This window comes from Notolepis coatsorum, assembly GCF_963971535.1.
Source record: "Notolepis coatsorum genome assembly, chromosome: 3".
In the NCBI taxonomy this organism is placed as follows: Eukaryota; Metazoa; Chordata; class Actinopteri; order Aulopiformes; family Paralepididae; genus Notolepis; species Notolepis coatsorum.
Window position 1 is genome coordinate 32,488,907 of NC_140167.1, and position 144,179 is coordinate 32,633,085.

Consider the following 144,179-nt stretch of genomic DNA (forward strand, 5'->3'; position numbering starts at 1 on the left):
AGGTCCAGTAGTAGCAATTCCTCATCACAATTTCACCTTTGACCAAAGAGTGTTTGTACCCCCATGCTGAGTATTAATTGATGTGGTTTACTGCGTTATTTGGCTCAAGTGCAAGTATCTCACATCTAGCTGCTTCCCAAGACTTTTCTTTTCACACATCACTGGAGCCCCTCCCCAGTGTGTAGTTGTATATTTTCTTTCATGTTATTTATGAAATTGTATATTTTCTTTTTGCAAATACTGACCAGTAGCATCCCTGTCTCTTTCCATTCCAGAAACGGAATCCAACATTACGTTTCGTACTTGAAATCAATGAAATGACATGTATATTTTCAATAAAAACAGAAAGGTTTTAATAATAAGTGCTGTCTGTACCACAAATCTATGTACAGTATATCTATATACTGGCTTGTCGAGTACGCATAGCCTCTAGGCCTCCAGACCATGGCGTTATGGTGAGATAAGGGATATGAAAAACGGGCCGCTTGGAGTGGAAATGAATAATTGACTGCCATATTAGGACTAGATCTGAGACCCATGGTCCTGGTTGTTTATAGAAGATCAGATATGGGGGTGAAGAAGAATGTACTGGAGAGCTTTGAGTCACTAATGCATTCAATAAATGTGCTAGTGGAGTAGAACTATACAAATCAAACACTTGAGATTTGTGTTTTGTTTGTGAAGAAAATACTCTAAATGTATGATGTCATCGGGTATGAAGTCTGGAGCCACTCCATTGACAATGAGTGAGACTTGATTGTGTGCACCGACCCACAGGATGGTGGTTTGCGTTTCTATTCCCAACTGAGTGCTATTCCACTGTGTTCCCAGATTTTAAATGTTTTGTGAGAGGTATATTTTCACAACTGAATAAACAAACTGCCCTCAGAGGATAAATTAATAATGATAGATTAATAGGTGCTTCACAGGAGAAGTAAAACAAAATTAAAAATAGAATAAAAATGTTTAAAACAAGAAAACATTCAAATGAATAAAAAGATAAAGGTTAAAACATAAAAACATTTAAAATAAAATAAACAAAGCATAGGAGCAGATTAAAAAACAGGCCCTATTGGAAGGCAAAGCAAAACAAATGGGTTATAAAGCTGGCCTTGAAGGCAGCAATGGAGACTGAGGCCTTGATGGCGCGGCCCCAGTGCTGAAAAAACACGGTGCCCCATGGTCCGTGCGTGGGATGGCGAGGAGGTTTTGGCTGCCAGACCTGAGTGACCTGGACGCAGGTTGAGAGGAGAGGAGGTCCTGGAGATAGGTCGGGCCGGAGTGGTTTATGGCCTTATAGACCAGCAGGAGAAACTTGAAGCTGGGGTGATGTGTTCTGTTTTCTGGGTTTTGGGTTTTGGACGTACTGTAACCTCTGGATGGTTTTGGAGGGAAGGCCTGCCAGCAGAGAGTTACAGTAGTTGATGTGGGAACTGACTAATCCATGGACCCGTTTTTCGGCGTCAGACTGGGAGAGTGAGGGTCTGAGTTTGGAGATGTTCCTCAGGTGGTAGAAGGAGGTTCGACGGACTGTTTTTATGTGCGCTTCAAATGAAAGTGATGAGTCAAACTTTACACCCAGGCTGGTCACTGGTGAGGAGAGGGGGATGGAGTGATACCGGCCTGCTTGGTTTGATGGGGGGTGCCGATGAGGAGGGCTTCGGTCTTACTGCCATTGAGCTGCAGGGAGTTACAACTTATCCAATGGCGGATGTCATCAAGGCAACTGGCAGCCCGAGTGAGAGCCAGGTGTGAATCAGGGAGGTTTAGAGGTATATTTGGGTGTCATCGGCATATGAGTGAAACTCGATGTTGTGGCTTCTTAGTATGTTGCCAAGGGGGAGCATGTAGATTAAAAACGAGCAGAGGCCCCAGGACTGACCCCTGGGGGACGCCGGAGGTAACACATCTTGTGCTGGAGGTGAGGTTATTACGTATTCCTGCCTTTCCAAGAGGTAGGAGTGGAAGAAGTCGAGAGCCAATTCCCTGTAACTCCCACCTCCCGGAGGCACTGACACAGAGTGCGATGGTCCACCGTGTCAAAAGCGGCACTCCGGTCAAGCAGGATCAGTAAGCTGGGGGAACCGGAGTCGGCCGCCATGAGAAGGTCATTTAGGACCCTGACCAGGGCAGTCTGTGCTGTGGGAGGGTCTGAAGCCAGACTGGAAAACCTCATAAAGATGGTGGGACTGGAGGTGGTTATGCAGCTGTAGGGTGACAACCTTTCCCAGCGCCTTTGCCAGGAAGGGCAGGTTTGAGATGGGGCGGCAGTTGGAGAGGATGTCTGCATCCAAGTTGTGCTTTTTTAGCACTGGTTTTATGACTGCTAGTTTGAGGAGGGGTGGAACTTCACCAGTGGACAGTGAGCGGTTTATTATTTGGGTCATGGTGGGGACAGTATAGCTGGAAGGCACCTTTTTAGTAGTGATGTTGGGAGGGGATCCAGGGAGCTGGTGGAAGAGTTCATTTTGAGAATTATGGCGGATAGCTCGGCTTGGGTGACCTCAGTAAAGCATCCCAGGGTAGGGCCATCGTGAGGGGCAGTGTCGGGTGGGGGGGCCAGTTTAGTAGGGGCAATGTTTTGCCTGATTGTGTCGAACTTGGTTTTAAAAAAGTCCATGAAACGGTTGCATTCAGCAGTGGAGGGGATTATGGCAGATGGGTCCCTGGGTTTGAGCATCTGATTGATTGTAGAAAACAGAAGCTTTGGGTTTGAGTGGCCGGACTCAATAAGTGTTGAGTAGTAGGAGGCCCTAGCGGCTCTCAGTGCGGATGAGTGTTGTCGGTACGACAGCTGATGGACCGTTAGTCCAGTTTGCCGGAGCCTGCGTTCAATCTTCCGCCCCTTCTGATTTTTGGGGGGCAAATTGGATCCCTGGAACACTGATTGAAGCTAGAAATCTACCAGAAAAGTTACTATTTCACTGCTGTCGTTTACAAAGGCAGGGCATGCAATTTAGTTAACAAACATATTCTAGGCTTATGTTTGGTTCACAGTGCCTCAAAATGATTTTGTTTTCATTTATGGTAACATAAGATAGATAGAGTAAATGTATTTTGCAGGCTCTGCAAACGAATCCTCCTCCTCTGAAATTACACAGTGCATCTTTAAACTGAAAATATAGGCTACCCATGCCATATACACAAAACAATACCAATGGGTGCTCAAAGGGTCACCTTTACCACCTCTCCATTTTACCAGTCTGTGGACAGTGGAGCAGCTCCAGACTTTATACCAACCTGATCACAACATCATCACTCAAGTTTGACTCTTAGCACTTTTTGGATTTAGGACAGAGTTGTTCACCAAATATTATTGGACTTCCTCAGGTGATATAAATAATATGTATTCCCCTGGAGACTTGCTTGGCTCTAAACTAAAGCAAGATTATAATAAAGTAATACAAAAAATTAAAACGGGGGGGGGGGTGCGATGCACACTGGCAGGGACACTGGAAATAAATAAATTTAAAACGTATTTTTGTTATGCATCCCCGCGTACCACACGTTATCAGGTGTGATGAAAATGCCCAAGCGCACCGCGCGCTACTGCGCTCTGAACATCGAGTGCCATTCATTCCTGGATAGCTCCTTGTGTGTGAAGTGCGCGCGGGGGGCGTACATTCGAACCGGATGCATGCAGGGACGTACATACTATTATCAAGATCTCTCTCTGGCACAACCTTAATTCAGTGTTTTTTTTAGACTGATGCTAACCCGTCGTTGAGGACGGTCCTGTCTGTGTGTGAAGAATGGGCTGCGCTATATCAGGGCTGGTGCCGAAACCATCTGGAGGAGACGGAGAGACGGACGGTGCTGCTGCGCGTCTCTCGGACGATCAGGTCCAGATGATCAAAGAGTCGTGGAAAGTTATCCAGGAGGATATTGCCAAAGTTGGAATTATTATGTTCGTCAGGTGAGATGCTCAAACCTATTCAGTTGCCTTTGTCCAAAAACAGTTTTTCATCATAATAATCAAAGCCAACTCGAAATGATGAGGCACAGAAAATGTAATACTTAAAATCTAATTTCTTGAGATTTTTAAGTGACCATGTTCATGATTAGAACAATAAACACTTCTACCCATTATATCATAATTAAATAAACGAAGCTAATTATTTAGCCTCGTGGTCTGGCAGCACAAGCGAGGCTTGGCTCATCTCTAATTTATTTAGAAACTATAGGCTATACAACTGCTGCTGTATGCATTGACCTTCTGCGCAGCAACCAAATATAGACTCGTCAGTGAATTCATTCCCTTTCATAGACAGCCTATTCAACTGTACTTCCGTAAGATCTTGCCACTGTGTTCTGACCTGCCCTCCTAACATTTTGTTTGGTCTGCCGCCACAGAAAAGTGTCTCAAATTCAATCCCTGGTTGATTCAATGTGATTCTGACATGGTGTTCAACCCGCTTCACACAAGCTGCAGAGACTGTACCTCTTCTATCATGTCATGTAACCCACAGGCTTTGATTAGAAGATTATAGGGTAAAGGCTCTCAGTCTCACTCACTCTCTCTCTTTCTCACTCTCTCTTTCTTGCTCTCTCTCACTCACTTCACATCACATTTTCCCATTACATAACACACCTTTAGGCCTCCCGCCGTTTGAAGAATGAAGTTCTATTTTTAACAGCTATAGAACATATCAATTGCTTCCTGGAATATCCTATGGCTGGATGTAAACAAATGTGAGGAATACAGTTGTGCCCGGGCTGTTTGGCGTTAATGCAGGCAGACAGACACGAGAGCTGCTGCTGCTGCTGCTGCTGGATGTAGGGAGGAGAGGGGTCAACGGGCACAGCAGAAGGCTCGGAGCCCAACCGGGGCCACGTGTCCCTGGTGGTGATTCAGACAGTTGAGGAGATTGACCTTAGCGTGTTAGCCTGGATACCGGGGCCACCCCCGTGGAGAAGGGGCCACTGCGCTGTCGAGGCTTGCATCTCATGAATGAACACCCTCCTCAGCTCATAGTTAAATGCCACCGTCCTTTTCTGCCTCTGCTCATGCCCAAGGAATCATTTACAGTACAGAGTAGGGGAACTATATGTTACAAAGATCAACAAATATGATTTGACTGATGGTTAACTATATGTTTAGATATAGGCAGGTAGAATATAGGGTCTGAGACGTGTGTAACTCGTGGTTACTTAACAGTTTGCTCCTCATTACTTCCTATAGGTACTCATTATTATAGTCATTATTACTGTGCCCCCTTTAAGTAAATTATTGTTGCCCAAATTTCTAGGTTGAAAGAAAACCCACAGTGCATTAGTACAGTACTATCTGCTGCATGTGTGACAAAAACAAAAAAACACCAGACTGAGAGCCTGAACTGAAATGCAACTTGCACTACGAAGGCTACGCTGTATGCATATTGTACGCATGCAGGGGAAATGACAAAGACAAACAACACGGAGAGGGACTGACATTGTGTTGTGTGTGTACGTCCCTCCTGAGCGCAAAGGCCCTCAAAGTCAGTCCCTCTTTGCGTTGTTTGTCTTTGTTTATCGCAGCTGTGGGACTAGAGGCAACAGTCATTTCCCCCGCGCTCGCATCGATGAGGCGGGGGAGCAGAAAGCACATTTCACAGTCATTTAGCCCAGGAGGAGTCACGATTTGTATGGATTTGGATAAGACCCATCCATCCAAAAAGCGTTTATCCCACTGAGGTATAAGCAGCATCACCCGTTCAGACTATATTTATATACCATATATTCACAATATGGCTGGGTTTTGACAGGTTTCAAATTCCCTCTCTGTAGGTCTATATGTCATATTAAAAATATTCACATGCATGATACCATTACCTCCTAAAAGAATATTCCGCTCTTTGCCAGTGCAATCAAGTTACAATCAATTGTGTATGTAGTATGTAACCACAGTTAAAGGAATTCTGCACTGAGAAGAGCAACGCAGGGTAATACTTTTCATCACAAAGGTCAAAGTGATTTTGCATTTCAATTAACCTTTCTTCTGCGCCAGTATTTGTTTGTCAAAGAGCACAGATCCATTGTCCATGTGGATCAGCAGCCATTAGGAGAGACCCAGCATGACAGTATCTCTCTCTCATTCCTCAAGGGGACAATTTGATAGCTGGCAATATGGTATCTAGAACAATTGTTTGAAAGGGATTCTGTTCTGTAATTCGTGTGGGGAAATGATGTGAGCATTTTCTTTTGAACAGGAATGGTGGGCCACCAGCGTTTCAGGCCTCAGGCACAAATATCTCCAGCCCCCCCCCCCCCCCCCCCATCTCATATAGACCCCCGGTTTGCCCTGCCCTATCCACACTTAGTGCTCGCACAACATATAGCACATTTTTATGTTTGGTCAAATTAATGCTCAGTGTCACAGTCAATGTTTGTGACATTTTCAGTTTGCATGTTTACATCGATTCCTTGCATTGTACTGTACGTTGATTCTTGGCTTAAATCCATAAGTAAATCCATTACTGTTCTGTGATCCGTTGCTGAATAAGAATGAACCCGGAATGTCGGGCTATCAATGTAAAATTTACAATGTAAATGTCAATGTAAATGTCAATGTAATTACGAATTTCTTCTTGATTTACTTTAGAAAAGCAACTTCATTAGAATTTGGCAGCCTGTGGTGAATACATAGATAGACAATACCACAATAGACCAGCTTGGTGTAGGCCAGTGCTTCTCAAACCTTTTCTGTCAGGCCCCCCTTTGGCGGACCAAAATATTTTGGGCCCTCCCCCCCTCGCCCCAACAAAATAGTCATGAAATGGGCCATGTTTAAATTTATTGAAATTTATATCGTGACCTTTCAAATTTGCCCTATATTTTGTTTTCAGAGCAGTCATGGATGAAAAGCCAGCTTCACACAGATACTGTGGTGCTGAATGGTATCAACACCTTAACTGCTGCATCATGAGATACTTGGTGGGCCATGAGATGAGATACTTGGTACTCAGCACCACACTCTGAAACTAGCTCTCTAGGTGGTATCAGATGAGATTTCAAAGAGTTCTTCCAAGAGTTTGGATGGAGATGTGTCAGGAAGCTTTGTCTCAATGTTGTCTGTAAAGGTTTTTTTTATCCAGAGTAACTTGGTGATCCTTTTCTGTGTTTTATTAAATAATGATTTTCAGATTTTGAGAAATGGTATTTTCATGGAGAACTCTGCAGCTGCAACAGATAGCACTTTAGTGATCATTTTCTGTAATCCAAAAAAAAAAGAAAAAAAAGATTTATTTTTTATTTTTATTTTTTAATAAATCTCAAGGCCCCCCCTGTCATGCCTCTGCGCCCCCCCTGGGGGGCGCGCCCACCACTTTGAGAAACACTGGTGTAGGCTATGGTAGGCAGCCTGTGGTGTATTTACACCAGCTATGTTCGGGTGCAAAGCTTCGCAATTACTCTTATAGAGTCAAATATTTACCGTGAAGACATGACAGTAGTTGTCCCTGGTTATACACCGAATGTGTTGAGAAAAGACAACAAGTGTCGTTTTTCAGGGATATGGAACACCAGCTATGCCAATGTGTATCTTTGTGTCTGTATAATGCTGTTCCTATCGATTGTGTAAGTTGATTTGTATGCATGATAAGCGGAAACAATAAATAAGAGGCCCGCCTGACACTCCAAGTGTGTGATGCCATGGGTTCAAGATCCGCTCACAACCTTTGTTACAGCTCATCTCTCTCCCTTTTTCCAACCCTCCATAACTCTTACAGTATAATGCAAGGATATCACAAAACGTTTTACTCATTACAAAAAAACAACTTGATGCATGAACATGAACAGACTTGTTTTGCAGTGGGAGCATAGAGAGAATACATTAAGAAGTGGCAGTTGTGTATAGGTGTGTATAGATAGGTGGCTAATCACATAATGCCTCTGCTGGAAGCTAGAAGGGAGCTCTGATTGGATAGCAGTGTGCATTAACCCCTGATTGGGTGAGGGTGGCGTGGCGTCCCCTGCCTACATCTCTGACAGGACATCAAGGCTCCCAGACTCGTAGAACCAACACTGTGGCCTGGCACTATACTGATTGCAGCTGGTGGTGTAGAAGTGACAGGCAGGGCAGGGAAGATAAGAGGCAGGATCTGATGGGAAAGGCCTGTGATCATGAAGGCACAATCAGACCTCTATTCTATTGTTGTACACAATTCATTTAATTTCAATCCAGTGATTGTCTTACACTTAAGAGTGCCTAGAGTTTATACTGGACTTGGTAGATATGCTTTTGGCTTCTCTGCCCCTACATCATGGAATACCCTGCAGAAATTCTAAACTAGACACTCTAGTGTCTATGGGTCGGTTTACTTTAGACCCCTGATGACCAATCAGGTCACCACAATATGTAATTGTTTTTAAATGATTACCTCTGTTATTTTCTTTTATTATTTATTTTCTTTGTTTAATTTTCTTTATATTTTTTCTTTTATACATGTGCTCTTAATTGTTCTGATTGTCTGATGTTTTTCTATTTACGCTTGTGAATGTAACATCTCGACGACACTGTAAATTAGTTTAACTACTCAGTGTATTTATCGAGTATAAATAAAGATTGAATGAATGAATGGAGGAACTATGAGGCATTATGAATTGAAAATGGGGGACCCTGATGTAAACAAGACGAAAGTCTTTCTCTGGTCTGCATCCCCTTAACAATTGTGTGTATTGAGCCGTACTGTATTGTACCCATTCTGCAATCTGTTAATAAAGTTTTCAATCAATCAATCAATCAATCAATCAATCAACTTGGTGGGCTCTTGGGCAGGGTTGTTTTGTTGTGGGGAATGAATATGTCAGCTCGGTCCGTCTGTTCTGTATGAGCAGCGCTCTCCGAGGCTCACGGCTGTCTGCTTACTGTCACCCTGGCAACAGGTTGTTTGAGACCCATCCCGAATGCAAAGACGTCTTTTTCTTGTTCCGAGACGTGCAGGACCTGGAGAGGTTGCACACCAGCCGGGAGCTGAGGGCACACGGCCTGCGGTCAGTCATCTACCTCTCACAACTCTCACAACTCTCACTACATGTCCTCGCGAGAACAGCACAGCACAACATGACACACAGCACGGTCTAACTCAACTCGCCGTAGCAGAGGACGAGGGGCACACCGTGGCAGAACTGATTGCTGTACAGCAACAACAACAACCCATAATACAGGGGAACACACAACAGCAAGGGGCGAGAGCACAGCTCAGAAAAGCACAACAACACTGGTTCTATATTTTTCTTTTGTGATGTGGTAATGTGGTATTATGGTCACATTTTCAAATGTCACAATTAGTCTGAAAGGCCATTTACTGGGAGAAATTAATCAGTTCATCATGACCCCCTATATGGAAAGTAATCCCTGATGTTGATTGCCATTTGAAATGTAATTTCTGTGACAAATTCACACATCAGTGACATCACTTTACAGTAAAGTCGCTCTATAATAGCAATCACATTTTAAAACCATGCCAACAGTATACAAAGATAAGATAAGATATTCATTTATTGATCCCCTTGGGGAAATACGATGCATAATGCAAATCGTGGGACAATAATGGGAGTCCATTGTCCTTCAAATAGCAAGATGTTGTGTTCCAATCTGCTTGTGAAAGAGCGTGTGGTGTCTACAGCAGGCACTTGTGTTATTTTGCTGTGTGTATACTCTTATGGTCCAAGGGAGCCAATTAAGCTAGAGAATTTAGTTAAAGGTATGGCTGCCAGCGAATTACAGCAGCAAGATACAGGGAAGCAATTTTATATGTCACAACACAAACCAGCTGCTCTCAAACTCACTGCTAAGACCAAATGACCCTCCAACCACTCTCGGGAACATTAGTATTAATGTCCTCACTGGCAGTCAGGCAGAGAGAGAGAGAGAGGGAGAGAGGGAAAGAGAGAAAGAGTGAGAGGAAGAGAGAGAGAGAGTTAGTGAGAACTCAACCAACTTTAACCTTTGGTTATGATTCATCCTCAGTATGCCAATAATGGACACATACTGTACACACTCTGCAGCAAAAAGATGGGCAGACAAACCTAAAAGATAATTAAATATTACACTACGCGTTTCTACTAATTTAGGAGTGAAAAAAAAATTTTTGAAGGGAATAAACAAAATATATGTTTGCACTACGTTGATAGATATTTAATTCCATATGTTATTTCTTGTGTCTATCACTATATCACTTGTTCAACATCAGATACACTGTCTAGAATACTGTTGATCTTTGGTCATATAATGTTGAGTTTAATCAAGCTAGGCAATACATATAGCGTTATTCTGTTCCCTCTATCTCAGTGTGATGTCCTTTATTGAGAAGAGTGTGGCCAGACTGGACCAACTGGAGCGATTGGAGGCTTTGGCGGTGGACCTGGGGAAGAGCCATTTTCGCTACAATGCCCCGCCCAAATACTACAGTGTAAGACATAACATATTGCTTATACATATCTCAAATAATAGCACCCAGTTAGTCTAACTAAGATGTTCCACCCTCTTAACGGAACATGCCAGCATTATGGGAAATGCACTTACCGCCTTCTCCAAGAGTCAAGAGTGTGCGTTCAGTAGAAAGCTATCCGGCTGCATGCTATCCTAGCTTAGCACAAATGAATGGAAGCAGATACGGACCACTAGCCTAGCTTTCTACTGAACACACTGAGGAAATTGGTATCCATCTTCTTGTCTGACACTGGAGAAGATGGTAAGTGCATTTCCCATAATGTCAGCATGTTCCTTTAAATACAAACTAAATCAGCACTCTAAGCTATCAAATTCAACTACAAAATGTTAAACTCATTACACGTTTTGCCACTTAAGGTTTTTTTTCCTCTTGCAAATAATAGAAAGGAGTGACCCGGCAACCTTAAAACCACATTGATGTATTCTTCAACAAGTTCTTACAGTATGTCCCTATTTTCCAGTACGTGGGAGCAGAATTCATCTGTGCCGTCCAGCCCATTCTGAAAGAGAGATGGACTCCGGCCTTGGAGGATGCATGGAAGGTGAGGGGGCATCATTCCTGATGAATTGAAAATGGGGGACCCTGATGTAAACAAGACGAAAGTCTTTCTCTGGTCTGCATCCCCTTAACAATTGTGTGTATTGAGCTGTACTGTATTGTACCCATTCTGCAATCTGTTAATAAAGTTTTCAATCAATCAATCAATCAATTCAGTCTCTCCAGTTGACCTCTGTGACCCTTTATGTGGGGGTGTCACTCACGAGACCTTCCCAGGAATCCATCCTGCGTAAATGTCTTACGAAATAGGCTTCGATAGGTGGAACGGCATTATTTAAAAAGAAAAAAATTATCTTTGACTGTGAATAACACCATGCTAAAATTGACCAGACCTGAAAAATCTAAGCAAATGAATAAAGGGAAGATGATTAAACAGAAGATTTTGTAGATACAGTACTCAATTCTGCCATCTTTTTTATAATGTAAATTTCTCCACCATTTTTCATCGTATTGCAACACCGTTTTTTGCAAGACGTTCACAGAAAGGTAGAGAAACTAACTGTGTTCTGTTTTATGGCAATAACGTTCAGGTTTGTGGGAGATAATCCCAAAAAATAAGAGAAATAAAAAAGTAAATCCAGAAGTCAGATGATTGACAGGGGCTGGTGTGAGCTGGGTAGGGTAGTTTTTTTGAAATTCGAAAGCCCTGAGTCTCTTCCTTCAAAAGACTACACTCACTTTTGGCTGTGCCACTTCCTCCTGTCAATATGCGCCGGTTTCCGACTCAATGCCCTGAGATTTCTATAATCTTATATTTCACTAATAACAGTTAAAATAATTGGTAAACAAACGTAATGCTGAAAATATACACTTTTACTGTATATCTCGGGCTTAAGAGGTTAACCCTGTGAGGCCCAAATTAAAAAGACATTAGCAACTTCAGAGGGTGGGACATATAAACACATTTACTATCAAATAGCATTGTGAGGCTGAACAACAGGACCAATTGACTATACATGTGCTTAACATTTTTTAAATAAACATTATTTTTTTAAATGGCTAAAAGTGATTTTGTAATTTTGCAACCGTGGGTCTCACAGGGTACTTTTAACCCTGTGAGGCCCAAATAAAAAAGACATTAGCAACTTCAGAGGCCAGAGGGTGAGACCTATAAACACATGAAGGGTGCCGTGACTGAAAAAAAAGTTGAGAAACGCTGGTATATGGTGTGGCTCTTTGTGGTACCACAGTAATTTTTGTGGCTCTTAGTCTCTGACTGGTTGGCCACCCCTGCCATAGAGTGTGGTGGAATTTTGTCTTCTCTGACATCGTCAACATTTGTTTTGTCATTTAATAATTTAGAAAATAAAGACAACAAAGGAGAGAGTAGGAAGAGTACTGAGAGTAGAAGAAATGCATTGCAGGTTTTGCTCTTTTCGTGGGCTATGTTGACAATAAATGGACTGCATATGTACAGTATATAGTGCTTTTATCCAAATCGCTTTACAATTTGTTCCTCACATTCACCCACACATCGACGGCAGAGGCAACCATGCATGGTGCCAACCTGCTCATCAGGAGCAGTTAGAGGTTAAGTGTCTTTCTCAAGGACACTTCGACATGCGCCGGGAGGAGAGGGAATCGGACTGGGAACTTTCCGATTACCAGGCGACTGCTCTACCTCCTGAGTCATTGTCGCTCCCAATAAGAAAACAATTATCCTTTAAGCTGAATACCAGAGACAGGACTCTGGTGATGATGCCATTAGGAGACAAATCCCGGAGCTGCTCCATAGACCGTGAATAGCGGAATTTATTTATTTTTTATTTAACCTTTATTTAACCAGGAAAAAGTCTAATTGAGATTAAAAATCTCTTTTACAAGAGCGTCCTGGCCAAGATAGGCAGCAGCACAGTTACAATTTCACATTTACAGATGAAAACTATTTAAAAAACAAACATAGCAATTAAACCAAAAACAAGGACAATTCACAGAACCATTTAAAGTCAGTCAAAACATCTGCAGCCAGATGTGCTGGATTCCATATCACTTAGAAGGATTTTAAAAGCAACCAGTGAGACCAGCTCATGCAGGTTCAGCTGGTTTTGTAGTTGATTCCAGGTGGAGGGAGCTGCATATCTGAACGCCCTTTTTCCCAGTTCAGTACGGACCCGAGGGACAGTTAGTAAAAATAAGCCCTGGGAACGAAGACCATAACTGCCCATACTTTTTTGGAGAATGTACATCTGTAGGTAAGTTGGCAGCAGTCAAAGGATAGCCTTATAAATAAGGATATGCCACTGGTTGAGTCTGCGGGTGGACAGGGCAGACCATCCCACCCGAGAATACTAAGTACAGTGGTGAGTAAGGACTTTAAACTTTGTGATGAATCTCAGTGCTCCATGGTAGACAGAATCCAGTGAGTGTAGGCATTTCGAGGATGCATGCATGTATAACATCACCATAGTCCAGCACAGACATAAAAGTGGCAGCAACCAGCCTCTTTTTTAGCCTCGAAGGAGAAACAAGCCTTGTTCCTAAAATAAAAACCCATTTTCAACTTCAGCTTTTTAGCTAGTTGCTGAGTGTGAGGCTTAAAAGAAAGAGAATCCTCAATTATGAATCCTAGATACTTATATTGAGATACACACTCAATCTCAAGGCCCTGAAAAGTGGCGATAGAAGGACGGTTTAGTGGCTTGGATTTAGCATTTGAAAACACCATCAATTTTGTTTGGAATGACTCCAGGACACTTCCTATGGTGATTTAACTGGGATATGATGACACAATGACAGTACCCATGGTGATTTAACTGGGATATGATGACACCATGACAGTACCCATGGTGATTTAACTGGGATATGATGACACTAGGACAGTAGCCATGGTGATTTAACTGGGATATGATGACACCATGACAGTAGCCATGGTGATTTAACTGGGATATGATGACACTATGACAGTACCCATGGTGATTTAACTGGGATATGATGACACCATGACAGTACCCATGGTGATTTAACTGGGATATGATGACACCATGACAGTACCCATGGTGATTTAACTGGGATATGATGACACTATGACAGTAGCCATGGTGATTTAACTGGGATATGATGACACTATGACAGTAGCCATGGTGATTTAACTGGGATATGATGACACTAGGACAGTAGTAGTACCCATGGTGATTTAACTGGGATATGATGACACCATGACAGTACCCATGGTGATTTAACTGGGATATGATGACACCATGACAGTACCCATGGTGATTTAACTGGGATATGACACTATGACAGTACCCATGGTGATTTTACATAATGTGTACATTTTATGATTCAGAGCTGCAAGCCCTACATTTAAATAAAACTAAATTGGACATTCTATGAGCCCACAAATAAAAATGATTTAGTCACTAATTCACCAAAAGGCATTGCATGATAACATCACCAATTCAAGTCTTGATGCTCCGATTTCCAGCTTCGGAAGACAGTTGTTGATGTTTATAGGTATTGACTCAACTGTCCCAAGATCATTGGAATAGCACAAAGTAAATTCTGTTTTAGGGTGGTCTTTTCCTTTAACCCAGCACTCGCCATCAATGAGCGTGCTACAGTTCTCCACAATGCGCGATGTGATGAAAGATGAAAAGCAGTGTTAACGTGGATTTGATTGACATCAACATTTGCCCGACATGGTAACATGGACTTGATTGACGTCAACATTTCCATCCCAATGAACCAGACATGGGCATTGTGGCTTCGTCACATCATATTATGTCACATTAAGGTCGTTCACACATCATTAATGCTGCAATGCTCAAAAAACACTGCTGCCTTTAAAAAATGTAAGTAACCTCATCACCATAAATAAATAGTGCAACATATTGTATACTATATTGGGTAGACTGTACTGTAGCCATATGGTTGTCTTTGATTTAGAATTAAACATACTAATTTCTTTACTAGTAAAATAATTGTCTTAATTCTCTCTTAACCCGTTAAGCTGTAGTTGGGGGACCCTGCTGTTTTTATCATAAATCGATCAATAGACCGTATTAATTAATGTCGTTTCTTTTTCAACTATAGCCAAGAGTAAATACCTTAACCCTATCAAAACAGCAGTCAAAGTGTATATTTTCAGCACTACGTTTGTTTACCGATGTTTTTAAGATTTATCTAAAAATGCTAATGCTAATTATATCTATCTTTTATTGTAAAACCGTGAGGAAATGACTAAATCCAGATTTAACACTGCCATTGGAAAGATGAGCTTTTTCCCTATCCATACATGTATGATTTGGCCATAATGTCAAATATGAATGTATAATTGAAATGATTATAATTTATTACTGTATATACAAATCATTCTGTTTAATCATCTTCCCTTTATTCATTTGCTTAGATTTTTTGTACACTTGATCTCAATGTTTTCATGGTGTTATTCGCCGGCAAAGATGCAAAAAAATCATAATTTATATTCTCCTGTTTCATCACAATTCACTCAAGCCTAGTAACAGACACAATATTTATGACACTGGGAATACATACCCCCAGGTCCCTAGATGTTCCTACAGTAGATAACAAGAACATGCAAATTGACCTTGTAGAAGTGGAGCAGTCTTCCATTGACTTGGGCATGTACCTTTAGGCGGAATTTCTGAAAATAGGGCTACAGCTTACACTCTTAATCATGGCTGATGTGGAATTCAGAAACTGAACCCATTGTTCGACTACCATGAATGACCTCTGCTGCTCTCTAGTGGTTTCGTTTAGAAAGAACTACACTTCATCCATATAACAGGTATTCTAGTTTCTGGCCATGTCCTGAACGCTTCCTTCCATGTTGTTTTTGGACCAGGCGATGTTCTTGTACGTCACCAGCTTCATGAAGCAGGGCTACCAGGAGGAGAGCAGCAGACAGCACCAGGTTGTGGCCCCGAGAGAGAGACCAGAGAAGGGAAACACTGCCCTATGAGACACTCATGGCCTTTCCTCAACAGACTGTTTTAAACAAGCATAGCACAGAAATGTGGCACATGTGGCTTAGCTGTGTATATAGTGTATTTATTCTTGTTTTTTCTTTACATTGCTCGTGTACCATTCAGTGTTGTCAGCAATGTCAGACAGAGAAAGTTCCAACTGTTTTTCGGGTAATTGTATTAAAATATTTGCTGTTGTATGGAATGGAACAAAACCATTATCAAAACTACACACACGGTCAGTGGTCGACAGCAGGTATATCCCCGAACGGCCAGAATTCTCAATCCACCTTTTGAGACCATGCCCCTAATCAGAGTCATTGAGTAGTTAAATGTTTTTATTTTTATGAGAATAGTGCCACCATGAGGCCAGATGACTCAGAACTTGACAGGCCAGCTTGGTAAGGAAAACATAATTTGTAATAATAGTTGTGGAAATCGGATCAGGAGACACTAATTTAAATACTAAACATTTGGTCCAATGGCGGCTGTACAGGAAAGGTCACGGGGTCACCGTGGGGTCATGAACATGCGCCACAATAAGAGTTCATCCTACAGGGGTCATGAACATGCGCCACAATTTGAAAATAATTGAATGCCGTTAAGATACACTAATGTGAAAATTAAAAGTAGCTGGCTTCACAAGTAGGATATTAAAGTTAGGCCGGATTGTGGAAGTAGAGGAAAGCTCACAGGGTCACCGAAATCAATAGGCTTCTTCCTCTAGGGGTCATAGGATTCACATAAAGGCCTTGCTGCGGTGGCAGCAGCGGTTGGGGGAAATCCATAATCTCCCCGACAGGGAAATAATGAGGTTAATGTTTAACATAGCAATTTCCTCAAAGTTACTTCCGTTGTATTCCTCCTAAATGACATCCAGACACACTGCGGCACAACAAATAGGTGACAAAGTCCAGTTATTCTGTAGTCGTACCTGCTGCCACGTTCTTGGGAAATCATAAATTCAGTTAGGTTTACAGTCTTTTTACCTTCTCTGTACCCATGAATTAAAAACAACCTAAAGCATGTAAAAAAATAAAAAGATCGTTAGCCTATTTACAATTTAATTAACCACAGAAAATTATGCTATTGTATGCACTTTGTAGAGTCTTAACAGAATTGTTAAGACTGCTTGCTGTACAAAAATGAGTTCACCATATACACCAGTGGCTTAAAACAAAAACAGAATCCAAACTAACCGTATAATTCTACAAAGAAAACTAGGAACAGGCAAAGAGATTACCTTCCTTTCAAATTAAATTCATTTGAAATATCTTCACAATGGCAACAACAAAAACGGTCAATATCAACTTTGGACGCCGGCATCATCAGGTAGTAGAATTTAATTACACACTTCTAAGCACCTGGATTTCATTCATAAAAAAGGTAGATTAAAACGTGTGAGGATAGCCAAATTGAGAGATGACATTTGTTTTAAACAGGGATGGCTCCAAATATAATATAAATACAAAAAAAATTTAATAGAAAGGCAAGTCTTCACTGGGTTCCATCATTTTGGCTTCTCTCCAAGAAGAGACACAGCTGTTGGTGACTTGGTTCCAACCCAGAGGTCTTTGCTGTGGGGGGGGGGGGGGGTCAATAAACACTCACTTGTAGCATCTTCTTCTCATCTTCTTCAGACTCTTAGAAATCCTCCTCTTTTCTTCTCCGTCCCGTCTGTCGATGGCATTGAATGGCCAGAGGGGGTAAGACATGGTCGTGCAAACAATGGCGTGATGCCAAAAACAGTCACTAGGGGGAGACAATGGTGGCCCGGAGGCCTCAGAAGACGGGTATGTCGGAAGGGGGGAGAACGGGGCCAGTTTAAGTCCCCCCCCCCCCCCTATCTTTCCTCGTGAGATGGTACAGGCCAGAGTAGGTCCCCTAGTAGTGTGTGGAAGAGTCTATAGTCTCATTGTGTGGCTTTAGTCTTCTTACTTTTGCTCTTCTTGTCTTTCTTCTTAAGTCCATCCATGTGAGCTCTGAGGAGATTCGAGTACGCCTGGACAGTAGAGTGAATGGAGTCACATTTAAATCTTACTACAGGACACACACACAAGCCCAATCTCGCTTAAAATATGTAAATAAAGTACTAATCGACGACAGGAAAAAGGTTATATTATAGCCATAAGTAATATATTGACGTGTTTCCAAAAATGTACAATGTGAACGTATTACAAATAAGTACATATTACATTATGCGAAAACCTTTTAATGTTTTCAGAAAACATTCAAGTTCCCCTGCTGGAGAGTGCCTCGCCCAAACCCCAAATATAACCATCGAACCAGAACCATATCCGTTAAAACGAACCATCATAGTATTAGGCCTAACAAAATTAATAGTTGGTTTCAGGTTGGTTGTCAGTTTGGCCATGGGTAGGTAGGGAATTTATTTTATTTAATTTTTTTTATTTTATTCTTTCCCACGGCGACTATGGATAGGGAATTTCTTTATTTAATTAAAATGTTCACAACAACATGGATGCATGTACTCTGCCAGCATGTTTAATATCCATAATACTAAATGTTTGACTAAGATTTCTATGAAACTTTATAAAAAAAAAAAAAAAAAAAAATTTTTTTTTTAATAATTGTTTCTAAAAACTCATAAAATATATTGGGTCGCACCTAAATCGGCAGGGTCGGTCGGCAACCTGAAACCAACTATTAATTTTGTTAGGCCTTACTGTGTTTGTATCAGGGTGGGTGGGTGGTCTAGCGGTGAGAGCACTCGCCCGCGACCACAATCATTTGTTCGACGCCCGGTTGCAGTTTGTTTTGGACTTTTGCCGATACAAAATGTAAATATATTACTTATGGCTATAACATACATTACAACGTACATGTAACTTTTTTGCTGTGGTCAATTAGTATGTTTTCATGTTGGGATGAGAGGCGCTGGCCATGGCGGAAGTGCTTTTAACATGAAAGACCCAAAATGGGCTGCAGAACCGTCTCTGGTGGGTCCCCATTTAATACGAGAAACCACTGTTCATGTGACTGGATCCCAGGGCAATTCACTCAGTTTGGGCCCCATGCAGTTTTAAAAGAACATGATTTCGACCACCAGTATTTTTTTCAAGAAACACCAGTATGTACTCTGAAGGTGATAACTGAGGAATCAATCAACTGAATGCATTGACACACATACACACACAAATTAACCAACAAACAGAGTGCAGTGGTTACAAAAAGCTTCTCCTTCAGAGCACCCAATAAAGAGTTTATTGCATTGAGAATATGAGTGGCAGGTCTTTTCAGGTTAAGTTTACATTCATGTTTACCATAGGCTCGCTATCCAAAAACCTGCTTATTGACAACCAATTATCACAGCCATCTGTTACCACATTAACATAAATGGAAAGTCTTTGCTTAAATTGTCATGGGAGGAGGCTACCTACCATCTGGAACTTGATTACTTCTTTGGTGCTGATCTGAAAATTAAATAAAGGACTGATGAGTCATGGAAAACATTACCAGCTGGCATGAACTGTTCATATTTGATGATCTGATGGTATGATGTTTTTTTGCACTTTTATCATTTTGTCCATTGTGCCCAATTTAGTCGTTAGGCCAATTCACTTCCTGGTTGTTGTGCTGAGCTACTGTTGGTCTGGGGAGGGTGTAGACTACCACATGCTGCCCTACTGTTGGTCTGGGGCGGGTGTACTGTAGACTACCAGATGCTGCCCTACTGTTGGTCTGGGAAGGATGTAGACTACCACACACCTCCTACGATAGGAGTTTCACTGGGCGTGCATAAGGCGCGCAGAGGTTCACCCCATCTCCCCTGCCTGCTTATCAGGTGGTCCGACAGACCGACCAGTACTAGGAAGTACTGTTGCAACGGCCAGGACTCGTACCCCACCGGCTTCCCACCCGGAGGTACTGCTGCCAGCTAAGGCTGAGACCACTTATCGATTTGTCATAAGTGTCACTTATTAATTTTTTTGCATGGGCCAACTACAGCATCGCAAAAAACTACAGTGAGTGCACATGACACACGGACTAACGTTAAATAATAGTTATTTTTTTAAGAAGGTATTTTAAACTTTTTTTTTATAAACACATGTAAAATAATAAAACAATCTATAATTTTGTCCAGATTTATCGATTCTTCCAAATGGCATATCGTCTCAGCCTTACTGCCAGGAATTGAACCCGGGTCTCTGTGGTGGTAGGAGAGTGCTTAGACCTCTACACTACCCAGCCGCACCTCTGGAGGACTTGTATTTAAAGAGAATCTTGGTAAGATCACAAATCTCAGATATCAAAACTGCCAAATACAGGGGGGGGTTCTAGTTCAATTGTTAAGTGTAACAGATGTAAATACATCTATTGCCAGAGAAGCATGTAGGTTTTAGGGCTGTACCCGACTCAGAATTCTCTTAGTCAAATCGGATTTGGCAGGTCAATGACACTTCTTAAAAAAAAACATAAAAAAAAACATGCAGCTATATTGATCCACTGTGTCTAGTCTGTTTTTAATTAATTTTCAATTACTAGTATCGATTTGTTGGACAGATAAGAGTTGGCATTGGGTTCTAATTTTTAAATAAACCCAACAGACAGTAATACCTTCCATCGATTTTCTATATGACAGACTGATTGATCAATGTAGCTGTTATGTAGTCGCTCAAACAGACTGATCCTCTGAGCTTCTCTCCAGTTGAGCTTTCGCTGCTGCAGGGTTTAAACCCAAAAGATTGCCAAATCCTTGTGTTGCCTCTAGTCTAGACCCTTCTTTATCTCCTTCATGTGAAGTTAAATCTACTACTAGAAGTGAAAGTTGCTCTGTACTGCGAAGTCCACGCAGACTTTAAGTTTATAATGTTGTCTGACATAACATATTGTTTTATATTTGATGAATGTGGACACGACACCGATAAGAGAATTAAATGTTTTTATATAGTAGGTTTAGTCTTTTAAAAGTGTTAAACTGTGTAATATGAAATCAATTGTGACAGCATGAGTTTTTCAAGCAAAGAGCTTTAACAATATCAAGCAAATGATCGTTTGAAACCAACTTCAGATAAATCCTTTTTGAAATAATAAGTCTCCATTTGACTCCAAGTAAATACTGATTTTGAAAACGACTGCTTAAAAGTTGGTTCTGAACTAGCATTTCCTTGATATGGCGCAAAAGGTTGTATTGCCAGATTTTAGTTTAAAATACTATTACCACCACCACCTGTAGTACTAGTGATAATCATCATGGATTCTTTTTTTCTTTCATTTATTTTTGGGCTTTTCTGTATTTTTCACCCATCCCAATTTAGTCATTATGCCAATTCCCTTCCTGGTCGTTGCACGCATTGCCCCACTGTCGGCCTGGGGAGGGTGTATATAACAACCACATGCCTCCTTCGATACACGTGGAGTCGCCAGCCGCTTCTTTTCACCCGACAGCGAGGAGTTTCACTGGGGGACCGTAAGGCGTGCAGAGGTTCACGCTATTTCCCCCAGATCCCCTCCCTGCTGAACAGGCGCCCCGACCGACCAGTAGGAGTCGCAGTTTACAACGACCAGGACACACACCCCACCGGCTTCCCACCCACTAACACTGCCAATTGTGTTAGGGACGACTGACCAAGCTGGAGGTACCGCTGACAGCTGGATTCGATCCCAGAGTCTCTGCGGTGGTAGGTGAGTGCTTAGTCCACTGCGGTACCCAGCCGCCCATCATCATGGATTCTAAACTTAAAAGGGCACTTCGTCAATTTTCAACCTTAATCCTATCATAATGTTGTGAGGAGTACTTGTAAACTCACTAATGTGTTTCGTGTCTAAAAGCTCAGCCCCTTTGGCACCCCGAGAAATTCCTCACCGAGAGGAGAGCAGACTGTAGATGATATTTCCTCAACTTCCCTTGAGTTGGTTCTACTACAGTTGAGGAAATAGTGCCGGCAGTTTGCTTGATGTCTGCTCTCCCTTCGTTGACGTCACCTGGAGGAGTATCTCGGGGTGCCGATGCGGCTGAGCTCTCAAGACACAGAACAAGTTGGTGAGTAGATGTACGATTATCACACGTTCTCCTCACAACGGAACGATAGGATTCAGGTTGAAAATCAGCAATGCGCTCCTTTAAATTAAGTACATTTTTGGAAGCCTTTTAGAACACCTACAATGCAGATTCTACATGCTTCTATGGCAAGTAGATTAATTTACATTAGGTACCCTTTACAACTGAATTAGAGCCATGTGTTGGGTCATTATGTAGTTCAAACGTCTGGGTCCCAGATTCAAAGCCACATACTCACCACTGTGCTGATTCTCTTCTTGCCATCAGAGGCTCTGATGAGACACTTGTTGTCTGCTGGGTCATACGTCTCTGGGTTACCTTTCCTAGGGACCGGTTTGGTTCGTCCATCGTCTGGAGAGTGAAACAGGAAACCATGTCAAATCCCAGTGGTAGATCGCTGGTTCTCAAACTATTTCACACCAAGGACCCCCAAATTGAGGTAACTGGCCATGGACCCCTATTTTGTCTCAGGGAGGCCCCCCCCCCATCAGAGATATTGGATGTTAGATTATGATTTAAACCAAACCTCAAACTGTATACTGTAGGTGGAGAGGTAGGTCAACAGGAGAAAGCAGGGTAGTCACTCTTATACATTCTCTCGCTGTACTAACTTCTAGTGAAGAAAAATTGTGAATTTAAACTATTCCCACTTTAAAAACCACTGGTTTAGGTGGTTTAAAATGCATACAGGTGGCATTTCTTCGTGGTGAAGTTTTTAAATCACAATGGACAATAGCCAGACACTTACATTTCTTTAATGTGATGACAACACTACCAGTGCTTCTGCATTTCTGGAACAGCCTTGTAAGCTCCGTCAGAAACTAGAGGCAGGAGGAAAATAAGTACGTTAATAATTTTACATTGAAAATATTGTCATATATCAGATCTCACTCACTGAACAGTTTCCAGGTCATTTGCAGCATAAAATGTTTAGTTACTACAGATTTGAACTCGAAGACACGAGTGCAAAGACATCACCTATAAACAGAACCTGATGAATGTGATTGTATAGCTGTGTATTCCAGCAAGAAAGCTAAATAGAAAGCAACATTAGTCTCTAAATTAAGTTAGCAGCCTAGCAAGCACGGTTTGTAATGACACCAGTCGAGGAGGAGGCTAATAGCTAGCGTGTTGTAGCCGACGATCATTTAGCTAGCAGGTGGCTAACGTAGCAAATTTGCATGTCGTTATAATAACGTTCGCGTTATATTAATGTTACCAAACGTTACTACTGTCCGTCCGATCGGCAACTTCGTAAACCAAAGCATCTCTCTCACTTGGGAAGTTGGAGCTTCGTTGTTTTGCAGGCGATGTCAGCTGGGTGACCAGAGAGCTAATAATGTTAGCTCATTAAGTTAGCAAACTAACACAGCCCGCTGTCATTATTTAAATTTCACAAATCCAGCGAGGAACAAGACAAAGACACAGACACAGGGCAATATAAATTAAACGCGCCATATATGTTAGAGCTCACATTTGTATATGTTGTAACTTGTTATCTTACCGAGTCATTTTCCAGCAGAACCATGATTCCGTCTTCTATTGAACAGAGCTGCTGCTGCTGACCAGAAGCACACGTACTACTAGCCCAGGCCCCGCCCTGCTGCTGGGACGCAAAACTGTCAAGTCAGGACGTTTATTGCACTGCCACCTACTGCAACGGAAAGGTATGACACCAGTTCTATTTCCCAGGTTAAATAAAAAAAAGAATACAAAATCAGCCATATTACAGTATTCTTTATTATAAATACAGCACATTACATACAAATGCATCATACAATCAGGATTTGGCAACGCTCTCTTCCTGTTAGAGAGAGTGAAAGCGAGGGAGACAGGTGATTGATTGAATGAAAATTGTATTAACAGATTGCAGATTTCTGGTAAACAAGAATACCCCGAAGACTCTGGCAGGAGCACTCATTCAAGGGTACTATGACTATGCTTGCACCTCATGGTACCAAAGCACCTCAAAGGCGCTAAAAACAAGATTACAAACATCACAAAACAAACTGGTCAGACTACTACTTGACCTTACTCCTAAAACCCACCTCACCCCTGCCCACTTTGTCGTCTACTCTAAGCCATCCTAGGTAGTCAGAGTACAGCAACTTGCAATGGGCCTGGTCTACAAGATACACTACAGTGGTTCTCAACTGGTCTAGCCTCGGGACCCAACATTTTCCTTAGTCATTAAGTCACGACCCAAATTTTTTAACCACTGATTTATTTCAATATTTTTTTTGTGCAGTAATACACAATATTTCATGCACTGTTAAAAACATGAAATAAACACAAAAAAGTGCAACAAAAGTGCAACTACTGTAGGGCTAAAAACCCAATGAAATAAAATAATAATAAATTATATATGCTTCTTAGCAGATTTCTTAGCTTAACATAACAGACCTAAGTTTGGGGGAACTAATGGGATAACTGGGGTTGCAACAAAAGTGCAACTAGGGATAAAAACACAATGAAATAAAATAAAATAATAATAATAATAATAATAATAATAATAATAATAATAATAATAATAATAATAATAATAATAATAATAATAATAATAATAATAATAATAATAAATCCTTAGCAGACTTTTTAGCTTAACATCCCAGGGAACTAATGGGATAACTGGGGATGTTGTTTGCTCTTGGGGTGATGGTAGACAAAGCAACTCTGAGGTCATGCTCAATGTCCAATCTGTTCCTCTGCTTTGTCTTCAGCTGGACCAGAGCTGAGAAGCCACTTTCACAAAGATAGGTAGTGGAAAAAATAAATAAAAAATTTAAACTTTTTTTTTTACACATCCGCGACCCAATCAAAATGGCCCCGCGACCCACTTTTGGGTCGCGACCCACCAGTTGAGAAACACTGCACTACACCACTAAGGTACCCATGTACATGTCAAAATACTTCCCAAAGGTCAGTGAATACCATGACCACAACACCAGAGGGAGCTCCACAAATCATGTTAAACCCAGATTCGGCTCAAACAAGGGACTAAACACGTTTCGCAATTATGCCACATCAATGTGGAACGCCCTACCCAAAGCTGTAAAGGAATGTGAATCACTACCCACTTTCAAAACCACTCTCAAAGAGCACCTACGGGAGACTGCAATTCGAAACTGGCCCCTGTAAATGTCCTAACCCAACCCCCTCCAATGTACAGTAAATGTCCTAACCCAATAATACACGAGACCCTCTTCTTGGAACCAAGTATGGTTTCGTCAATATTCCAATGTACAGTTTTACAGTTTCCCCCACCCGCCTACCCCCCCCCCCCCAACCACCTCAAATGTACAGTTCCCCCCCCCCCACCTACCCAACCTCCTCCAATGTACAGTTTCTACGTCAAATGTATATACTCTCTTTTTTAAGACTTTTTGTATCACAAACAGTACTGTATTTGTAAATCTGGTATGTCATAAATGTATAGATGTGTATATCTGTATGTTGTGTATGTCATATATGTTATGATGAATTGAAAATGGGGGACCCTGATGTAAACAAGACGAAAGTCTTTCTCTGGTCTGCCAACCCTTAACAATTGTGTGTACTGTATTGTACCCATTCTGCAATCTGTTAATACAGTTTTCAATCAATCAATCAATCAATCAATCAATCAATGCAGAATACAGTACGGCTCAATACACACAATTGTTAACACTTTCAGTGCCCATCACGTCATATGACGTTTTATCAGCCCAATGCCTGAATGCCCACAACGACAATTATCGTTTTATTTTTTTATTAGCGATCTGAATTCATATTTCATCAACCGAGTCTCCCGTTGGTACACCAGCCCCATCAGCAGCTCAGAATGGAAAAAAGCGCCCCCTATCGTCTATCCCTGAGTAACTGCACGTCAGTCTGACCTGGGATCAGTCGATATGTAGAGGCGGGGCCAGCTGGCTCCCTGAGCTGGCAAGCCGTCTGATGAACATGGAAGTGATCGCGGGACGGGAATCAGCCTGGAATATATATATTCACAGTAGCCAATCGATAGTAGACAGTAGTAGTATTTTTGGAATGGCGATCAGGAATTGGAATGATCTTTTTGGAGAACATCTGATCTGAAGTAAGGAATCTATTTTACCAGTCTTGGGATAATCAGAGTTGTATTCGCTGAGATATCAACGTGTCCCCTATGTGTGTGTGTGTGTGTGTGTGCGCGATCGCTGTTGAGGAAATCAGATAATCGATTTTCAGCTTGCGGCCCCAGCGTGCATACGTACACATATACTATCGATAATCTAGCGTTTATTTGAAAACGATTCATAAATAGGCCGAAAAAATACAACGTTTTTGTGTATTCTAGAATATTCCAGTAAACGTCTTTTATCACGGAATCTTTTTATTTTCCTTGAAAACGAGGGCTTTTCAAAATGCTATAAAACGAAAATGAACCGATAAAAAAACAATCCGCTTCGACAATGTTGACTGGAAAACGAGTCATTGATAAGCAACGGGCAGATTAGACACATAGCCATAATTTAAAACATAGATTAGGCGTTATTAACGCTAACATTGAAGTGGATGGTGGGCATTCAAGCACTAAATTGTGCGCCCCCTGTTGGCACTGGAAGGGGATGCAAACCAGAGTAAGACTTTCGTCTCGTTTACATCAGTGTCCCCCATTTTCAATTCATAATGAATTGTAAGTAAGGGTGCAATTAGCACCGTGCAATCCATTCTTTGTGGATCTAGCCCTGAGTGTAAGAGTGAGTGAGTGAGTGAGTGAGTGAGTGTGTGTGTGTGTGTGTGTGTGTGTGTGTGTGTGTGTGTGTGTGTGTGTGTGTTGATTGACAGACATTATTGTCCACTCATTAAAAAACAAAACACATTCAACTCCATGCTGAAGACAATCACAAGTTGCATTCTTGTCCTTATTGTAAGACTATTTTAAAATCCCCCCACTGAGCAGAGTGTCTATCGTTTTGATGAAGCACAGTCAGGATTGTGGCCAAGGTCTGCAAGGTGCACAGCAAACCGAGAATGCCAGTCCCTCTCAAACACCGCCCTGAGTTTGCCCTGCAGGGTCTTGGTGCTCCATGCTGGGCGGGGGGCTCGCTGGGAAACCACCACACCCACTCCAGTGGTGGTGGAGAAGTAGTCTGCTGACCAGTTAGAAGTCCCTGGAGGGAACACAATGTTGGCCGGTTAATCATCTGCAGCCTCACGTGCACATTATGCTCATTCCTGTGTGCTCCAGTGCACAAGCATCTGACAACTGGGTCGTTTGCACTCAAGTGTGAATGTGTACAAATTATTTACATTTAGTAATTTAGTTGAAAATTGTATTGATTGATGACATACAAGACATACAAATATACAGTACTGTATAAGAAAGAGATCATAAAAAAAATATACATCCGAAGGGGAGGAAACGGTACATTGGAGGGGGTTGGGTGGGTGGGTGGGTGTGGGGGTATTTGGACATTTACCGGGACCAGCTTCTAATTGCAGCCACCCGTAGGTGCTCTTTGAGAGCTCTTTATCCAAAGCGACTTGCAAGTTCTGTACAACAAGTCAGCAGGAAGGGTATAACTCTGGCAGCTAAGGGTACATAACATTGCTCGTCAAACTTGTGTCGAACTTGAGTGCTACAGACTTGAGTGCATATTAGCATAGTAGGTAATAATATAGGCACGGTAGATTCCTGAGAAGCAGAGTGCATATGAGTAAAAGACAGTACAAAGGTTAGTGTACTGTCTACCCCTAGTACGTCCACTAACCCGTTATAAGACGAAAGTTACAATCCAGAATTAATTTGACCATCTAATCTTTGGGGCATATTTCATATAAACCCTTGAAGAGTTGGACTTGCAGGTGGAATATAAGCGTTTCAGAGCTCTCTCAGCCCATCATCATTCAAAATTGAGATCTGATTTACTCCAATGTTCACAAACATTACCAATGTAGACAAGGCATTTAGCAGTCTCAAAAGTCACGTAAAACTCATGTTTAGCCGTCACTATGTTAGTTCTTGCATCAAAAAGGTCCAAATGATACATTACAGACTCTTTCAGTGCAATAAATCATTGGAGCGACAGTGGATTTGGAGGTAGAGCAATGGGTGAATGTGAGGAACAAATTGTAAAGAGCCTTGGATAAAAGCTTTATATAAATGCACCATTTACCATGTAAACACAGCCAGTAGTAGAACCACAGTGTTTCTTCAGAGTCACCATGCTGCAATCACTTATTGTGCATTTGAAAATGTCATCCATTACGCCTACTTACCAACATAGGCGACTCTGTCAGTCACCATGAATTTATTATGGTTGACTCTGGAATGAGGAATGTCTGACTGGTTCCCAACAGGCACGATAAACATTTTCTGAAAGAAGAGCCAGAGAACGGAAAATAGGCCAAAAGCAGGATTACAGGGTTGAAGTGCAGGTGGAAGAAGACATACAGACGGTATCTATAAGAAGATAAATTATGGACGTATGCAATTCATCACTCAAGAGAATGGAGCTGTTGAATATATGTGCATATGTAATTTATGTATGCATGTTACCTACAGTATATGTATGTATCTGTGAGTGTGTATATTTCTTATTTCCTCTGTAGGTATACTGTCCAAATATCATGCATCATCTCTTCATCTCTTCCACTTGAAAAATTAAATATTATAATACTATTTATTTGGTTATATATATTTTCTTTTTAATAGGCCAAAAGCACAAGAATTGCATCTATGCTCAAGGGGTGGACAATTATGGTATAGTAATATTCGTCATGTTGTGTCTTACTAGTAGGATACTGATGTTCTGGCCAGGGGAGTGCATGGAGGCCAGAGAGTCCAGGAAGGGCAGCATGGCTGGGTTAGAGTCCCGTCCGCAGCTGATAAGCATTCGGATCTTAACCCGTTGCTCAAATGCAGCGCTTCTTATTGCATCATCAATAACCGGCCAGTATCTAATGTCCAGAAGTAGGAGACAGAAGCCCAAGTCATACAATGGCTTGATGCAATAATGTAAACAGATGATATCAAAATGATGGAAACAGATGATATCAAAATGATGTAAACAGATGCTATCAAAATGATGTAAACAGATGATATCAAAATGATGTAAACAGATTGTATCAAAATAATAGACCCGCTTTGTGGACCTAGCAGGTTTAAGTTCACCTTTGAGGATGTTCGAAATGTGCGGTGGGGGAATAATCCATGACGGCCACATTGATGTAGTATTTGGCACCTGAGATGATCGACAGGATGGCCTCCAGGTCTCCGGTCTGAGACAGAGGGCAGAACGAGGGAGGAGAACCCTGGGCCAGAACACACGGATGTGAAATAGATTTATTGAAGAATCGATAAAAAACGGAACAGAAATGTTGTTGTGGTGAAACTAGATGACACATTGTACTGTACATTAGATGATGTCTATCAATGCCACTGAACCATTTCTGGTAGCATTCAAATCCAATATGCTCTATTCTGAATTGCTGTTTTGTGAATGAAAACAATACTGTTCAGCACGACAATACCCAGTTTCAACGAAAATAGAGTAAAACTGAGAGACTAGGGAAGTTCAAATGAAACCTAAGGAACTCACAGAGAGGTAGATTCTACTGGACACATTATCAGCCTTCACCACCAGGGGGTGGAGCTTGTTGATGGCCGTGTCATATTTGGGGGGGGCCAGGGTTCCGGCAGGGAGCTGTTAGGGTGACCCATCACCCAGTAGGACTGGAAGATCTTATGGAGGTCCTCTGCTAGACTGGAGCAGTTGTAAATGACCACCCCCAGTTCCTTGACCTGGCATGGGAATTCGAACAATGAATAAAATGCTACAAAACAGTATTGTGAAGAGTTTTAAGCTTTTAGAGGAGTTTAATCGATTTTCATTCGGTATAACAACCTCAAGGTACACTGATCTAATAATCTATTGGTCGCTCACTTCACCTCCCTCCACAGTTGTAACCATACTATGTGCCACACACTGATGATGAGTGAGGAGTGATATATTTTATTTTATTCTTACATTTCTATTCTTATATTTCATTGTCATTTCTATTACCCCATTTCTAAGGTACTCCCCTCCCCCGAGCTGCTATGACCCCTGAATTTCCCCAAGGGGATTAATAAAGGAACATCTTATCTTATCGTCTAGTGTCTAGTCTATCATTTGTCCCGTTGTCCATGTGTATTGTATTTGTATTGTAATTGTATTTGGTGAATGAAGTGATTCTGACTGAGTTTTGCACTGATCACCCAGGTGTCCTGTATCACCTGAGTGAGGGATCTCCAGTCCATGTTGGCGCTTCCAATAAAGAGATGTCTTCCGTCCACAATCCAGAACTTGCTGTGGAGGACACCCTTCGTCAGGTGGCCAAAGTCCACCATCCTCACCTGAGCTCCTGGACGAAGTCAATAAAGGCTGTCACAGAATTGAGTGAAACGGTCTGGATGTACGGTGTGTGTGGAAGATAACTCTGGGGAAGTCACTGAGGGGTCGATTACATACTGACCTTTCTGCCCCAAGATCTCCAGGTCTGTGGAGTTCGTGCGGACGGAGGGAACGCTCGTCACCACCCGGACAGACACGTTCCTGGAAAGCAGCGCTTCAAAATTCCGCCAGAATATCCCTTCCCTGTCGAACACAGTTCGGCATAGAGTTTCAGGCACATGGAAAACAGAACAGCCCTGTTTCACCAACACACAGAGGTTGACTAAGTACACAGTTGTTCCTAGAAATAGCCAGAAAAAATAATATTCTGGTTAAAGTAAATGTCCTTCATTTGAAATTCTACTTAAGTAAAAGTACATCTTCTATATGACATTGTATTGTATGACAGTTCCTGGGAGCATCAATCTATAGACCTCTGAAGGTTATGTTAAAGTATTAAAGTGGTCCAGTTATGCTGCTCTGATTATTTTCCTCTTTAGGATTGCTGGTTTAAAATGTTAAAGTACTTAATCTTCATCAACTAATGCCATGTCCTGTATGCATTTTACTTCAAAGTAACTAGTAACTAATGGGTTCAGATAAATGTAGTGAAGTAAAAAGTACAATATTTGCTTTGAAATGTAAAAGTACAAAGTTCCCTGAAAGTACAAGTGCTTCAAAATTGGACTTTAGTACAGCACTTGAGTAAAAATACTTGGGTTATTTTCCCACCACTGCGAACACATGGAGTCTACTAAACTATTTTGTTCATTGGAGATTGTTAGAAGTATTTCAGTGTTTATGAACATATAACCATGTTGTCGTTTTGAACTCACAGGTAAGTCAGGAGGAGTTAACATTGATGTCTTAGCCAGTGAGAGTCCAATAGAAAGAGGCCACCTCGATTTGTTGAGTAGTCCATTGTGAGAAGATCTTTCCAGGCTTTCTCCAGAGGAATCCCCCTGGATGCATTGGCTTCATATTCCATGTGCAGTGGGATACTCTCAACAAGGCTCATTCTAAGAGAAAAACAGTGACACCTGCTTAATCAACTCTTCAGGAACTTCAACTGTACTGAATGTGACCCAAACTGTAATACACAGAGCCTATATCTGCTATATCAGAGGGGAATTGGGTCCAATAGTATTTGCAAAAAAATTATTATTGGCGTGTATACAACACTTCCAACCAAGTCATTTGATTGGACAAGAGGCATTCCATGAGCGCTATATCCTCCTGAGACCCAACCCATTGAATTGTGTCCTCTACAGTTGACATTTTGTTCACATGTATCTCCCTTAAATCTTTTGATCTACTCTACCAATTCCTGCTGTACTCTACAGAGGTCATCCAGGGCTTTCCATTGGTGTATTGCATAGGGGTGGCATGCTGGGAAGTTCCTATTTTTTTTTCATCCAAAATGGCAGGAATAGAAAACAGCTAATTTTATGGAAAGAGGATAGGTAGGTCAAATAGTTTATTGTTTTCTTTTAATGAAAATCATTATTCGTGTTTATTAACATAGGATATGATATATTTAATTCTGAAAGCAGTTCAATTACTTGAGTTTTTAGTAATAGCCCTTTTATGAATGTCAATTATAATAGACACCAACACCATCTTTATGTACTTAATTACCAACATTGTTCCATTCTTTACCAGATAATTGAGGGAGACTGAGATTTGGAGTTGTCAGATGATGAGAGATGAGGACTTTGTACCAGGGACAGAAGAGCACGAGGTGTACCAAAAGCAAGATGTTTCTCTGCATTACCAAACAGAGAACATGCTTCCAGGAGTATCACTGTTCAAATAGAAAATGCAGAGGAAGAAATTAAGCACAATGAAGAATGAAGAATTTATGTTAGCCAAATAACTAAATTACAATAATAGATAGATAAAATATATTTTTTTCATATTAAAGAAATTATTATTTAATATTCTACAGCCATTTTTACGTTCAGTTTGGTCGTCTTTTTACACGAAGATGGTATTGGTGTCCACTACAGTGGACATGTTGTAAAATAAAAAATTCAAATAAATTTAAAAGTCTAAATTGTAAGATGTTTTATTAACCCTAAATAGGTAGTAAATCACAAAACAATATAATTTTGAGGACACTTTTTCCTCGGTTCCCAGGAGGATATTCAGTATAAAACCACTGGGATATATATATATATATATTTTTTTTAATTATCTTTTTCCCCCTTCTTTTTCCGTTTTTCTCCCATCCCAATGTTAGTCGTTATTAGGGTTGGGCATCGTTTGGATTTGAACTATTCCGGTTCCGATTCAGATTCTCCATATCAATTCCTGTTCTAAACGATTCTCGATTCCAATTATTTGAGGTGCAGGTCAAAACAGGTCACAGCTTATTTCGCAGGAGTTTTTTTTTTTGAAACATCTAAAAAAATATTCATACTATTCACATTTTCAGTTGACTTGATACAGTTTAATTTGGTTGCTGTACTGTAACTAGGGTATTAATTAACAAAGTATTTTTTTTATTTTTTTAAATAATCGAAATTAAGAATCGAAATGCAAATATGTTACTTCCAGAACCGGAAGTTAGGAACCGGTTCCTATTAGAACTGGTTTTCGGTGCCCAACGCTAGTCGTTATGCCAATTCTCAGTCCCCTTCCTGGTCGTTGCGCACTCTACCCCCTACCGTCGGTCCGGGAGGGCGGAGACTATCACATGCTTCCTCCGACACATGTGTACCCAGCCCACCGCTTCTTTTCACCTGGCAGCGCGGACTCTCAGTGTAATGTGTGGAAGGTCACACTTACCTCTCCCAGATCCTTCCCTTGCTGTGCAGGCGCCCCGACCGAACTGTAGGAGTCGCTGTTTACAACGACCAGGACCCACCCTCGCCGGGTTTCCCACCCGCCAACACTGCCAATTGTGTTAGTATGGACGGTCGGCCAACCCGGAAGCACCACAGCTGGATTCGATCCCACTGTCTCTGTGGTGGAAGACAGACGCTTAGTCCGCTGTGCTACCCGGCCGCCCAACACTGGGACTTTTAACTATCACTCCATGTGTTCTATTAATAACCGTTAATTAGGCAATGGTCCAAGTTCAAGGGCGCAGTTGTGGAACTATTTTTGGTGGAGCTAAATAAATGATTAAACAAAGAAATCATAATCTGTTGTTGCTTATTACTGTTAACTAGTAAATGGCGATTGTAGAGCTGTTGTATAAAAGTAATATCACACTAGAGGTTGTGCTGAATATCAGCACGGCTGCGATTATCTTCTACTTGGCCTGCAGCATCGTATTTACGACCGAATCACAGCTGTGCTGATATTCAGTATAACAGCATTCCCTCTTGTGTGATATTGCTTAATTGTTTAATCCTGTTTGAGGATCAGATGCGTGGGGATTACTGCACCAGGGAGATTCAGTCAGGTAAACTGCTTGTCATTTTAGTAAAACCTTTCAGTGACCAATAGTCCAAAAGTGTTGGTCCTCATTAGATTCCTCACTCATCTGGTAATCCAAGCAGGTTATAACACCAATCATTATTTGATGCAGGACTGCATTGGAGACAAGATTTTATAGGCTGCAATTTCCAACGTCCCTATAACCAGAACCAACCCAGAGGTCAACAAGCAGAATCATAAGGAAATATGTGATTATTTTCTGTCTGACCTGCATTGGTCCTCAGGCAACTCACTCTCAGCAGGTCGGGTATCTTGAGGAAGTGTGTGGTTTTGGGTAGATTTTGGTCTCTCCAATATGACAATGGCTAGTAATAGACCCAATACACTCAGGCATCCCACTACCACAGCTATTGTTACAAGACTTGTGGATTTCTAAAAGAAACAACACAAAAACACCAAGGTACATTTTCATGCTAGTAAAATCTTTATATCAACCAGTAACTTTAGAAATCTAAATAATTATTTAAGACATCCATTGTGATATGTGCTTGATTAGCCATTCCTACCCATTTGTTTGAAACATAACGGTCACGCAAAGTATGGAATGGAGAAGACGGGTCTGGTGCAGGTATTCCTGACCTATTAAAATGCACAACAAACGAGTTATAACTGGCAAGACGATAACCAATAGTTGGATTAAAGGTGCTGTAAGTGGTATTTCCTTTGTTAAAATAAGTAGTCTACATGTTAAAATAATAGCTCTACATTCCAACAGCCATCACTGATATAGTGTCTGGTCAGTAACATGAGTCTCCCAGTCCCTCCTTTTCTTGACATTTCTTGAAATAAGTAATACATATCTGGGATTCTCTCTCCCGATTGGATAAAGTGGGAAGGGACACCAGAAAATGTATTTTCTGTTTAGTGCAGAGTGGAGGGACTGGGAGACCCATGTTAAGGTCTATATTAGTGATGGCCGATGTAATGTAGAGCTATTTAACACTTATTCTAAGAATGAAATATCACTTACAGCACCTTTAATGTCTAATATGTGATTACATTGAATATACTATGTGCATTAATAGATAAAAGTAACTCACATGACGCAGTCTTCTAGCACAGTCCGTTTCCACAACATCTCACAAAACAGACGTAGTTCCTCTCTAATTCTTCCCTTACTGAATTGAAAGTAGAAGCAATATCTATACCATTGGGAGATATCAAGACACAGTTCCCGTTTCCATTTCATGTTTTGACATACTGTACGTGCTTAAAATACAGTTCTATGCTATACTAGCATTAGTGAATGAAAGAGACAAAATTATAAGATTTACTTAGCAATTTATTACAAAAAAACTGAATCATCATCTAACTTATACAGCAAATGACACGTGTAACAAGCCAAGAAGTTGAAAACATCAACGATGCCAAATGTGGAGAGAAAGTCTCGACTTTCTGTACGGAAGGTGCCAAAGAGGAATAGATGAAAATGATCAAAACAGAATATTAATCATTGTGGGTAAATAAGATTAAACATACTGATAAACAATATGGGACTTAACTTAAGATTAAGAGATAGTTTTCCATCTTAGCTGGGACTTCCATGGAGTAAAGTAAAGGGGTTAAACGATCCCAAAGGAAGAATAGCAGCAGCACTTTGAGCCAGAACACTCGAAATGTTCAAACATTCCATTTTTGATTGAGCTCCTGTTTGTAAACAAGCGCTGTACTTAGCTTGTATGAAACATTATCCCCAAAAAGGCTTTTTGTGGCACGGTGGAATTCCAAATTACAATCATATGTACAGACTAGTTGAAGAGGAAAGCACTTGGTGATGAACCGGGTTGTTTTCACAACTCAAATCCAACCCTGTCAACAGAACAAGTTTACAATCTTTTACAGAAGAAATAAATGCCTGCACTCTTATAAGAGAGTAGCTGGGTTCACTTTGCAGCATATGGTTGAGGGGCCAATATTGTACTACATTAGTGCAAAATACAAGATGGAGAGGTAATCTTTAGAACAAATAGACAATGCCTTTAGATATGTACATATTTAACAAGTAATGACAAACAAATGGTCAAGATTCACAATTGCACACAGTTTCTACTCTTTAAATTCGTTCATTTATATATATATAAAAATAACATATTGCTTCTCTCGTCATGTGGGGACCCACCAGAAGTAGGCTTGTGATCCATTGTGGGCCACAACCCCATAGTCTAAGAAACCGAGGCCTATACAATAAAAGCTTTTAACTCAGAACATCCGATAGCCCTTATGACACCAATAATGTATGGGTTCACATGTAGTGTGATGTGGTCAATGGCAAATACTGGAGTGTGTCCTATTGAGGAACCTGGATGAGAGGGGGCTGAAGACTCTGTGTCCTATTGAGGAACCTGGATGAGAGGGGGCTGAAGACTCTGTGTCCTATTGAGGAACCTGGATGAGAGGGGGCTGAAGACTCTGTGTCCTATTGAGGAACCTGGATGAGAGGGGGCTGAAGACTCTGTGTCCTATTGAGGAACCTGGATAAGAGGGGGCTGAAGACTAATTTCTGACAGACATGTCATGGTTGTCTTTGGCCAAAGCTCACCAATTAATTGTACAGGCAGAGAGAAAAAACAATATAACTATGAGTACGCTTTATCTTCTCCCAAACCATGTTAAATGCAAATAGAAATATACCTTCAAAAACACTAGAGGTTAGAATGGGTGAAAAGCTTCAACTCATGACTGTTTTGTAACCATATTAAGGGTTTGCTGTTGCCAGGTGACTTAAACCTAGATGTTATATGCCTGTGCTAAGCCCCTCGTCCATTCAACCACACATTCCTGATGGATTTTCAACAAAGACTTGGAGCGAATACGTAGTGTCAGACTAGTGCATGAGGAGGCAGATTAGACATGACTGCTAGCTTTAGAGAACTTTTTTCTTTTAAATAGGTAGCTCTGCTCTCCTTAATCTCATTTGTAAAATGCCATAATCTCCATAAAGAGACCAGGATTTTGGTCCAAGGTTCTATATATATATAAACTCTTTAATATCATATTTGTCAGCACTAATAAATACTTTACATTCTTCAATAAATCTGGTCCACAAAAGTCAAGTGATCAACAAAAACTGAAATAAAGGGGGGAACAAATATATAAAAGGACATGCAGTGGATTACTGGGGTTTGAAAAACATTTTACAATCCGACGTACAGTTCTTTCTTGAAGACCATACATTTCAATTAAATTAAATCTCCTCAAGAAATGTGATTTGTCACCGGAAAAAAATAAAAAATAAAATCTCCTTTCATTTAATAGCCCTAATAAGTGATTTCCCAAATGGTCCCAATTAAAAATCATACTCAAAGCTGGGTTCTAATCACACTCAAGGGAATTATATTGTGCTGTAATCATCTCAACATTGGTCATTCCTTGGCAAACGTTGATCACTAACGAGCAAGTAATCAAGTCATAAAGTATGCCAGGCCTTTCAGAGGTGAATGGGAGCTCAACAACAGAGGTATTATGGCACAAATATGGCCTTGTCTAAAAGGGGGCTGTTGCTCTGCACAATGACCTCTCCCATGAGCCCCAAGACAGCATTATGTAAAGACTCATTTATGCTAAGGTACTACTTTTGACAACTGTTGCTCGACAGAAACAACACATTTTTTACAGAAAAAGGGTTGCTGTAACGTCGCACATCTGGTCATATATTGTCACGCAGTGTGTTTGGATGAAATGCAGACTTTGCCGTGGATATACTTGTGGCTTCCATTTGGTTTTGGCAGCAGGAGCAGCAGCTAACATTTTCATACATGGAGGGGACAGAGGAAAGACTGACAGAGCAAATAAACAAACAGCTGGGAACTTGGCATATTTTGTTACCATAGATTAGAAGAATGCCATATTCAGTACCATACTTGTGCTGTATAATGACAATAAATTTGAATCTAATATTTAGAAGATGTACATTGTAAAACCTTCAAGTTACCTATGTACAATTAACGTAAAAAACATTTTCAAAAGCACCCAGGAAGCTCCTTTTTTCTTTACATTACATATTTGGCCTGGTGAGCTTCCTTTAGCCAAGTTTATTTGCATCTCAATAAACGACGAGTGACTTTCATTTCTGTTGAGCGACAGTTGTCAAAATTGTTGAATGCCCTATAGCATAAATAACAAGTGTTTAGTGCAGGCCTCATTTGATACCACAGTAGAGTTGTTTAGTGCAGGCCTCATTTGAACCCACAGTAGACTAGAGTTGTTTAGTGCCCGTAGAGCAGGTGTGTCTTGTTGTGCTTATTGCCAAGTCTCACTTCCTCCTCTCGGTTTCCATCTCTGCACGGCAGTCCAGCACCTGGGTTTGTGGTATAGCAGCAGACGTGCTTGGAGCAGCATCAAGGGGGAACTCGTGTGTGTGTGTGTTTGTGGCAGACCTTCAGACCAAATAACCGTCCCTGACGTCGTCGGGGGTGGCGCCCGCCTGGCCGCTCCGGACGCTCTCGCCGGGGTTGGGCCCCCCGCCTCGATGGGAGCCCGACTGAAGAGTCCGCCAGTCTCTGGTGGGGGGTCTGGAGGGGCGTACTCCGGGCGAGGAGGTGACCACGGAAGAGGAGCGATTGGCTGCTTCAGGCTGATGTTCCACGATGGTGTTGATGACTAGAGAGGAAGAGGGTGCAGGTGGGTGTTAGCTGCCAAGTTGGAGAAGAATAAAAAACCCTTGTTCACGTTCAAGATAAAAGATAAGTCACTCACTATCAAGCTGTCTCTGAACTCTTCTGAGCTCCTTCAGGATAGATGAAATCTCCTGAAAGAACAACATATTACGCAGAGATGAAACAAACATCACTAATCATAACACATCGGTCTTAAAATAGGGGAACTAACAGAGGGACCCACCTTGTTAGAGGTTTTGAGGACAGGGATGTCATTGTCAGCATTGACTTTTGCCTCAATCTCTTCCCAGACATTCATCTTGTCCTGGAACAGTACCCTGCCATCACAAACGCACAACACAGTTCAGGAGGGGTGGGGTTGCGATATTTCTAATTCAAATAAACACTTTTTTCACACCTTTCTTTGATGAAGGAAAGCACACTTCAATGTGTAATAAAGTATTGTCATTTACACATGCACACATCTACTTTCCTAAACAGAGCGACACCATGCTTAATTTGATTTTCACAATTAGAAATGGCCATAAACAAGAACAACTTAGCAGTTTAAAAATAATAACACTTTGAGGCTTTTTGATGCCTTAAAGTTAAAATGTATATTTACAGCAAAGAATGGTATCATACTGATATGTAGTATTATTTCGATGCCCAGCCCTAGTAGCTGGGAGGTTTGCTTCATACAGTGCACCTGAATCACTGTATCTTAACAAAACTGAACTGGAGGCAAGAACACGTAACAACATACTGTAGAGGACTTTCATTCGGACTTTCATTCCAACACCAGCGCTCAGCCTGTAGCTGCCCAGCATGGTGTCGTCTAGTGACGGTCCACTCTCTCACTAGACTGTGTGCTAAGTAACACACTCAAGACAGTTCCAGATAGTTCAAGAGATTAGTGACTGCTCTCCAGGCCGGATTAATTAAGGTTCTCATATAAAGAATATCCATGTACTATTATTTAAAATAGGGACAGTACATATTGATGAACAATTTCATGTAAATATGTCAGATTATAGCCAGAGACAAATTTCCATCTGTAGTCCCTTGCAGGTTGATGTTAATGGGTCAGACAAATTACAAATCTACACAACCTTCACAACCATAAAAAACACACAATAGATGAAACAGACAAAGACTATAAGTTTAAAGTGCTTTAGGTACAAAGTGTTAAAGTGACTGGTGCTTGTGCCAAAGTGCTAATGTAGTCATTTTATTGCACTTGAATTGTAAAGTGCTGGAACAGATTGCACATTAATTCTAGATTGCACGTTGCCCTTTTGCACAAAATGTCAGTTATTGCACTGGATAAGCTACATACCGGTAGATGTATTTAAATGTACATTTTGTAGAAAGTTGTATACACAGATTGTGATCGTATACAAAAACATTGTAATCGTATATAAAAAAGTGGTCACAGATCAGGTTTCAGATAAAGTTTCAGGTCATTCAAATGACTCTGGAAGAGTGTAACACATATGTAGTCGCAACATACATGTATCAAGGGCTACTGTATATCTCAGAGACAGATGTGTTAAGGTTCATACTTTATTTTCCCAGCCAGCAGCTCCGTGTTTTCTCTGATGGCCATGGAAATCTGGGACACTGGGTTCAGCATCAGATTGTCAACAATGACCTGGAGGAGGGAAAGTGAAATATATACAGTAGTGAGATCTCTGGAGAGCAGCATGGCAGCGTACGTACACCTCTGAAGACGTGGCACACGGCACCTCTCGTCTTTTCATGGAATAATGATCCCCTCCCCCCTCAAACAATCTCCCAGTCATGTTCCAACCCCCCTCCCATTCTTGTTACTCCCCACACACCTCTCCAATCTGTCTATCCTCCCCCATTTATCCACCTTGTGTCTCTCACCTGATACCACCTCATCCCCCCCCTTTTCTAACTCCCCCCTCCTGGGGGTATTATAGTTTTGGTATAAAATGTACTATAAACTCGGCTATGAATATCAACAAACCCTTCTGGAATTAGAAGCAGGATATGGATAGGAAGAAATGTGGGACGTTTAGTGTGTGCAGGTACTAGGGAATGGAGTTCCAAGACTTTGTGTGTAAGTAAAATGCATAAATGTGGGGCGGCTTTGGCTCAGGGGTAGAGCGGGTCGTCCAATGATCGAAGGGTTGGTGGTTCGAATCCCGCTCAAGCCCATGTCCATCCCATCGCCGTTGTGTCCTTGGGCAAGACACTTTAACCTACTTGCCTCGTATGAATGTGTATGCATGTGAATGAATGTTGGTGGTGGTCGGAGGGGCCGTAGGCAATGATTATTCGCCACGCTTCCGTGAGTCTGCCTCAGGGCAGCTCTGGCTGCAATTGTAGCTTACCACCACCGGTATGACTGTGTATGAACGAATAATGGACTCTGTGAAGCGCTCTGGGTGTCATGAAGAGCGCTATATAAATCCAAGCCATTATTATTATTATTATTATTATAAAAACTAGTTTTTGAGAAAACTACCTCAAAGTTTTGTATTGTAATTGTGATCTATGGACACAATCAGACAAAATTAAGTAAAAATAAACAACTAATTGTGTGTTTGATATTTTATTGCAACTAGTTTGAAATAAGAAGTAAAATATAACAAAATCTCAATATCGTCAAAAAAAAAGCAAAAAGGCGATTTCGGGGGTACTGTCTCGCCTTAAAAGAGATCACTGTGTAAATGTCTTAGAATAGTACCTCCTCTCTGTTCCACACACGGTGCCTGGGGTTGGGTTCCTGCTCGCTGTGGTTCTGGTCTGGTTGCCTAGCGACAGATGAGCCTGGTGGGACTCTCTTGTAGTTCAGGCCGGTCTCTGGAATGTGATGAACCAGCTGCAATACAATAACATCCCAGACATTGGCGGCCTTAGCCATGTTTCAACCGTTTCAAATTGAAACAGGCGCCGCCCGCTAGCAGGGCCCCTCTGACTGACAAAGCAAACTAACCCTGGGTTGACAAAACATGCGTGCGCTGTGCCAACGTGGATAGCTGGTGCACGACTGAAAAAAGCTTTAAAAGGCAACACCAACACAGAAAGATGTTCACTGGCAAAGCCCTTCACCTTGTAGAAGAAACCTTGCTCCTGACATAAACCAAGTAAAGGAAATCTCCCATTCAGGTCTAGTGATCTTGAAACGGGGCCCCCTAAACCTTAAAGGGGCACTTTATTTAGCACATTCTACAAACTGTTTTGCACACATTAATTTAGTTTGAGTTTATGCGTTTGAATATGGCCATCAGTGATGTCATCGGGGACATTGAATCCTTGTGTTGTGTTAATTACAGCACCATGAAATTATGTAGATGGGGGAAAAATTTCAATATCTTGTCTTATGGAGACTGCTACCTTATCACTTAATTGAGCTGTAATTAACACAACACATCACTGATGGCCATACTAAAACTAATTTACTCTCAATAACTGTCAAACTAAACAAATGTCTGCAAAACAGTTTATAGAGTTTTGGCATGTGTGTGAGATTAAGTGCAAAATAAAGAAATTATTTTTGCCCGCCTATGATCCCAGAAGACTTGACCGATATGGCTGCAACGCACCGAGATAAAACCACACCAATGAATGTGATGTTCCACACTGGTAAGCTGGTGGTTATACGGCGGCTAGGGCTGGGCGGTTCTTGCTCAAATGTGAATCACGATTTTTCTATCTAAGAATTGAGATCACGATTCTCTCACACGATTCTTATTTTTTCATTAATGCACTCTTTCTTAAACAGACAACATAACATATCAAAGTGCTTGACTTAAACTTAAAAGTTTCTTGTAACATACAAAATAACTCAAGTCAGAATTGTCATAATTTAAAAAAGTTAAGTAAAAAGTAAAATAATTATTATTATTATTTCTTTTTTAATTAAAAAAATCTTCATAATTTAGAAATGAGATTGCATAGGTCTATGAATCGAGATCGCGATTTTATTTTGATTAATCGCCCAGCCCTAGCGGCTACACTGAGGAACATGTGGTATCATATATTTTCACCTGATCTGGCTGGTCAGCCTCAGCATAAAGGAAACAAACAGAAATAATATAAAATAGGTTATTCTAGCTAACCAACCCCAAAGGGAGAGGGGAAGTTGACAATGCAACATTAAAGGAACACAGCAACATTTTGGGAAATTAGCTTACCGTTTTCTCCAGAGAGAGACATGAAGATAGATACCAGTTTCCTCTCTGTGCGTTCAGTAGAAAGCCATCTGGCTGCACGTTAGCCTAGCTTAGCAACTTGCAATGGGCCTGGTCTACAAGATAGACTACACGACCAAGGTGCCCATGTACATGTCAAAATACTTCCCAAAGGTCAGTGAATACCACAATCACAACACCAGAGGGAGCTCCACAAATCATGTAAAACCCAGATTCGGCACAAACAAGGGACTAAACACGTTTAGCAATTATGCCACATCAATGTGGAACGCCCTACCCAAAGCTGTAAAGGAATGTGAATCACTACCCACCTTCAAAAACACTCAAAGAACACCTACGGGAGACTGCAATTCGAAACTGGCCCCTACAAATGTCCTAACCCAGTTGTACAATAAAGACCAAGCATGGCTTTGTCAGTATTCCAATGTACAGTGCCCCCCCCCTACCCAACCCCCCCCCCCCCCCCCACCTCCAATGTACAGCCCCACCCAACCCCACCCCACCTACCCAACCTCCTCCAATGCACAGTTTCTATGTCAAATGTATATAAACTCTTTTTCTGGATTTTTTTTAGTATCACAAACAGTACTGTATTTGAAAATCTGGTATGTCATAAATGTATAGATGTAGCAGTACTGTCTATCTGTATGTCGTGTGTCATATGATGAATTGAAAATGGGGGACCCTGATGGAAACAAGACGAAAGTCTTTCTCAGGTCTGCATCCTCTTAACAATTGTATGTATTGAGCTGTACTGTACTGTACCCATTCTGCAATCTGTTAATAAACTTTTCAATCAATAGCACAATGAATGGAAGCGGACAGTGCAGGTTAGCCTAGGCATTGTCCAACTAACACCTCTCCCGAAGACTAACCGGCACTGTCCGCTTCCATTCATTGTGCTAAGCTAGGCTAACATGCAGGCAGATAGCTTTCTACTGAACCCCCCCCACAGTCAAGGTTTTAAGTCTTTATATACGCGGCGTGTCCTACGGCGGCAGACAGACGTACCTCTTCGTGTGTGGTCACGGTGGAGGAGGGCGTGCTGGCCTCCACTACAGAGGTTTGGGGCTCGGCGTCTCCGGCCACGTCGTGGATCTCTCTGGCCAGGATGGCCAGGTCTTTAGCCAGGTCCTGACTCAGTCTAGCAGGGCGGCACAAACGGCCTAATGTTACCAAGGGATTCACCGCAACATCGGATATATCGGGTCGATACCAAACCAAACTAAAAACAGGATATATTAGTAAACCCAACATATACTGTATATAATACAACACTAAATACTGAGGCCGTGTGTAACGTGCCAACATTATTTATTCGAATTTAAGGGGCAGTTCACCTGGTTATTACAGTTTCATGTAGGAACTATTTTCTACCGAAGTACACCCCCATTAATTATTAAGTAACCGGGTCATGATTTCTGGAAAGAGACATTGCTTTTGAGTTTTTCCAAATGTATTTTTTCTTTTACCTCTTTGAGCACCACAAGCAGAGTGCCATTCAGCTCCATTGTACTGGAGTGACGCCAGATATCTCTACGTATGGCGATATCTCCAAAACTAGGCGAATCACACCAAAAGTATCTGGATTGGATAGATAGTACTCCGGGTAAGGGGGACATTTACATTTCTTTATTATTATGTTTATATATATATATATATATATATATATATATATATATATATATATATATATTTGTATAATTTTTTATTTTGAGTAAACTGCCCCTTTAAGACATGAATAATTCTTCCTAAGTCTATACTGTTCAGTATAAGTAATGAATTGGATCGATAACTCTATCGCTTTAAGTTTAGGACCAAAGAGTTCAGGATTCTGCATCAGTCTTGAACGTGGTCGTGGTTCATCCCTACTTCCCAGTGGGAAACCTCCATCATTTTTCAGCCTCTGAATGTGTGACTTGACCTCATGCTTTCTTCTCTTCTATCACATGATACTCAAGTCTGGCCTCTGCACTACTGGACAAACATCACGTCCCTCCACAGCCTCAAGCTATTGCAAACTGAATACACGGAGAGATACATAATAGTCTGTTGGTATTGTTGTTGTTGTTGTTGTTGTTGTTGAGCTGCCCCTGTGCACTGCATGCAAACTGTCCTGTTGTCATACTAATGAAACGTAGTCGTTAGTATCTGCAGTGATGTCACTGAGACAAACTCCCCTGTAGTAAATAAAGCATCTCTGGGTCTCATGTGAAGTCCCTGCTTTGCAGAAGTCCTCTCTTGCAGCGAGGCTAGTTTAGTACAGTGGTGTGCCTTTCTCAAATCATCTCGTCACCATCATCTTGTTTGTTGAAGAAGCTGCACCCGGATAGAAAACTCTGCTTGCGATATTCAACCATGTTACTGTACCCGTCCTGCTCTTTCGGCTCCCCTACTTTACCTGGCGATCTCTGCGCTGTGATTGGAGTTGGACCAGTTCTGGTAGGTGCCCCCCTCGTGGCTCTCCTCCTCCGAGTCTCCGGCGCGGGACTTGGGCCGCAGGGGGACCAGCGGCCGGGGCTGGTTTCGGGGGCTGTGGGAGGAGGCTGGGGAGGGGTGGGAGCGTTTGTGTTTAGGAGTGCTCTGGTTGGAGTCACACTCCTCCTCCTCTGAGGTGGAGGTGTTGTAGTCGGAGCCTTTCTGTCGCCTCCTGGAGCCTTGGGGGCCGTGAATTGGTTTGAGGGTTAGAGCAGGAGAAGGAGGAGCAGCAGGACAGTGAAGGAAGGGAGACAAGAGAAGAGAGACCATCAAAGGAAACTGAAAAAAATAAAATAATAATAAAACGACCCCAGAACCAAACACCAAAACCGTGGCCAGAACCAAAGAGAACTGGCAGAGTACAGAACTGCTCATTCCGACAGCAAATGTGCAAAATAATTACCCCCCCCCCCCTCTCTCTTCCAAATCGGTTATTGAGGTTTCTTTTGTTCTTTTAAACTCAAAATCATTTACAAACTGAAATGAGCAGATAACTAGTAAACCAGAGAAGTTATAGAAAGAAAACTATGAGAACCTACAACACTAAACATAGACCATGTTAGATTCTTCATCTGGACCAGAATATTCTCACAACGTTCTTGAAAATAGTTTCATGGTTGTTAAGTCAGCAAAACAATCTGCGAGAACATTGTGGTAGATGATGAGAAGAAGGTATTGTGAGAAGAATGAGACAAACTGTGGTTAGTGTGGCTCCGTTCCCACTAACCATTTTATGAACGAGAAACACATCTGATGAGATGATGCTACTGAAGAAAAGGTATGTTTTAAAACCCCTCAAACCAATTCGATGTTGAAAGTGGTGGAATTTACACAGTACCTGGTGTGACGTTTCAAATCCAGATGCGTTTCATTACTTATCTAGAACACTGGATTGGCTAAGACATAAAACATCAGCATAGATGGTGGAAAGTAAAATATGACATTTTTTAAAACATGAATAATTGTCCCCTACTTGAGGCAGAAGATAAACAGGTGTGTGTGTGTGTGTGTGTGTGTGTGTGTGTGTGAGTGTACTACTCACTTGCAGTGCTGCTGGTGTATTTGGCGCTGCTGGAGCGCCCGCGGGTGACGGGGGTCTTGGGGGGCTCTTTCTGCAGTGCAGGCTTGGAGGGGACGGAGGCCTTTCGGGGGGCGGAGCCGCTGGTGGACTCAGTGCTGCGGCTGGAGAACCCTGTGGTTCTGCCGCCGGTCCCCACTGGAGCGCTGGAGGCCTCCGTGTCGCTGGGCGTGTTGTTGAAGGAGCTGGTCCTCTTGCGCGGCATCGCCAACATGTCCAGCCTGGAGGGCTTCTTGCTTCCCTGGGGGTTCTGCTTGGCGAGCCGGTCCGTCTCCGCGCTCTCGTTGTCAGAGGCCTCTCCCAGCCGAGCCCGGCGCAGCATGGAGGCCCTGGTGGGTCTCGGCGCACACAGGCTGCTGGAGCGGCTCAGCGCCTGGGACACTTTGGAGGTCTTGGAGTCGTCCCTCTGCTGCTCCCTCTGACAGGGAATGGGGTATTTCTTACGGGCGTGGCAGGTGCCCGTCTCCTGGTCGGAGGAGACCGCGTCGGGCCAGTAGGGTAGGCTGGAGCTCTGGGGGTCGTCACTCAGGTCGGTGGAGCCGTGTTTGCCCACACTACGACGCAATCCAACCGGCCTCCTGCCCGACTCGGCCTTACTGCTGCCGTCTGGCACCGCGCTACGCCGCGTCTGGCGCTCAGAGACAGAGGGCTGGCGACTGTAATTTTGTCTGGTTATACTAGCTGATGACTTCTCCCTATTGAGACCACTAACAGAGGGCTTTTTAGACCGTGTGTTCAGTCCAGCCTTATTACTGTGCTGGCTGACTGTACTGGAGGTATCGACGTCTGACTCCCCAGATAGAGAGTCTGTTACTGGGCTGGGAGTGGCGTCTGCTTGGCCTGCGTGGATCTTGGCTTCCAGGGCAGCTAGAACGTTCTCAGTCTCTTTGAGAAAAGAATGAGTGTCCTGACTGCAGACATCTTGGAGTGAGTCGGGGTCTGGGTCTTTGACAGCAGGCTGGCTGGAGATGTTGGGCAGCCTGGGGTTGCTGGGCCGCTCCTTGGTGAAGCTCTCCTGTCTGACCAAGGGGGTTACTGGGGTCTCTTTAGGCTGGGGGCTCGCCCTCCCCAGGCCCAGGCTAGGAGCGGAGATGTTGGCCTTGAGCTTCCCAGGGTCCTGGACGCTTCTCGGTTTGGTCAGGGTGGCAGAGGAGAAGGTTTTACACAGCTGCTTTCTTTCCGTCCTGGGAGTGCTTGGTTTGGAGCCTCCATGTTCCTGCTTGGACACAGCCTCCTCTGAGCCGATGTAGAAGGATGTAGCCTTGGCTGGTAGTATGAGCTTCTCCTCCTCTTTACTCTCCTCTTTGCGGCGGTCCGACACAGGCTTCCTCCTCTGCTCTACTATGGAACCATCGTCCGACTTGCTGGCATCACTCAGGCTGTCGGGCTCCACATCGTCCGGCGTGGATAACCTGTGAAAGCCATCTTGGGGCCTAGGGGCCAGCAAGCTGTCATCATCGTCATCTACCTCAAAGGTCGCGTGCGGGTCGAAGTGAACATGAATGCCGGGAGTTGTAATCTCAGTCCTCTCCCCCGGCGGTAGCTGGGGCAGGACGCGGCGGGTTCTGGAAGCTTCGGAGTCGGTTCCGTCGTGGCTTCGGCCGAGCATGGCCTTATGGAGGATCCTTTCTCCTGCTGAATAGGAAAACAATTTGATGCATATTAATAAATCGCACAGATTACAAGTGAACATCATTCATATTCATTCGGAGTGCGCGTCTCATTATCAAGTCAAATAGGAGCGTCTCGTCGGGCGCTGGCTCACCCCCTCCTGACAGCTCCATCTGGGTGGGAACGTCAAAGAGACCCAACGAGTGGCTGGAGTCCGTGTAACTGTCTGCCAGACTGGCCCAGCGAGACATCCATCTAGGAGCCTCCTGTACCGCCGGACCACCCGCCTGGACCTGCAGGGGGAGGTGACAGACAGCTTGTTCAATATCTAGGACAAATTTCACAAAAAGGATTTTGATCACAATTATTGGAAGGTTGGGAGGTTTTTTGACCATCTTTGAACTTTGAAGTTTAATTGAAATGATACAAATTAGATCAAATCCATCTGTATTATTGTCTGGAAATACATTATTAGACTACTTCTCACAATTGCCATACTAAAAAACATCCCAACCTTAATTCATTCTCGATAGGATTATAGGGCTGTACCGAACTTCATTTTCTTTACTTCTATTGAAGTTTTCGAATGAAGCTTCGAATGTCTGTCATATTTTATGACATAATCATAATTAAAAAAAAATTCAAATCCTCAATTTGAATAAAGTGATTAATCTGATTAAATTAGTATTTTTTTATTAAATCAACTTTCTTTAATGAATATAACTCATCAGTTTCGTCAACATAAATAATACAATAAGGGCACGGTTGGTACGAAAGTGATGGTGATGTCTTGATGGAGCGCATGCAGATATGCTACATCATTTATGATAAATGTTTTATTGAAAGTCATATACTAATACAATACTATAATATTAGTGTAGCCTAATCTTTATCTGTAACTGTGAAGAAAAACCCCATTGGTTTAAACAGAATGTATAGACGCATAATAAAAAAAATAAAATAAAGAATTCAAATGTTGATTTAGAATTCGAATGTCAACGTTATGAATGAAGCTTCGAAGCTTCGAACTATTCGGTACAGCCCTCGGATTAGAGAGAATATCAAAAACGACAACAAACCTAAACCCAGAGTGGAAAAACAGTCCAGAAATCAAAAGAGAAACAAAAACGAGAGGAATAGACTGGTTGAGGAAAAACACCACAGGACAAATCAAGAGAACGCATGCAGATCTGTGCATTCTAACTGCACGCATAGCTTATTCACCCAGCATTCTAACTGCACGCATAGCTTATTCACCCAGGATTCTAACTGCACGCACAGCTTATTCACCCAGGATTCTAACTGCACGCACAGCTTATTCACCCAGCATTCTAACTGCACGCATAGCTTATTCACCCAGCATTCTAACTGCACACATAGCTTATTCACCCAGGATTCTAACTGCACACATAGCTTATTCACCCAGCATTCTAACTGCACGCATAGCTTATTCACCCAGCATTCTAACTGCACGCATAGCTTATTCACCCAGCATTCTAACTGCACACATAGCTTATTCACCCAGCATTCTAACTGCACGCATAGCTTATTCACCCAGCATTCTAACTGCACACATAGCTTATTCACCCAGGATTCTAACTGCACGCACAGCTTATTCACCCAGGATTCTAACTGCACGCACAGCTTATTCACCCAGCATTCTAACTGCACGCATAGCTTATTCACCCAGCATTCTAACTGCACACATAGCTTATTCACCCAGGATTCTAACTGCACACATAGCTTATTCACCCAGCATTCTAACTGCACGCATAGCTTATTCACCCAGCATTCTAACTGCACGCATAGCTTATTCACCCAGCATTCTAACTGCACGCATAGCTTATCCACCCATGATTCTAACTGCACGCATAGCTTATTCACCCATGATTCTAACTGCACGCATAGCTTATTCACCCATGATTCTAACTGCACGCATAGCTTATTCACCCATGATTCTAACTGCACGCATAGCTTATTCACCCAGCATTCTAACGGCACGCATAGCTTATTCACCCAGGATTCTACCTGCATGCACAGCTTATTCACCCATGATTCTAACTGCACGCATAGCTTATAATCAGTCTGTAAAATGATAAAACGATATCTCAACACAGATCCATAATGACATGATAATATATTCCACCACATCACCCAGCATTCTAACTGCACGCGCAGCTTATTCACCCAGCATTCTACCTGCACGCACAGCTTATTCACCCAGCAGGCCGTTTGAATGGCCGTAGAATCGACTGAATCATTGATTGATTGATTTATTGACCCCACACTAAGCAAGAGGCTTTACCTTCACCAGACTCTCTAGCTGTCCTGGAGCTGAGCTACGCTCGCTACACTGTTCTGTTCCCTGAGCAGCACTACCAGGCCTATGTGCTGCTGCTGCTGCTGCCTCCGTCTGGTGGGGTTGCTCTGGGGAGTCAACACCAAACACCTGCCAGGGACAAAGTATGGTGAGTGGATATTAAAGAGGAATGTCATCCATTTTAAGAATTCACATATTCTCCTACTGTGCCCCAGGACAGCCGAGTTAGTACATCTGAACACTCTCTCCTAGAGCTAGAACTAAGAGAGAGAACCCTCCCATCGGTGATGGAACTGGGATGTAAATTCTATAGACATCTGGGGCCATGGAAATGTTTGCGTGAGCTCTTGCACCCAAATTAGGTTTTAATTCTGGTTCAGGTAATAAAGCAATGGAAGAATATATAAACCTCATTTCAGTGTCAAGATCTCAAACATTTATGGCCTCAGCATTGTCTATTTTACATCCCAGTGACATCAGCCATTGGATACCGACTGAACTGTACTGGGGCACAGGAGGAACATTATGAGAATTCTTAAAATGGATTTTCTTTTTTATTCCCCTTTAAGTACAGGAGTGAAGCGCTGGAAGCTGAGCGACAAACTGCCACATGTGATGGATGACATGACAGATCCAGACGTGATGGATGACATGACAGATTACGAGTGATGGCAGCTGAGCTCACATCCTTCGGCTGATATTTTCTGATAGAGATGCACCAATACCAGTATCAGATATCAGCCAATAATGAATAAAAACAAAGCACTGATATTAGAGAATTTCCCCCAATACTCAAATGTGATACCAAGATGAAAAAAACCAAATAAAAGCAACTAGATTTTATGAATTTCTTGGCAGATAGAAGCATGTTAGATCTGGGGAAAAAATTATTATATCTCAATATTCTTTGTCCACTGAGGCCAAAGTAATACGGTTCAGTGACAGTAATGTGTGGGAGAAGCACGTCTTGCCTGGTCGATCTTGTTCCGCGCCTCCTCCACCTCTTTCTCTTGGGCCTCTGCTTCGATGGTGTAAGTTCCCGCGTCGCTCAGAGTGTCCTCCTCTTCGTTCCTGGGGCCACCGCCCTGGGCCTCTGTACCCGGAGAGGCCAGGGGCATCAGTGGGGCTTTGAGGGGAACAGGCTGGCGGATGGGGGATGAGGTTTGGGTGAGGTAGGGGGCTGCAGGTTGAGGGGGGCTGGGGGCTGCGGATTGAGGGGGGCTGGGGGCTGCGGGTTGAGGGCGGCTGGAGGCTACAGGTTGAGGGGGGCTGGGGGCTACAGGTTGAGGGGGGCTGGAGGCTACAGGTTGAGGGGGGCTGGAGGCTACAGGTTGAGGGGGGCTGGAGGCTACAGGCCGAGGGGGGCCAGCTGTGAGGGATCTGGAGGCGCTCTTGTCCCAGCAGGCTGAGGAGGCCTGTTTGGCCTGCCTGAGGAACTCGGCAGCAAAGTCTTGGGCTAGTCTGGATTTCCGACCCACGCTGACAAACGGCTTGATGGAGACGGAGGAGGAGGAGCGGGAGGAGAAGCCGGCGCTGATCCGGTCTTCCATCTTCTCCCTGCGGAGGGAGCCGGCTCTCTGGGAGCCCGGAGAGGCCACGTCCTTGAGGGGGACGACGTACCGTTGGGTTGGACTTGGAGGGACGCTGGAGGCCGGAGAGGAGGCTTGTCTCTCCCATTTCTTAGCCCTCTCCTGTTTGGGCCTCTGGGCTGAGGCATCGGGCTGTGCGTTGTTGTTGGCGACGGACTGGGAGCGCTTCTTTCGTGCATTGTCCTCGAAGAATTCAATGACAAAGGTCTGCTGAGAGTCAGCCTTGGCCAGGGTCGGAGGGGAGTGGGACTCCGGCGGGGAGCTGCACAGAGGCTCCTCAGAGTCAGGACGGGTGGAGACGAGTGGAGACGAGGCTCTTTGAAGCGGCTGAGACAATGGGGACTCACATGGAGGTTGAAGCTTACTCCCGTTGACAACATGGTCCTCCGAATCACTGTGCGTGCCATCTTTACGGTGGTAGCCTGATGGGAGAAAATAATATAGGTTGCCCTTTAGCAGATTATCCCACAACTAATATAGACTAACGTCTAGAGCTACTTGATTCAAGATCTAAAAAGAGTAAATAAAGTCTTAGTCGACTTATCAAGGAATCTATTTAATGAATGATGAAGAATGACCTTTTCAAATCTAGATTCGAATTAGATACATGCTAAATGCTCCTCCCAGGACTCATATCGGTCCCACAGAAAGGAAAAAAGTAGGGTTATTACCAGTCAAGGATAGTCAAACAATTAAAACTAAACCACCATGTATGATATAGTTAATGGTAGAGCCCCATAGTACATGTCCTCAAATGTGGATATGATAAGAAACCAACACCACGTGACACAAGAGCCAACATTATGTCCTGGTTTGTTCCTAATGTAAAGGGTAAGATGGCCAGAAATTCATTATTTTACACTGGTATCTCCATATGGAACAGCCTGCCTTTGCACATAAAGCAAAGCCAGACTAAAGCGTTTTTAAAACAAAGGTAAAGGCGATTATTTGGGAAGAAGTGTAGGTTTGAGATTTTAAAAAATTTCCATCTTCTCTTAGTGTAGTGCAGGATACGAAACGTATTTTATGTCTTGTTTTGTTGTGTTTAACTTTTTATTGCGTTTGTTTTTTTATTGTGTTTGTTTTTATTGGTATTGTGTTTTTACGTTTTCCACCGAGGACCACTTTGGAAATAAGTGTTTAAAGTAATGCTTTTAACTTAAGTGCAATCGTCTGGAGTGCAGGGTCATGATACTACAATGTAGTGTATGATACTGTGGTTTTCCTAATCAAATCAAATCAAATCAAATCAAATCAGTGCACATTTGTAAATAACATATTGATGGTAGAGATGTGATTAGGCCTGCACTCTATGGTGAGTACAAAGTTTAACAAAGAATAGTCAGGTGCTCTTGGGTCTTTGGGAGAAGAGAACTGTAAAAAAGACGGGATCTCAGGCACTCAAAAAGTATATCATGAAGGAAAATATCTTTAAAAGCCTTTATTGTGTCACGGCTACGTAGTTAGAAAACCTGTTTAGACCGAGCTGGTCTTCATCAGGGCGTAATAGGTTGCTACGAGTTCACCTTGTATATATTTTTTTTTATCCACTTTTTCTCCACATTTTCTATTTGTCTCCCATCCCAATTTCGTATTTCCAATTCTTCCCTCCCCTGTCTTGAACGTTGCCAGACTATGCCTCCCACTGGTCGGTTGTAGTGAGGACAGAAGCCTTGCATCACGTGTCCCCTCCGGTACACGAGGAGGCAGCCTGTCGCATCTTTTCACCGCAGCAGCTCACGCTGCCCCCGATACTTCCTGTTTCCGCTGCACCGGCGTCACCCAACCGACCTGTAGGAGTCGCTGTCCACAAAGTCCAATCCCCACCCACCGGCTTTCCCACCCTCTGGTCGGCCAAGCCGGTAGCAACGCCGAGAGCTGGGCTCGATACCAGCATCTCCTGCGTTAGTGGCGAGCGCCTTGCCCACTGCGCCACTCAAGTTCACCTTGTATATGAAAGAGTTTGTCGTCACGGGTGTCCGGAAAAAGATTTAACCAACAAGAGACATTTTGGATTCACTGTCTTGATCAAATGTTTCCTATGATTACGTTACTTGTTTTTTGTTGTGGTATTTAGTGTCATGTTGTGATTTTATTGGTGTGATTGATTGATTGATTGATTGGTCAATCACCTGTGTACGACGGGATTGTCCTCCATCAGGCACCCGTGATGACAAACTCTTTTATACAAGGTGAACCCGTAGCAATACAAGGTGAACCCGTAGCCCTGATGAAGACCAGCTGGGTGGAAACTAGGGGTGCACCGAGCCGATATTGATATCGGCCCCAATATGACTAAAATAGCTGGATTGGGTAAATCTTTATTTATTATACAATAATAATATAATAATAAATAAAATAATAAATAACAATTCAGTACATTTATATCTATGTGTTAATTTGTTACATTTTGTTTCACTAAGTTAGTAAAGTAATGTTTTAAGTCAAGCCTGATGTTGCCTTGCACAAAATAATGATCCCAGTCTCTTCCACACAGTCAGGCATACAGTTTATTAATTGAATAATGGATATCAGATCGGTACTCGTTAACGGCCGATGCCCAAAGCCCAGGTATCGGTATCGGTATCGGGACTGAAAAAGTCGGATCGGTGCATCCCTAGTGGAAACATGCTGTTTTTTTTAACTATGTAGCGCCCGTGACACAATAAAGGCTTGTTAAGACATTTCCTTCCTGATACTCTTTGAGTGCCTGGGATCCCGTCTTCTTTACAGATTCAGAATGTAATGGTATCAGTGACTCACCCTTGACGGCCTTGTGAACCGACTGGTCGCTCCTGGTGCTGCACAGGTCTTCGGCCTGCGACCTCCTCCTCGTCATCATGCTGATGTTGCTCTGAACCAGCCAGTCGGCCACCTTGCTCTCGGCTGAGACCACCTCGGTGGGCGCGGCCGACGCGTCCTTGGGCGGGAGCTTGCACTGCTGGCGGAAGGAGAACTTGGTCACGTGGTCCTTGATCTTCATCTTGCCCGGCGTGCAGCTGTCGAACTCGATGGTGAAGGAGGCGTGGCTCTGGACCGCGGGGGCCGTGGGAGTGGTCGGAGTGCTCGGGGCGGCCGAGGAGGGACCCGAGGGGGTGTCTTTAGTGGGGACCTCGTGAAGCTCCGTCTCAGGCTTCCTGGTGGGCCGCTGCTGGATCTCTTTGGTGGGGATCTCAAAGTAACTGGGCTCCCTGCGGTAGGAGGAGTAGAGGGCCTTGCCATGGCCTTCAGAGAAAGAGCCGTTGACCTCTTTAGCAGACTCTGGTGGGAACGCAGAGAGGGGAGTAAGTCATTACAGCTCCACACAGCATGCACTGGTCATTAACTATATTAGTCCACTCACCAATGAATGAGCATGTATAGAAAAAAGACTTTATGATTAACTATTAACAGCAGGACTAGGTCAATGGCACATGTTTCTTTTTCTTTATTTGCACCAACTTGAAAATCAACAATTGATAGTGAATTAGTAGTCATAAAAGTGTGCAGGTAGAGACAAGAAACTCTAGGGGGCTTATATGAAGTCTCCTACCTATGATACTAGTTACACTAGGGAGGGTGAAGGTCATCTGAATGCCTTGTACTATATGTGTGTATATTAGAATTTAACTGAAGGTATACCTTACAGGGTGTATGGAGGGAGTCTGGGATATAGGCTATACTCTATATGTTTTTATAGATAAAGGTGCATATTTGAAGTGTATTAAAATAAAATATTGGGAGTAAGTGTATTAAATAGGAGCAGATGGTTTTGTTGGAAAATGTAGCCAACCCAACCTTTATATATATATATATATATAATGTGAATTCTGTGTAGACTGGAAATATGGTTTCCATAAAGATGACATGGGTAAATTAAACTGTAATAAAAGTGTTACAAGACATGATTGATTAACCAGCCTAGATATTTTTCTGATGCTACCAATAAAAAAAAACTGAGCCCTCTCCCTTTCAGAGCAACAGTCATCACAAGCTACACAAATCTCAGAAAATAATCCTCCCATCATCTCACATAAGATATCTACCAGGGTTGTCACGCTCACATGCCTCCTGGAATTGGGAGCCACATAACAAAGATAATAATAATAATAATAATAATAATAAACTTAATTTGTAAAGCACCTTTCACACAAGAATTGCAGCTAAAGGGCGGCCACGTGGTGCAGTGGGCAAGGCGCTCACCATGAATACTGGAGACTGGGCTCGAACAGGTTCGCCTCCCTGTTCGAGCCCAGCACTCCACATTGCTTTCAGTTTAGCTGGTCGTCCGCACTAATACACATTGGCAGTATTAGGGGGAGGGAAACTGATGGGTGGGGATCGGGCGTTGTGGACAGCGACTCCTACAGGTCGGTTGGTGCGCCTGCGCAGTAGAATCAGGAAGCGACGGGGGCGGGGCCCCTCCAAAGCCCAGACCCCCGACGCTGAAAGATCGAGCCGCGCAGGTGGAAAGATGCGACTGCTGTTACCTCGAGTATCGGAGGGGACTCGTGCTATGTATGACTTAGTCCACATTGCAGCCGGCTTGTGGGAGGCAAGAAACAGCGTTCGAGACAGGGGAGGGTTGAATTGGATGATACGAAAATTGGGATGAGAGAAGAATTGAAAAAATGGGAGAAAAAGTGGATAAAAAAAAGAATTGCAGCAAAAAATGCAAAGATGGCTGGTCCTGGGGTGGTGGGGGTGAGTGGGGGAGGAAATGTCCAAGTCTTTTGTGGTGTTTGTGATAATATAATTTGTTTAAATGTTTAGGTTCTGTATTTATTAGTGTGGGTGACCTGGCGAAGCCAGGTTGCCACCCACACTATACATATCCATACTCTTTTTATTAGTGTGGGTGACCTGGCGAAGCCAGGTTGCCACCCACACTATACATATCCATACTCTTTTTATTAGTGTGGGTGACCTGGCGAAGCCAGGTTGCCACCCACACTATACATATCCATACTCTTTTTATTTATTTATTATTCTTTATTCCACCGATTTTGCAAACACTTTGCAACACGTAAGCGTTCGCGCCCCATACACGTGAAAGGTATCAAAACGAGCGGCTTGCCTATGGCAACACCGGTCTCCGAACTCGTAAAGTTTCACCGCACCGTCTGGCTACGAATCGACTTTAAACGGTAAAATATCGGTCCCATTGGGAATGCATTGCATTTTAGAGTGTAGCAGCTGAAATAATCTTTTTCCCCCTACCTTGGGTGAATTGCGAGTGTGATCTCAATTTTGGACGTAGAAATAAAACAAACACATCAAAACGATGACACGGCTGTCAACCCGCTCACAAAAGAAAAATAAATGGAATTGGACATTTCTATCTCAACTGACGACCATTTGTTTGAAGGTTCTCCTCCCCATTGACCGCCATGCAATCGCACTCTAGAAATCACATTTTTCACACTATTTTTTAGCCTTCTGTTCCGATCGCCGAAGGAGTGCCACAATATCGCACGAATGTCACAATATCGCGCACAACCCTTCGCCTACTCGTTGTAGTGCTCATGTGCGCGTCACAACGCTTCATCTCTTATAGTTTTCTTTTAATCAATGTGACAATGCAGTCATGCATCTGCCTCCATAGAAATGCATTAGATAGAAAATATGCAAGTCATAGTGATTGCTTCACCTGTGTGGCTCATGGCTCACTCATGATTGGTTCAGCTGTGTGGCTCGTGGCTGAGCTGCCAATGACATCATCCACTTAACCCATCATTGGCCATCACTGTGTTGCACTACTGAATTGCTGACAGCGCCCTCTGTCTTGTGGGTTGTGTCATTGTACTCAGTAGGGATATCCTCTTTCATTTTTCATTGGTCCATGTTGACCCCCTTTCATTGGTCGATGTTGACCACTCCCCCGATCCTTAGACCACGCCCCCTTAGGCCACACCCCCTCAGTGTATCTCTTGAACCGTTTGTCGTAGAGACTTGCGGATTGTGCCATTAGTCGATGTTGACCACCTTTCATTGGTCGATGTTGACCACTCCCCCTGTTGACCACCTTTCATTGGTCGATGTTGACCACTCCCCCGATCCTTAGACCACGCCCCCTTAGGCCACACCCCCTCAGTGTATCTCTTGAACCGTTTGTCGTAGAGACTTGGGGATTGTGCCATTGGTCGATGTTGACCACCTTTCATTGGTCGATGTTGACCACTCCCCCGATCCTTAGACCACGCCCCCTTAGGCCACACCCCCTCAGTGTATCTCTTGAACCGTTTGTCGTAGAGACTTGCGGATTGTGCCATTGGTCGATGTTGATCGGAAAAATCCGAAAACTCGAAAAAATCCCAAAACTCGGAAAAATCTAAAATCCGAAAAAGTTCAAAAACTCGGAAAAATCCCAAAACCCGAAAACTCGGAAAAATCCGAAAACTCGGAAAAATCTAAAAAGTTCCAAAACTCCGAAAAATCCCAAAACTCGGAAAAATCCGAAAACTCGGAAACATCAAAAATCCGAAAAAGTTCAAAAACTCGGAAAAGTCCGAAAATCCGAAAACTCGGAAAAATCCAAAAACTCTGAAAATTCCGAAAACTCGGAAACATCAAAAATCCGAAAAAGTTCAAAAACTCTGAAAAGTCCAAAAACCCAAAAACTTGGAAAAATCCGAAAACTCGGAAACATCAAAAATCCGAAAAAGTTCAAAAACTCGGAAAAGTCCGAAAACCCAAAAACTCGGAAAAATCCGAAAACTCGGAAACATCAAAAATCCGAAAAAGTTCAAAAACTCGGAAAAGTCCGAAAACCCGAAAACCCGAAAAAATCCAAAAACTCTGAAAATTCCAAAAACTCGGAAACAGCAAAAATCCGAAAAAGTTCAAAAACTCGGAAAAGTCCGAAAACCCAAAAACTCGGAAAAATCCGAAAACTTGAAAAAGTCAGAAAACTCGAAAAGTACGTTTTTGTTTTAGTTCGTTCGTTTTTTTGCGTTTTTGTTTTAGTTCGTTTGTTTTTTTCTCATATAGAGAGTGAGAGAGACAGAGGAGAGAGATAAGTGTGATACAGGCTCATATAGAGAGTGAGAGAGACAGAGGAGGAGAGAGAAGTGTGATACAGGCTCATATAGAGAGTGAGAGAGACAGAGGAGGAGAGAGAAGTGTGATACAGGCTCATATAGAGAGTGAGAGAGTGAACTTTGAAGGCGTTTTTTCCAAAAATTAGTTTTAAGAGTTTTTCCTCATACTCTGAGCCAGAAATCTCCACTTCAGTAGCACTCACATACACCAACCCTTCCAGTTCTATTCATATCTATGTTCTGAAGGTATTTACAGAAGGGTTTGTTGATATCGCATTCATACCCTGATTTATATCACATTTTATTCCTAAAAACCTTTTGTATCCTTTGAACCGTTTGTCATAGAGACTCGCGAGAGACCCTCTCCCCCGTTGGCCGGCGGTGCACAGGCGTCACCCACACTTTCACAATTTCCCCCGCGCGGAATTGTCTAGTTATTTATTATTCTTTATTCCACCGATTTTGCAAACACTTTGCAACACGTAAGCGTTCGCGCCCCATACACGTGAAAGGTATCAAAACGAGCGGCTTGCCTATGGCAACACCGGTCTCCGAACTCGTAAAGTTTCACCGCACCGTCTGGCTACGAATCGACTTTAAACGGTAAAATATCGGTCCCATTGGGAATGCATTGCATTTTAGAGTGTAGCAGCTGAAATAATCTTTTTCCCCCTACCTTGGGTGAATTGCGAGTGTGATCTCAATTTTGGACGTAGAAATAAAACAAACACATCAAAACGATGACACGGCTGTCAACCCGCTCACAAAAGAAAAATAAATGGAATTGGACATTTCTATCTCAACTGACGACCATTTGTTTGAAGGTTCTCCTCCCCATTGACCGCCATGCAATCGCCCTCTAGAAATCACATTTTTCACACTATTTTTTAGCCTTCTGTTCCGATCGCCGAAGGAGTGCCACAATATCGCACGAATGTCACAATATCGCGCACAACCCTTCGCCTACTCGTTGTAGTGCTCATGTGCGCGTCACAACGCTTCATCTCTTATAGTTTTCTTTTAATCAATGTGACAATGCAGTCATGCATCTGCCTCCATACAAATGCATTGGATAGAAAATATGCAAGTCATAGTGATTGCTTCACCTGTGTGGCTCATGGCTCACTCATGATTGGTTCAGCTGTGTGGCTCGTGGCTGAGCTGCCAATGACATCATCCACTTAACCCATCATTGGCCATCACTGTGTTGCAGTACTGAATTGCTGACAGCGCCCTCTGTCTTGTGGGTTGTGTCATTGTACTCAGTAGGGATATCCTCTTTCATTTTTCATTGGTCCATGTTGACCACCTTTCATTGGTCGATGTTGACCACTCCCCCGATCCTTAGACCACGCCCCCTTAGGCCACACCCCCTCAGTGTATCTCTTGAACCGTTTGTCGTAGAGACTTGCGGATTGTGCCATTGTACTCGGTGTAATAGTGTAATAGTGTGTAATAGTGTAATAGTGTGTAATAGTGTAATAGTGTAATAGTGTGTAATAGTGTAATAGTGTGTAATAGTGTGTAATAGTGTAATAGTGTGTAATAGTGTGTAATAGTGTAATAGTGTAATAGTGTGTAATAGTGTAATATTGTGTAATAGTGTAATAGTGTGTAATAGTGTAATAGTGTGTAATAGTGTAATAGTGTAATAGTGTGTAATAGTGTAATATTGTGTAATAGTGTGTAATAGTGTAATAGTGTAATAGTGTGTAATAGTGTAATAGTGTCTAATAGTGTAAGTGTGTAATAGTGTAATAGTGTAATAGTGTGTAATAGTGTAATAGTGTGTAATAGTGTAATAGTGTGTAATAGTGTAATAGTGTAATAGTGTGTAATAGTGTAATAGTGTGTAATAGTGTAATATTGTAATAGTGTGTAATAGTGTAATAGTGTGTAATAGTGTAATAGTGTGTAATAGTGTAATAGTGTAATAGTGTGTAATAGTGTAATAGTGTAATAGTGTGTAATAGTGTAATAGTGTGTAATAGTGTAATAGTGTGTAATAGTGTAATAGTGTAATAGTGTGTAATAGTGTACTAGTGTGTAATAGTGTAATAGTGTAATAGTGTGTAATAGTGTAATAGTGTAATAGTGTGTAATAGTGTAATAGTGTGTAATAGTGTAATAGTGTAATAGTGTAGTGTGTAATAGTGTAATAGTGTAATAGTGTGTAATAGTGTAATAGTGTAATAGTGTGTAATAGTGTAATAGTGTAATAGTGTGTAATAGTGTAATAGTGTAATAGTGTGTAATAGTGTAATAGTGTGTAATAGTGTAATAGTGTGTAATAGTGTAATAGTGTAATAGTGTGTAATAGTGTAATAGTGTGTAATAGTGTAATAGTGTGTAATAGTGTAATAGTGTAATAGTGTGTAATAGTGTAATAGTGTGTAATAGTGTAATAGTGTGTAATAGTGTAATAGTGTCTAATAGTGTAATAGTGTGTAATAGTGTAATAGTGTAATAGTGTGTAATAGTGTAATAGTGTGTAATAGTGTAATAGTGTGTAATAGTGTAATAGTGTGTAATAGTGTAATAGTGTGTAATAGTGTAATAGTGTAATAGTGTGTAATAGTGTAATAGTGTGTAATAGTGTAATAGTGTGTAATAGTGTAATAGTGTAATAGTGTGTAATAGTGTAATAGTGTAATAGTGTGTAATAGTGTAATAGTGTGTAATAGTGTAATAGTGTAATAGTGTGTAATAGTGTAATAGTGTGTAATAGTGTAATAGTGTAATAGTGTGTAATAGTGTAATAGTGTGTAATAGTGTAATAGTGTGTAATAGTGTGTAATAGTGTAATAGTGTAATAGTGTGTAATAGTGTAATAGTGTGTAATAGTGTAATAGTGTAATAGTGTGTAATAGTGTAATAGTGTGTAATAGTGTAATAGTGTGTAATAATGTGTAATAGTGTAATAGTGTGTAATAGTGTAATAGTGTGTAATAGTGTAATAGTGTGTAATAGTGTAATAGTGTGTAATAGTGTAATAGTGTGTAATAATGTGTAATAGTGTAATAGTGTGTAATAGTGTAATAGTGTCTAATAGTGTAATAGTGTGTAATAGTGTAATAGTGTGTAATAGTGTAATAGTGTGTAATAGTGTAATAGTGTAATAGTGTGTAATATTGTGTAATAGTGTAATAGTGTTGCGGGTTGTGTCATTGCACTCAGTAGGGATATCCTCTTTGATTGGTCTATGTTGACCACTCCCCCGATCCTTAGGCCACGCCCCCTTTTTGTATCCTTTGAACCGTTTGTCATAGAGACTCGCGAGAGACACTCTCCCCCGTTGGCCGGCGGTGCACAGGCGTCACCCACACTTTCACAATTTCCCCCGCGCGGAATTGTCTAGTTATTTATTATTCTTTATTCCACCGATTTTGCAAACACTTTGCAACACGTAAGCGTTCGCGCCCCATACACGTGAAAGGTATCAAAACGAGCGGCTTGCCTATGGCAACACCGGTCTCCGAACTCGTAAAGTTTCACCGCACCGTCTGGCTACGAATCGACTTTAAACGGTAAAATATCGGTCCCATTGGGAATGCATTGCATTTTAGAGTGTAGCAGCTGAAATAATCTTTTTCCCCCTACCTTGGGTGAATTGCGAGTGTGATCTCAATTTTGGACGTAGAAATAAAACAAACACATCAAAACGATGACACGGCTGTCAACCCGCTCACAAAAGAAAAATAAATGGAATTGGACATTTCTATCTCAACTGACGACCATTTGTTTGAAGGTTCTCCTCCCCATTGACCGCCATGCAATCGCACTCTAGAAATCACATTTTTCACACTATTTTTTAGCCTTCTGTTCCGATCGCCGAAGGAGTGCCACAATATCGCACGAATGTCACAATATCGCGCACAACCCTTCGCCTACTCGTTGTAGTGCTCATGTGCGCGTCACAACGCTTCATCTCTTATAGTTTTCTTTTAATCAATGTGACAATGCAGTCATGCATCTGCCTCCATAGAAATGCATTAGATAGAAAATATGCAAGTCATAGTGATTGCTTCACCTGTGTGGCTCATGGCTCACTCATGATTGGTTCAGCTGTGTGGCTCGTGGCTGAGCTGCCAATGACATCATCCACTTAACCCATCATTGGCCATCACTGTGTTGCACTACTGAATTGCTGACAGCGCCCTCTGTCTTGTGGGTTGTGTCATTGTACTCAGTAGGGATATCCTCTTTCATTTTTCATTGGTCCATGTTGACCCCCTTTCATTGGTCGATGTTGACCACTCCCCCGATCCTTAGACCACGCCCCCTTAGGCCACACCCCCTCAGTGTATCTCTTGAACCGTTTGTCGTAGAGACTTGCGGATTGTGCCATTAGTCGATGTTGACCACCTTTCATTGGTCGATGTTGACCACTCCCCCTGTTGACCACCTTTCATTGGTCGATGTTGACCACTCCCCCGATCCTTAGACCACGCCCCCTTAGGCCACACCCCCTCAGTGTATCTCTTGAACCGTTTGTCGTAGAGACTTGGGGATTGTGCCATTGGTCGATGTTGACCACCTTTCATTGGTCGATGTTGACCACTCCCCCGATCATTAGACCACGCCCCCTTAGGCCACACCCCCTCAGTGTATCTCTTGAACCGTTTGTCGTAGAGACTTGCGGATTGTGCCATTGGTCGATGTTGATCGGAAAAATCCGAAAACTCGAAAAAATCCCAAAACTCGGAAAAATCTAAAATCCGAAAAAGTTCAAAAACTCGGAAAAATCCCAAAACCCGAAAACTCGGAAAAATCCGAAAACTCGGAAAAATCTAAAAAGTTCCAAAACTCCGAAAAATCCCAAAACTCGGAAAAATCCGAAAACTCGGAAACATCAAAAATCCGAAAAAGTTCAAAAACTCGGAAAAGTCCGAAAATCCGAAAACTCGGAAAAATCCAAAAACTCGGAAAATTCCGAAAACTCGGAAACATCAAAAATCCGAAAAAGTTCAAAAACTCTGAAAAGTCCGAAAACCCAAAAACTCGGAAAAATCCGAAAACTCGGAAACATCAAAAATCCGAAAAAGTTCAAAAACTCGGAAAAGTCCGAAAACCCGAAAACCCAAAAAAATCCAAAAACTCTGAAAATTCCATAAACTCGGAAACAGCAAAAATTCGAAAAAGTTCAAAAACTCGGAAAAGTCCGAAAACCCAAAAACTCGGAAAAATCCGAAAACTTGAAAAAGTCAGAAAACTCGAAAAGTACGTTTTTGTTTTAGTTCGTTCGTTTTTTTGCGTTTTTGTTTTAGTTCGTTTGTTTTTTTCTCATATAGAGAGTGAGAGAGACAGAGGAGAGAGATAAGTGTGATACAGGCTCATATAGAGAGTGAGAGAGACAGAGGAGGAGAGAGAAGTGTGATACAGGCTCATATAGAGAGTGAGAGAGACAGAGGAGGAGAGAGAAGTGTGATACAGGCTCATATAGAGAGTGAGAGAGTGAACTTTGAAGGCGTTTTTTCCAAAAATTAGTTTTAAGAGTTTTTCCTCATACTCTGAGCCAGAAATCTCCACTTCAGTAGCACTCACATACACCAACCCTTCCAGTTCTATTCATATCTATGTTCTGAAGGTATTTACAGAAGGGTTTGTTGATATCGCATTCATACCCTGATTTATATCACATTTTATTCCTAAAAACATGGCGAAATATGGAATTTTACCATAAAAATGGAGTATTTTCTGATTTATGGAGTGATAAAAAGAGATATCCAAAATCCCCTCTGTAATAACCTTTGGCTCTAATGTGTCAACAAAATGAAACTATAATTTTGAAAATGGCATTATCCAATGTTCAGATTTCTGTCCTGGAATTATATGCATATTTAAGTAGGTCATGCCTCATTTGCATATTGAAACATAATGTCAGAAAACTTGTAATACAAAAAATTATTTGTATTAGGCCGCGCCCCCTTTTTGTATCCTTTGAACCGTTTGTCATAGAGACTCGCGAGAGACCCTCTCCCCCGTTGGCCGGCGGTGCACAGGCGTCACCCACACTTTCACAATTTCCCCCGCGCGGAATTGTCTAGTTAGTGTGGGTGACCTGGCGAAGCCAGGTTGCCACCCACACTATACATATCCATACTCTTTTTATTATTTATTATTCTTTATTCCACCGATTTTGCAAACACTTTGCAACACGTAAGCGTTCGCGCCCCATACACGTGAAAGGTATCAAAACGAGCGGCTTGCCTATGGCAACACCGGTCTCCGAACTCGTAAAGTTTCACCGCACCGTCTGGCTACGAATCGACTTTAAACGGTAAAATATCGGTCCCATTGGGAATGCATTGCATTTTAGAGTGTAGCAGCTGAAATAATCTTTTTCCCCCTACCTTGGGTGAATTGCGAGTGTGATCTCAATTTTGGACGTAGAAATAAAACAAACACATCAAAACGATGACACGGCTGTCAACCCGCTCACAAAAGAAAAATAAATGGAATTGGACATTTCTATCTCAACTGACGACCATTTGTTTGAAGGTTCTCCTCCCCATTGACCGCCATGCAATCGCACTCTAGAAATCACATTTTTCACACTATTTTTTAGCCTTCTGTTCCGATCGCCGAAGGAGTGCCACAATAACGCACGAATGTCACAATATCGCGCACAACCCTTCGCCTACTCGTTGTAGTGCTCATGTGCGCGTCACAACGCTTCATCTCTTATAGTTTTCTTTTAATCAATGTGACAATGCAGTCATGCATCTGCCTCCATAGAAATGCATTAGATAGAAAATATGCAAGTCATAGTGATTGCTTCACCTGTGTGGCTCATGGCTCACTCATGATTGGTTCAGCTGTGTGGCTCGTGGCTGAGCTGCCAATGACATCATCCACTTAACCCATCATTGGCCATCACTGTGTTGCACTACTGAATTGCTGACAGCGCCCTCTGTCTTGTGGGTTGTGTCATTGTACTCAGTAGGGATATCCTCTTTCATTTTTCATTGGTCCATGTTGACCCCCTTTCATTGGTCGATGTTGACCACTCCCCCGATCCTTAGACCACGCCCCCTTAGGCCACACCCCCTCAGTGTATCTCTTGAACCGTTTGTCGTAGAGACTTGCGGATTGTGCCATTAGTCGATGTTGACCACCTTTCATTGGTCGATGTTGACCACTCCCCCTGTTGACCACCTTTCATTGGTCGATGTTGACCACTCCCCCGATCCTTAGACCACGCCCCCTTAGGCCACACCCCCTCAGTGTATCTCTTGAACCGTTTGTCGTAGAGACTTGGGGATTGTGCCATTGGTCGATGTTGACCACCTTTCATTGGTCGATGTTGACCACTCCCCCGATCATTAGACCACGCCCCCTTAGGCCACACCCCCTCAGTGTATCTCTTGAACCGTTTGTCGTAGAGACTTGCGGATTGTGCCATTGGTCGATGTTGATCGGAAAAATCCGAAAACTCGAAAAAATCCCAAAACTCGGAAAAATCTAAAATCCGAAAAAGTTCAAAAACTCGGAAAAATCCCAAAACCCGAAAACTCGGAAAAATCCGAAAACTCGGAAAAATCTAAAAAGTTCCAAAACTCCGAAAAATCCCAAAACTCGGAAAAATCCGAAAACTCGGAAACATCAAAAATCCGAAAAAGTTCAAAAACTCGGAAAAGTCCGAAAATCCGAAAACTCGGAAAAATCCAAAAACTCGGAAAATTCCGAAAACTCGGAAACATCAAAAATCCGAAAAAGTTCAAAAACTCTGAAAAGTCCGAAAACCCAAAAACTTGGAAAAATCCGAAAACTCGGAAACATCAAAAATCCGAAAAAGTTCATAAACTCGGAAAAGTCCGAAAACCCAAAAACTCGGAAAAATCCGAAAACTCGGAAACATCAAAAATCCGAAAAAGTTCAAAAACTCGGAAAAGTCCGAAAACCCGAAAACCCAAAAAAATCCAAAAACTCTGAAAATTCCATAAACTCGGAAACAGCAAAAATTCGAAAAAGTTCAAAAACTCGGAAAAGTCCGAAAACCCAAAAACTCGGAAAAATCCGAAAACTTGAAAAAGTCAGAAAACTCGAAAAGTACGTTTTTGTTTTAGTTCGTTCGTTTTTTTGCGTTTTTGTTTTAGTTCGTTTGTTTTTTTCTCATATAGAGAGTGAGAGAGACAGAGGAGAGAGATAAGTGTGATACAGGCTCATATAGAGAGTGAGAGAGACAGAGGAGGAGAGAGAAGTGTGATACAGGCTCATATAGAGAGTGAGAGAGACAGAGGAGGAGAGAGAAGTGTGATACAGGCTCATATAGAGAGTGAGAGAGTGAACTTTGAAGGCGTTTTTTCCAAAAATTAGTTTTAAGAGTTTTTCCTCATACTCTGAGCCAGAAATCTCCACTTCAGTAGCACTCACATACACCAACCCTTCCAGTTCTATTCATATCTATGTTCTGAAGGTATTTACAGAAGGGTTTGTTGATATCGCATTCATACCCTGATTTATATCACATTTTATTCCTAAAAACATGGCGAAATATGGAATTTTACCATAAAAATGGAGTATTTTCTGATTTATGGAGTGATAAAAAGAGATATCCAAAATCCCCTCTGTAATAACCTTTGGCTCTAATGTGTCAACAAAATGAAACTATAATTTTGAAAATGGCATTATCCAATGTTCAGATTTCTGTCCTGGAATTATATGCATATTTAAGTAGGTCATGCCTCATTTGCATATTGAAACATAATGTCAGAAAACTTGTAATACAAAAAATTATTTGTATTAGGCCGCGCCCCCTTTTTGTATCCTTTGAACCGTTTGTCATAGAGACTCGCGAGAGACCCTCTCCCCCGTTGGCCGGCGGTGCACAGGCGTCACCCACACTTTCACAATTTCCCCCGCGCGGAATTGTCTAGTTATTATTATTCTTTATTCCACCGATTTTGCAAACACTTTGCAACACGTAAGCGTTCGCGCCCCATACACGTGAAAGGTATCAAAACGAGCGGCTTGCCTATGGCAACACCGGTCTCCGAACTCGTAAAGTTTCACCGCACCGTCTGGCTACGAATCGACTTTAAACGGTAAAATATCGGTCCCATTGGGAATGCATTGCATTTTAGAGTGTAGCAGCTGAAATAATCTTTTTCCCCCTACCTTGGGTGAATTGCGAGTGTGATCTCAATTTTGGACGTAGAAATAAAACAAACACATCAAAACGATGACACGGCTGTCAACCCGCTCACAAAAGAAAAATAAATGGAATTGGACATTTCTATCTCAACTGACGACCATTTGTTTGAAGGTTCTCCTCCCCATTGACCGCCATGCAATCGCACTCTAGAAATCACATTTTTCACACTATATTTTAGCCTTCTGTTCCGATCGCCGAAGGAGTGCCACAATATCGCACGAATGTCACAATATCGCGCACAACCCTTCGCCTACTCGTTGTAGTGCTCATGTGCGCGTCACAACGCTTCATCTCTTATAGTTTTCTTTTAATCAATGTGACAATGCAGTCATGCATCTGCCTCCATAGAAATGCATTGGATAGAAAATATGCAAGTCATAGTGATTGCTTCACCTGTGTGGCTCATGGCTCACTCATGATTGGTTCAGCTGTGTGGCTCGTGGCTGAGCTGCCAATGACATCATCCACTTAACCCATCATTGGCCATCACTGTGTTGCACTACTGAATTGCTGACAGCGCCCTCTGTCTTGTGGGTTGTGTCATTGTACTCAGTAGGGATATCCTCTTTCATTTTTCATTGGTCCATGTTGACCCCCTTTCATTGGTCGATGTTGACCACTCCCCCGATCCTTAGACCACGCCCCCTTAGGCCACACCCCCTCAGTGTATCTCTTGAACCGTTTGTCGTAGAGACTTGCGGTTTGTGCCATTGGTCGATGTTGACCACCTTTCATTGGTCGATGTTGACCACTCCCCCGATCCTTAGACCACGCCCCCTTAGGCCACACCCCCTCAGTGTATCTCTTGAACCGTTTGTCGTAGAGACTTGCGGATTGTGCCATTGTACTCGGTGTAATAGTGTAATAGTGTGTAATAGTGTAATAGTGTGTAATAGTGTAATAGTGTAATAGTGTGTAATAGTGTGTAATAGTGTAATAGTGTAATAGTGTGTAATAGTGTGTAATAGTGTAATAGTGTAATAGTGTGTAATAGTGTAATATTGTGTAATAGTGTAATAGTGTAATAGTGTGTAATAGTGTAATAGTGTGTAATAGTGTAATAGTGTAATAGTGTGTAATAGTGTAATAGTGTGTAATAGTGTGTAATAGTGTAATAGTGTAATAGTGTGTAATAGTGTAATAGTGTGTAATAGTGTAATAGTGTGTAATAGTGTAATAGTGTAAGTGTGTAATAGTGTAATAGTGTAATAGTGTGTAATAGTGTAATAGTGTGTAATAGTGTAATAGTGTAATAGTGTGTAATAGTGTAATAGTGTGTAATAGTGTAATAGTGTAATAGTGTGTAATAGTGTAATAGTGTAATAGTGTAATAGTGTAATAGTGTGTAATAGTGTAATAGTGTAATAGTGTGTAATAGTGTAATAGTGTGTAATAGTGTAATAGTGTAATAGTGTGTAATAGTGTAATAGTGTGTAATAGTGTAATAGTGTAATAGTGCAATAGTGTGTAATAGTGTGTAATAGTGTAATAGTGTTATAGTGTGTAATAGTGTAATAGTGTGTAATAGTGTAATAGTGTGTAATAGTGTAATAGTGTGTAATAGTGTAATAGTGTAATAGTGTGTAATAGTGTAATAGTGTAATAGTGTGTAATAGTGTAATAGTGTTATAGTGTGTAATAGTGTAATAGTGTGTAATAGTGTAATAGTGTGTAATAGTGTGTAATAGTGTGTAATAGTGTAATAGTGTGTAATAGTGTAATAGTGTTGCGGGTTGTGTCGTTGCACTCAGTAGGGATATCCTCTTTGATTGGTCTATGTTGACCACTCCCCTGATCCTTAGGCCACGCCCCCTTTTTGTATCCTTTGAACCGTTTGTCATAGAGACTCGCGAGAGACCCTCTCCCCCGTTGGCCGGCGGTGCACAGGCGTCACCCACACTTTCACAATTTCCCCCGCGCGGAATTGTCTAGTTATTCTTTATTCTTTATTCCACCGATTTTGCAAACACTTTGCAACATGTAAGCGTTCGCGCCCCATACACGTGAAAGGTATCAAAACGAGCGGCTTGCCTATGGCAACACCGGTCTCCGAACTCGTAAAGTTTCACCGCACCGTCTGGCTACGAATCGACTTTAAACGGTAAAATTTCGGTCCCATTGGGAATGCATTGCATTTTAGAGTGTAGCAGCTGAAATAATCTTTTTCCCCCTACCTTGGGTGAATTGCGAGTGTGATCTCAATTTTGGACGTAGAAATAAAACAAACACATCAAAACGATGACACGGCTGTCAACCCGCTCACAAAAGAAAAATAAATGGAATTGGACATTTCTATCTCAACTGACGACCATTTGTTTGAAGGTTCTCCTCCCCATTGACCGCCATGCAATCGCACTCTAGAAATCACATTTTTCACACTATATTTTAGCCTTCTGTTCCGATCGCCGAAGGAGTGCCACAATATCGCACGAATGTCACAATATCGCGCACAACCCTTCGCCTACTCGTTGTAGTGCTCATGTGCGCGTCACAACGCTTCATCTCTTATAGTTTTCTTTTAATCAATGTGACAATGCAGTCATGCATCTGCCTCCATAGAAATGCATTGGATAGAAAATATGCAAGTCATAGTGATTGCTTCACCTGTGTGGCTCATGGCTCACTCATGATTGGTTCAGCTGTGTGGCTCGTGGCTGAGCTGCCAATGACATCATCCACTTAACCCATCATTGGCCATCACTGTGTTGCACTACTGAATTGCTGACAGCGCCCTCTGTCTTGTGGGTTGTGTCATTGTACTCCGTAGGGATATCCTCTTTCATTTTTCATTGGTCCATGTTGACCCCCTTTCATTGGTCGATGTTGACCACTCCCCCGATCCTTAGACCACGCCCCCTTAGGCCACACCCCCTCAGTGTATCTCTTGAACCGTTTGTCGTAGAGACTTGCGGTTTGTGCCATTGGTCGATGTTGACCACCTTTCATTGGTCGATGTTGACCACTCCCCCGATCCTTAGACCACGCCCCCTTAGGCCACACCCCCTCAGTGTATCCCTTGAACCGTTTGTCGTAGAGACTTGCGGATTGTGCCATTGTACTCGGTGTAATAGTGTAATAGTGTGTAATAGTGTAATAGTGTGTAATAGTGTAATAGTGTAATAGTGTGTAATAGTGTGTAATAGTGTAATAGTGTAATAGTGTGTAATAGTGTGTAATAGTGTAATAGTGTAATAGTGTGTAATAGTGTAATATTGTGTAATAGTGTAATAGTGTAATAGTGTGTAATAGTGTAATAGTGTGTAATAGTGTAATAGTGTAATAGTGTGTAATAGTGTAATAGTGTGTAATAGTGTGTAATAGTGTAATAGTGTAATAGTGTGTAATAGTGTAATAGTGTGTAATAGTGTAATAGTGTGTAATAGTGTAATAGTGTAAGTGTGTAATAGTGTAATAGTGTAATAGTGTGTAATAGTGTAATAGTGTGTAATAGTGTAATAGTGTAATAGTGTGTAATAGTGTAATAGTGTGTAATAGTGTAATAGTGTAATAGTGTGTAATAGTGTGTAATAGTGTAATAGTGTAATAGTGTAATAGTGTGTAATAGTGTAATAGTGTGTAATAGTGTAATAGTGTAATAGTGTGTAATAGTGTAATAGTGTGTAATAGTGTGTAATAGTGTAATAGTGTAATAGTGTGTAATAGTGTAATAGTGTAATAGTGTGTAATAGTGTGTAATAGTGTAATAGTGTAATAGTGTAATAGTGTGTAATAGTGTAATAGTGTGTAATAGTGTAATAGTGTAATAGTGTGTAATAGTGTAATAGTGTGTAATAGTGTGTAATAGTGTAATAGTGTAATAGTGTGTAATAGTGTAATAGTGTAATAGTGTGTAATAGTGTAATAGTGTGTAATAGTGTAATAGTGTAATAGTGTGTAATAGTGTAATAGTGTGTAATAGTGTAATAGTGTAATAGTGTGTAATAGTGTGTAATAGTGTAATAGTGTAATAGTGTGTAATAGTGTAATAGTGTGTAATAGTGTAATAGTGTAATAGTGTAATAGTGTGTAATAGTGTAATAGTGTGTAATAGTGTAATAGTGTGTAATAGTGTAATAGTGTAATAGTGTGTAATAGTGTAATAGTGTAATAGTGTGTAATAGTGTAATAGTGTGTAATAGTGTGTAATAGTGTAATAGTGTGTAATAGTGTAATAGTGTGTAATAGTGTAATAGTGTGTAATAGTGTAATAGTGTGCAATAGTGTAATAGTGTAATAGTGTAATAGTGTGTAATAGTGTAATAGTGTAATAGTGTGTAATAGTGTAATAGTGTGTAATAGTGTAATAGTGTAATAGTGTGTAATAGTGTAATAGTGTGTAATAGTGTAATAGTGTAATAGTGCAATAGTGTGTAATAGTGTGTAATAGTGTAATAGTGTTATAGTGTGTAATAGTGTAATAGTGTGTAATAGTGTAATAGTGTGTAATAGTGTAATAGTGTGTAATAGTGTAATAGTGTAATAGTGTGTAATAGTGTAATAGTGTAATAGTGTGTAATAGTGTAATAGTGTTATAGTGTGTAATAGTGTAATAGTGTGTAATAGTGTAATAGTGTGTAATAGTGTGTAATAGTGTGTAATAGTGTAATAGTGTGTAATAGTGTAATAGTGTTGCGGGTTGTGTCGTTGCACTCAGTAGGGATATCCTCTTTGATTGGTCTATGTTGACCACTCCCCTGATCCTTAGGCCACGCCCCCTTTTTGTATCCTTTGAACCGTTTGTCATAGAGACTCGCGAGAGACCCTCTCCCCCATTGGCCGGCGGTGCACAGGCGTCACCCACACTTTCACAATTTCCCCCGCGCGGAATTGTCTAGTTATTCTTTATTCTTTATTCCACCGATTTTGCAAACACTTTGCAACATGTAAGCGTTCGCGCCCCATACACGTGAAAGGTATCAAAACGAGCGGCTTGCCTATGGCAACACCGGTCTCCGAACTCGTAAAGTTTCACCGCACCGTCTGGCTACGAATCGACTTTAAACGGTAAAATTTCGGTCCCATTGGGAATGCATTGCATTTTAGAGTGTAGCAGCTGAAATAATCTTTTTCCCCCTACCTTGGGTGAATTGCGAGTGTGATCTCAATTTTGGACGTAGAAATAAAACAAACACATCAAAACGATGACACGGCTGTCAACCCGCTCACAAAAGAAAAATAAATGGAATTGGACATTTCTATCTCAACTGACGACCATTTGTTTGAAGGTTCTCCTCCCCATTGACCGCCATGCAATCGCACTCTAGAAATCACATTTTTCACACTATTTTTTAGCCTTCTGTTCCGATCGCCGAAGGAGTGCCACAATATCGCACGAATGTCACAATATCGCGCACAACCCTTCGCCTACTCGTTGTAGTGCTCATGTGCGCGTCACAACGCTTCATCTCTTATAGTTTTCTTTTAATCAATGTGACAATGCAGTCATGCATCTGCCTCCATAGAAATGCATTGAATAGAAAATATGCAAGTCATAGTGATTGCTTCACCTGTGTGGCTCATGGCTCACTCATGATTGGTTCAGCTGTGTGGCTCGTGGCTGAGCTGCCAATGACATCATCCACTTAACCCATCATTGGCCATCACTGTGTTGCAGTACTGAATTGCTGACAGCGCCCTCTGTCTTGTGGGTTGTGTCATTGTACTCAGTAGGGATATCCTCTTTCATTTTTCATTGGTCCATGTTGACCCCCTTTCATTGGTCGATGTTGACCACTCCCCCGATCCTTAGACCACGCCCCCTTAGGCCACACCCCCTCAGTGTATCTCTTGAACCGTTTGTCGTAGTGACTTGCGGATTGTGCCATTGGTCGATGTTGACCACCTTTCATTGGTCGATGTTGACCACTCCCCCTGTTGACCACCTTTCATTGGTCGATGTTGACCACTCCCCCGATCCTTAGACCACGCCCCCTTAGGCCACACCCCCTCAGTGTATCTCTTGAACCGTTTGTCGTAGAGACTTGCGGATTGTGCCATTGTACTCGGTGTAATAGTGTAATAGTGTGTAATAGTGTAATAGTGTAATAGTGTGTAATAGTGTAATAGTGTGTAATAGTGTAATAGTGTGTAATAGTGTAATAGTGTAATAGTGTGTAATAGTGTAATAGTGTGTAATAGTGTAATAGTGTAATAGTGTGTAACAGTGTGTAATAGTGTAATAGTGTAATAGTGTGTAATAGTGTAATAGTGTGTAATAGTGTAATAGTGTGTAATAGTGTAATAGTGTGTAATAGTGTAATAGTGTAATAGTGTGTAATAGTGTAATAGTGTACTAGTGCAATAGTGTGTAATAGTGTGTAATAGTGTAATAGTGTAATAGTGTAATAGTGCAATAGTGTGTAATAGTGTAATAGTGTGTAATAGTGTAATAGTGTTATAGTGTGTAATAGTGTAATAGTGTAATAGTGTGTAATAGTGTAATAGTGTGTAATAGTGTAATAGTGTGTAATAGTGTAATAGTGTGTAAGTGTGTAATAGTGTAATAGTGTGTAATAGTGTGTAATAGTGTAATAGTGTGTAATAGTGTAATAGTGTGTAATAGTGTAATAGTGTAATAGTGTGTAATAGTGTAATAGTGTGTAATAGTGTGTAATAGTGTGTACTAGTGTAATAGTGTAATAGTGTGTAATAGTGTAATAGTGTGTAATAGTGTAATAGTGTGTAATAGTGTGTAATAGTGTAATAGTGTAATAGTGTGTAATAGTGTAATAGTGTAATAGTGTGTAATAGTGTAATAGTGTAATAGTGTGTAATAGTGTAATAGTGTAATAGTGTGTAATAGTGTAATAGTGTGTAATAGTGTAATAGTGTAATAGTGCAATAGTGTGTAATAGTGTAATAGTGTGTAATAGTGTAATAGTGTTATAGTGTGTAATAGTGTAATAGTGTAATAGTGTGTAATAGTGTAATAGTGTGTAATAGTGTAATAGTGTAATAGTGTGTAATAGTGTGTAATAGTGTGTAATAGTGTGTAATAGTGTGTAATAGTGTGTAATAGTGTGTAATAGTGTAATAGTGTGTAATAGTGTAATAGTGTAATAGTGTAATAGTGTGTAATAGTGTGTAATAGTGTGTAATAGTGTGTAATAGTGTAATAGTGTGTAATAGTGTGTAATAGTGTAATAGTGTAATAGTGTGTAATAGTGTAATAGTGTGTAATAGTGTAATAGTGTAATAGTGTAATAGTGTAATAGTGTGTAATAGTGTAATAGTGTGTAATAGTGTGTAATAGTGTAATAGTGTGTAATAGTGTGTAATAGTGTGTAATAGTGTGTAATAGTGTAATAGTGTGTAATAGTGTGTAATAGTGTGTAATAGTGTAATAGTGTCTAATAGTGTAATAGTGTGTAATAGTGTAATAGTGTGTAATAGTGTAATAGTGTAATAGTGTGTAATAGTGTAATAGTGTGTAATAGTGTAATAGTGTGTAATAGTGTAATAGTGTAATAGTGTATAATAGTGTAATAGTGTAATAGTGTAATAGTGTGTAATAGTGTAATAGTGTGTAATAGTGTGTAATAGTGTAATAGTGTGTAATAGTGTAATAGTGTGTAATAGTGTAATAGTGTGTAATAGTGTAATAGTGTAATAGTGTGTAATAGTGTAATAGTGTAATAGTGTGTAATAGTGTAATAGTGTGTAATAGTGTAATAGTGTAATAGTGTGTAATAGTGTAATAGTGTGTAATAGTGTAATAGTGTAATAGTGTGTAATAGTGTAATAGTGTAATAGTGTGTAATAGTGTAATAGTGTGTAATAGTGTAATAGTGTAATAGTGTGTAATAGTGTAATAGTGTGTAATAGTGTAATAGTGTAATAGTGTGTAATAGTGTACTAGTGTAATAGTGTGTAATAGTGTAATAGTGTGTACTAGTGTAATAGTGTAATAGTGTGTAATAGTGTAATAGTGTAATAGTGTGTAATAGTGTAATATTGTGTAATAGTGTAATAGTGTGTAATAGTGTAATAGTGTGTAATAGTGTAATAGTGTAATAGTGTGTAATAGTGTAATAGTGTAATAGTGTGTAATAGTGTGTAATAGTGTGTAAAAGTGTGTAATAGTGTAATATTGTAATATTGTGTAATAGTGTAATAGTGTAATAGTGTTGCGGGTTGTGTCATTGCACTCAGTAGGGATATCCTCTTTGATTGGTCTATGTTGACCACTCCCCCGATCCTTAGGCCGCGCCCCCTTTTTGTATCCTTTGAACCGTTTGTCATAGAGACTCGCGAGAGACCCTCTCCCCCGTTGGCCGGCGGTGCACAGGCGTCACCCACACTTTCACAATTTCCCCCGCGCGGAATTGTCTAGTTATTTTTGTTATTCTACCGTTATTCTATTGTCATTAGTGTGGGTGACCTGGCGAAGCCAGGTTGCCACCCACACTATACATATCCATACTCTTTTTATTATTTATTTATTCCACCGATTTTGCAAACACTTTGCAACACGTAAGCGTTCGCGCCCCATACACGTGAAAGGTATCAAAACGAGCGGCTTGCCTATGGCAACACCGGTCTCCGAACTCGTAAAGTTTCACCGCACCGTCTGGCTACGAATCGACTTTAAACGGTAAAATATCGGTCCCATTGGGAATGCATTGCATTTTAGAGTGTAGCAGCTGAAATAATCTTTTTCCCCCTACCTTGGGTGAATTGCGAGTGTGATCTCAATTTTGGACGTAGAAATAAAACAAACACAACAAAACGATGACACGGCTGTCAACCCGCTCACAAAAGAAAAATAAATGGAATTGGACATTTCTATCTCAACTGACGACCATTTGTTTGAAGGTTCTCCTCCCCATTGACCGCCATGCAATCGCACTCTAGAAATCACATTTTTCACACTATTTTTTAGCCTTCTGTTCCGATCGCCGAAGGAGTGCCACAATATCGCACGAATGTCACAATATCGCGCACAACCCTTCGCCTACTCGTTGTAGTGCTCATGTGCGCGTCACAACGCTTCATCTCTTATAGTTTTCTTTTAATCAATGTGACAATGCAGTCATGCATCTGCCTCCATAGAAATCCATTGGATAGAAAATATGCAAGTCATAGTGATTGCTTCACCTGTGTGGCTCATGGCTCACTCATGATTGGTTCAGCTGTGTGGCTCGTGGCTGAGCTGCCAATGACATCATCCACTTAACCCATCATTGGCCATCACTGTGTTGCAGTACTGAATTGCTGACAGCGCCCTCTGTCTTGTGGGTTGTGTCATTGTACTCAGTAGGAATATCCTCTTTCATTTTTCATTGGTCCATGTTGACCACCTTTCATTGGTCGATGTTGACCACTCCCCCGATCATTAGACCACGCCCCCTTAGGCCACACCCCCTCAGTGTATCTCTTGAACCGTTTGTCGTAGAGACTTGCGGATTGTGCCATTGGTCGATCTTGACCACCTTTCATTGGTCGATGTTGACCACTCCCCCGATCCTTAGACCACGCCCCCTTAGGCCACACCCCCTCAGTGTATCTCTTGAACCGTTTGTCGTAGAGACTTGCGGATTGTGCCATTGTACTCGGTTTAATAGTGTAATAGTGTGTAATAGTGTAATAGTGTAATAGTGTGTAATAGTGTAATAGTGTGTAATAGTGTAATAGTGTAATAGTGTGTAATAGTGTAATAGTGTAATAGTGTGTAATAGTGTGTAATAGTGTGTAATAGTGTGTAATAGTGTAATAGTGTGTAATAGTGTAATATTGTGTAATAGTGTAATAGTGTGTAATAGTGTAATAGTGTAATAGTGTGTAATAGTGTAATAGTGTATAATAGTGTGTAATAGTGTAATAGTGTGTAATAGTGTAATAGTGTAATAGTGTGTAATAGTGTGTAATAGTGTAATAGTGTGTAATAGTGTAATAGTGTAATAGTGTGTAATAGTGTAATAGTGTGTAATAGTGTAATAGTGTAATAGTGTAATAGTGTGTAATAGTGTAATATTGTGTAATAGTGTAATAGTGTAATAGTGTGTAATAGTGTAATAGTGTGTAATAGTGTGTAATAGTGTAATAGTGTGTAATAGTGTGTAATAGTGTAATAGTGTGTAATAGTGTGTAATAGTGTAATAGTGTGTAATAGTGTAATAGTGTGTAATAGTGTAATAGTGTAATAGTGTGTAATAGTGTAATAGTGTGTAATAGTGTGTAATAGTGTAATAGTGTGTAATAGTGTAATAGTGTGTAATAGTGTAATAGTGTGTAATAGTGTAATATTGTGTAATAGTATAATAGTGTGTAATAGTGTGTAATAGTGTAATAGTGTGTAATAGTGTAATAGTGTGTAATAGTGTGTAATAGTGTAATAGTGTAATAGTGTGTAATAGTGTAATAGTGTGTAATAGTGTAATAGTGTGTAATAGTGTAATAGTGTAATAGTGTATAATAGTGTGTAATAGTGTAATAGTGTAATAGTGTAATAGTGTGTAATAGTGTAATAGTGTGTAATAGTGTAATAGTGTGTAATAGTGTAATAGTGTGTAATAGTGTGTAATAGTGTAATAGTGTAATAGTGTGTACTAGTGTAATAGTGTAATAGTGTGTAATAGTGTAATAGTGTAATAGTGTGTAATAGTGTAATAGCGTAATAGTGTAATAGTGTAATAGTGTGTAATAGTGTAATAGTGTAATAGTGTGTAATAGTGTAATAGTGTGTAATAGTGTAATAGTGTAATAGTGTGTAATAGTGTGTAATAGTGTAATAGTGTGTAATAGTGTAATAGTGTGTAATAGTGTAATAGTGTAATAGTGTAATAGCGTGTAATAGTGTAATAGTGTAATAGTGTGTAATAGTGTAATAGTGTAATAGTTTGTAATAGTGTAATAGTGTAATAGTGTGTAATAGTGTGTAATAGTGTAATAGTGTGTAATAGTGTAATAGTGTAATAGCGTGTAATAGTGTAATAGTGTAATAGTGTGTAATAGTGTAATAGTGTAATAGTGTAATAGTGTGTAATAGTGTAATAGTGTAATAGTGTGTAATAGTGTGTAATTGTGTAATATTGTGTAATAGTGTAATAGTGTAATAGTGTGTAATAGTGTGTAATAGTGTAATAGTGTGTAATAGTGTAATAGTGTGTAATAGTGTGTAATAGTGTAATAGTGTGTAATAGTGTAATAGTGTGTAATAGTGTAATAGTGTGTAATAGTGTAATAGTGTAATAGTGTGTAATAGTGTAATAGTGTAATAGTGTGTAATAGTGTAATAGTGTGTAATAGTGTAATAGTGTGTAATAGTGTGTAATAGTGTAATAGCGTGTAATAGTGTAATAGTGTGTAATAGTGTAATAGTGTGTAATAGTGTAATAGTGTGTAATAGTGTATTAGTGTGTAATAGTGTAATAGTGTAATAGTGTGTAATAGTGTAATAGTGTGTAATAGTGTAATAGTGTGTAATAGTGTAATAGTGTGTAATAGTGTAATAGTGTAATAGTGTGTAATAGTGTAATAGTGTAATAGTGTGTAATAGTGTAATAGTGTGTAATAGTGTAATAGTGTAATAGTGTGTAATAGTGTGTAATAGTGTGTAATAGTGTAATAGTGTAATAGTGTAATAGTGTGTAATAGTGTAATAGTGTGTAATAGTGTGTAATAGTGTGTAATAGTGTGTAATAGTGTGTAATAGTGTAATAGTGTAATAGTGTGTAATAGTGTAATAGTGTGTAATAGTGTAATAGTGTGTAATAGTGTAATAGTGTGTAATAGTGTAATAGTGTAATAGTGTGTAATAGTGTAATAGTGTGTAATAGTGTAATAGTGTAATAGTGTGTAATAGTGTAATAGTGTGTAATAGTGTAATAGTGTGTAATAGTGTGTAATAGTGTAATAGTGTAATTGTGTGTAATAGTGTAATAGTGTAATAGTGTGTAATAGTGTAATAGTTTAATAGTGTGTAATAGTGTAATAGTGTAATAGTGTGTAATAGTATAATAGTGTAATAGTGTGTAATAGTATAATAGTGTAATAGTGTGTAATAGTGTAATAGTGTGTAATAGTGTAATAGTGTGTAATAGTGTAATAGTGTAATAGTGTGTAATAGTGTAATAGTGTAATAGTGTGTAATAGTGTAATAGTGTAATAGTGTGTAATAGTGTAATAGTGTGTAATAGTGTGTAATAGTGTGTAATAGTGTAATATTGTGTAATAGTGTAATAGTGTAATAGTGTAATAGTGTGTAATAGTGTAATAGTGTGTAATAGTGTAATAGTGTAATAGTGTAATAGTGTGTAATAGTGTAATAGTGTGTAATAGTGTAATAGTGTGTAATAGTGTAATAGTGTAATAGTGTGTAATAGTGTAATAGTGTAATAGAGTGTAATAGTGTAATAGTGTGCTATGCGACTTGCGGGTTGTGTCGTTGCACCCAGTAGGGATATCCTCTTTGATTGGTCTATGTTGACCACTCCCCCGATCCTTAGGCCGCGCCCCCTTTTTGTATCCTTTGAACCGTTTGTCATAGAGACTCGCGAGAGACCCTCTCCCCCGTTGGCCGGCGGTGCACAGGCGTCACCCACACTTTCACAATTTCCCCCACGCGGAATTGTCTAGTTGTTGTTATTATTGTCTGGTGTTCTGTTTATTATTATTATTACTGTATTATGTGCCATCATGTTTTGTGTAAAGAAAAGGAGAAAATAAATCACAAAAAAAGTACAAAGATGGCTCCAGCAGCTGAACTACCAGTACAAGGAAACCAATCTGCCTGGAGGACTGTGGCTGCCAGAGCTGGATGTGAACACATATCACTTTAGGAGCTCCAGAGTCCAGCGGAGGGTAATAATCTGCTCCACACCTGGCAGCATGAGGCAGTGGCTTAGAAGGTTATAATCCATCACGGGGCAGGGATGCAGACACTGGGCTGGCCTGGCTCACAGTTCACCACTGGCGGCCAGAGAGAGAGAGCCTGCCTAAAGTCTCAAAAACATCCATCTCTCGATGAACTACTAGATAGCTGTGCCGCCGACAAATCGCTGGCATTTCACGCGAGGATCAAACATGAGACGTTACGCTGATTCAACAGTGGATGTATGTCGAACACAAACAGGACAGAGGCCTCATCCTGTTCTGCTTTCAAGTAAACGTTGTCAGAGTAAACAATGGCGTGATTTAATCAGTCCCTGTGTGTTTTTAGGTGATGCGTCGTCTGACCTGTATTCTCTTGGTGGTGTCTTTTGAGGTCGGGGTCCTCGTCCTCCCCCCACCAGGATGGTTGGCCGTACAGAGGGGAAGGCTTAGAGATGGGACTGTCTGGGGCAACTAGCACACACAAACACAGGCACAGATACAAGCACACCAGTGGACACATGGACAAAACACACACACACAGAGAGAGAAGGGAGAGAAAGGGGAGAAAGAAAGAGAGCAGCGTCAGTATAACCTTGGGTATTTATGACATAATTTCTTTACATTAAGTCACATGGCTAAACGTCAAGCTGTACCAACAGCCTTAAGCTGTCTTGGTTTGATTTAGCATGGTATTGTTGTTGCAAATAACTGGTCAAAACTAAACGAATGTGTGCAAAACAGTTTATGTGAAATCATGTGCAAAATAAAGCAGTGTTTTTCTTCAGTGAAGTGCCCCTTTAAGATTGAATCACAGAAGTAGAGAGTTACTGACGGTGTCGCTTATCACCGCTGTGTAGTCCGAGATACTGAGCTCGATCACTGGCACTGCTGACCTATATACTTTATCTCTGCTGCGTTCATCCTCTCTATACATTAGAGTTCATACTGAGGCTGGCGTGTCCAGCGAGAGGTTGGCCAGAGCCTATAGGCCGCTAATCACATAATCTACCGGCCTGTTGCCTGCTGGATGGCGCAGCTAAACAAGCTCTCCGGGGTATAATGCAAGAGAGTCCAAACAATCCTAGCGGCGCTCCCACGCGTTGCCTGGGACACGCACAATAAGACATCAACAGGGTGATGGGAGGAGTGTCACTTGATTCCTTTCCTCTTACCCAACGCTCCTTTTCTGGGCTGAGGAAAACACGGGGTGGGCCTAACATGGCCCTGTGGACAGGGCTCATTGGTCATTTGGTGTTCGTGGTTATCCATTAGCCGAGCATGCGACATGGGAGGAGATGATAAGTTACTGATGTGCCAACCGACCCGATAGGATAGGAAGGTTAGCATTCAGCGGGGAGCTGTGAACGAGGCAGTAGACTGAGGCCACGCCGCACCACTGAGACGTTTCACAAACATCTAAATTAAAATCCAGTTTTACACAACTTTCCATTTCATGTCCTTGTAGGAAACACTGACTACTAGCCCTGTGCCCTGTGCAGGCAAACCAGGGCAGACTGAGTCACATAGAGTACAGCTGCAGGGGAAAACAACAGACACATCCTGTTCTCTGCCAGACGGCACGAAGACTTCACTGTGGACTGGTCACCCAAGCGACTGCAGGAGCAGACAAGACAGGACGGCCTACAATGTCACACAGTGTGAATTCCCAGCAACGCTTTGTGAACTTTCCCACCTCAATCTTACAGTCGAACACATCAGTCAGAGAGGAGGATGTCTCCCCCCTGGCATTAAGATCTGGGTGATCCGATCAAAAGTAGACAGATAAAGTACAGTGTGGGCCGCATATGACCACATTCCGTTAGCAGTGTCGACGTAAATGTGTCCTGGGCCACATGAAGGGTCTCCTTGTTAACCTATGCTATGAACACAGAAGGCGAAAATATCTGCTCTCCCTTTTTTTTTTTTTTTTATAGGTTTATTTTTTGCGTTTTTCCAGCTTTTTTCTGGTCAGACATGACCGACAGAGGAGAGGGTGAACGGGAGAAGAGTGGGGAAGATATGAGACAGACATTATCACCCGGGAAGCGGGAGGCGAACCCGGGACGGCCGCGTAGGTGTGCGAGGCACTATGCGGTGCACCACGAGGGCGCCCCTGCTCTCCCTTGATTCAAAATTGCACAAGCCGACTTTATCCACGATGTCTGAATCTTTGTATATAGGTATGGGTGAAATCATGTTGTATGAATCCAAAGGGAGAATTTTTATGTTGTCAGATTACGCTGCTACAGTATATTATGTAAGGGATAATGTATAGCTACGAGGTCATTGTCGCAAAATAATTGACCGACACAGAGTTTAAAATACCGAGCCGCCTCGGCGAGGTGTTTTAAACGTCAGTGAAGGTCAATTATTTTGCGATGATGACCGAGTATAGCTATACATTATCCCGCTTATTACATGGCTAACTTACTAACAATATACCTAATTCATTTTACAAAATTGACAAGACAAGATCAAATGCAGACGCAGTTGTTCTGTGGCTCTGTCAGCCCAAATAAATGATTATTATTATCGCCGGCAGGTGTGTCTAATTGCACTGAAACAGTGTGTGTCAGTGGGGCTTGATTACTCCAGCTGCGAAAAACAATAATCACCGGTGGTTATCGAAAAATAATTCACCGCTGTTGGGGGCTATTGACCAATCACAATCAAGCATTTCGGCGAATGTTAAAACGCCATGTAATAATAGGCTATATTAGAGAGAGAGAGAGAGAGAGAGAGAATCAAGTTGAGCAGTGCTTAACGTTATAATAACTAACGTTATAACTATAATCAAACATTAACTAAAGTGTAATGAAAAACACTGCATGTGCTCCATTATTTTATCTCATTTGCATGAGTCATTAATGTAGGCGTAGGCCTATGTGATTATTTGCATATTGAATGGGGAAGCGATATCCGATTACAAGCGGCCACTCGAGACCCATGTGGAGACAAATGCTAACGCCAGGTATGAACAGACGCACTTGGAGCTGTCCCCTCGTGATGGAAACAGCCTCAGAGAATTGTCTCATAAGAAATGCGTCTCATCTCACTTATGTTTAAAAGATTACAAAAATAAACGGATTAAAAAACAAACAAGCAAAACAGTAATGTTAAAAAAGTGCCGACAGAGAGAGCAGAGAACGAGCGAGCAAGAGAGAGGGAGAGAGTGAGAGAGGGAGAGAGGGAGAGAGAGAGAGAGAGAGAGAGGGACACGGAGCACCCCACACACACACACTCCCGACCGCGGGCAAACACACGCAGTCGGGAGCACTCGCATATCACCGTCAAGTCAACCTGCTGCAACATATCATTGCGCACGCTCCCACGCGCGCCCGTATTCCGATCCGTGCAATAATATTCACAGGGGTATATATTGTCATTTGAAACAAGTTACCAATGCATTGTCCCGTGGGATTATGCCGCCCCCCCCCGGCAAAATTTATTAGTATCCCCCTCAATCTCTCTATGTCTCTCTCTGTCTGCCAGTGCAGACTGTGGGTGACTGTCACTTGAAGCGCTTATGGGCGGAGCCCAGCCCAAAACAGCTTGAAATCTTGAAGTGGAAAAATGCTGCTTTAGAGTACTTGATTAGAAATACAAAACAATGAATCTTTTTGAAAAAAAAATTACAGATGTGTTCCATAGACTCACAGGAATTGTGTAACATTGCCCAAATAGTGAAAGGAATAGCAAAACATGGAACCTTTAACAAATGTTCATACAACCCAAATTCCCACACTATGAAAAGAAAATATTATGAAAAGAAAAGAAATATCAGTAATAATACTAATGATAATCCCGCCGAGCACTAGCGCCTGGACAACACAACGCCTCATCATCCCCCACCGTATGTATATTTCTCTCCCACCCACCCCCTCCTAATGTACAGTCTCCTCCCCATCATATGTATATACTCTCTGTCAGGATCTATGGGTAACAGTACTGTATATTTGCATATCATATATGTCACAAATGTAACAGTACTATATACATGTATGTCATGTATGTCCCTAATGCCATAAATGTCATGATGTCATGTATGTTGTGTATGTCATAAATGTCACTATGAATTGAAAATGGGGGACCCTGATGTAAACAAGACAAACATCTTTCTCTGGTCTGCATCCCCTTAACAATTGTATGTATTGAGCCGTACTGTATTGTACCCATTCTGCAATCTGTTAAATAAAGTTTTCATTCATTCATATACCTCTGAGATATAATCCTTTTATAAGTATTTTTTTTTTTAAGTAATTTATATTTGTGCTTTGTTTTAAATCCACACTTAAAAGTCTCAAACCATTCCACAGATTCACTCCACAAACTGAAATGCACATACTCTTTATTGTTGAATGAACAGCATGTTTCTTGAAATTAGACTCTCCTCTTAAATTGTAACCCCCCTCTAATTTTTGGGATGTTACCCGGGAGTGAATTGTTTCGTGCTCTAAACATGATTTGTGCAGTCTTTAAATTCAGCCAGGTCCCCGAGTTTCATGGCATGTAAGAACAGTCCTACTCATGTGAAAGAGTGCAAAGCACATTCAAGGGCACAATTACACACTCACACCGAGAAGTGCCCTCCAATGAAACAGGTTGCATGGAGGCATCCAGACAAATGAATGGCGCTGAAGAGATCAATTTGCATCCTCACTCAGTGGTAAAGATATACACTAGCAGCTCGCTCTCTCTGTGCAGCTCAGTGCTGCGCGATACATGTACCTAATTCTATGTCCTTAAAACATGGCAAGAGAACACTGTTGGTTTTATGATGAACATGATTTCGTTTAGAGCAATCCAAGACTATTTCCACAATCAAGCGTCAATATGAATAAAGAAAATATAAATAATAATAAATAATAATGCATATTTCTTTTCATCTCACTACAACATGCAGAGACAGTACAACTTATTCTTATAACAATGTGTCATTCTTGCAGACGTGGCAGGAGGACAGTAGAATCAAATGGAGTAACATTATCTTATGGGTGAATGGACACACCCTTGATAAATGAAGGCCAGTGAAAGTGTTTCGAGATAGACTGGGTCTCATCGTAGGGGCAAGTGTCTTCAGGGTTGGACAAGTCATGTGGTGGAGGGCTCGTGGTTAATGGGCTCATCCACAGTGGGCGATCAACAGGGGTTAGAGGTCAAACAGCAGGTGCTGTAGGTTCTTCAACCACACTGCATCATGGTAGCCTACACTTGCGGCTCAAAGTAATTTATTTATTTGAACAGGAATGCATTTATTATTAATGCTCATAAACAGCTTACATTTGGGTAAATGGAAAGGTTGGCTTAGGCCCTGTCCACACGAGTACGGATATTTAGCAAAACGCACATTTTCCTCTACGTTTGGGCCTGTCATCCACACGAAAACGGCATTTTCGGAAAAGAAAGCTGAGATTTTAATGCATTTTAAAGTGAAGATTTTTTTAAATATCCATTTCAGTGGATCCGTGTAGCCACGATAAACGTATAGTCTAGAGCAGGGGTCGGCAACCGGCGGTCTGGAGCCACATGCGGCTCTTCAGCCACTCTGCAGTGGCTCTGTAAGTTTGAAAAATTACTGTTTAATATTTCATCAACTAAAATATACATCACACCCGCGCATCTCCCCGCCATCTGCAGGTGCTAATCTTGAGTTTCGGACCCCCCAGAAAGTTAACCATGGATAAATTCCCAAAAGATTTAAGTAGAGGGTTTAATTCAGCGTGGTTCAGATTCATTTCTGTCAACAAAAAAACATCACTTGCCAGTTAAAAAAAAATCAAACGCATATATTTAACAAACTAAATTTTTTTCTACACATGCTTTTATATAGATTTTATAAATAAAAAAATCTAATTTTATTGTATTTTGTAATAAAGGTAAAAGTTATACGAAAAAGGAGGCAAAGCTATTAATCAGTAACACCGAAATCAAACAAGTAACTTCAAAAGTTTTTAGGGATCCTAGTTGATGATAAACTCAATTGGAAAAAACACATTGATCTTGTTTGTAAAAAAAGCAATGAAGTAAGTAGATATAATTAGGAAGGTGTGTTCATTGATAAATAGAAGTTGTTTTTTAATCCTGTATTATAGTCTTATCGTTCCTTACATATCTTATTGTAACATAATATGGGCTAGCACTCATTCATCTCATCTTCAAAAAATTATTTTACTTCAAAAAAGATTTGTTAGACTGGCAACCCTCTCAGATCGATTTGAACCATCTGCTCCTCTTTTCAAGAAACTAAACATTCTGACTGTGTCTGAGGTTAATTCTTTACAGATATGTATATTTGTGTACAAATGCATTCATGATCACAATCTACCAAATGGTTTTAATATTTTTTTTTCTTTTAATTCAGATGTTCATTCATATGTTACACGTCAGTCCAGGGACCTGCATATACCTTATTGTGGTACTTCACTTAGCTGAGGAAATCTCCATCTCTGCTTATTTTTAAAGCAAACTACAAAAAAATTCTCATATCCAAAAGTAGTAGATAAGATAAATAGGTCATACATGTAGGTATGCATTTGGTTATGTGGGTGGGTGGGTTTGTAGGCAGGTGGGTGGGTTGTTATATATTATTATGTACACAGTATATGCATGTATGTACTGTGTGTATGTATGTTTGTATTAACACAAATCTTTTGAATGTATTCTGGTATTTTATAATATGCATATTTTTGTATTTTTGTATGTTTGATTTTATAAAACAGGGGAAGTTCTTGATAAGCCTCTAGGCTTCTAACTTCTCCTTCACAATCGTTATAACTTATTATGTATTGTTTTTACTTCTGTTTAACTGTGTTAATAAACAAACAAACAAACAAACAACAACAGATATGCGCATAAAACACTGAAAACAACCAACTGTACTAACAACACTCAGTGTCGACACAGAGTACTAACTGAGTATTTCAATGAGGCTATTATTATTATTATTATTATTAATTTGCAACAAGATAGCCTACATAGAACATAAATAGCCCGTCAGCTGATTTGTATCCAGGGCAGGGATGGGGAATTCCACAAGCACCTCTCTCTCTGTTACACGCAAGCAGCGTCTGACAGTTGAGTCTGTCTGACGGCGCACTGGAGTAGATAGAGAAACGATATGAAATATAGAAATACTGTAGATGCGTTTTAGAGAAAATGAATTTCAATAACATATGCTCTATTCTATGTGCACTGCCAGCCAGCCTTAATGCGACAGAGAGAAGATAATCTCCCGATTGATACAATTTAACACAAACGGTTCCAAAGATATTTAATGTTTGTCGGCATATTTTCACACCGCCAACAACGTACTGGGTCCGTTGTCTCTTATTCGGATTTTCTGTCACATTATTTAACTTTTCAGTTGCTGCCGCCAATGAAAATCAGCTCACTATGCAAGCTCAGACTGTTGTTCTATGGTATTTGAGATATCGCTTATTGCCACCTACAGGCCCATATATACGCATGGACAGGGCCTTAGTCGGTCCCTGCCTATGCCAATGCGCAATGCCCATGTGCAGTTAACCAATCAGATTGATTGGTTAACCCATTGAGGAGAAAAATGGATGCAGACAGACGGACCGAGTTTTCCTTATTTTTAGGGATGCTCGATATTGGCTTTTTTACCGATACCGATATTCCGATATTGTCCAACTCTTAATTTCCGATACCGATATCAACCGATATCAACCGATACCGATATATGCAGGGTTTCCCACCCCAAAAAACGGAATAATTTCAGGTAACTAATCATTTCACTGGATATATATATAACAAATATTGTTATTGTTTTTTTCTTTTTTTAAACCGATACCGATATTTTCCGATATCACATTTTACTGCCGATATCGGCCGATAATATCGGTCGGCCGATAATATCGGACATCCCTACTTATTTTATAGTAGGATACGTTTTCAGTGTTAACAAGTTTATTTATTTTTTAAATTTTTTTTTTATCTACTTTTTCTCCCATTTTTCTATTTTTCTCCCATCCCAATTTCGTATTGTCCAATTCTACCCTCCCCTGTCTCGAACGCTGTTAGGCCATGCCTCCCACAGGCCGGCTGCAATGTGGACGAAGCCTTGCATCACGTGTCCCCTCCGGTACTCAAGGAGGCAACCGTCGCATCTTTTCACCTGCACAGCGCGATCGCTCAGCGGCGAGGGTCTGCGTGGGAGGGACACGCCGCCCCCGTTGCTTCCTGATTCTGCTGCGCAGGCGCACCAACCGACCTGTAGGAGTCTCTGTCCACAACGTCCGATCCCCACCCACCAGCTTCCCACCCCCAACACTGCCAATTGTGTTAGTATGAACGACCAGCCAAGCTGGTAGCAATACCGAGAGCTGGGCTCGAACCCAGCATCTCCTGCATTAGTGGCGAGCGCCTTGCACACTGCGCCACTTAGCCACCCCTACAGTGTTAACAAGTTTACGTTTTTTTCCACTACAAATTGGCAAAGAAATTAAATAATTAATAATGTGATTAATAAAACATCAATGTATGTCAATCTGTAATAAAAATTTTTTTTTTTACATCAATGTACACTTGCATGCAATGTCAACCTGACCTTGAGATTCTGACGCTTCCATGGTAAATCCTTGTATGACAAAATTATATCATATGGATGACTGGGCTAGTATTTCAGTTCAGTCACATCGTCAGTGGTATTGTAACTTCTCAGTCTCCCCAATTTGTAGCTAGTTGAATACATTTAGTGGAAGTGGCAATAATCAGCGGTCAGTTTATCCAAATAACAGCCGTTTGGAAATTTGCTCCAATACTTTCAGAGCTGGAGCAGCTGTGACAGGACTGGGGTTGGCGCATGCCTAGCTGTAACAACATGAGGTTTGCTAGATATTCTTAATTATCTGCAATTCATCAGTCTCCCTGGTTAGTAGCTAGATAAATAAACATAGTGGAAGTGGCTATAATCAAATAATCTAGATACAAATCTGTCTTTATCCGTCCGATTCAGATGATGCCGTCTGCCATTTTGAGCCTCATACGAGTATAAATGTTGTGCCATGATGCAAGGGTTTCCCAAATCTGTGCCAAGAGGATTGCTCCCTTCAGCTGTGCATGTGTCAACCCCAGTCCTGTCGCAGCCACAACTCCACGCAAACCTGCCAAAAATGCTGATAAACAGCTTCAATTTGGGTAAACTTAAGAAATCTGTTCTACGTCTGTCCCTGCTTATGCCAATGCTCAATGCCTGTAACTTAGAATTAACTAATTATTCTAGGATTTTGGCTAAGCAGCATTATTTTGATATTGGACAATAATTATTCAAGTCACTGGAATCACCACCTTTATGTAAAGGAACAACTTGAGCAACCTTTCACAAGTTGGGGATTTTACCAAAGATATGTTAGATTAGAAATGTGAGCAAGCAGTGCGGCAATAATATGAACACTAAGACGCAGGAGAGTTTAGGCCTAAGTGCATTATAAACTTCACTGTAACTTACAGGTCTAACTGCAAATAATTATGTTGTTAGAGTGGCAAGAAGTGGATGAGTCCTCCATTATAGAACTAGTAGGAGTACAGTTTACTGAAACCCTATCAGCAGGCAGCTCATCAAATAAATGGCCAGAGGATATGAAGTGACTGTTAAAGATGTGCACATATCCGTTTAATTTCAAATTAAACCCTTTCACTTACTTGAGGGTGCATAGGCCGTCGACAACAGTTCGCCAGAGTCCTCTGTCCTGTGCTTTGCTTTCCAGCTGTTTCCATGGCAGTCCGCTCTGTGTGATGTCTGTCTCCAAGTCCCTGCGCTAGGTGTTCTTGGGCCGGCCTCTCTTCCTTTTGCCTTGGGGGTTCCATCTAAGGGCCTGTCTGGTGGTGCTTGGTTTGCGTAGTGTGTGGCCGATCCATCCCCACTTTCTTCTCTTGATTTGTTCTTCCACTGGTTGTTCGCCCATTCTCTGCCAGAGATCGTTGTTACTGATGGTATCTGGCCAGTGGATGTTCAGGATCCGCCTCAGGCATCTGTTGATGAATGACTGCACTCTAGTCATTGTGATCTTGGTTGTCCTCCATGTCTCTGATCCGTATGGGAGTACTGGCTTGATGTTGGATTTGAATAGTCTGATCTACCAACCCTTTCAGTACCAAACGGTTAACCCTTTCACTGCGACAATACAGAAGGTTAACCCTTTCACTGCCACACGACAGCGGGTTAACCCTTTCACTACCACACTACAGAAGGTTGACCCTTTACTATCGTACTAGTGTGATAGTAAAGGGTTAACCTTCTGTAGTGTGGTAGTGAAAGGGTTAAACCATGTTCACCACAAACCTGAGCAGGTAGAGAGGTGGTAGGCCTTTCATGGTTTTCCAAAAGCTAGTTGCATCTCCATGGGAGCTCACAAGAGAGGACAAGTAATGATGAGCTGTATCTTTTCTATTCTATGTTGAAATCCAGGGGTTGGAACAATTTTTTCATTCTTAGGAGGCATGTTTGTCAGCAAAACACATTTAAAAACACGAGAAAACGGATCAAAAACTAGGTTGGTTCATGTTCTACAAAATATTTAAAGTTGCGTTTCCTGATAACACTGGCTTTGTATTTATGGCCTCTGGCAATTCTGACACATGCAACTGGGCAATGATCACTAATGTCTTGTGCGAAAACTCCACTTGATGGGTATTTAAGCGGACTGTTTGTTAGTATAAGATCAATTAAAGTGGATTCATTTATATTTGGCCTCGTAGGATAGGAAATCAGCTGAGATCAAATCTATCCACTCAGTCAAGACACAGTTCTTTTAACCTAGAAGAGTTCCCAGATAACCAATCCAGATGTAGGTCAGTAAGGTCACCCAGAACCATTAACACAGAAGACGGATAAGATTACACCACTTGACCCATTTCCTCTAAGGTCACATTTGTTACAGAAGGTGGAGGATGACCCCACCTTCTACCAATATACCAATAACCCCCCAAGGTTGATGTGCAACACATTAACATTTCTTGAGGAAGCAGCAAGTTCACATACATTACAGACAGATATTATTCAACATAAACCAATACCCCTCCCCTTTAGATTTCCATTCAAAATAGCTTGTATCTATCCATAGCTATATCTAAGTAAGATAGCTGGTAAGCTAGCGACAATTACATCACCGTTTTTAGATTTCTAAGCAATACAGTAAGACATTTGTTGGGCACTTCTGTGGTCTATGAGAACTGCAAAGGCAACGGTCTTATTTATAGCCCTGGTTAGTTTTCTCCTAAGTAAGTTCACAAGATGAATATGGAGCGGGAAATGTGATGAATGATCTGCAGACAGTGGGCGTCTATTTTGAAACGGACAATGACTTTCATTCACAAAGTCCCACTCTACAACTAACAATCCCCACCCTCCCCTACTGTGTTGTGCCTCTAATACCATTACTTACAAGCACTTACTCAAAGCTAAGGGCGACGAAAGGAGAACGAGGACGAAGTGGACACACAGGTAACAACAAATCCATCACCCTCAGCCAACATGGTCAGCAGTGCCAACTTGGCACCAAAAACACTCAATACACCTCTCTCCAACTCTCCTGGGGCACGAGTAGTTCAGCATCATCATCAGCTTGTGTCGGCAGAGCAGCACCCCCCCCCCCCCCCCCCACCCCCTCTGTTCTCCAGAAGCCAGTCAGGCGTTGCCGTAAGAGATAAGACAATGACGGTCCTTATCTCCTCGGCAGTGAGCTCACGCTGGCCTGGCGGACCCCTTTACTCATGCATACTCAAGCCTGCCAACATCGGGGTGTCAAGCCAAGGAGCGATACAGACTCTACTATAGGCGTGTGCCCCCGAGCGGCCTGATCCCATCTGATCTGACCTGATCTCACACGAGGGATAGCTCTTGAAATAAATTGGAGCCGGTGTTCCCGTGTTATCTGGAGATCTGCGGGACCCGGCTCCCGCGGCGACGCGGCGGAACACAAACACTTCCTCTTCCTCGTCAAGAGCAGTCGAGCGGAAAACGGTTCACCTCCGGCAACAAGGGGGACAGTTACCGTTCTGTCGTGTGAACTGAAATCCTCATTGATCAGCCAGGCTGCTGGGAGTTTTTACTATAACGGCTGTTTGTGTGTGTGTGTGTTTTTTTTTTTACCTATGGCTGAGTGGGCTTTGCGCTCCATCTTGTCCTGTAATTTTAAGGCAGAGGAGTCGGAGTCTCGCCTCTGCTGCTGCTGCTTCTCCCTCTTCCTGGCCTCCAGGGCCTTCATGTTCATCTGCAGCTGGCTGGTATACTTCTCATGCTAACACACACACACACACACACACACACAGGATGCAGGATGTGTGAGGAACATACACTCTAGACAATCACTACAGATGTACAGTACACACACATTCACACACACACGTGGTCTAGATACCACTTTGGCTTGAAAGGGACAGACGGTAAAATGCCTTCCTAACAGTTTTTAAGAGCAGAGTATTGTTTTGACACTTTTTTTGACAGCTGTACATTCTTCAACTTAAGTGAAAGAGCACCACTGCCAACTTTTCAAGGCATCATCGCAAATGTTTCCAGCAAGTAGCTGCTTAGTGCCGCTTTATGAAAAAACAAAACAGTAAACCCCACTTACTTTCAGGGCTTCCTCTGGGACCTTGTGTTGACTCTTCTCTAGGATGTACACATGAGCATGTGGGCTGGTGTTAAGGCACAAACACATGGCGGAAACTACGGCACTACGCTGGACGCTCTCCTAGCTTAACCCTTTCACTACCACACTACAGACGGTTAACCGTCTGTAGTGTGGTAGTGAAATGTTAACCTTCTGTAGTGTGGTAGTGAAAGGGTTAACCCTTTCTCGTGTGGCAGTGAAAGGGTTAACCTTCTGTATTGTCGCAGTGAAAGGGTTAACCCTTTGGTAGTGTGGTAGTGAAAGGGTTAAGATGGCAGAAGTGCGGTGATTCAAACAGTGCATGTGTTCTCTTGAGGACCGAATCTCAAAAGCGTTTTCTGGGGGTTCCTCGTTTTCCTAAAAGTATATTAAAAAAGGCAAAAGGTCTTCAGCGCAATTACGAGGACTTCTAGGAGAAGGAAACGAGCGAAGATCCCAGAGATTCATCAAAACACCTCGGATCTTCAGCGGCCGGTGTGTGACATCATCACCGGACACATTCTATGTGGTCAGTCAGATCCGTTAACAAAATACTCACTAAACGTCTCCCTATTGGCTACTCTAAGCAGCTTTTCCTCCCCGCCCCCTTTTATCTCAACTGAATTTCGGAGCTCTGGAGGTCAAAGGGTGCAGGGAGATTTTCTGTCCAGAATACAACATAATCTAAACCCCCTGACTGAAACCACAGGGAATTAGCATACGGCCGGAGCTGGCAAGCACCAGACCACAGTGTGGAAAGGGAAGAATTCAAAAACTCCTGGTTGGAGAGACCAAAAACCTTCATGAGCTCATTTAAGTGTAGGGTTCCGATCACCGAATCAAGCAGGACCCAGAGGCGTTGGCCTCCGTGTGTTACACAGATCCAAATTGAGACAAAGTCAAATCAACTAACACACTAATGAGCTGCGTCTTAATAGTCTTACATAATCATCAACAGTATGTCACTGAAAATTTAATTAAAAAAGGATATCATAACCGAAGCGAATGACGTCAGAGAGCTTGAGGGTGATGTAGGTCTGGTCTGGGATTCGGAGGTCATTCACAAAGGTCTGTAGAGGGGGGACAGAATACAACAAGATGTGTCACATTTTATTTTCAAGAGTCACATTTTCATTTAAACGTATACCAACATCACTTATTCATAACGCAGAGACAAAATGTTAATTAGGTTAAGCGTGTTGTCACAGGTACAGTATCATCCTCATACAGTCAGGGGAGCTGGAGGCTTCGAAGGCTGCAATTGCATCTGGCCATTTTCCCACTGAAAGTTAAGCCACCTGCACGTGAACGGCGCTAATGAGATTATGAAGTTATGTAACGGGCGTCTAGAGGCTCAGGGGACAGCTCTTCACGGGAAAGGTGGATATTGGGAGTGGCGTTACACTAAACACACAAAGTCACACACAACCCAAATCAGGCCCATGAACCGATTCAGTAATTCCTCCATCGCCCGAAGTAACAAGTGGTGACAAGAGGATCCTTGTATCTTCAGGATCCTTAAGACGCCATAAAAACATCACAGTAATCCAGCATACAGAGATCATAAACACCGAGTCATGTCCAATCTAGACTCCATAGGGCTCGGGAAGTGGGTGGGAAGTTAGGCGGTTGCAAAGGACACAGTCTGCCATTTTGATAGGGATGGCGGACAACAAATTGCGTCGAGAACGGATGGAGGAACGGATGGAGAAAAAGAAGGGATTCCAAAACATATTTTACATATTCACATGTGTCAACACACACAGTCAATGGGAATGACCCTGCCTGTACCCATGGTGGCTTGGTCAGATTCCCAAGCCCCATAGAGATAAGTGTCATGAGTTATGTAGGGGGGGGGGGGGGGGGGGGGGGGGGGGGGGGGGGGGAAGAAATGCTAGCATCATGTTGGATTTCACTTACAGGTCCTTGTACTGTTCTGCTCTGATTAGTCTGGGTGCTGTAACTATTGCCAAAAGAAACACTCCAGAGGAACAATGAGCAGCCTCAGTCCTTGGCTTCACTGGGATAACAGTGCAACGAAGTGGCAACAGTACAAGAGGAGGGGGGAGGGGTGTGGAGGGATACAGGGAGACAGGACGAATGGAAGCCGAATAGAAAACGTGTCCAGGCCGGCAGGAAAACCCAGTCCCTTGACTGCTGCTGCTCTACCAACCGTTCCTCCGTCTCTGGCATGGAGGAGAGAGGGTCTTTTGTGTGTTGGCCTTAGGGGAACTGCAGCAGGTTTCAGGTTGGAGCAGAGAGGGGGGTCCTGTGGCTGAATGGCTGGCTGGCCCCTTTATTACTCTGTGCAGGTAGTGTGGAGTTACTCACCCCGTTCAGGCTGCCCAGGTCCTTCACCATGTGCTCGTCTGGGTCCAGGTCGTAGTTGATCACGGCGTGCTGCTTGTCCACACTGCGCGACTGGAAAAGAGTCAAACAGAAGTAATTATTTCTTCTAAATTCAGACTGTAATTCATGACTCTGATGTAAGTTAAAACTCAACGCTTGAGAGCAAAGCAAACAGACAACCCAGTGATTACACTGGATGAGGCAGACCTACAGGCTGGTTACAATAACAGGTGCCGACGTTCCCCAAGTTCAAGTTCAGCTTAAGTTCAAGTTCAGCTTTACTGAGGAAATTATGTTTGTAATCAACACGATAAGCCAAACAGTCATCAATCACATCAATAATTTTTTTTTTATAAATAAACACAATAACAAACAATACAAAACAAACAATACATAATCCTATAACATATTAGTTACGTAATACGTATAGTAAGGAATCATCACTAGATAAATTGTAAGCCTGGAAAACAGATATGCAAGAAGATATTGATGAGGAGGATTGGAATAATGCATGTTTAAAAAGGCACAAAAGCAAACAATCAATACAAGGTTTAAATTGCTCCAATATAAGTGGTTAATGAAAATGTACATAACTCCTGTCAAACTCCATCGTATGTCTGCCAGTATTCCAGATGTTTGTTCTAAATGTTGGGACCAGAAGGGTACCACTGTGGGAGTGCCCAGAGACACAAAACTTTTGGAAGAAGGTCTGTCAGAAATGTTTGTTTAGAAATGTCAAAGTGCCTTTAAGTGACAAACTTTGTATACTTGGAATATACCCGGAGGACTTTGTACGAACTCAGAGACAGACTAGGCTTCTGGACTTTGGGCTCCTCCAGGCCAGGAGGGCTATTGCACTATGTTGGAAGAGTATGGATGCTCTGACTCTGAGAATGTGGATAAAGGAGCTTTCAGAATGTATCGGTCTGGAAAGACTGACTTCCATCACTGAGGCAAAGCAGAAAGAGTTTGTTCAACTCTGGGAACCATATATGTACTGTATGTAGCACCATGGAAACGTGGGTGCTACTTAACTCATTCCCTGCCAACAACGATTTTATACGTGTTTGTCCGCCAATCGTTGAACGCCAACCACGTATATTTACGTTATTTGATTGTTATTTCTTTTATTCGCTATTTCCATTCGTTATCCATCCAGGGAGCCTGTGTTACCATAGGGAATGAGTCTGAGATCGCAAAAGTCCAATACTGCCGCCTGGTGGCATGCGGCCGATGTTGCACTTCCTTTGGGACTCTGTATGGGGCTGTGCGTCGATGAACTTCCTCCGGGCGGACTTTTCTAGTAACCGGGACCAAGGGCATCACCCGATCGCATTGAATCGTTTTCGGGACCCCCCCCCCGATTCATTATTCTGTGGTGGGTTATGTCGTGGGCCAAATGGACATACGATCTACGAGATGGCAATCAAATAATTGGAATATTCTTTTTCGAATCCCACCGGCCACAGGTAAGAGCAATTTAATGTAAATTTCAGCTAGATTGTGCCTTGTTTTCATAGCCATTATTGCATCCATAGCTATAATATAGAATATAGTTATAGCCCTGCAAACAAGGTGACCGACCCCATTGGTTTAATGTGTGGCAGCACATAGCCATATCCCGTTCCCAGCGTGGCAGAGAAAGAGTTCAAAAGGAAAATATAACTATTTATTTTTTACTCTTAGTATAGGCCTATATACTGTATATGTTTTCATAAACACTTTAATGTGTAGGTTGAATGTATGTGTGTGAATGGGGACGTATGTTAGTTGTGTTGTTAAGGGATGTAAACAAAATAAATCACAATAAAGAAAAGAAAATACACAATCTTGTTGAAAAGAAATTCCCACCAGTTCGATTGTAAAGATAGTGCAGAAACAATAGATAGTAGCTAAAGTCGAGTGTCCCTATATTACAGATGGCCCTTGTCTACCACAGACAACAAGTAGAGAGATAACTGGTCCTCCTCAACCTGCCAGGAAGGAGAGGGAGGAAGCATGTTTACTTGTGAATATCCCCTCATCAATGAGGGGGCAGTGGGAAAGGCAGTAATTGATGCAGGCTGGTCCACTCTCTGTTCTCCCTCTCATTAGCCTCTCCAGGCCTCCTCTTTGCTGAATCAAAGCCACCAAAGCCGGCTGCCAAACTCATTTGCAAAATTAATACTGTCCTCCAATGGTTCGTTTATAGGGTTGTCACACACTAGACAGTACCAGCTATTAGTTTGGATGGATAGCGGTTTCAATCCTGTTTGCTGTTATGTACCGCTGGGTTTCTTGTCCCATTAGCAGACATTCAAAATAACTGCCTGGCTGGCAGGCTGCCGCTTTCAGCTAAAACCATGGTTTAGAAATCAACTATACGACTGTATTAGCTTGTATAGATGTCTACAGTGCAGAAACACTGAAACCAGTATTTCCCATTCAGAGACGTATTTGTGGCGGCCCGCCAGATCATCAAGAAAGGCCCACCACAAATACATCTCCCAAACTGATAATGTCTCATCTTGCACACACAGTCCTTTCCACTGCTCTACTGTGGATATCGTCACCACAAACAAACACTGAACTCTTAGCTACTTGGCATTTACTCACAACAATACCCTGTTTTCCCCTGAGCTCCACACTGGCCTATCTTATCAGCGAGACTCGAATGTTACCTCTGGCACTAGTAAACAGTGCAGACACAGTGCTGACCTACTGACAACATGCAGTCGCTCTGCACACTAGGTCCACCGTCCACGGTCTAAACGCCGGGCTTGTAGAGGCAGATACTATTCACACAGCGATTGTTATGGAAAGCCTGGAACTTCATGGATATAACTTCAACTAGGCTATTAGCATTTGATGTGACTCCACAAGTCTCTGCCTTCTGAGCCAAACAGGATTCTCCCATTTCAGACACTCAGTGGGTATTGTTGTGGATGAAACCAAAATAAAATAAAAAAGGCATCGTTTTGTAGACAGAGCGAAAAGATTGAAGGGTTGAAGAAAGGGTCCGAGCTACGCTTGTCCGCACGCCGAACCAGGAAGCAGTCCTAAGCACTTAAGCAGAGTAATGCACAAGTAAGCATCATTTCAAAATAGGAGAAGCCGAGGGCTTATTCCCCCCCCCCCTCCCTGAAGCCGGCGATGCGAGCCTGGACATGGACACGAGCGTCTTTTCAAATCCTGTGAGCTTCTGTGGTGGGCAGGGCATCTCTGAGCATACCACACTGACTAAAGAAAGTATAAACAACCTCTTCAGAGATGAGCGGCGTTTTCCTTTTTCTTCCCCCACTCGCCTAAATACAGAGGACAGTAGAGAACTGGAGCGAGAGAACATTATAGAGAGACTCCTACGGAATTCCAAGTGGGTACGCCACCAAACACCACGGAGAGAAAGAAAAACAAACCCACCGGAATGCCTCGGTTACGTTTTTATGTCATTGTTCTGAAAGGCTGCCAGGGGGGCAGTTCTCCCACAAAACACCCCGTCACCAAGTGACACGGTTAGCAACAGACACCCGTCTCGAGCACACTGGGAACCTCCCACCCATTTATCACACGTTTATGTGACTGGCTGTCAGAAGTAAGTTCACCCGATGCATCCATCTCCTTTTCAGTGGAATTCCGTTGCTAGGGGTGAACAGCTTGGGGCCCCATGTGTATTTATTCCCCGTCAACTATTATCATTAGCAAACACTGACACATGGTTTATATATATGTATAGGCTAATGAGGGTTGGTCACCGATATGGAAGTAAACAACCACTGCAGTGCTGACTGGGACCAGCATTCTAAACATTTCATTCACTTAAATAGAATCCTAGAGTCACTGCGCAGCCACGACACTGTGGGTAGAGGAATAATTTCCTCGTTGTCGTCAAGGAGACGTCGTCAACGCCTAGACCTTTTCTTTCTAAGGACACTTGGGACCATTTAGAATGTCTATGTCATGAAGTTGGAAAGGTCCTACGCTTCCTTTCATACAGCACGGTGAACTCTCCAGTCGAACTTGGTGTGGCCGATCCGCTACCGTTTGCAGTGTAAACATCAAGGCGCTGTAGAGAGTGTCGTCGTTAAAGAGTACACAGGACACACCTGTAGCATGAGCTCACAGTCCTCCCGGCCCACAAAGATCATCTCCCGTGGCAACCGGTGGCGCGTGCCCGAGCTGCTGACCAGGAACCACGACGTGACACTCATCTTGGGGCCACGACTCAGAGCCTTCTTAGCATCCTGGGAGAAGAGAAAACAGGAGAGGTGAGATTCTCTTTGACAGTAGAGGCTGTCGGGACAGTGAGTGTGGGGACATTCCACACACATGAGCAAACATGATTTCCCTCCCAACATTCAATGCCTAGGTCACCAAATTAGTTTACATGCCACAAAAGGAAATGGCTGTACTGAATGCCTCACTGTGTGGAGATTACCAAGGAGACCGTTATTAGATCTAGCCAGAAATGTGGACATTTTAATCCACCACACTGTTGTCACTGGGTAATGTTGGATTAGTTAACTAATTCACAATTTAGTACAAATGTTGTTGACTATTGAGTCAAATTGATTTAAACCAAGGACAGGTTTACACAGTGTCACTCATTCACACACACAGACAGGCCTGATTAGACAACACATGTTTCCTTACTGAATGAACAAGGCATGTGAAATACGGTGATAAGAAGGGGAGAGCTATGGAGAGGTTTCTGTCTGGGTAACGTTAGCTTAGCTAGTCAAGTTGCACGCACACACACAATCAAAATTCAAATGTCAAAATCCCTTATCAGTTCCACTGACACACACACACTTCAAAATCAAAATTCAAATGTCAAAATCCCTTATCAGTTCCACTGTGACACACACACACACACACTGAGCTGTACTGTACCCATTCTGCAATCTGTTAATAAACTTTTCAATCAATCAATCAATCAATCAATCACACACACACACACTTCAAAATTCAAATGTCAAAATCCCTTATCAGTTCCACTGTCCGCCAGATAGTGTCAAGACCATAACAAGGTTAGACTCAGTACTTCCTGAAACTACCTGAAGATGCAACAAAACGTGCAAAGCTCTGCTTGCTGGTTGGAATTGTTTTTATTTGAACTAGTTTACTACCTAGTTCATGTATTTTGACATCGCATGGCTGATTTGCACAACTCTTTCTAACAGGGTTAACGACAGGGTTAATGACTCTGCTTAGTATCCTATGTTATCGAAACAAGTTCGAGTTCGATCTTTTCTCCAATTCCTGGCATTGCTCTCAACAAGGACGTCACGTTTGATGTTAAACGTTACCTTAAATGCGAGCTCCGCTTTCCTCTGAAGAGTAGCCAGGGTTTAAAGTACAAAACAAAAGGAAACTGTCAACCCCGGTTGCTTACAAGAACAGCAACAGGTAAATGATGTTCACACCCTGTTTCAGGAGTGACAGACGCGAGCGAAACTATCCACTATCCTCGGTGGCATGTTGTCAAGCCAGATTTAATAAGGAATTCTACTTCCGGGCAGAAATTAACTTGATTCTTCAAAATAAAGGTTTCATTTAATTTTATTTTATTTTATTTTGTTTCGCACATGGTAGTGTATTTTCCTATAATTAATTTAGTTATTATAATCAAATACACCCATAAGCGAAAAGGAGCAGGAAGAAGAATACATTCTTATTAATACCTGCCCCCTATCCATTGCAATGCAATTCCATTTTAAAAGGTTGTATGCATAAAATAATATTAATAAATAATAATAGAACATATGGTGAAATGTCTGTGGTTATTGTTATTATCATTATTATTTAATAATAATAATAATATAATTGTAGGTCATTATAAATGAAGAAATTATATGATAATAAAACCTAATAATAAAAGTAATTCACCTACTGTTATTATATATATATACATATACACACACACACACACATATATATACAGTATACACACACACATATATATGTAACGGATGGTATCGTGAAGCGCAGTCACGAAGGGCTGGGTGTACTGCTATGGGTTAAACTCACTCTCTCATCCTCAAAAGACACATAGGCACGTTACAAAGCAGTGAGTTCACTTCTTGGTATAGCGGTCTGTGTTGTTGCCCGCGGCGTGGGAGACCCTGTATTGTACCAATTCTGCAATCTGTTAATAAAATTTTCAATCAATCAATCAAACCGTTACAATGGTGCCGACTGACCCGGATGCCTTGGGTGGAGTGGAGTGAGTTTAAGGAGGGTGAGTGTAACGGATGGTATCGTGAAGCGCAGTCACAAAGGGCTGGGGTGAGTAGCAGTGCTATATGGGTTAAACTCACTCTCTCATCCTCAAAAGACACATAGGCACGTTACAAAGCGAGTTCACTTCTTGGTATAGCGGTCTGTGTTGTTGCTCCCTCGGGGCATCAGAGTTTGAGGTGACGATGTGACAACCGTTACATATATATACACACAAACACATATATATTGTAGGTGTGATAAAGTAAGGTTTCTTCGTTCATTAGCAATTGAGGTTGAACCCAAAGCAGTGTCCAGTGACCCTCTGGGTCCTTTATAGTGCAGCCGAGACTCACTTCCTGCTGCTGTAATAGCCTATGGCCCACTTTAAGGTCTGATACAACCTGTAGGCAACATGTATTATGGTAGGCCACAGATACAATGTGAATAAAATACTGGATATAATAATGGATTACAATACATATATTAATGATAATGAGGAGTCTCTATTTACATTACAAATGAAGGTTGAATCCATTATATGCTATGGCTCAGACATAGGCCTGGTTAACAGTCACCATAACAATTGATAACAATTTTGAAATATGTTCATTGGGTTTTTATGCACTCTACAGTTAATGGAGAGGTTCTCCAAAATATTGTTACGATGTTCATTTTGATGTACTGCCAGATACTTGATCAAGTATCCCTACCCACAGCTGTAAAGGAATGTGAATCACTACCCACTTTCAAAACCACTCTCAAAGAGCACCTACGAGAGACTGCAATTCGAAACTGGCCCCTGTAAATGTCCTAACGCAACCCCCTCCAATGTACAATAAATGTCCTATTAAACCCAATAATACACGAGACCCTCTTCTTGGGACCAAGTAAGGTTTAGTCGATAATCCAATGTACAGTTACACCCCCCCCCCCCCCCCCCCCCCCCGCCATGAGGCATGGTTTCTATCTTTAGCCATTAAACTGCGTGGTTTATTTCACATTGGTACACAGCAGTACATGAGAGTCCTTCTCCTATGAGAGCGACTGTGGAAGAGACAGAGGGGGAGTCGACATCTCCTTTTATACCTCTATACCTGGCGGCAGCATTAACAGCTCTGCCTATAGCGCCCTCTTGTGGAATCAGTTAGACACAGTTAGACAGTTACTCAGTTACTTGCAATCATACATAACCTCTAACTTTAACACTCCCACTTATGGTTGTCTAGTACACTGTACAACTTCTTCAAAAACAATTTTACAAAGAAAATAATATAGTTCAGAGCATCAAAAAGAATATGGCAGTCAATACTACATAACAGTCAATATTTACACACCAAACATGACCTCTGCAAATCTTCTCAATTTCAGTTTGGAAACAGGCTTCGTCATAGCGTCTGCTACCATGTCGTCTGTTGGACAATAAATCAGTGTCATTCTTTCTTCTCTGATGACAGATCTGATGAAATGATATTTTATATCGACATGTCGATACACAGGGTTTCTAGCAATCGCAATGGTTCCCTGGTTGTCTTCATAAACAACAGTTTTCTTATATACATAGGTATCCATTCCTTCGAGCAGTTGTTCTAGATAAATACATTCCTGTATTGTCATAGCTAGAGCCATATATTCGGCTTCACAAGTTGATAGTGCCACTGTGGGCTGCTTCTTTGTTTTCCACAAAACCAGTGAGCTGTTTGTGTTCAAACTCACACAATACTAGGGCTGTCTTAAATACTTCGAAGCTTCGTTCGATGGCACAAGCTTCGAACATTAAAAAAAAATCGAAGTTAAAAAAAAGAAAAAAAAAGAAGAAAAAAAATAAATTTTTTTTTTTTTACTTCGGTGTGTGTGTGTGTGTGTGTGTGTGTGTGTGTGTGTGTGTGTGTGTGTGTGTGTGTGTGTGTGTGTGTGCATGGGGCCATTGGGTGGGGCCGGGGGACAAATACACTGGAGGAAAGTAACCCAGCTCAGCACTGCCCAAATTATATCATCACTATTGCCTGTTTGAAGGATATCATCCTCAAACACATATACACCACCTACACGCCTATTCTCAGTCCTTGCCCCACAATGGTGTTATGAACTACCCACCCCAGTTAGGACAGCCGAATCCCGTCCAATCTTTCGCCGTCGACTGAAGACGCACTTCTTCAACCATTATCTGAAATAAAATTAAAAAAATAAAATTACAAAAATCTAACCCTAACTAACCTTACTGTCATGCACTTGTCCTAATAAACTAACCTACACTGTAACACGCAACACTTTGATGAATATTGTTACTCAGCTGATAGAGTTGTATCCTTCCTGATGACCTGTCGTACAGAACTTGTAAGTCGCTTTGGATATTTGTATATCCGTATGCCGTGACAAATAAAACTCTTGACTTGACTTGACTTGATAAAAGCGTCAGCTAAATGACTAAATGTAAATGTGAATGTAAATGCCTTGTAGAATTCCACACATAAGAAAGAAAGATACTGGGATGAATAAACAAAATAGGAAATAAAATGTAGAAATGCATGCAATACATAAATAAATATGAATCTCCATATATGAAATAGAACATTTAGATAAGGTGCTACTGAGATGTTTTGGTGAGTTCTTTGTTTTTTTGTGTTAGTAGCCCTTCTTAAAAATGCATGAACATTCACTGATAATTGGTCTCTAGTGGAGTCTACAAGGTCTACATTGCCGGACCATGTAGAATCCGGACCTTGTAGACTGACATAATTCTGTGCATAGTTTAGTCTACACAGGCCATATTTCAAATAATCAAAATCTTACTTCATTCATCTTCTTTTTTTTATTTTTTCACCTTTTCTCCCATTTTCTATATTTTCTCCCATCCCAATTTCGTATCATCCAATTCAACCCTCCCCTGTCACGGACGCTGTTTCTTGCCTCCCACAAGCCGGCTGCAATGTGGACTAAGTCATACATAGCACAAGTTCCCTCCGGTACTTGAGGTAACAGCAGTCGCATCTTTTCACCTGCGCAGCTCGATCTCTCAGTGGCGAGGAGTAACGCGTGGGAGGCTCACGCTGCCCCCGACACTTCCTGATTCTACTGCGCAGGCGCACCAACCGACCTGTAGGAGTCGCTGTCCACAACGCCCGATCCCCACCCATCAGTTTCCCACCCCCTAATACGGCCAATGTGTATTAGTACGGACAACCAGCTAAACTGAAAGCAAATGTGGAGCGCTGGGCTCGAACTGACGAGCCCAGCGTCTCCAGCATTTCGTGGCGAGCGCCTTGCCCACTACGCCACGTAGCCGCCCCTTACTTCATTCATCTTAAACATTCTTGATTTGGGGGATTGGTAGTTCCCATGAAATCTGAAGTTGTTCAAACGACAACAGCGATCCACCTTGAATTAAATCACACAGCCGTGTTGGCTGCGTCACAGTCACGAAAGGGGCTACTTAATTCATTAATCCAATCCACTTTATTTATAGAGCACATTTAAAAACAACAAAGTTTACCAAAGTGCTGTACAAGTCCCACAACATAAGATTAAAAAGAAAATATATATATATAAAAAAGAAAAGAAAAAAATTGAATTAATTTTTATTTTTTTTATTCAAAGCTTCGAATTAAAATCGAAGCTCGGCCCCAAAGCTTCGATTGCCAAAAAAGATTCGAAGGTCAGCCCTACACAATACCCTGTGGTACTTCTTCTGTCTGTGGTGTCTGCTGCCCAGTCTGCATCACTATAGGCTTTAAGCCCTAAGCCCTCGCTGCTCTTTCTGAAACAAAGCTGTTTATCTGCTGTACCTTTGAGATAACGAAAAACATGTTTTGCTGTAATCCAGTGCTCCTCTGTGGGGTCAGCAAAATGCTGTGACAATTTACTCACTACAAAACATAGGTCAGGGCGAGTACATGTTGTCAAATAAATGAGGCTACTTAGGGCTGACCTTCGAAGCTTTTTTTGGCAATCGAAGCTTCGGGCCGAGCTTCGATTTTAATTCGAAGCTTTGAGAAAAAAATATATATAAATTATATTATAATATTTTTTATTATGTTGTGAGACTTGTACAGCACTTTGGTAAACTTTGTTGTTTTTAAATGTGCTCTATAAATAAAGTGGATTGGATTAATTAATTAAGTAGCCCCTTTCGTGACTGTGACGCAGCCAACAAGGTTTCACTCGGCTGCGCTGCCCGGGTGCAGTGGGGCTGCTCTCACAGCCAACGACATGACATTACATAATTATGTTGCAACCTTCGTCTATCAAGCAAACAATTATATTATATTTAATTTCCTCCTTCAGTATTTAAACATTTAGCTACGAACCTGGCTTTGTACTTGTCGTGGCCTTCAATACCCTCCTTGATTGAGTACACCCATTTCCTTCCCATTGTCTGTCTGCCCTCTGGTAACTTGGTTAGAGTAAAGGTGTGGTTGTCCTCTAGGGACCTCATCTCCTCATCCATTGCTTTCTCCCATTTACTTGATTCAGGGGACACTATGGCCTCTTTAAAGGTCTGAGGTATTCCACTTACTACTCTGTAGCAGTAATCAATGCTGGTAAATGTACTGTCATCCTCGTCACTTTCTCTCCGGGCATAGTCTGTCAGATACTTTGGGGGTTTGTGTTCCCGTGAGGGATACCTCCCACTGCTTGGGGCACGTGACGTCACCCTCGGGTGCTCCTCGTCATCGTCCTCTGGGGGTTGCTGACTGTCTGTCTGCACGACTGTGCTAAGTACACTAGGCTGGGGTGTCTCTGTTTCTTCACACCTTACTCTGGAGTCCAGCTCTGGCTCCTCTGTCTGTGTCTCGTTCTCACATGTTGTCTTTGTGACAAATTTGACTAGCCTGTGTTCCTGCACTCCCCCTTTACCGGGATAATAGACTAGGAAAGCGGGGCTTCCTTTGTCGTGCACTACAAAGAGTCCTTTTTCACATCTGGACTCGAGCTTTCCTCTGTCCTGCTGGTAAGCATAACACACTGATCCAAATTGGTGCATTCTAGCTAGATTACACTTCTTTCCTGTCAGCGCTGTATACGGGGTGGTGCCCGTGTGCTTATTAAAGCACCTGTTTTTGGTGTAAGCGGCTTCTTGTACCGCATAATGCCATAGGCTCTTAGGTAGGTCACCAGCTATTAGCTTACACCTAGCCATTTCGAAAAGAGTACGTCCTTCCCTCTCTGCCACTCCGTTCTGGTGTGGGGAGTATGGACATGACGTCTCATCATGTCTTATCTTGTTCCTTCTCAACAGTGATTGGAACTCTCTATTTGTGAACTCGGTTCCGTTGTCGGACCTCAAGCATCTTATGTTACCATAAGGGGCTATGTCCAGGAATCTCTCCGTGGCCTGGAGTGTGTCACTCTTTGCTTTGAGAAAGTAAACAAACACTGCCCCTGTACACACATCTGTAAAAGACTGTACATGTTATGCACACTACACATTCTTTGTCAGGTCTACGCTTTTCACCTTCAATGTGCCACTTGCAGTTTCAGTAAATCCACGTAATTACAATGACCCATAATCTCATGCCATGTCTGAATATTGTGACTGACATTGCACATATCATTACATATCACATATCATTATTATTACACTTGTCGTTGTCATTACACTCTGTTTGTAGATAATACATTCTCTTGTACACCTTTATGTTAAATCGCGTACCGTCAGGCTCTACAAGAACATTTTACCTTCATTGAAGAACACTTTGGCACCGTTCGCAGTAGCAGATATTACAGAGAATAGTTCTTGTGGGAACGAGGGTACGTAGAGAGCGTTCTTTAACGTCACTGTACACCGGCGCCCCTCACTGTCTATGAGGCATACCTGTGCGTCTCCTCTCTCTTGCGCCAACCCGTAGGTGCGCTTCCCGTCTGCCAGCTCCATGCTGTGTCTCTCCGGGTCGAAGGTGTTGTCAAAGTTCTTGAATCGACTCCGTGTCGTTGATGACGTGGGATGACGCACCTGTGTCCACGATCAGTCCCTTCCTTTGGGCCTGCTGCAGCTGCGTTGGCTGGGTGACGTACGCTATCTGCGCCCCGAAGATGAAGTCTTCTTGTCCCGCTACTCTCCGGGCGTCGTCTCGACTTGTCTCACGTCCACCGTTGCCGCCATCTTGTCCACAGCCGCCATCTTGTCCACAGCCGCCATCTTGTCCATAGCCGCCATCTTGTCCATGCGCGTATCGAGCGCTCTGGTCTCGTTTCTTTCTGCACGCTTTGTCTGTGTGCCCCGTGGATTTGCAGAAGCTACACCAAACAGTCTTTGTGCAGTTATCTTTCCGATGGCCTTTTTCTCCGCATCACCAACACGCCAGCTCCGTCGTGGGCCTGGTCTTCTCTCTCGGCGTCGCCCGGGCCCTCAGCACCCTCTCTCCTGCCTCCGCGGCGACCGGGTGTGTGCCCCTGCGGGCTGCGGGTGCAGTGTTCTCTCGCCCGGGCCTTCAGCACCCTCTCTCCAGCCTCATCGGCGACTGGGTGTGTGCCCCTGCGGGTGTAGTGCTCTCCCAACACCCTCAGGCCCTCTCGGCCTCCGTCCCCAGCGTCGCAGAATACCAGCCCCAAGCTCCTGTCGTCCAGCAGTGGCGCCAACCCGCAGCACGCGTCGGCGTTCCGCTCGACACCATGGGCCTGCGCTTCCGCCGCCAGTGGTCCCGTGGGGGCCGTCAAGATCGCTGTCTCCAGCCCCACTCCGTGCACGCAGCACAATATCCGCTCTTCCCAGAGCTCGTAGTCCTCTGACGTTCCGTTGAACGAGGGCCACCCGCTGCTTCCTTTTGTCGCCATCCTCTTGTTGATGGTAGCGTAGCTTTAGCTCTTGTTGGCCTAGCGGCCTAGCCTTTAGCCACGCGGTGCTCCCGGTGCTAACCTAGCCTATACTTCAGCTAAACTTGCTACCTTTTATTATTTCGCCCCTGCGTGATCTGGGCCCATAACCTGTTGACAGAGTCAGCTATGGGGCGACAATAATATGTTCATGAGGCATGGTTTCTATCTTTAGCCATTAAACGGCGTGGTTTATTTCACATTGGTACACAGCAGTACATGAGAGTCCTTCTCCTATGAGAGCGACGGTGGAAGAGACAGAGGGGGAGTCGACATCTCCTTTTATACCTCTATACCTGGCGGCAGCATTAACAGCTCTGCCTATAGCGCCCTCTTGTGGAATCAGATAGACACAGTTAGACAGTTACTCAGTTACTTGCAATCATACATAACCTCTAACTTTAACAAAGTCTTTCTCTGGTCTGCATCCCCCTGTATTATACCCATTCTGCAATCTGTTAATAACATTTTCAATCAATCAATCAATTTTTGCCAATTTCATTCCGTTTTTATTTTGAAGTCAACACCTCTCCACAGGAAGTCTTGTTTAAGTTTGACACAGCTCTCGGCGGCAATATCCTTCCTCCTCCTTTCCACAAGAGTGACGTAGGCAAATCCCAAAGGCAAGTGGGTGAGTTCGATTCATGACCCAGCGAGGTGTTTGTTTTCTTGCGGTTTTGGTCAGCACGTCCGAGCGGAGCCATGAAAAACGAATAATTTATAAATGGAAATAATGTCGGGAAAACAACAGCGTATCGGTGTATTTTAATTAAAATGGGATAGTGCTGGACAGCGACAAGTCCTGGCTTTGTCACCTGTTACATTTGTAACGATTTTATTGTTGTTATTTTTTACGTTAATTATTGTTGTGATTAGAATTTTAGAATTTCACAAGAAAAAAGTTATTGCACTCTACAAGTCTACATGCCTATGTGGGAGGGGTGGGATTTTCTAACGTTACCTCTACAATTACAGTTATTTGCCCATCAAAGCAAACTCGACGACACCATCTAGCGCGGAAATAAGAACTGAGAAACTCCTCGTCAGTCTAACGGAAAACTATGTACACATATTCCCCGCTAGATGGTGCTCTACGCCCGATTTATTGATTAAAAGCAACATTTTCACTATCAACCTTGTAAAATGTAAACTTATGGAAGACTGTATTTTTCCTCTATATTAATTCTGATATCCGTCTTCATAAAGATTACTTTCATTACACATACCAGAATTCTTTCAAATCAGTTCAATCCATTGTTATGGGATGTGTCAGTCAAGACAAGTCTAACCTGTTTTCTAAGGGTCGTGACCTCTATCACAAAGAGCTCCCCTCCTCACATAAAGAAATCTTCCCTCACCCAATTATGACTCTTGTCTTATCTCTCTCTCTCTCTCTCTCTCTCTCTCTCTCTCTCTCTCTCTCTCTCTCTCTCTCTCTCTCTCTCTCTCTCTCTCTCTCTCTCTCTCTCTCTCTCTCTCTCTCTCTCTCTCTCTCTCTCTCTCTCTCTCTCTCTCTCGTGATGTCATCACATGTAAAGTCTGGAGCTGCTCCATTAATAGGAGACTGAATTTGAGGACCCACAGAATGTTTGTTTGAGTTTTTATACTAGTCTAAATAAATTGTCTAAATAAAATACATTCTGAATCTATTCTAAAATGTACCATTATAATTAAAGAATTCCCCTGGGTGCTCAGTGTCATCTATAAAATCTCTCCCAATTCATTGTCTATGGAGCAGCTTCAGACTTTATACTTGATGACATCAGAACGTTGACTTTTAGCACTCTAGTTTTTGGATTTGGGAGAGAGTTGTTCATGGTCACTAATATTTTTGGACTAAGCATACAAAAGTATATCAGTAGCCTATATATTAGTAAATATTAAAGGAGCACATCACCCAAAAATCATTTGTATATCAATTACCTGTGATGCCTTGGATTCATGAAGATTTTCTTTTCTTCTCAGCGTAGAATCCCAAAAAAATGTAGAAATACTTGATGAATTGAAGTTAATGGAGATTTGGTTTAACAACAGCAAAACTCCACTATATCAAAACATCGGTTTACAAACTCTCTCACAACTTGTGCCGTATAATCTAAGTCTCATTTATCCAGTTGTGTGCTCAGTACTTCACAAACACGAATTTTCGCCAAAACCTTGCGAAAACATTTCCAAGGCATCACAGGGTGAATAATTGATATACAAATTAGAATTTTTGGGTGAAGTGCTCCTTTAATGTATTTTTATGTGTTTCACAGTTGTGTTCCATTCACAAAAATATATACAGTAGCAAACCTAAAGAAGCAAATCTGTTTTTCTGGCCTGTATTCTACTTTTGGTTGGCAAGTCAGGTGATGTCTCAGTTGACCCTGGAATTCCAACATTCACTTTTCCACCTCTCTAGTTAGCAGAAATCCACAGACAGTCAAAGTGCAAAGACACATCGCTTGTATAATAGATGAAAAACATTGCTACAATGCATTCACAATAGTGCAGTGAATGTTCCAAATCAGCAAACAATCAAATACCTTGGGTTTGAATTTTTTTAACCCAGTCCCTTTAAACATTGTCTGGCATGATGTTGATGATTAACCTTAAAAAACCATGATACATGTCGAAGCAGTTTTCTTACCATTCTTGGACTATGGTGATGTAATTTATAGACATGCTTCGGCCTCAACCCTTAAATCCATGGATTCTGTACATCACTCTGCCCTCAGATTCAGCACCAATGATAAATATGACACTCATCACTGTGTCCTCTCTGACAGAGAGGCGCAACAAACACTGGTATTTATTCATTTTTAAGGCCCTTATTGGTAAACTACCTCCTTATACTACATTGTTATTGGAATGGAATTTTGGAACCTATGGAACCCATTCTAGTGACTGGCTAGAATGTTTAGAGTTTGCTTGGAACAGGTTAAATCTGCATTTTGCTATGATGCCCCTAGCAGCTCATGGTATATACACATCTTGTATGTCACAAATGTAACATAACAGTACTGTATACCTGTATGTCATGTACCCCCCCTCCCAATGTACAGTTTCCTCCCCCTCGTATGTATATATTTTCTGTTAGGATCTCTGTTTAACAGTACTGTATATTTGCATATCTTGTATGTCACAAATGTAACAGTACTGTATACCTGTATCACGTATGTCATAAATGTCATGATATATATATTATCTGTATATCTGTATGTTGTGTATGTCATAAATGTCACTATTAATTGAAAATGGGGGACCCTGATGTAAACAAGACAAAAGTCTTTCTCTGGTCTGCATATCCTTAACAATTGTGTGTATTTAGCCATACTGTATTGTACCCATTCTGCAATCTGTCCTAATTGAATATATCATGGTTTTTGAAGACTTGAATAAAAATGTCTCAATACTAAAATGATCAGTGGCCTGTACTAATCAACATCATGACAGACAATCTTTAAATAGGGCCTGGTTTATTTTGCAATGAACTACTGAAAATGAATTTCTACACCTTTACCGTTACCCTCATTCAGAATGCAAGGATCTATGACCATGCAAATTGGCAACAAGCACCTATTGATAAGTCGGCAGCAAAAAATCAATACTTTCTCAAGACCCACTCAGCTCTCTGCTGTGTGCTGAAGCTAAATGTGTCACCAAACACTGCTTGATTGATTGATTGAACATTTTATTAACAGATTGCAGAATGGGTACAATACAGTACAGCTAAATACACACAATTGTTAAGGGGATGCAGACCAGAGAAAGACTTTCGTCTTGTTTACATCAGGGTCCCCCATTTTCAATTCATCATAACATATGACATACATGACATACAGATACAGTACTGCTACATCTATACATTTATGACATACTAGATTTACAAATACAGTACTGTTTGTGATACAAAAAGAGTCTAAAAAAGAGAGTATATACATTTGAGGGGGAAGAAACTGTACATTGGAGGAGGTTGGGTAGGTGGGGTGGGAAACTGTACATTGGAGGGGGTTGGGTTTGGACATTTACGGGGGCCAGTTTCGAATTGCAGTCTCCCGTAGGTGCTCTTTGAGAGTGGTTTTGAAAGTGGGTAGCTATTCACATTCCTTTACAGCTGTGGGTAGGCGTTCCACATTGATGTGGCATAATTGCAAAACGTGTTTAGTCCCTTGTTTGAGCCAAATCTGGGTTTAACATGATTTGTGGAGCTCCCTCTGGTGTTGTGGTCATTCACTGACCTTTGGAAAGTATTTTGACATGTACAGTACATGGGTACCTTAGTGTCGATTGTTGCCGGTGTTTTTATCTATATCGTATGTACCACTGAGGGATTGCACTAAATTACGTTGTACTGCTGTGCAATGACTTGAAGGAAGTACAGAGAAGCTCTCCCTCTCTCCACGGGAAGAATGTGGAAAAAGCACTCTGGTGACAAGTTCTGCATAAATAACAACCTGTATCGTCAAAGTCATACCTCCAATAGGAGTTAACTGTACAAAAAACAAGTTTGTGAGTGGAGTGTATCTTTAAAACCTATTGCGATTACTCTGAGGCTCCCCCATTTTGTCTGTATAAGAATAATGTATTATTCAAGTGGCTGTATATAGAATAAACAACTGCTGTATGTTGATATAAGAGTAACATACGGTGCTTCCATAGTGAGGGTTTAGAGACGGAGAGTCTGAGTGACACATTCTCCACACCACAATACTCCAGGGAAGGCAGGGCAGAGCTGTGGTAGCCTCAGAGCAGTGCATTGTGGGGGCCGGGGCAGCTGGAGCCAGGTGAGGAGCGGTTGTCAGGTAAGCATCACACTGGGCCAAACCAGGGCCCTGCCGCGAGGCCCAGTGCAGTGCAGCTGGCCAGAGACAGACTGTGAGCCCTGGCTGTCAACATCTGCTCCAGAGACTACACCATCTGCCGGGGCCCAGGGGAGCATCCTCTCCAGCTCGGACCGGCTGCAGAGCCACAGACACGGACCTCAGTGGTCCGGCAGAGGCAGAGAACAGCGCCAAGACACAGTCACACAGCCATCCAGTCGGTACCGCTGTGTATTGGGGCTTTATTCGTCTCCGACACTTAGCTGTGGTTAGTCTGAAAGGGAACGATCAAGCCCCTTGGTTTCCACTGTTGGGCTGCTTCACGTTGACTAACTGCCCCACTCTTGAGACATTCAGTAGTCTCCAGTTCCTAACGCACACACCTTGATGTCACTATGTAGTGACTTTTCAATTGCAGATGCTTCAAGGACAGAGCTCACCAGTCCTTAACCAGCTATACGTATGCTAATTATGACAGGACAGCCGTTTCAATTGCAAATAACTGTTCATGCGTCAAGATACGTTAGGAACCTTATTGCTCTTTTGCCTAGAGGTCGCCGTTTGACAGCATTACAGATTCCATCTTTAATGGTATACTGACTGCTGGGGACAGCAGCTCATCACCAGTAGGAGAATAGAATCAAGACAAACATCTACTGCAGTTGCACAAGTCCCGAGAGAGCATTCTGTCAGATGAACGCATTGTTACATAACAATAAGGAGACAACGTTGACTTTAGGAACACACCAGCATTATGGGAAATGCACTTAGCATCTTCTCCAGTCAGACAGCTTGCTACTGAACGTACAGAGGAAATTGGTATCCATCTTCTTAAGACGGTTAGCTTATTTCCCATAATGTTGGCGTGTTCCTTTTAAACTTTTAAAGCTCAATGATCTCAGTATATCAGTAGCTCTCAACCAGCGCTCCATCTGTTGTGGAATTCTGGACTAAATCACATTGAATCCAAATTGGCTGAAATCAGGGTGCTGCCCAAGATAAAACCTGATCAAACAGGGGTCCACGGCATAAACATCTATCGATTTGGGCACAAAAAACATTTAGGACCAATAATCTATATCTTACATCACTGTGCAGCATATTTGTCCACTCTTTCATAATGAGACTTTCAGAGTCCTCAATATGTATTACATTTATTATTTGTTTTGAAAGTAATTCACACGCAAGTACAACATAGAAGCACTCATTCATCTTCATACTCGCACCTAGACACACGCATTTGTTTGCATACACATGCGCACACAAACATATTTTTTTGTACATAGGCTGTGCATGTGTGTATTTGTTTATGTGTATGATTCTTAACGTTTTTTTTTTTTTTTTTATTCCTGTTGGGGCCTCTTGGACCAGATCGACATTGTAAATAAGAAACCTGTTGTTTTATCTGGCTAAATAAAGGTTATAATAAGTAATTCACTAAGCAAAAAAGGAGCCACTGCGGATATCGTTAAGACCTTTTTATTTCATCAATTTGAAAGAAAACAGAAACAGTAAAAACAGTGTACAAAGTTTATATTATTTGTTTACTAAAGCTGGTGTCCTCAGTCTCAGGAGTAAGGGAGGGCAAGGTAAAAAATAAAAAATAAAGTCCAAATAAAAAATAAAGGTATAAAATGCATTTCCCTATTTTCAGAGGGCGACAGCAAAAAGGGTGAGTGTGCATAGGAATAAGTAACAATCAGATTAAAAAATATAACAAAGAAAAACGTTTGTTTGCAAAAACAACGATTGAAGCGAAAAAACAATAGAATAAAAACCATTACATTCAATAACGTATGATGCACTTTTGAATAATGATTATCAGTCATCTGTAAAACACAGAGCGCTCTGGAAAAGTATCAACACTACACTTTTGAAATCTTTCCGTTTCCAAGATTCTTGAAGTTAACCTTCAACCATCTGTAGAGGGGGGGTGGGGTGTGTGGGGTGGGGATCATATAATAATTAAAAACAAGCCATTTTTGTTTCATTTCAATCCATAACAATTCGGTTTACATCCAAAAAGAGATGCTTATTTAGTCTTTACCGGACTGTAAAGTACAAATAAACGAGTCCAAATACAATCATTTTGTTTGAGGGGGGGGGGGGGGGGGGGGAAGCAAAGTGCATATCATTGGTACAGTCAAAACTTATTTTAGTAAATGCTGGTTTCATATAAATAAACAACTCAGACCCTTGTGAAGGGATGGAAGTCCCCCAGCGAAGAAGATCAAAGACGGCTCTTTGTGTAGTTTCCCCTGAAAGCCCGTTTGTACGCGGAGTTGTTTGCAGAGTTACTTAAAAGGAGTGTATTATGTCTAAGTGACCTCATTGAGGCTGCAGTGAGTGCACTGGGAGGAAAACACCCAATACTGTATGTTAAATAGGAAAATCCCAGAGGAGATGGAGAGAGAGAGAGAGAGAGAGAGAGAGAGAGAGAGAGAGAGAAGAGTCCCTGATCGGACAAGAGAGGACCACGGTAAGGTACCTGATTGGTCTGCTCAGAGGGAAAACCAGGAAGTTTGCAGCACAGCATTCAACACGATGAAGGCATGGGTGAACTTGAGCACTTAGTTCCAGGGGGCACGGGAGGAAACTACTCAATTTTGTTGGTTCGGAAATCCAGATATGGGTTCTGCTACCGATTACTGTGGTGTACAAACTGTTACAACTGAAATCCATCGCAAACCCAGCTGTGGCATATTGTAATGATTCCCCACCACTCCTGTCTGCCGTGTCTCATATGTCAGACTGTATTGCACAATGTATCCATTAGACTGATTGGGATGGACCACGAGGATACCAGTGAACCATACTGTTCCTGTATAGTCGTCTGTATTCTGCTAAAATTACAATAAATATCCTTTCTACAAGTGGAATTTCAGTCGTAGGAGAATCAACCATATTGTACAACAAGTAAGTATGCAAAAAGAAAAAAAAAATCATTTTATTGATACGGTACATTCATTTTTGAGGCCCAAATAGTTTCTGAAGACTTGGTCTTTAAAACGATCATTGGAGGTTGTTTGGAAGTTTCAAGATAACATGGAATTTATCGCTCACCAAACAAGACAAAACGTATTCATTGGTCACACACGGTGTTGTTGGTCCATAGTAAGCTCGCTGCCCATTCTAAAAACGCTCGATTCCATTTCAGTTAGCTTTCCAATACAAAAGAAATTGCCCTTTTACAAACAAAAAAAATTATAAAAAATAAAAGATAAATTTACAGCAATGGTCACATTTTTTAAAAGAGTAAACCTGTTCCCTATTTCACGACGGTGTTCAGACGGCGGCTCTCTGTGTACAAACAGAAGGAGGAGGAAACACACGGTGTGTAGTGTCGTCTTGCACCACGGACACACAATAACAACACTTCTCTTTGTTTGTCTAGTTCTCGTCCTCCTTCCTGTGAAACTGAAGTTGAGCGGATTGTAACGTTATAGCCACCTATGCTGCTCTGTAGACAGTGCAAGGGGGGGAGGGGAAGGGGGGGCTGTTGCCCCCCGTCTTTGACTGTGGGGTTGGGGGGTGAGACCAGAGGAATGTATATAGAGAGAGAGAGAGAGAGCGTTGTTCAGGCCGTCCCGCTGGCTGAGTAGGAGAACTGGGGGAAGTGGGGTCTCCGCTCGCTGTCGAAGGACTCCATACTGTCATCTGGGAGGGGAGCGGAAGACAGGGTTAATTATCACAAACCACGCCCTCTTTCCCCTTGATCCTCCCATTACAAACCCCGCCCTCTTTCCACTTGATCCTCCCATTACAAACCCCGCCCTCTTTCCCCTTGATCCTCCCATTACAAACCCCGCCCACTTTCTTGATCCTCCAATCAAAACTGTTGCTTTCCAGTTGTGATTGTGTTTTTGATTACCTGCCTTAATTAGTCAGTTTGGTCTTTGACCAAGACTTTGTTTGTTGATTAGTGTTTCCTTTTATGCTTTTATGTTTTCCATACTGAATGAGTTAAAAACAATAAGCATTCAAAGAGATCCTTCTGAAATTAATCAACAATTTTACAGATTTGTTGATTAAATCAATTAATCGATTAGCTGACTAAGTCCTATAACTGCTAATAATTTCTTTAGACAAGGACACTCCTATATATTTTATAAAAGTGATTTGTATCATCTATTCATCTATGACGCATATTAGTTCTTCTAACACGATAGTAATACACATACAGGGAACAGGAATAACACTTGTGTACAGAGTGAAGTACAGAGCAGGGTGGTTATATCACTGCTTCTCTGAAGTACAGAGCAGGGTGGTTATATCACTGCTTCTCTGAAGTACAGAGCAGGGTGGTTATATCACTGCTTCTCTGAAGTACTACAGAGCAGGGTGGTTATATCACTGCTTCTCTGAAGTACAGAGCAGGGTGGTTATATCACTGCTTCTCTGAAGTACAGAGCAGGGTGGTTATATCACTGCTTCTCTGAAGTACAGAGCAGGGTGGTTATATCACTGCTTCTCTGAAGTACAGAGCAGGGTGGTTATATCACTGCTTCTCTGAAGTACAGAGCAGGGTGGTTATATCACTGCTTCTCTGAAGTACAGAGCAGGGTGGTTATATCACTGCTTCTCTGAAGTACAGAGCAGGGTGGTTATATCACTGCTTCTCTGAAGTACAGAGCAGGGTGGTTATATCACTGCTTCTCTGAAGTACAGAGCAGGGTGGTTATATCACTGCTTCTCTGAAGTACAGAGCAGGGTGGTTATATCACTGCTTCTCTGAAGTACAGAGCAGGGTGGTTATATCACTGCTTCTCTGAAGTACAGAGCAGGGTGGTTATATCACTGCTTCTCCAGGAGGGGGCTGAAGAAGACTCAAGGGAGCTGGTCTCACCTGTACAACAGTCTCTTAACTTTTCATCAATGAACGAGACCAGAAGATTAAATAAAAAAGAAAACTACTAAATGAGGTCAGAATCTCATTCCAGGCACTCGATAATACGCGTCCTGGGGATAAAACTGTGAGACTGAATGATCTCACTTGAATTCAAAGTAGATTCATGAGGCATTTGTTTATCATGAGCCTATCCAACTAAAGATTTCATCTAAAGTGAAGAACAATGAGGAACAACATCTTGGGGTTTTCAGATTAAAACAAATTCTGTAACTCACGCAGCCAAGGTTAACGGCTTGACATAATTAAAAGTTCAACTTTTGATTCTTAACAAGGTGGAGGAGGGTGTAAAGACATTTATCATAGATAAATTGACCCATATCAAGCCCCACCCATTTTGATTGTGATTGGAGGATCAATGAAAAGAGGGCGGGGCTTGAGATGAGTCAATTAATAAAAAAATTCAGAAGTTAGACGATAGAGCCACTTGTGAGCCCTGTCCATATCAATCTTAACTCAATCAGCGCCAGACCCGAGTAAAGTCGGGTTAACTCGCCAACCGTTCAGCGCCAGACCCAAGTATAGTCGGGTTTTCATCGTTATTTCTTTTATTCGATATTTCCATTCATTACAGGCAAACGGACTCAGGGTTAACATGGGGAATCATCCTGAGAATGCCAAAGTGCAATACCGGCCGCATTCACCCAGGTGGCAGTATCGAGCACCCTTTGAAACATTATATCTTGGCATGTGCGTCGATCAAAAGTCTCCGGTCTGGTGCCCCAGTGGCGAACCACATAATGCGCTGAGTCGCGGCACGGCCGACCCGGGTTCGATTCCCGGACCCGTCGTTATTTGCCGAATGTCTTCCCCCCACTCTGTCTCCCGTTCCTCCTCTCTCTCTCTACTGGACTGCCCAGTAGTAAAAAGCGATAAACGCAAAAAGATTAATATAAAAAAAAAAAAAAAAGTCTCCGGTCTGACTTTTCTTTGTCGGGCAAGTGGAGCGGTTGTCCCGATCGGATTGAGAAGCGTGAAATGCTTCCGATGCATGATGTGTGGCGGATTATGTTGGCGACACGATCGACACCAATACTGGTGATCAGATAATTGGAATATTCTTTTTGGGGTACATCCTACTAGTGAAGGTAAGGGCTATATGGTATCAATTCTGCTGTGATCCAACCATGACTTCACTTCGATCACAACATGTGTGTAACGTTACTCCACAGCGTGTGCCGTTGGTGACGATCAAAGCATAAAAAAATGATTTAGAAATAGTAGCGTGTACAGGCGAGAAACGCCAAAGTTTTTAGTGAAATGCACGTATTGCTGCATAGCGTCGTTTTCTGGGATTAGACAGGATTACTCTAAAACTATACTCATATTCACCACGGTATATAACGGGAATGTATGGATGAAAAAAGAAATTCTTTAACACATATTGAACGATAGATAGTCGATGTCAAATGGGCCATAGTATTGTATCCATAGCTATAATATAGAATATAGTTATAGCCCTGCAAACACTGCCGTTTATTCCCACAGTATCTCTTAGAGCTTGGCGTGGTAAGTACAAACGATGCTCAACTGCGTGGCGTCCATTGAGTTAATAATCAGATAATGATCGTCACAGTCAAACACAATGGCATGAAGCTCCAATTTATTAAGAACTGCTCTGTGTTCTTCTAATCTATTAGATACAATATGGTTACATGGCAACTGTGTGCGTTTGAGTAACAGTATGCATGTGCGTGCGTGCGTGTTTACCTTGTCCCGGTGGCGTGATAGTGATGGTCTGTGCTGTGAACTCCTCATCAAAATACCGTGTGTCTGTCTCCGAGGTAACCTGGGGCTTGAAGGGTGGGACCAGCTGTTGGCGAGGTGGGGGGGGGGGGGGGGGGGGGGGGGGAGACGACACATGAGCTCATTGGCACATCAGTGCCGTCAGTCAAGACAGGGGCAACAGTTGTGGGTCTGGTGACATCTATGAGGTCTTTATAGGTGGCAGCGTTTCAAACGGCCGACTGTTTTGAGCTCTGTATTATTTGGACGACGACAATACAATCAATAGCGTAGGACACGTTTAAGCGAGTGATGATAAAGTGAGATAATATTGAGGAACTCACTTTCTTCTCATAGACGTCTTGCCATTCGATCCCCGCGAAGAACTTATGCTGCATGATCTCCTTTGCATCATCCGACCCTCCACCTAACCTGGAACACAACAATACCACAGCAAATCTATCATTACAATGTGACAAGAAAGTAACATAGCTATATACACATACATACAGACTCTCACACACACACACACAAGCAAGTAGCTACATAATATACATCATATATATGATACATCTAGATTTGAAGAGTTACTACAAACTATATATTTTTTGAGTTACTACACATATGCTACACATATATATCTATAGTGAGGCACATTGGCAGGCGTGTTTTTCTAATTTAATTCAGTAACACTTACTTAATAAAGCACACGGCTATAATGGCTTCAGATTTGTTAGAATATCGTATGAGCCTCCAGTAGTTTGTAAAAGCCATGTTTCCTCACAAACGCAAATTAAAAACTGCCTCATTACGTTTGTAATCTGGCTGCGATATTGCTTTTGGGCATTATGAGTTATGAGCCATGTACATATTGATAACGACAGTTAGTATATTAAAAGTCATTAAGTAGCTCCTTGGAATATATTACAGCTATACTGTCTGCTTCAAGTAAAATATTATCCATTATTCTTATTACAGGATAATGTTCACAACTTCTCATCCTATTGTAATGCGATATGGGACGCCCATTTCCCTCCCAAGTCACGACTACTGTAAGCACTGATGTACACGCTACTAAACATGTATATTATGTAATGAGTGATGCATGTCGTCGACTCTTATTCTTTTGTGATACCTTTCTTTATTTTGTATTATTATTTCATTAAATCATATACACAACAGGTAACAACTAGGGGTATCAATAGATTAAACTTGACAGCCCTAGGAAACAACACACAGGACATATCAAGCAACAAACAAGACCCACCCCCTCCCCTCCCACAGGACTTCCCGCGTTGTGGGCCTGCCCACCACAAGCGGCCGCGAGCACAAGGCATGGGTCTCCCAGAAGAACAGTTTAAAGACATGTCGTAGACTCTCTATTGTTTGATTGTTTGTGCCGTGTGTACGTGACGTCCCACTGTTCATATCCCTTTGCGCCAGTGCAACAAAACAACAATCCAACCCCGTACACCCGCTGTGTTTGGGGAATAATTCTAACCTTTATTTACCAGGGTAGGTTTGCTGAGCCACAAGTGCTCTTTTCCAGCCCTGCTTCACATTCACACAGTTCCATTCACACCTGGGAGCTGCCCGGTACAACCACAGTCTGACCACTGTTGGGCCACTGAACAACTCCACTGGAGCAGTTGGGGGGTTAAGTGCCTTGCTCAAGGGCACCTCGGCTGTTGGTATTGAGGGACGGGAAAGAGTAGTTCATTCACTTCCCTTGCCCCAGATATTTCCTGCAGGTCCGGGGGATCAAACCAGCGACCTTCCGGTCACAAACCCGCTTCTCTAACCTTTAGGCCACCGCTGCCCTGCTGAATAAAGTGTCTCAGACTCTGGTGTTACGGAGTAGCACCAAACGGTATCAAACCTATCTTGAGTGCCACCGACTGAGAAATTACAGATTAAGGAATATAGCGACGATATAGAACATCGGGCGATTGTTTACAATAATTAAACCGGTCAACAGGGATGTGTTGGGAGCTAATTTAAAAACAGGCGTTATTTGGATAAACGGACCACATATTGGGAATCTAAATGGTTACTTTATTGCCTGAATTTTTATATATTTTTTTTGATCCACTTTTTTTTCCCATTTTCAATTTTTCTCCCATCCCAATTTCGTATCATCCAATTCAACCCTCCCCTGTCTCGAACGCTGTTTCTTGCCTCCCACAAGCCGGCTGCAATGTGGACGAAGCCATACATAGCATGAGTCCCCTCCGATACTCGAGGTAGCAGCCGTCGCATCTTTTCACCTGCGCAGCGCGATCTTTCAGCGTCAGGGGTCTGCGCTTTGGAGGGACGCCGCCCCCGTCGCTTCTTGATTTTACTGCGCAGGCGCACCAACCGACCTGTAGGAGTCGCTGTCCACAACGTCCGATCCCCACCCATCAGTTTCCCACCCCCTAATACTGCCAATTGTATTAGTACGGACGACCAGCTAAACTGAAAGCAATGTGGAGCGCTGGGTTCGAACCCAGCGTCTCCAGCATTGGAGGTGAGTGCCTTGCCCACTGCACCACCTAGCCGCCCTCGCCTGAAAAAATCTTTAATCTTAAATAAAGTGACATAATAATGGTCCTGGATCGTACACTACAACAGCTTTCAGCCTTGTGCCATCGCTGCTGTTGATGTGAAATGCATTCTGGGAAGGCCTTGGTCGCACCGCTGTGACGCAGTCGGTCTTCAAATGCAGCGTTCGAAGTATACGGCCTCTGAATTGGGATTGGGACACAGCTTTTGTTTGTCCGAGGGAAGCAACAGGTGTGATAGGAGTATCAATAAAAGAGGGCGGGCCTGATATTTTCCTGAGATCCTTGAGTATTTCAACCATTTCACGTGAAATCTTAATATAATAAAATGTTAAATATTTTTTAAATTAACTGTTTTCCAACGTAATTATCGAAAGTTTGTAAATTGGAGTGTTAATAGTTTAAAGACAGTAGAGATGAAGTCCTGTCAGGTCACGTGTCACATTCATACTTCAAATGAGGAGGATCAACTTTACAACCTGCTAATACATGGGCTGCCCAAAGAATTGAGGAGGATCAACTTTACAACCTGCTAATACATGGGTCTTATATGGCTATATGGTTCTTCACTGCAAGGAAGACAAATAGTGTGTATAAAAATAAAACAAATTGACCCGACATGATAACACAGAGGGAGAGAGGGGACATGGTAACACAGAGTGGACATGATAACACAGAGTGAGAGAGGGGACATGGTAACACAGAGGGGACATGGTAACACAGAGGGGACATGGTAACACAGAGTGGACATGGTAACAGAGGGGACATGGTAACACAGAGGGGACATGGTAACAGAGGGGACATGGTAACACAGAGGGGACATGGTAACACAGAGTGGACATGGTAACACAGAGTGAGAGAGGGGACATGGTAACACAGAGTGAGAGAGGGGACATGGTAACACAGAGGGGACATGGTAACACAGAGGAGAGAGGAGACATGGTAACACAGAGGAGACATGGTAACACAGAGTGGACATGGTAACACAGAGGGGACATGGTAACACAGAGGAGACATGGTAACACAGAGTGGACATGGTAACACAGAGGGGACATGGTAACACAGAGGGGACATGGTAACACAGAGGGGACATGGTAACACAGAGGGGACATGGTAACACAGAGGGGACATGGTAACACAGAGGAGAGAGGAGACATGGTAACACAGAGGAGAGAGGAGACATGGTAACACAGAGTGGACATGGTAACACAGAGGAGACATGGTAACACAGAGTGGACATGGTAACACAGTGGACATGGTAACACAGAGGGGACATGGTAACACAGAGGGGACATGGTAACACAGAGGAGAGAGGGGACATGGTAACACAGAGGGGACATGGTAACACAGAGGGGACATGGTAACACAGAGGGGACATGGTAACACACAGTGGACATGGTAACACAGAGGGGACATGGTAACACAGAGGGGACATGGTAACACAGAGGGGACATGGTAACACAGAGGAGACATGGTAACACAGAGGAGACATGGTAACACAGAGGGACATGGTAACACAGAGGAGACATGGTAACACAGAGTGGACATGGTAACACAGAGTGGACATGGTAACACAGAGTGGACATGGTAACACAGAGGGGACATGGTAACACAGAGGGGACATGGTAACACAGAGGGGACATGGTAACACAGAGGGGACATGGTAACACAGAGGAGACATGGTAACACAGAGGGGACATGGTAACACAGAGGGGACATGGTAACACAGAGGGGACATGGTAACACAGAGTGGACATGGTAACACAGAGGGGACATGGTAACACAGAGGGGACATGGTAACACAGAGGGGACATGGTAACACAGAGGGGACATGGTAACACAGAGTGGACATGGTAACACAGAGTGGACATGGTAACAGAGGGGACATGGTAACACAGAGTGGACATGGTAACAGAGGGGACATGGTAACACAGAGGAGACATGGTAACACAGAGGGGACATGGTAACACAGGGGACATGGTAACACAGAGGGGACATGGTAACACAGAGGGGACATGGTAACACAGAGGGGACATGGTAACACAGATGAGACATGGTAACAGAGGGGACATGGTAACACAGAGGGGACATGGTAACACAGAGGAGCCATGGTAACACAGAGGGGACATGGTAACAGAGGGGACATGGTAACACAGAGGGGACATGGTAACACAGAGGGGACATGGTAACACAGAGGGACATGGTAACACAGAGTGAGAGAGGGGACATGGTAACACAGAGGGGACATGGTAACACAGAGGGGACATGGTAACACAGAGGGGACATGGTAACACAGAGGGGACATGGTAACACAGAGTGGACATGGTAACACAGAGTGAGAGAGGGGACATGGTAACACAGAGGGGACATGGTAACACAGAGGGGACATGGTAACACAGAGGGACATGGTAACACAGAGTGAGAGAGGGGACATGGTAACACAGAGGGGACATGGTAACACAGAGGGGACATGGTACACACAGAGTGGACATGGTAACACAGAGGGGACATGGTAACACAGAGGGGACATGGTAACAGAGTGGACATGGTAACACAGAGGGGACATGGTAACAGAGTGGACATGGTAACACAGAGGGGACATGGTAACACAGAGGGGACATGGTAACACAGAGGGGACATGGTAACACAGAGGGGACATGGTAACACAGAGGGGACATGGTAACACAGAGGGGACATGGTAACACAGAGAGGACATGGTAACACAGAGGGGACATGGGACACAGAGGGGACATGGTAACACAGAGGGGACATGGTAACACAGAGGGGACATGGTAACACAGAGGGGACATGGTAACACAGAGTGGACATGGTAACACAGAGGGGACATGGTAACAGAGGGGACATGGTAACACAGAGTGGACATGGTAACACAGAGGGGACATGGTAACAGAGGGGACATGGTAACACAGAGGGGACATGGTAACACAGAGGGGACATGGTAACACAGAGGGGACATGGTAACACAGAGGGGACATGGTAACAGAGGGGACATGGTAACACAGAGGGGACATGGTAACACAGAGAGGACATGGTAACACAGAGGGGACATGGTAACACAGAGGGGACATGGTAACACAGAGGGGACATGGTAACACAGAGTGGACATGGTAACACAGAGGGGACATGGTAACAGAGGGGACATGGTAACAGAGGGGACATGGTAACACAGAGTGGACATGGTAACACAGAGGGGACATGGTAACAGAGGGGACATGGTAACACAGAGGGGACATGGTAACACAGAGGGGACATGGTAACACAGAGTGGACATGGTAACACAGAGGGGACATGGTAACACAGAGGGGACATGGTAACACAGAGGGGACATGGTAACACAGAGGGGACATGGTAACACAGAGGGGACATGGTAACAGAGGGGACATGGTAACACAGAGGGGACATGGTAACACAGAGGGGACATGGTAACACATAGGGACATGGTAACACAGAGGGGACATGGTAACACAGATGAGACATGGTAACACAGAGAGGACATGGTAACACAGAGGGGACATGGTAACACAGAGGGGACATGGTAACACAGAGGGACATGGTAACACAGAGTGGACATGGTAACACAGAGTGGACATGGTAACACAGAGTGAGAGAGGGGACATGGTAACACAGAGGGGACATGGTAACACAGAGTGGACATGGTAACACAGAGGGGACATGGTAACACAGAGTGGACATGGTAACACAGAGGGGACATGGTAACACAGAGGGGACATGGTAACACAGAGGGGACATGGTAACACAGAGGGGACATGGTAACACAGAGTGGACATGGTAACACAGAGGGGACATGGTAACACAGAGGGGACATGGTAACACAGAGGGGACATGGTAACACAGAGGGGACATGGTAACACAGAGGGGACATGGTAACACAGAGGGGACATGGTAACACAGAGGAGACATGGTAACACAGAGGGGACACAGAGGGGACATGGTAACACAGAGGGGACATGGTAACACAGAAGGGACATGGTAACACAGAGGGACATGGTAACACAGAGGGACACGGGACACGTCGCCCACTGGCCTCTGCTTGGGGTCCTTCTTGAGGAGGCCGGAGAGCAGGGAGCGCCCCTCGGGCCCCAGCGTGCGCGGGAAGCGGATGTCCTCCATGAGGATGAGCTCGAACAGCTTCTCGTGGTCCTGGTTGTAGAAGGGCAGCCGGCCGCACATCATCTCATACATCACCACGCCCAGGCCCCACCAGTCCACCGCACGGCCGTAGTCGTTGTCCTCTAGGACCTGAGAGAGAGAGAGAGAGAGAGAGAGAGAGACAGAGAGAGAGAGAGAGAGATAGAGAGAGAGAGACAGAGACAGACAAAGATAGAGACAGAGAGCGAGAAACAGAGATACAGAGAAAGATGTAGAGAAAGATACAGACAGACGGAGAGAGAGAGACAGAGATACAGAGAGAGAGATCAAACGTTTTAGGCTTAAGGAGTTGTTTGGTTTAAACAGCTGCTGGGATGGTTGTGTTGCTATTTTAACATCCTGAGAGAGAAACAGAAGGGGGGGGGGGGGGGGGTTGAACTGCGTCGTCATTCGAAAGTAACATGATATCAAATTCGCAACATCAGCACATTACAAGGGACAACACGATTGTAAAACTGGGTTGAGTTTTGACAGTAGCCTGCTGTGAGGACAGCAGCTCTTTAGGCTGTATATACAGAGCCCAGAGGTCTCCAGCCGGCCCCCCACCCACCACCCCCTCTGCCTGGTCTGGGCTATCCAGCGTGCCCCCCACCCACTCTGGGCTAGCCAGCGTGCCCCAGCCGACTGACTCACATCTCACATTAGGAGCAGGGATAGAGTTTCCCCTGGAGCCCTGGAGACCTGCATACTTAATCACCAGAGGTCTGCAGTCCACATATATACACACACACACACACACACACACACACTGATCAACAAGCAAGCAGAGCTGGGGCGGAGGGAGGGTAGTCTCACAGTAAGCAGAGGTGTCCGTGACAGCAACTGCACACAAACATCTTTTGCACACACACTACACAAATGTACATAACCACATTCACACAGAAGCAAATATTTGTGTGTACCAAGATGCCGTGTCTCTCTCGCTCTCCCCCCTCTCTGAGTCAGTCTCCTTCAGCTCCGTGCTCAGTGAGAGAAAACAACCTGTTGCATGACTAATGCAGCGCTGATCCCAGCTGAACCTTCCAAGGTGTCCCCTGGGACATGTACTGGATTCCAGCCTCGCCGGGGCGGATGTTGGAAGGTGGAATGAAGACAAGGGGAACAGTCTGTTCTCTACACGCGGCCCGGGCAAGGTGACGCGAGGTGAGTCAGCCCCCCCCCCCCCCTTCGAGTAAAAAAAATCGGTAGGTAAAAAGACGTGGGCGGATTAATAGAATTAGATATGGACACCGAGAGGTACGCGCGGGCCAGGAGCAGAGATGGGGGGGGAGGAGGAGGAGAGAGAGAGGGGGGGTGGGGGGTTCAGAAAACCAGATGGAACGACCTGCCCGTAAAAGGAACAAAACTGCTGTGTGCGTGTAGCGTGCGCGGTGCGCGCCTGTGGGCAACGCCGCCTGGCGCTGCGGTGAGTGGCGAGTGTCGAGGAGGTGGAAGAGAAGGTGGTTAGAAGAGAGGAGGAGGAGGAGGAGGACGATGACGACCGGGGAGGGAGAAGGTGGGGGGTAACGTGAAGCCGGCGCGGTGCTAGGATTACTGGGCCGTCTCTATTTCCAGCGCTGCTGTCGTGTGATTCACACCACGCGACAGCTGCGCCCGCAGCTGCCCCATATATGTAGAAGAGCGCCACAGCTGTGAAGCTGCCAGGAGCGCAGGAGCCAAGCTCATCCCTCATACGCATAACCAGGACTGCCTGCCTGCCTGCCTGAGCCCCACAACCTAACTCCGTTACACTGCACCTCTGAAGGAGGAGAGGGGGGGAGGGGAGAAGCGGAGGAGGAAAGAGAGGAGGGAGGGAGTGAAACTCACTAACTCACTGCTCTTCTTCTTCTGCTCGATACTGCACTCTTTAACTTGTTCTTCCTCCAACAACAAACTTTATTTTTTTGTGTGTCAAAGAGCCTCAAATAGCTAGGCTATACATTAGACCGTGGGCTGCCTTCTAGTCCCTGGAAACTCAACCGGCGAAGATCTTTTGATGTCACAGAAATACATTACTGTATATTATAAAGGGGTGAATCCTATGATCAGTGTAGACGGTCGTATACATTGTTTTATTGAATTAATGAAATTAGGGGAGAAATTAAACGACTGCTCGTCTCGCCCCTTTGTGAGCGCCCCGGACAGCACTTGGACGCACCTGGTTCTACAGTCACAGATATCATATAAGCGAGTTCTGCTTCAAGCTCCTTTCTCAGATATTCCTGAACCCCAGCCCTTATTTTTAATTTTTTTTTACTACTCACTGAAACAGTCAGGATGACCCCCCCCCCCCCTCCCCCCAAACACCATCTCTACTCTACAGAGAAACCAGTTCAGTGCTGCTAGCCAGGGGGTGCAGAATGGGTCTCTCTCTCCTCCCTCCCTTTCTCTTTCTCCCTCTCTCCCTCTCTCTCCTGCCCTGGGTGGAATATTCCCAGACGTTACAGCATTCCTGTGCAGCGCACACAACAAGGTCATTGTTTACTGCAGAGCAACCTGTAACACTGCCTGGCCCGCGCTCCATAGAGAAGCTCGCCAGCGACCCCGTCACCATGGCAACGCCCCCTGATGTCTCCTGAGCTCCGCTGGCGAGGCTGGGGCCACTGTGGACTGTGTTACCGTGCGGGGGATGAGAGAGCAAAAGGGGAGGCAGGGCCAGCCAGGCATGAGCAGGTGGATCCTTAGGGGGGGGAACAGATCTTTTCAGGGGTTGGGTATGTGACGATTCTGGACACGCAACAAACATGAAAGCTCAAAAAGGAGCATAGACAGATTTGATGTTTCACGCATGGAATACGCGGTTGTCATGGTTCATCGTATGACTTTCGCGGTGTGACGAGGCAACAGACAAAGAAATGTGACATATTCACAGCCAGCACAGACAGTCCTTGGCGATAACGGCTTGTCCAGGAACAGAATGGTCTTGGCCCGACAGATAAAAGGGGACACGCTGAAGTGTGCCTGGGAGAGGCTGTGGAGGACGCGAGGATAGCGTGCCCACGTGATGGCCCTGGCTCTGCCCGGGTCAGGGAAGGCATTCTGGCCAGCAGTGGGGCTCTGGCTCCCCCGGTACCACAGAACAGCTGTAGCCAATGTGGCCTTTTCTCCAGGGGCGGAAGCTCACGTTTCCTGAGGCGCTGCCAACCCCCCCCAACAAATTCCAAATGGAGGCTAAAAACAACGATCCGGCAACTGTGTCAACATGGGCACCCTTCTCCCGGAAAACATTCCTACGGCAAGAGGCAAAAGGGGCTGTAGTGCAAACACTCGTATACTCCATCACACACACCACCCACGCTCACAATGCCATATCGGGTTACACAGCCCCACGCCGACACTTGTCATACCTGCACGCACTGGGGGAGAAGCCACACCCTGGACACACATGCCCTCCCAAGCAGCAAACATGAGAGCAGGCTGCCCTGCCCTGGGCTCACGGCAGACTCATTAACTCAGTCTTCAGCTGAAGATTAGACAGGCATTTAGGAACAGCTGCCATAAAGCCATTCTCTCGCATACCTCTGATCCCCCGACGTCCAACAACACACTCCTTAATCACGCATAAGCGCGGTGCCAAGAGCGACGGCAGACTCGTTCTCCTCTGGGCTCTACATCGTTTAGTCGTTACACACTTTGTCCATTTAAGCTAGAATGATCTAAAACGATCATTCCGATTGATAATATTAGTAAATAAAATATGTACATATTATGTGTGCAGGGTATTCTCTTAGAACACTCCCAATTCTCAAGCTCAGCCCTCTTTTATTGATCCTGATTGGAGGAAAATAGGGTGGAGCTTGAGGTCGATACATGACATGGTTTTAACTCTCCATACCTCAGGCGCCAGGTACTCGGGCGTCCCACAGAAGGTCTTCATGGTGGCGCCGTCCGTGATGCCCTCCTTACACAGACCGAAGTCTGTGATCTTGATGTGGCCGTCTTTGTCCAGCATGAGGTTCTCCAGCTGGGGGGGGGGGGCAAGAAAGAAGACAGACTTCAAGTACAGGCGTCATCGGTACTGGCTGATTAAGTCAAGTCAGAGTAGGGATGTGTTTATTATTCCAGATACAAGCTAATATCCTGGTTACGGTCAAGGAAACTATAAAAGAAGGAAGGGTCATTGCGTCACTGTGTAGCACGTCGTGAATGCACACTGGTGCCAAGTGTGGAAACGTTCAGTTCGGTCGACGTGGAGTTGAATGGGATCAGCCATCTCCTTGTTTATGACCCGTCATTTAAACAGGTTATTACCTCGGATTAGAATCATCTGCAATTTGTTGCATTGTTAACTAGCTAACGTTTGATATATTGGTTGATGTATATTTCATCAGATAGCTTGTATATTTAGAATTTGAATACAGGCTTCAGTAGAACTGCCACCCTAGTCTGGCACCAAGCAGAGCATATAACGCTGGTATTCTGACGTGATGACCCTTCCTTCTTTTAGAGTTTCCTTGGTTATGGTCGAAGATGGAACAAGGTGTTTATTAACATCTTTATATCCTGGTTACCAAATATGTCTGTATACATGGAAACACGCATGTATTACCACGGAAACTTAACCACAAAACACAACCGTGGCGCAGACTATGAAACCCATCAGTGAACAGGATAAGCGGCCTCAGTATCCCAGTAAACCGCAGCGTATCCGAGCATTCGTGTCAGGATACATGCTTATGTCGGTTATATAAACGGGGTATGACATTTAAACGTGCTGACTGAATATAGGAATAATAAAACGTACGTTGTGTATAAGCAACTCGAACCCAGCGTCAGCAACAGTGATAAAACTGACAAACGGTGAGCGAGGCCTACTAGCTAATATCGCCAATGGCTTGGTTGTGTGGCCTTGTATTTCTCCCTCTCTCTCTCTCTCTCTCTCTCCCTCTCTCTGGGTTAAAGTCACTTGGCAGCTGTATTTCACACGTGGGCAGTAGCAGCAGCAGCAGCAGTTGCCCCGGCCAGCGTCAGCACATCATCCAATCCTGCTACCCTGGCATTTTCAGGAGAACCCTAACCCCAAGGGGAGAGGGAGGAGGAGGAGGAGGAGGCTGTGCTGACCTGGCTGGTACAGCTTCATCAGCTGTATGGAGCAAGGCTACAGATGCCTGATGAAACACCACCCACCCCTGCCACACACACACACCTGATCCTCCTAACCCCAACCCATCATAACCGTCACCGACTATAGTTGCTGCTGCACTTGACATCCCGTTCACTGAGATTCACTTTCCACAAACCCAAAGGAGCTATAGGTTTTTTAAACCTTAGGGTGCATTAAGTTCCATTACTCCAGGTCGTGGGTCCATTGTGTAGTGGGCGCCCATCTCCAACGCACCCTGTTCTTCCTCCAATCCTCCAGTCACAACTGTTGCTTCCATCGGATCAAGAGAAGAGGGCGTGGTTTGGGACAGGTCAATCACGTCTTAAAGAGCCTGGGTACCAGCAGGAGATGAATACATGCTCTCTAGCAGAGGTGTGGACTCGAGTTACATGTCAAAATAAATTGCAACAAATTGGCTCAAAGTAGTTTCCAAAGATGGACTTTTTTGACAATGTTAGAGTGACGCGAGTTGATGTCCTTTAGGGCATAGCCATTAAGAAAAAAGCTGAAAAAACATGGCACAAAATCAGGTAACTTCACAACTGCACGCAGACTTGCCATACTATTATATACTGTGTGCAAGAGCGGCCGATGCACCAGGGGGTGCTGGGTATTGTAGTTCTCTTGCTCAAACTGGTAAAGATAAGTGTAATTAATTTGAGTTAAACGCAGTGGTGTCTATATTATGGCTTTTGTATCGTGGCAACTGAAAAAATCTACAATGGGGACATTTTTATCTTTCGGTTGTTTTCCAAGACCAGCCAGGGAACAGGGTGGAGTTGACTGCAGAGCTCTATGACCATCTTTGCACTGCAGAGAAAAGTCCACAGGAATCAATGGATCTCCTGATGCAATGTATCTTGTGCAATAATAATTTTAAAACCAGACTATATATGGCTTCCCAATTGATGCTCCTTAATTTTTTTTTTTTTATATTTATTTACTGAAACAATCACAAGGCTTTGTTTTGAGAAGAGATTACTGGATCATCTTTAGTAGTTTTCTATTCTACAACATTAGATTGATGTAAAATTATAATGAAGACTTGTCATAGCCTCACTATTAGAGAAAGTATGTAACGCAAAGGTATTATGCGTATAAAAAGCATTACTGTGAAGAGCAAGTAATAATGTAACTTAATCACACTACATGTAATTGAGAATAACGTAATATGTAGTACATTACATTTTGAAAGTAACTTTCATAACACTGCTACTAAGTATTAGCCTACTCTGTTGTTTTAAACATTTTGAAATGGCACTGAATTGGGTAAAGAACACATTAAGACTTGTTTAGGACTCAAAACCCCAAGTTTCAGACTGGTGACTTGACTTGAGACTTGCCTGTCTTGACTTGTGGCTTGACTTGAGACTTGCCTGTCTTGACTTGTGACTTGAGACTTACATGTCTTGACTTGGGTCTTAAGTGTCAAGACTTCGACTCGGTAACCACCTCTGCCCTCAAGGGTGATTAGTTTACCGTCCCATAACGTTCTCATCGTCATGAATATCCAAACACCAGAACTAGACCGCCTCAAACGTTGAAAACGCTGAAATGCACACGGACACAGGCGCTGTATAAAAATACAGTTACACCAACAACGCCGCTGTCTGTTTTGCTGGAACGGGGAGTCGTCTGCGGGTTATTTCCGTCTAGCTGCAGTGAGTGTATGGAGCGTGCCTCCCCCCAGCTGCAGGCAGGTCTGGAGCCTGATCTGGGGGAGGCCGATCAATAAGCCCCTGGCTGCTGCTGCTGCTGCTGCTCTGGATAGATGGAAACCCTATTTATAACCAGCCAGGGGAGAAGCAGGGAGACAGAGCTGGAGAGAGAGAGGGAGAGAGACAGAGACAGAGAGAGAGACAGAGAGAGAGACAGAGAGAGAGAGAGGAGAGAGACAGAGAGAGGGAGAGAGAGACAGAGATAGGAGAGAGAGGCAGAGAGAGACAGAGATAGGAGAGAAAGAGAGAGAGTGTAGGAGATGGAAGGAGACAGAGGAAAATGACACTAAGTGGAGAGGTAGACTAGTGTGAGAGAGATAAATAAGAGATAGGAGAGAGAGAGAGAGAGAGAGAGTTCCCCTTGCCCACCTTCAGGTCCCGATAGACCACGTTCCTTTCGGCGTGCAGGTAATCCAGCGCCGACACTATCTCAGCCCCGTAGAACCGAGACCGCTCCTCCGAGAACACGCGGTCCCGAGAGAGATGGAAGAAAAGCTGTGGGTGGGGGGGTAAGGGAGATGGAGAAAGAGGAAGTTGGGAAGATTAAGGAGTTGGACGGAACAGGGAGAGGGAAGAAGTGTTAAGCGAGAGACAAGTTATAAATAGTTGGCCGTCACCCGATTGATTGGGAACCGGAGAGTCGTGTGTTTTGGAGCTGCTTACCTCGCCACCGTTTGCATACTCCATGACGAAGCACAATCGATCGTATGTCTGGAAGGAGTATTTCAGGCCCTATAGATTGGAGAACAAAAGAGCTTAACAAGGTAGAATGGTAGTAACGTTTTCCAGCTAACGTAAGAGGAAGCTGTCATTTAACCAGATAACAAGAGTGCTGAATTGCATCACGCTGAAATATGGTGTATTTAGCTTGTTCTACTGTATACTAACAGTTGTGTTTGATAAATAGCGAATAATTGTGAAAAATTACAACTCAATGCCGTTTGTGGTTTCCTTCGGTCATGACATGCTTTATCAGGGAGTATGTCTTGGATGGGGATGTGGTGGGGATTGATGTGTGGGGTGGGGACTGGCTGTTCCGGGGGGGTTCACATGCCTTCGAGCAACACTACTTATTGTACTTATTGTATGCCTATTCTTATGTCTGCACATTCTACATTGCACTACTTTTATACCTATTCTTATGTCTGCATTTTATACATTGTTTTTATTCTGTCGACTGTATGCCGATTTTATGCCTATGTTCATTTTATGATACTTGCTGTGGGGCACTTTGGGCTGTGGTCCATGTGTGAAGGGTGCTATATGGATAGAGTTATTATTTATTAATATTATATTATAAAACATGTATACAAAGTCTCGACAACATTGAAAATGAGGGGGACCTCAATTGTCCTTTTCGAGAATAAATAAAGATTTTAATGAATGAATTTGTTGAGGTTCTCCAAAGTCTGTTTAACGACAACTGCTGGTCCTATTCATTATATGTTACCATCACCAACCACTTGCAACAGACAACTGGGAGCCTTTTGAGTCAATGTGATGCACCTCAGCCTTGAAGGGTAGTTCATTGACAACAGTAAGTCCACCATCATTACAGGAGGCCCACGTCTATTGCAGCCTTTGTAAACACAACTCTCTTTCAAAACATTCCAAATAAAAACAATCTCCTGAATGGATGCTCCCGGGCCGGAGTGGAGAGGCTCCCGTAGTATCTCTGTTTGCTTTAGGTGTCTGGAGGAGGGGGCCGTGCTTACCGTCAAGAACGGATGCTTGGAGTTTTGGAGCACTCGGTTCTCTGTGAGTGTGTGCGCCACTTCATCCTAAAAAGAGATCACAAAGAGTGTTTGTTCCAACTCCTACAAACGCTAACCATTTAGATATTCCATTAATATGCCTCTCACAACCGCTAACTATTTAGATACCACCCCCCCAATTACTATACCTCCCACGCCGGCTAACCGTTTAGATATTCCATTACTACACCGCTCACAATGGCTAACCATTTAGATATTCCATTACTACACCTCTCACAACGGCTAAACGTTTAGATATTCCATTACTACACCTCCCTGCTGGTTTGTTCTGTGTGTTACTGGTCACCACCACTACTCACTTTCGCCACGATCACCTCCTTCTTTAGGATCTTCATGGCATAGTAGCGTCCCGTGGCCTTCTCCTTTACCAGAATGACTTTGCCAAAGGTGCCTTTTCCCAGGAGTTTGAGGTATTCAAAGTCGTGCATAGTCTGGGGAGCCATAGGAGGATAAAGTGGCATTAGGTTACAAACGGGAGGCATTAACAAACTTGTGCTCTAACTAGTCAAAGACACATAATCCTACTGACAACAACGCGGAAGCATTTAAAAAGGCGCTATTTCACCCACGCTGCAATTTCCACTCCTCTAATGGTTTGGGCCTATATGTGGCCCTGCATCTCATTCGACCCCAACTTGACCCCGACAGTGGCAAGAAAGCTGAAAACGGTTGCGTGGGGGACATCCAATCCGGTGGCCTTGGACCTTTGAGTCATGACTTGAGAACACATGTGAGGGTGGTGAGACCCCAGCGGACATGCTATCTAGTGCTAAGCCACTCACGACTGATGTTTTGGAAAGTGGCAGGGGGGGGGGGGGGGGGTAGCACGGCGGGGTGACATAGGGTAAAGGACATTTGAGGCAGGGTGGAAGAGGGGGGGGGGGGGGGGGGGGGGGGGTCGGGGAGCCAGGGAAAGATGTGTGATCAAGTACGGAGACAGAGTTATGGTGAGGGAGAGTAAAGGTCCAAACACCAAACAAAGCCCACAGAATTATCAAAGACCCCAACCACAAACTGTTTCAGCCTTCTGGCAAACGGTATCACAGCCTCAGGTTTCCCCCAGGCAGTAAGCACACACACACACAACCACGGGAACAACTAAACACACGCACATACAGTATGCACATCCACTGCAAGCAACACACTATATCCACACCATTAACACCGACTGTACCATATTGTTTTGTATATTTCATACAGTATTATATACTGCATTATATTTTCAATGCTACTTGAATGTTATTTCTATGCTGCTACTTTATACTACCTCAATTGCCATAGTGTATTCTATTTAATTGTATGTCTAATTTCTATTTCATTCTAAATTAATTCCATTGCTGCGGTTAGGTTGAGGAACTGAAACCTAAGAATTCCACTCTTCTGTACTCCTGTATAAGAAGAGGTGACAACAAAATAATGTGAATCTGAAACGCATGCAACAACAGTGTTGCCAGTTTATTCCAACAAACAAGAAAACGGAAGGCAGGGGCAGCTGGGTAGCACAGTGGACTAAGCACTCGCCTACCACCGCAGAGACTCTGGGATCGAATCCAGCTGTCAGCGGTACCTCCGGCTTGGTCAGACGTCCCTACTAACACAATTGGCAGTGTTAGTGGGTGGGAAGCCGATGGGGTATGTGTCCTGGTCGTTATAAATTGCAACTCCTACTGGTCGGTCGGGGCGCGTGTTCAGCAGGGAGGGGATCTGCGAGAAATAGCATGAACCTCCCAGTGAAACTCCTCGCTGTCAGGTGAAAAGAAGCATCTGGCGACTCCACGTGTATCGGAGGAGGCATGTGGTAGTTCTACACCCTCCACAGGCCGACAGTGGGGCAATGCGCGCAATGACCAGGAAGGGAATTGGCACAACGACTAAATTGGGATAAAAGAAATATAAATAAAAAAGCACACCCCCAAAATATATATATATATATATATATATTAGGGCTGTCAGTTTATCGCGTTAATTAGATTAATTAATTACACAGCAAATTATCACGTTATGAAAATTAACTAAAAATTAATTACATATATATATATTTTTTTTAATAATATATTTTTTTTATCTCATTCATTCCATAAGAACGTAGAATACACATTTACAGACTTTTTTTTTTTTAAATATGGTCCATTTGCATGTTCTTGGTATCTAATTCTAGGGACATCTATGGATCTCAGGGAATGTATTCAGAGTGTCAGAAATACTGTGTCTGTTACTAGGCTTGAGTAAATTGTAATGAACCAAATGAGAATATCAATAAAAAAAATTGTATCTTTGACTGTGAATAACACCATGCTCAAATTGACCAGACCTGATAAATCTAAGCAAATTAATAGATGGAAGATGATTAAACAGAAGGTTTTGTAGATACATGCAATTTGAAATATGATTATAGAATAATAGAATATCAGGCATAAAATGGTTATGCGATTAAAATGCGATTAATTAGATTAATTAATTACAAATCCTGTAATTAATTAGATAAAAAATTGTAATTGCCTGACAGCACTAATATATATATATATATAAACCATAAGGCAAAGATTCTTGTTGTGGTGTACCTGACCATACTATAAGGGTGGGTGGACTGAGGTATGGGACAGGGAATGATGTTAGGGGGACAGGGTGATGTCTGGGCTGAGACGGAGAGAGGCAGACATGCGAGGAGTGTGTGGTGGGGGTCCGTACCACTTTGAGTCGGGGTTTGGTCAGGTAGACCTCCATGTCCATGGGGTCCGGAGAGGAGTCCATCATCTCCTCCTCTTGCTTCTGCAGGCCGTCGGCCACCGCCTGGATGGCCTTGGTCCACTCCTCCCTGGGGGCGGAAGAGAGATTACATCACTCCCATTCACCGTGATGCAACCCCTCAGCAGCCCAGGCATGTAATTGCCATCTTATCAACAGGAAGTCAATTTTCAAAACTGTGAGGTCAGCCAACAGCCAGAGGACTCAAGTGAGTGCAAGTGGATGTGAGCGAATGAGTGTGTGTGTGTGTGTCTGCGTGTGTGTGTGTGTGAATAGAGCTGTTAAAGCAGTCAATTGCTTTCTAGTAACAAAGGCATGAGTTTCTTCTACATATACATTACATGAGTGTGTGCGTGTTTGCGTGTGTGCGAGTGAGTGAGTGTTGCCTAGCGTTGACGTTGTGTGAGCTGGAGGTGTGGGGGCTCACTTGCCTCTCCTCAGGGGTCTCCACATGGAAGGTGCGCTCGATGACAGTGGTCCACTGCAGGCAGCGGATGATGAATGTGTTGGGCTTGGGCCGTTCCGTCTTCATCAGCTGGCACTCTGACCAGAGAGAGAGAGGGGGGGGGGGAGAGAGAGGGAGAGAGGGGAGGGGAAGGGAGAGACAGACACACACGCAGTTACAGCCATTTATCTTTATCGCCACCCGAACAGACACTGCTGGAGCCGCCACTGGCCGCTCTGGAGCAGAACAGGTGCACTTTGGAGGAGGCAGGAGGCTCTGATCACCAACTTATTTATTATCAGAAAAGAAAATCAGCGCAAACTCACATGCCGAGTGACTTCGGTGCCGAGGTTTGTTCAGTTTGAAGACGTCTCAACCAGATAAACAACGTTATTTACAGTCCCTCTAGGAATTAGGGATGTTGTCCACCGCAAAATTCTATTTGATTCCATGGAAACATATCCACTTTTACAGCAAAACCCTTCACATCCTTTAAAAATGAAAGGGATTGCAGTTTTAACTAAATCATTTTATGACAATAAGCAGACTAGTCACAGAATTGATCAACAAGCTGGTTGGGCACTGCTACTTAATCCTGTGATTTGTAACTTTCTTTTTCATTAAAAATTTATATTTTTCTGTAAATAAATATAGAGACAGAGGGCGGCTACGTGGTGCAGTGGGCAAGGCGCTCACCACGAATACTGGAGACGCTGGGTTCGCCTGTTCGAGCCCAGCGCTCCACATTGCTTTCAGTTTAGCTGGTCGTCCGTACTAATACACATTGGCAGTATTAGGGGGTGGGAAACTGATGGGTGGGGATCGGGCGTTGTGGACAGCGACTCCTACAGGTCGGTTGGTGCGCCTGCGCAGTAGAATCAGGAAGCGATGGGGGCGGCGCCCCTCCAAAGCACAGACCCCTGATGCTGAACGATCACGCCGCGCAGGTGAAAAAAATGCGACTGCTGTTACCTCGAGTATCGGAGGGGACTCGTGCAATGTATGGCTTACACGTCCACATTACAGCCGGCTTGTGGGAGGCATGAAACAGCGTTCGAGACAGGGGAGGGTTGAATTGGATGATACGAAATTGGGATGGGATAAAAATAAAAAATTGGAGAAAAAAAGTGGATAAAAAAAAAAAATGGAGACAGGCAAGTTGCAATAATCAATCATAGATAAAAGTTGTGAAATACTGCATTGGAGGGACTGTTATGAGGCTCACAACAAACAACATGCCATGTTTGAAATATGTTCACGACAGACAACGTGGTCAACTTGATTTATACGCAGTTAAATAAAGAAATAAACTATTACTCACAACAGTGTTACAACAACTCCAACAGGATTTTGAAAACAGAGCTCTCCGCTCATCTCCTCCACATTAACATCTGTTCCCAAATGAAACATGTCAGCAGATACGTCAGGACGTGACACAAAATGGCCTCTGCCTGATGGATGGAGGATGTGGGAGTGGACCACCACTGTGATCCAACATGTCTCCGTCAGGGGGCGTCTGTGTAATCCGGTCGCCGCCATGTGTACTCTGTCGCGGGGGTCACAGCGGTGACAAACTGGAAGCCAGCGCGCTGATGGAGACGGAGCGTCGGAGCAGCGCCGGGATAAATAATTGAAATCAGGGCCAGCTAATAACGACTATAACTCAAGGGTGTCAGGGAGAAAACATTTTGTTTAACAAACAGTAGGCCATCTAATGGCTCTGCTCAGTCATCTGCTCGGCTTATCCTAGCGACTCAGTGGGAAGAGGAGACGTGATGGGCCGGGGCTTGGCATCTCTGCTGTGTTTTGACAGTACAGAAGAGCGAGAGATAAGAAAGATACAAGGGGGGGGGGGGGGGGGGGGGGGCGCAGTTGGGTAATGTTGAGTGTCTAAGCAGTCTCCTACCGCCGCAAGAGACCCGGGTTCAATTCCCGTCAGCGTTACCGGCAGGCTTGGTCAGTCGTCCCAACGAACGCGACGAAGCCAGTGAGGGTACGAGTCCTGGTCGTTCCGACTGGTTGGTTGGGGCGTCCCTGCCTGTTCAGTGGGGAGGGGATCTCGGGGAGATGGCGTGAACCTCCACGTGCGTTAAGCTCTCACAGGGAAACTCTTGGCTGTCAGGTGAATAAGAAGCGGCTGGCGACTCCACATGTATCGGGAGGTGGCATGTGGTCGCTCTACACCCAGACAGACAGTAGGGTAGCACAATGACCGGAAGGCAATTGGCATAATGACAGAATTGGGGATATGAGAGCATAGTACAAAATAGATGACATTGTACATGGGATGACATGTCAAACGTACTGGACTCAAACGCACAAACAAGGTGGTTGCGGGAGCTCTCAGAGGATGTTCACAGTCATAGCAGTGACATGGACCGATCGGGGGCCACAGAGTTACATTGTGAAGAAGAACGATTCATTCACTCTGTACACATCCTTCCGAGAAGGGATTCTTCCGTGAATTCAGTGAAAAATGTGAAAAAGAGCCCATACAAAATCACGAGAAGGTAAGAAAAACAAAAGACACTCACGTGCTACAGAGAAGTTGTTTAAGGGGGTCTCCAGCTGGTCCACATCTTGCGGCCGCTCCTTGTAGCCGATGAACGTACCGTCACTCTTGAGAAGAAAATACCTGGGCCTCCACGTCTTGATGTATTCTCCTGATAAGAGGACATTAGAAGATAAGGATTCATTAGAATACAATTCTAATGACCTGTTCCATACACGTCATTATAATTGTATGGAACAAATAAAGAGTAAAGACAAAAGGGGGAAAAAAGCCTGCTGTTAACAGCAATCTCCAAGTCAAGTAATTAATTTATAGGGCGGCTAAGTGGCGCAGTGGGCAAGGCGCTCGTCACTAATGCAGGAGATGCTGGGTTCGAGCCCAGCTCTCGGCATTGCTACCAGCTTGGCTGGTTGTTCATACTAACGCAATTGGCAGTGTTAGGGGTGGGAAGCTGGTGGGTGGGGATCGGACGTTGTGGACAGCGACTCCTACAGGTCGGTTGGTGCGCCTGCGCAGTAGAATCAGGAAGCAACGGGGGCGGCGTGTCCCTCCCACGCAGACCCCCGCCGCTGAGAGATCGCGCTGTGCAGGTGAAAAGATGCGACGGCTGCCTCCTCGTGTACCGGAGGGGACACGTGATGCAAGGCTTCGTCCACATTGCAGCCGGCCTGTGGGAGGCATGGCCTAACAGCGTTCGAGACAGGGGAGGGGAGAATTGGACAATACGAAATTGGGATGGGAGAAAAATAGTAATTTATTTATAAAGCACGTTTAAAAACTCAAGAGCCAAACAGTCAAAGCATAACAATTCAGAATACAAAATTACAAAAAGGCACAGTAGGACAAGACAGTACAATCAGACAATAAGACAACAGTAAGCAATTTAGCCAACACACGGATAGAGTAGCACAAAGTACAATAGAGCACACAGGGGACAGAAGAACACAAGAACAGATAAAAGGGGGAAGGGGCAAGATAAAATTGCATGTCCAATATGTAATAACTAATAGAAAATTAAAAAGAAACTTTTAATCTGTGCGCATGGCAATCTCGTTTACATTACAGTTCGCCGATGAGCGACGCACAGAGCTCTTCTTCCTCAAGGTTCACATCTCGCCTCCCAGACATGTGGACCACTTCCTGCTCCATCTCATTGCTATGCTGTTCACCTAGCTCTCCCCAAACATGACCACCTTGTCAGCCTCCAACGTTTATGTTAGGTCAGGGGCAGGACAAATGGTGGTTTCTGTCGGGAGTCAGGACCCGTTCCTCTGTCCCTTCTGTCCCCCCTTTCCACAACCTGCTCCCTATCCCAGACACTAGGGGCCCACGTTCCAAATGTTTTTATTCTTTTTATTATAATGCTTTCTTTCTCCATTGATCTTCAAAAAATAAAAATAAAAAAAAAGTTTATGAATAAGGTCAAGGAAAGTCACTGGGGAACGAGTCAGATTATTTTAGACACTCCAGAGCAAAAGAAAAAAGCGTAATCTTCATCCTAGCATGTCCATCTCGTTCACGTCATGCGAGCAAAGCGCAAATGTACGTCTCGCAGGCAAAACTCAATTTATTCCGGTGACGGTTGAGGAAACGTCGCGCCAGATGTTCCCCAGACGGGAAGAAAAAAAGAGAGAAAAAAACAAAACACAAACAGCTTACGCACTATAAGAGGCAGTGGCACACATTGAGTTGAGATTTGAATACTTATACAAGAGAAGAAGTGTAATTTATTTTTAATTATGGAGCTGCGTATTAACCCCACGCAGAGCTGGAGCAAGCTGTCCTTAATTGCCCCATTTCCTCTGACACAGACGTACGTAGTGTGTGTGTGTGTGTGTGTGTGTGTGTGTGTGTGTGTGTGTGTGTGTGTGTGTGTGTGTGTGTGTGTGTGTGTGTGTGAAGAGGGGGGGGGGGGGGGGGGGGGGTAGAAGTGGTAGGGGATCAGTCAATATGGGCTCCTGTTCCCTGCTTTCAGACACACACACACACAGACCACGGGCTCCAGCCTAATGAAACTGATCCCAGACCTGTCTGAGACAAAGCAGAATCCTTTTAACAGCTTCCAATCATGTCCCCTGTACTTAGCAGCATTCCTCTGTATAGATCATTCAAGGTGAGGTCTTGTGTTTTACAAGATTGATTGAATATCACTTTTCAACATCAGTCACTTGCAGGGACACCTCAGTTATATGGTTCCAACTTTTGCAGCCCGATCTCAATAGTATGAAGTGACCTCCTCTCAAGCCTCTCCACTGATTGGCTGCCGGGGCCATGTGGGAAATAATTGATAATCATAGGAATGATCAGGAATCAGGATGTTTTCCGCCTGATATCATATTTTCTCACATAATGCAAAAATCACACTTTCATACAGTATAATCATTACACTGAACTGCATTTGAATGTAAAGTGATAAGTCGCATTATTATTAAAAAAAATCTCATTTTGTGAGAAATTGTAAATAAGCTAAATTAGTCCTCATCACTGATTCAGACATCAGAATTACATACCACGATGCCACTACTTCACCCAATTATGATCCCGTTGAAAGACGACAATAACATCAGATTATCGCCAAGCCGCGTTTTCTTTTCCGGCATCATAGATGGAGTGTAGGGATGGGTACACAGTAAATTTCGCAGAGTAAATTTTACTCAAACTGAGTCCATTTGAGCCCAAGTGAGTAAAATGTGTACTCAGTTTGAGTAAAATTTACTCAGCGAAATTGACTGTGTGCCGTTCACATTTGAACCGATACCGGTACCCAACGGTACCTTTTTTCGGTACTTTAGTCTCTAAAAATGTAATCTACCTACCTCAGTTGTGAAAAAAAATCCAAACTTCAAATAACCACACTTTCGACCGTTTTCGGCTTGCCATTGCCCCGACTGCTTTGTTGTTGAATCAAGTTAAATCCTAGGTAAGCGTATATTGTGCGTGTGAACGTTGACATGAAAATAATTTATAAAAATAAAATAAAATAAGTGTAAAAATTATATATTTTTTAACAGTACCGACAACAGTATCCCACGTGAATTGATACTCGGTAGTACCGACGTGTTTCGGTAAGTACCTTTAAAAGTACCGAATTCGGTACCCATCCCTAATGGAGTGACAGGTTTTCATCACGCT

The 144,179-nt window shown here is 42.7% G+C and overlaps 5 protein-coding genes across 6 annotated transcripts in view; 1 reads left to right on the forward strand and 4 right to left on the reverse strand.

Moving 5' to 3' along the window:
* Positions 1–3,752: 3,752 nt before the first annotated feature.
* xgb (x globin) lies at positions 3,753–15,912 on the forward strand (the record flags this gene model as incomplete). Its single annotated transcript, XM_084310783.1, has 5 exons — positions 3,753–3,916; positions 8,863–8,970; positions 10,271–10,391; positions 10,894–10,974; positions 15,796–15,912. The coding sequence occupies 5 exons, from the start codon at positions 3,753–3,755 to the stop codon at positions 15,910–15,912; spliced, it is 591 nt and encodes a 196-aa protein (XP_084166909.1).
* Positions 15,913–17,243: 1,331 nt separating this feature from the next.
* srp14 (signal recognition particle 14) lies at positions 17,244–23,536 on the reverse strand. Its single transcript, XM_084310785.1, has 5 exons — positions 23,443–23,536; positions 22,687–22,759; positions 22,177–22,289; positions 19,318–19,350; positions 17,244–17,918 (listed from the first exon to the last, which is right to left on the reverse strand). Exons 1-5 carry the CDS (start codon positions 23,464–23,466, stop codon positions 17,829–17,831), a joined length of 333 nt encoding a protein of 110 aa, XP_084166911.1. The 5' UTR covers positions 23,467–23,536; the 3' UTR covers positions 17,244–17,828.
* Positions 23,537–26,867: 3,331 nt separating this feature from the next.
* Positions 26,868–31,355, reverse strand: pld4 (phospholipase D family member 4; the record flags this gene model as incomplete). The annotated part of the gene is given in 13 exon segments (XM_084311148.1): positions 26,868–27,073; positions 28,182–28,278; positions 28,697–28,862; positions 29,077–29,216; positions 29,504–29,587; positions 29,590–29,706; positions 30,181–30,300; positions 30,412–30,519; positions 30,521–30,541; positions 31,174–31,183; positions 31,185–31,204; positions 31,208–31,255; positions 31,257–31,355. Coding segments are annotated over 13 exon segments (1,236 nt in total).
* Positions 31,356–35,060: 3,705 nt separating this feature from the next.
* cep170ba (centrosomal protein 170Ba) lies at positions 35,061–100,997 on the reverse strand. Its single transcript, XM_084311149.1, has 19 exons — positions 100,877–100,997; positions 99,674–99,811; positions 95,574–95,663; positions 94,230–94,312; positions 93,225–93,288; positions 92,744–92,891; positions 80,995–81,102; positions 54,406–54,903; positions 51,025–52,064; positions 50,039–50,182; positions 47,888–48,026; positions 46,087–47,757; positions 44,968–45,223; positions 43,578–43,710; positions 41,099–41,233; positions 39,945–40,033; positions 38,624–38,717; positions 38,480–38,531; positions 35,061–38,383 (listed from the first exon to the last, which is right to left on the reverse strand). The coding sequence occupies exons 2-19, from the start codon at positions 99,776–99,778 to the stop codon at positions 38,163–38,165; spliced, it is 5,070 nt and encodes a 1,689-aa protein (XP_084167275.1). The 5' UTR covers positions 99,779–99,811; positions 100,877–100,997; the 3' UTR covers positions 35,061–38,162.
* Positions 100,998–114,867: 13,870 nt separating this feature from the next.
* Positions 114,868–144,179, reverse strand: part of akt1 (v-akt murine thymoma viral oncogene homolog 1) — a 69,995-nt gene continuing 40,683 nt past the window's right edge. For both annotated transcript variants that reach the window (XM_084310778.1, XM_084310779.1), the window contains 12 exons: positions 141,070–141,198; positions 138,522–138,633; positions 138,034–138,160; positions 135,645–135,776; positions 135,286–135,351; positions 134,234–134,302; positions 133,940–134,065; positions 130,584–130,712; positions 126,645–126,859; positions 120,380–120,467; positions 120,021–120,123; positions 114,868–117,061 (listed from right to left, as the gene is read on the reverse strand). In XM_084310778.1, the coding sequence (XP_084166904.1) occupies positions 116,982–117,061; positions 120,021–120,123; positions 120,380–120,467; positions 126,645–126,859; positions 130,584–130,712; positions 133,940–134,065; positions 134,234–134,302; positions 135,286–135,351; positions 135,645–135,776; positions 138,034–138,160; positions 138,522–138,633; positions 141,070–141,198 (1,376 nt within the window). In that variant the 3' untranslated portion in view covers positions 114,868–116,981. The remainder of the gene's footprint in view (positions 117,062–120,020; positions 120,124–120,379; positions 120,468–126,644; positions 126,860–130,583; positions 130,713–133,939; positions 134,066–134,233; positions 134,303–135,285; positions 135,352–135,644; positions 135,777–138,033; positions 138,161–138,521; positions 138,634–141,069; positions 141,199–144,179) is intronic.

Excerpts from the sequence above, each read along its gene's own strand:
- srp14 (XM_084310785.1), bottom strand. The coding sequence starts at position 23,466 with ATGGTTCTGCTGGAAAATGACTCG. Across the intron at positions 22,760-23,442 it reads TTCTGCTGGAAAATGACTCG|TTTCTGACGGAGCTTACAAG; the intron begins GTAAGATAACAA and ends TCCTGCCTCTAG. Across the intron at positions 19,351-22,176 it reads AGAAGAGAATCAGCACAGTG|ATCAGCACCAAAGAAGTAAT; the intron begins GTGAGTATGTGG and ends TTTAATTTTCAG.
- cep170ba (XM_084311149.1), bottom strand. The coding sequence starts at position 99,778 with ATGAGTGTCACGTCGTGGTTCCTGGTCAGCAGCTCGGGCACGCGCCAC. Across the intron at positions 92,892-93,224 it reads TCCCAGAGGAAGCCCTGAAA|CATGAGAAGTATACCAGCCA; the intron begins GTAAGTGGGGTT and ends TGTGTGTGTTAG. Across the intron at positions 38,532-38,623 it reads TCCTCAAAACCTCTAACAAG|GAGATTTCATCTATCCTGAA; the intron begins GTGGGTCCCTCT and ends TTGTTCTTTCAG.